The 141,113-nt window shown below is 45.2% G+C and overlaps 3 protein-coding genes across 15 annotated transcripts; all 3 read left to right on the plus strand.

Annotated features, from left to right (window-relative positions):
* The first annotated feature begins 1,779 nt into the window (after nucleotides 1-1,779).
* On the plus strand, nucleotides 1,780-16,078 carry TCTN3 (tectonic family member 3). 7 transcript variants are annotated; one of them, XM_069020342.1, is made up of 13 exons: nucleotides 1,780-1,908; nucleotides 2,644-2,765; nucleotides 5,466-5,596; nucleotides 6,518-6,626; nucleotides 6,701-6,819; nucleotides 7,913-7,948; nucleotides 8,294-8,368; nucleotides 8,472-8,597; nucleotides 9,896-9,991; nucleotides 10,186-10,283; nucleotides 10,865-11,030; nucleotides 11,737-11,874; nucleotides 15,164-16,078. In XM_069020342.1, the coding sequence occupies exons 1-13, from the start codon at nucleotides 1,817-1,819 to the stop codon at nucleotides 15,383-15,385; spliced, it is 1,530 nt and encodes a 509-aa protein (XP_068876443.1). In that variant the 5' UTR covers nucleotides 1,780-1,816; the 3' UTR covers nucleotides 15,386-16,078. The 7 variants fall into 7 exon arrangements, with proteins under 7 accessions (XP_068876443.1, XP_068876446.1, XP_068876445.1 ...); XM_069020345.1 differs by lacking the exon at nucleotides 1,780-1,908 and adding an exon at nucleotides 1,990-2,154; XM_069020344.1 differs by lacking the exons at nucleotides 1,780-1,908; nucleotides 2,644-2,765; nucleotides 5,466-5,596 and adding an exon at nucleotides 5,604-6,206.
* A 638-nt stretch (nucleotides 16,079-16,716) lies between these two features.
* Nucleotides 16,717-52,555, plus strand: ALDH18A1 (aldehyde dehydrogenase 18 family member A1). 7 transcript variants are annotated; one of them, XM_069020337.1, is made up of 19 exons: nucleotides 16,717-17,943; nucleotides 18,323-18,445; nucleotides 27,437-27,560; nucleotides 30,200-30,423; nucleotides 31,941-32,090; nucleotides 32,181-32,285; nucleotides 33,585-33,743; nucleotides 34,273-34,363; nucleotides 35,970-36,094; nucleotides 37,400-37,544; nucleotides 39,106-39,179; nucleotides 39,824-39,923; nucleotides 40,988-41,208; nucleotides 43,879-44,016; nucleotides 44,126-44,321; nucleotides 44,477-44,598; nucleotides 46,879-47,065; nucleotides 47,954-48,049; nucleotides 48,981-50,140. In XM_069020337.1, the coding sequence occupies exons 3-19, from the start codon at nucleotides 27,467-27,469 to the stop codon at nucleotides 49,160-49,162; spliced, it is 2,409 nt and encodes an 802-aa protein (XP_068876438.1). In that variant the 5' UTR covers nucleotides 16,717-17,943; nucleotides 18,323-18,445; nucleotides 27,437-27,466; the 3' UTR covers nucleotides 49,163-50,140. The 7 variants fall into 7 exon arrangements, with proteins under 7 accessions (XP_068876438.1, XP_068876441.1, XP_068876440.1 ...); XM_069020338.1 differs by lacking the exons at nucleotides 16,717-17,943; nucleotides 18,323-18,445 and adding exons at nucleotides 23,900-23,933; nucleotides 24,141-24,236; XM_069020340.1 differs by lacking the exon at nucleotides 18,323-18,445.
* Nucleotides 52,556-52,667: 112 nt separating this feature from the next.
* MSH4 (mutS homolog 4) lies at nucleotides 52,668-77,320 on the plus strand. The gene is made up of 20 exons (XM_069020350.1): nucleotides 52,668-52,923; nucleotides 54,954-55,118; nucleotides 55,927-56,090; nucleotides 58,642-58,752; nucleotides 59,507-59,622; nucleotides 60,250-60,423; nucleotides 62,634-62,806; nucleotides 63,583-63,650; nucleotides 65,872-65,946; nucleotides 66,348-66,412; nucleotides 66,973-67,142; nucleotides 67,978-68,114; nucleotides 68,524-68,627; nucleotides 69,461-69,585; nucleotides 70,689-70,889; nucleotides 72,079-72,197; nucleotides 72,715-72,843; nucleotides 74,302-74,476; nucleotides 76,086-76,174; nucleotides 76,531-77,320. The coding sequence occupies exons 1-20, from the start codon at nucleotides 52,668-52,670 to the stop codon at nucleotides 76,714-76,716; spliced, it is 2,802 nt and encodes a 933-aa protein (XP_068876451.1). The 3' UTR covers nucleotides 76,717-77,320.
* Nucleotides 77,321-141,113: the final 63,793 nt, after the last annotated feature.

Genomic DNA, 141,113 nt, shown 5'->3' on the forward strand with positions numbered 1-141,113 from the left:
CCAGTTGCCTTTTATTGGATTTATTTTCCTTGAATAGAGGAGATACTAGATAACATGCCTGATTCCTCCTACAGGCAAGGTGAATCTAGAAAGAATGAGAAATAGTACAGTCCAAATACTCTCTAATGAGAATAGTACAGATGTCAAAGGAACCATTGGTTTTCTCCATGTGCTTTTTTATTATAATTACTTCCTGATTCTTTTGCACTCTGGTTTGCAGGTTCAAACATCTTGTTTCATGTGTCACGTGTTTGTTCTTCTCAGAGGGCTTTGCTATGGTGTGTTTTTCTAACAGTAAGAGAATATAAAAATGGTTTTCAGTAACATTTTCTCACCTATTGCTCCTTTCTTTCTGTTCTGTGCTAAGGCAGCTTAAGGGCAACTTCATTATCTGTACTGTGGGTGCTGTCCCTTCTCATTACGTACCATGGAATTCATGTATGACCCTGAGGAGACTAGACATGTACATTCCATTTATTCCCAAGCTGCATACTAATGTAGAGCCATGAATGCACATAAAGAGCAATGAAGGAGAGAAACAAAATTTCTAGGTGGCAAAGAGATTTAGATAACCTGGAAGTATTATCTATAGACACTATCTGTAGACACAGTAGGCATCTTATTATCTTTGTTTAGAAATTGATCATGAACATGTAACTTGTATTATTAAATTATTTTCCATTATCAATTCTCTGAATAAAAGCTTAAATCAATCTATTTTTATTTAAGTTGAAATTATGTGTTCCTAGAAAGCACTTATAACCAAATCACTGAAGCAGTTAATCTGAGGAGTGGGTGTATTTTATATAGAATAAAAGACAGCAAATGACAAGTAAATATCCAATGATACAATGCCTCTGTTGTCTGAGCTGTCCTTACTCACCAAAAAAATAATGGCTCAATGTATCTCTTCTCCATCTCGGATTCTGGTGAAAATCTAGTACACAATGAACACAGGAATGGAAGTGGATCAGAACAAAAGCCTAGCCAGTGAGCTTTCCTTTGACAGAGATGAGCAGTAGAAGGCTAAGGAAGAGTTTAGAACAGGGAATTGCAATATTTCCAGAGTAAGGAACCCCTGAAGCTTCCAACAGCTCAAAACCAGCAAACTTGAGCAGGCCCTGCTACAGTACCTGCAGTTTTCATGATCTTTGACATGCTTTTTCTCATGAATTTGCCCTATTTGACTCCTTGAACACATACAGACTTTTTAATCTCCACTATATTGTGCCAGGCAGATTCAGATATTAAATAAATATTGCATGAAAAAGAACCTCACAAAAAGTACCTCCAAAAATATTTTTATTTAAAAGATACAACTATAAAAGCCAAACACTCCCAGGACTCAGCTATGTGGGATTTTAACTAAGCTCTGGCACTTGTTTGAGAAAAATTTTCATGATGTCAAAATTAAGAATCTTCTACCATCTGGTCCACCGTGTGGAAATGCCTGTGATACAAAGTCTAGCATGAGTGAAACACTGTGCTTTTACCTAGACAGCTCTGCAGACTAATTTATGCACTCGAACATAATGTAAAGCAGTGATTACTTAGTGACCCACTCAATTTATATCATTCAAACGATAGCAGAATAGGATAACTGATGTTGAATGTTAGACACAAGCGCAATCATAAGGCCATAATATGAATTCATTAATAGTAGATAATTTCTAGTAGCTGTTAACATAGAGTAGCTACAGTTACCCGCAATTAACTCTTAAAAACATGCTATTTCGGAAGAGCGTTGCCCCGCCCGGCCCCCGGCGGCCGCGTAGGCGCTGTGGCTCCGCCCGTCGCTCCGCGCTGCTGTGCGGCCATGGCGGCGTTGCCCGTGGTGTTGCTGCTGCTGCTGGCGTCGCGGCCCCCCCTCAGCCCCGTGGGCGCGTCCCGTCGCTCTGGCGGCAGCAGGTGGGTGGGGGATTGGCTTCTGCCGCTGCTGGCGCCGGGCCGGGCCGGGCCGGGCCGGGCCGGGCCGGGCCGGGCCGGGCCGAGGCGAGCCAGGAGACCGGGCCCGAGCCCGGGCTCCCGGCGGGAACTGTGGCTTAGCCGCCTCGGTTTCGCTGTGGTGTTGTCGCGCCCCCGGGCACGGGGACATCTTAGCGGTGGGCCGAGGACTGGGAAAGGCTTCCCGGGGCCGACAGCACAATGGCTGAGGTAAAGCGAAGCTTGGTTACTCCGTGATGAGGCAGCTGGCGGTGGGAGCTGGGAAGTCTGGGCTTAAGGAAAAGGAACTTCGGTGCGCAATGAGGAGACGGTCAAAGAAGTACAGACTGCAAGATGCAGTCAGTGAGGAAGATGCTCTCAGCTATTAGAGAGTAAAATCTGTCTTTGCAGATTGCACTTGGGATGAGGACCGAGAGGAACTGTAGTATATGGACACTGATTTTGTTTTTAATCACTCTTTCTTCCAGGGAATGTCAGAGTGATTTCTCCTTATACTAATAGAGTGTCCACAAAGTTACTACAATGACAAGAGAGGCTTTCTGTAATTGACTATCAATGCAGATTGTACAACAGTTCACCCAAACTGATGAGCAGTAATACTGTGTTGTGTTGTTGGCATTATGTAATGTAAAATACGAAATTACGTAAGTATAGTCCATCTTACAGTTTGCTGTGCGGGGGCGGGGCTTGTCTTTACAGGTCTGCGAGTCAAGTGTGTGTGGAAAAGTCACTCATTTTCAGAAGTAACACCCCTTATCCTACAGACATCGTTTCTGATCCTGGTGTACGTGATCCACTGTTCTGTGTACGGCTGGATGACGGTAAGCAATCTTTCTTTTCACACATTTTGTTCATAGTTTGCCTCTGCTTAGGGGATATTTTTTTGAACTGCACGTTACAATTGTTGCTAATTATTTTGGCTGTTACAGTTCCAGAGAGGCCATAGCGAATCAGGGTCTGATCACCAAAGACAAAACAAAGAAAAAGATTATTGCACTCTTACTAAGGGTAGGGTCTCTGGCTGAGCACAAATAAGTCTTTATCAATTGCTTATACATCTGAGGTACCTTACATAATTGGCTACACATAGAGCAGCAGATAAGGGTTGAAGTATCCCACTACGATAATTTTCAGAAAGTGTTTTCTTATTGTGTCTTGGATTCTTTATTATATATGCTTATTTTGAGCCTTTCTTCTCTGCTGGTGATGATTTTTTCACTGGTACTCATGTATCCTTGTAGGATGTGCCATTAACATTCTTTTCTCTTTCTGCTTTCCACATTGTACTTCATTTGAGTGATTCAGTGTCCAGTTCCTGGCATTCAGTGCAATTGCTGTGGTCTCACATTTGAACACTTAGCATTTTCTCTTTTGAGTTATGTGTCTACGAGTTGTGACCCACAGTTCCATCTGCTTCTGACCTAAGTCTCTGAGTATTTTAGGTTGGGAGGGGCTCAGGAGGTTAACAGGTACAGCAGCTAGTCAAAACAAGGTTAGCTTTTTATTACTTTGTCCTGCTTTCAGCTCTTTACAGATGTTGCCTGAGTGTTTTGCATACAGGGAAGAACAAAGAAATTATGAGAGCCTCATAATATGTAGTGTGATAGGTAGTAGTGCTAGAACTTTACCCATTCCAATTTTCAGTAGATCTCACAGTAAAGATGAATTTAGATGAGGGTTTAACCTCAGCTTAAAGTGCTGTCAGGCTCCTGGGTGTTTCAGCCTGTAACTTGGAATCTAAATTTTACCCTTTTCCCACACCACTCATAGTATCCTAAAAAGAGGATTAAAAAGATTCTGAATTTTAAATGTTATCCACAGAAAGAATCATCTGTGTCCAGATTGATGGCACCAGATTTTTTTAGCCGTTTAATATTTGGGTCTAATGTGTATCTATCACATGATAAGGCCCACTGAACAGGCCTAAACATTTGATTGCATGTATATGTTGCAGCACACCTGGGAACAGAATTCACTGTTCACATGGCCTTTTCCTTTTCTGTGCTTGTTGCTGGAAGAACACATGGGGAAGACTTTATTTGGGAATCTCCTGAAGGATCATAAAGTTTTCTGGTAGAACAGCTTTCTCCCTAGTGGCCTTTCCCATGGAAATATAGGAGCACATATCTTTTCATCAGCTAATTGTGGCAGCAGCTTTTCCAGGATGGTGTGATGAGCTACCACTGCCAGAAATATAATCGAGCCCTAATGAATTATCATGGCCAGTGAAGGTGATGCACAGGTCGACTTCACCTCATTGAAACCATTGCTAGCAGCTTAAATTGTCTGAAATTTCATTTTGCCTTTTTCTACAAGATTACATAGCCTTTAGTATCTAAACTTAAGCAGTTTGAATATCTTAAGTTTTGCTGCAGATTTCCTTCCAGTTTTCAGGTATATTTTGCATTATATAATGCTGTTAACCTGTGGTAGCAAGTATTCAGCTTTGATAATGGAAGAGTATGTGAAGAGCTGGATCCCAAATCGATTAAATGGCTGTGAGTAGCACAGCTGCAAATGTTTTCTTTTTCAGTCTCCCTCAAGTGATTATTAAGCAAGCACCTATTTTTGTGAACCTTGTAGGAGGTTGATATTCCTTTGACTTTAATCTCCTTGAAAGATTTGACTACTTAATTAATGGTGTATTTGGATATTAAAAAGCTTTTGTTTCTGCTAGCTGTGCTGTACCTCTGAGCATCTGCTTTGCCCTTGAACAGCAGAATTGCGTTGAGAGCTTAAGGTTCTTTTTATACGGTTCTTTTTTTTTCCCCCCAAACCTGCTGGATTATGTAAATTCGTTTTGGTACTATTGTAATTGAGAATACTGCCTCTTGTTCCTGTTGTCAGTAGGATACGTAATCCTTGCATCTTCTAAGATGCTTTATTTGGATCTATTGAAAAGTTACTCATATTAGGATGAGTATATGTAGCATGCCTTTAATAATTTACCATTTTATAACAGTGCTTTGGCAGTAATAATTTAATACATTATAGCATCATAACCATATCATTGAATACCACCAGGTCAGGAAGGTATAAGTGATACTGTAGGATACCAACAGAAAGTCTGTTTTTTTAGGATGCCTGTTGTCTATTCATACTTATCTTGAGTATTACCAACCTTAATTATTTTGAATCCATTTAATGTTGCTTTAAGTGAACTAACAAATGGGCTGTGCTTTGTAATTAAAATGTCATGTGTGTCTAATTTGAGCATCTCACGGAAATTACAGCACATATTATGATAGCTGTTAAGGAGTCTTCATGCTTTTTGGAAACTCACTTTGTGTATTAGTGTCTGTTTCCCATGACCTATACAAATTAGTACTCATGATATCATCCCGTTTGTAGATCATACTAGCCTATTAGAAGTGTTACTATGGATTAATTATTATAAGGCACCAGCTATCTTACAGTTACTGAAGTTATTCCTTTTAAAAATATTGGCACAGTATTTCCTGTTATCTTTTCGAGTAACTTAATATTGGTGGATTTCTTTTTTTTCTCTTTTCAAAATATAGCAAAGCTGAACTATTTTCAACAGCCACAGGATATCAAAGAATCTGATTTTGTGGAGTTCTTAGAGAAGTATGGCAGGCACTCTTTCTTAGCACCATCACAAGTCCAGCCGTCGTTCTCTGCTTTTTACCGTGTGAGTTGAAAGAAAATAGTAATCAATTTGCACGTATACTCTTATTAAAGCTGTCTGTAATGATGTCTAATGAGAACAGATTGAGATTCTTATTTTGTACCTAGAAGCCATATTATCATAGGATCATAGCATATCCTGAGTTGTATGGGACCCACAAGGATCATCGAGTCCAGCTGCTGGCCTTGCACAGGACGCCCCAGCGATCCCACCCTATGCGTGAGAGTGTTGTCCAAATGCTCCTTGGGCTCTGTCAGCCTTGGAACTGTAACCATTCCCGAGGAGCCTGTTCAGTGCCCCACGGCCCTCTGGGGGAAGAACCTTTTCCTGATATCCAGCCTAAGCCTCCCCTGAGACACTTCCAGCAATTTCCTTGGGTCCTGTCCTTTGTCACAGAGAGCAGAGATCAGTGTCTGCCCCTCGGGAGGAAGCTCCAGAGTGCAATGAGATCTCCCCTCAGTCTCCTCCAGACTGAACAAGCCAAGTGACTTCAGCCATTCCTTGCATGGCTTCCCCTGGAGACCTTTCACCGTCTTTGTAACCCTCTTCTGGATGCTCTCCAGTAGCTTTATGGCTTATGTTGTGGCACCCAAAAGTGCCCTCAGGGCTCAAGGTGAGGCCATACGAGCACGCAGAGCAGAGTAGAGCAATTGTCTCCCTCTAGCAGCTGGTGATGCTGAGTCAGATGCACCCCAGGATACAGATGGCCCTCCTGGTTACCAGAGCACACTGTTGAACTGTTTATCTCTCAGTACTTTCCATTCCTTAGTGTATAAAAAGTTTCTGGTCAGTTTCCTTGTATATAAGAGGTTGGACAACCTTTTAAGTAAAACTGAGTGTATACAAAGAAGTACAGATTTGTCTCTTGCCCTCAGCCTTAGTATTCCACAGTAACTTTGTGATTTCTCCAAATTGTCTTTTCAGGCTGGTGATCCAATCCTAATCTACTTTGATTCATCATCTGTATTGAGCATGCTCAGACAGCCAGTAAAAATGGGAGCCAGTGGACTTTGTGTTGATGGAAATCCTGCTGGTTAGTAAAGGGGGAAGAATCTCTTAGGATGGTTTGCTTCTGTTTTATCTGTTGTCATGTCTTAACTCACCCAGGCTTCTTGGACAGTAAAAGCACAAGCTGTACTCGGATTTTTGCCAACTTGAGCAAGAGCTGCATGACTGACCCTGCCCTAGATGCTGCTTCCTACTACCGCGACTTCACTGTGCTAAAGGTGTATTTCATATTTCTTGCTTTTGTTCAAAATCTTAGTGTTTGACTTTGCATTGCCTTCCACTGGGACTTCAGGTAACTGTAAAACTGAAGGTCATCTGGTGTGTCATCCCTGATCTCCCAGTTGTTGAGGCCTTCTTGCTGGGAAACCTGTTAAAAATGTCACGACTGGTGATAATCCTTCCATTCAAACTACGTTCCAATAAATTTCCATTATTAGCAAATTCTTAATGTATGTAACACATACTTCATTGATATTTCATAGTTCTAATGGTTTATCTAAAACTCTCTCACATTTTAAACAGGTTGTTTATCGAAGTATTCCTGTCTGTTCCATCAGCTTGATCAACCAAGCAGTACATGTTCTCTGTAAAGAATTAGGGTGGGTTTTTTTACATAAAGTGTTATCTCTAAAATCATACTGAAGGCCCCTTATTAATATTAGCTCTATTTACATCCATATCAATTTCTCTACTATTTATCCTGACAATAATTTCAAAGTAACCAAATTGTTGTTCTGGGTTCATCCTACTGGTCTTACTGAATGCTTATATGAAAATGTCTTCTCTCACCTTGTAGAAGTTTCCAAGAGGAAACAATGCTGTAAATATAAACACTTATTAAAGCTGATGACTCATTTTACCTTTATATTGGAAATCTAAATCTACATAACTGTAGTAGAGAGTATTCTGTTGATCAGATTTAATTCATGTTTTCAGGGCTTTCTTTGTCACTGTTGCCAAAAATCATTTTTCCTTAACTGGACGCTGAAGTACTTACTTGATTGCAGAAGATGGGGTTTCAGGAGTGGATCAGAGATGTGATACTTAAAAGTACCTGCATTCTGCAGGGCATTAGCAGGGCCAAGTTTAAGTTTGTCTTTTGGTATTTTAAAATGCCTTCTGTGGACTGTGTCTGTGATCTATAGATTACAAAATGATGACAAGTTTTCACATCTGGAATAAGCAAAGTAATTTTGTCACTACAATATTCAGGCTCTTTTGTAATGATTTTATGGCTTTAGTCACTTGCAAACACAGCAATTTACTTAGCTTTTTATTGGTATTGTAAAGCAGTTTGTTTATTTTTCCCAGGTCCCAATTAATGACACCATCATGCAGCCCATGAAGGTCAGTTTCTATTCCCAATGAAAAGAATTTCTGCTTCTGAAGGGAAAATGGGAATGTGCTGTGTCTGAGACAAGATTTTTCTTGACAAAAGTAAGACATTTTGGTAAAAAAAGGACATAAGTAAGGGTGTATTTTTAAATGAATGGGCATAGATAGGACTAAAGTCAGGCAGGTAGATTATTTTCTTGGAAAAAGATTTGGGATCTGGAGCAGTGTGATGTACCCCTAGATCACAGCTACAGCAGGGAGGCAAATCTGACTTGGATGGAAAAGCAGTGAAAAAGAGTAAAAAATGCACACTCCTTTTAAACAGTTACTAATTGTTAATATGCTTACTGTCTCCAGGTAAATGTCACTGCAGTCTTACCACCTGGAGCTCCCCACATGAAAGACAACACATGCACCAATGTTGTTTCTGAGGTATGTGAATCTTCTTTCCTTTTAGAGCAGTTTAACACAAGCTTAAAGTCATTGCCCTATTACCTTACTCTGTCTCTGCTTATTCTCTAAATTGGACTTTCAGGTGATCTATGAGATAGAATACAGTGGCACAAGTGGGATTCAGAGTGTTTCTGTCCGGTTCAAAGTGAGCAACATCTCTGGGAACTCCAGATCCTCTCTGCAGCAGCACTTCACCATGCACTTCTGGGTCAGTATCCCCATCCTCCCTGGAATTTTACCAAGTTTGTAGTCTGTAGTTTGTGACTCATTTTTGTGCAGATGAGACCTGAAAAGATTAGAGCAGTGTTACTGTGGTATAGTAGTAACAGAACGCTGACGTGCAGATGGTGGTGGAAGATAGGAGGGGAGGCATTTCTGGTCTCAAGTAAACCATGCTAGTAGAAAAATCCAGGCTCAGCACAAGCATGCAGTCTTTCATTGCACAAATTTCAAGGAGCTGATTATTTTTATATGACTTTGCTCTTGTTTTGGTTTGGTTTTAGGTGGTTTTTTGTTTGTTTGGGGGTTTTTGGTGGGTTTTTTTGAGGGTGGGTTTTTTGGTTTGTTTGTGGTTTTTTTGGTTGGCTTGGTTTTGGGCTTTTTGGCTTTTTTTTTGGTTGGTTTTTTGTTGGCTTTTGGTTTGGTTTTTTGTTTGTTTGGGGGTTTTTTGTGGTTTTTTTTTGTTTGTTTGGGGTTTTTTTGTGGTTTTTTTTGGGTTTTTTTTGGTTTGTTTTTGGTTTGTTTTGTTTTGGGTTTTTTTTTTATTTTTTGGGGTGTTTTTGATTGTGTGTGTTTGTTGGGGTAGAAGGGAAGAGGATAAGTCAGCAGCATGGCCTTGTGAAGGAAAGGGTTGAAGCTAGGGCTGTATCTGACATGTTTAGTGTTTGTGAACGAAGTTGCTAAATTTATTCCAGGTACTTGCTTAACTTTGCCTGCGCAGCAGGAAAGAAAGTTACTTTGGAAGGGGTAGAAATCTGGGAAATACTAATGTGTGTTAAGTTCACATAAATCATGTCCTATAGAGGCAATGTAAAATTGGATAAGTGGTGACCTCAGGGGTTGATAAATGTGCAGTGCAGCCTTGTTGAAGTTATGCCTAAAGGCTCTTGCCATACAACCATTTAGAAGTGGAATGGTCCACTAAGAATCAGGGTCAAGGCAGGGTTTGTTCTGCAGTTCTTCTGTAGAGTTGCCCAGACTGATCTGTTCACTTCCTCAGAGACAAATGTTGAGCAAAGCAATTCATTGTATTGAGAGCTTTCCTGGTATTATCCACATTTCAGGATACTGACATTTAGTTTTTTTACCTCCTGGACTGCAAATGAAATTGGCCGGGTAAGAAAGAAGCCTTGGAAACAAATAGTTTAAGTAGTGTATAATAATCAGTCATTCAAAAAACAGCTTACATTTATATTTTTGAGAATGTGAATTTGATCTTTGGAGATGAACGGATGTCACGGGTGGTAATCTGTTCATCTTCTGTTTCTTCCCTTTGCATCTTTGTAGACCAGGACTCTTTCTCATACATTGCCTAGAAGTGGAAACCCTGGTTATATCAATGGAGCACCACTGTTGATTGCAAACAGTGGTGCCATGCAACATGTATCCTTTTTCTGCTATGCGTTTTTGTTTATCACTGGGATTTTTTGATTTCTGGTACTCCACTGTCTGGACTGCTATAGTCCCCTGATAGGGATAAGGAGGAATATGGCGTGAGTGGATTGTTAAATACAAGATGAGTGTTGTATGTTGTCTGTTTATACTTTCGTTTGGGTTCTTGATGTGCAGTCTGTCAGATGAGCATATTATGGAGTGAAAGTGATGGAAGTTGTTCACGGTTCCTCAGACACATAGTACAGTTTGGAAGGAATATGAGAACAGCCTGCAAAATCAGGTAACAACACACTCTGCAGTCATCCTTCCTGACAGTTGGAAGCTGTGGACTCACTTAGCATGTTGTTCTGTAGTCTCTCGTGTAGTGCTGTGGAGCTTAGGTCCTTCCCTGAGGTCACCAGTGGGTCTCTACAGATCTTTTGTATACTCCTAAGAGAACTTGAATATTGGAAAGATGGTGGACTGCTAGAATAATACGAACATTGTGAAGGTCTTCTGGGACATTTTGAGGCTGTAGTCTGGCAGTATGTCTTGGGCAAGAGTGGAGTTGAGGAGTGAGTCTTAAAAAGTGGTTGTTTCGAGGATTTGGATCATTCTTCTGACACGGCAAGTGTAAGACCACTGATATGGTAAGATGGCTAAAGAGCTGTCAGTTTTCCTTATCATGCATTACCTTGCCATATTTTTCTCCTTTCTCATTGCAGAGAGGATTGAAATTGCATCTGTTTAATACCAATACTTGTTGACTCATTATAAGAGCAGAAGAAATACTTATTGCAAAGAAAGGATGTTGATAGTGGTTTGGGGGTTTTTTTTGTCCTGGAAGTCACTTTGGAAAAGGTGTTATTTTCTCATTTCCAGCCTATCCCCAGTACTGGAAGACAGTAACTGTAGTTACATGCAGCAGAAGTTATACAAGGCTTTTCAGGGGATGAACAGAACAGAAGACTTTGCTATAACTGGCAGTGCTCATTCAACCCAGGCAGAAGAGTGGATGACCATTCTGATTCAGAACTGCAGCTTGCAGGTAATATGAATGCAAAAGGACCATCTGTAAATATTTTTCCTTTCTTATCTTTGTACTGCCTTGGGGAGGTGGGGATATCTGGACTTCTTCTGTGTAATGATCCTATGACTCTCAGAGGTAAGCAGTCATTGTACACTAATAATAGGGTAGCAAAAAATACCCCCAAAAAAGCCCCTAACAAACCCTGACAGATTTCCTATCTTTTGAATCCTGTTCCTGCTATTTAAATGGGCAAAAAGAGTGTAATACCGAATCCAGTGTTAATTACATAGTTTTCTGACAGCCTTTTGGAACTGATAGCAGCTGCTTACTTCATATTAATTATTATTATAATCCTTTTTTGCTTTTCCAGAATAGGGAATATTTTTATGGGGATATTTATATCCTATTATATTACCTAATAAGGATAAAGTTTGTGAGCCAATTGTATTGTAATAATTGTTAATCTGTGGGGGGATGGCTAAGTGGAATGTGAAATCCAAGTGGTAAAGCTGAGACAAATTCCAGTTGGAAACGAGATGACAGTGAGATGGATGTAGCTCCAAAATGGGTGGTTGACCTAACCAGAAGTTACGGAGTTAGTGCTGAAGTGATTGATTCAGGTTCTGTGACCTATATTATCCAAAACATTAGACTTTGACAATAATGGTCCTTTATCACTTTTAAAATACGATATTGAGTTGATTGGGGTGTATTTTATTTTCAGGCTGTGAATTGTACTTCCTCTTGTATGGTTCCTGTGACCCTGGAGATACAGATATTGTGGACTAAAGTGGGCCTTCTGTCCAACCCACAAGCTCAAATACTGGGTGCACGGTACTTTTACCAGTGTCACCCCCTCAAGGTATGGAATAAAAACCTTCCCTCACGCACAGAGGTAATTAAATGGAGTTTACAGGTTATTTAAGAACCAAGGAATCAAATGATCTTGAAACTAATTAAGTTGAGATTTATTGAGTTTTAGCAGTTGTCTGGCTGCAATGGCAGCCTTCCATAGAGGAAGGTTGTTTTGTGGTCTTTTCAGTACTGTTCTCACTCAGTTGCATAACAGGAAAAGATACCTTCTTTCCAACCCTAAACCACTTTCTGCCACTTAAGGACTCCGTCTTTAAACTTTCAGTTACGGTTGGTATAAAGTTGTAGTTACAAACATTCAGTGACTCCATGTTTATTTAGTTGTCTCTTAAAGCCTTGATACAGAATTCTAGTTGAGTAATGTTTCACAGACTCCACGGAATGCTGATAATCTGTGCAAGAAGATATTTCTGTTCCTCTAGAACTTCTGAAATCACCAACAGGTAGCTGAGGAAGTGACTAACGCTGATGGCAACGTATTTGAAGAACTGGGGAGGAAGGCTGTAAGCCAGAAGGAGGGTATTCAAGGCCAGATTGGCAAAGTTCTGAACAACCTGGTCTAGTTGAAGGCATCCTTGCCCATGGCAGAGGGCTTGAACTAGGTGACCTTTAAAGGCCCCTTCCAGCCCAGACCATTCTGTGATTCTGTGATGTCAGAAGGAACGTGTCAGCTAACACGTCCACAGAGGACGACTCAATGACTAGTCTTTCTCAAGCATGTGTCAGTGGATCTCATTGTGATTTTTTTTTTTTTTTTTTGACATCACATAGTCTTTTGGGCAGTAGATACATTTCAAGGTTTATGCTTCTCTGTAAGGGCTTTAGGGAGAGCAGCTGACACCCACCTGGGCATTTTCATGGCTGTGAGGTATGACATGGAAAGTATCTGTCTGATCTCTTAAGACTCTTTGAACTTCAGACTCAGTCTAAATGAGATTTTACACGCTTGTTTGAATGGGTCTCTTGGTACCCCTTTCTCCTCCCTTCTTGCAAAATACATGAAGAGAAGAGGATAGGAAAATGTTAACTGTGTGAAACTTATATTGCCCTGAGGCAAACTGACACCCCTACCCCATGAAAATATTTTTTAAATCACCTGTTAACATGGCTTCATTAACAAAATTTCTGTCTGAGGAAGAAGACTTGCATTCCTAGTAAAAGTGCAGGGTGCGAATCCCTCAGTAAGAATTAGCTAATCAAGAAGAATGAGATTCAGATTTGATTTGCTTGAGCAACTGATGCTCATTACTTTAGAGCTTTAAGGTATATTGCAAAGCAAATTATAAGAAAGCAAGTTTCTGGCAGCAAAAAAACCCGATGCCATTAAAATCAGTACTGACTTCATCAGTGACAATCCACACATTAGGATTGTTAGTAAAGACATTTTAGCAAAGAACCAACTTGAAGTTATAAATTGCAGCTATTTGTAAGCATACAAGACTGCACGTTACTTTCAAATTACATCACTTTCCAGCTTTAGCCTACAGATTCTCTATCTGAGAACTATCCTCTAGTTCCTTTAATTATTCTTTAGGGAAACCTTTTTTTATTTAGACCACACTGCATCACTGGAAAGTTGCCTAAGTAACTGACCAGAAAACAGAGAACCCAGGGAAGACATCCCGATTTCCACATCCATCCACAATATCTAGTCATAGTTGTACTTGAACTTCCTGAAAATACAGGACATTTTTAAATGATGTAGAGCTCTGCAAGAGCATGCTGGAAGTTGCTGGTGGTTGCCTTCTCCCAGCTGTTCTGGAGGGGTTGTGTATGGGTTTTTTTTCCCTGCTCTAATCTCTCTGATTTTAAGGCAGTTTTTGAAGGTCCAGACACTAAATCAATAATCTTGAGGCTTCTTGTTGACTAAAGTGACTTGGCCTATCATGTGTTTACTCATTGGTAGGAGAACTTCTATCCATCAGAAGTGATGGGGAAATTCTACTTGTAACTGCTCAGCAGTGGTAAGTTGTGACCGAGGGCTGATCTGGCATGGAGGGCAAGAAGGGGTTAAACTCACTAGAAGCAGGAATGCCAGGATACCTTGCAATCGAATGAAGTTTCCAGGTGATGAGAGAAGAAGCAGCCTCAGCATTGTCTTGCAGTCATTCTGGAATGGGAACTGCTCAGAGGCCACCTTTGAGCAGCAGATCGGGGCTGGCTGAAGTGCCCCATGCTGATGCTCTCAGGATTGATGCTGCTGGTGCAAAGGTGCAAGAGGAACCTGCTCACTATGCTTTTTTGCAGACTCCATGTAGAACCATGTGCTGCAGTAGGACTGTACCCAGTGCTTTGTTCATTTTATTTTTCTTTTTATTTAAGCACAGGAGTATTTTTTTAATTCGCCTTGAGGAATACCACAAAAATTCCCCAATAGGAGTCTCAGAATTTTTGTCTTAAGAGTCATGAACTCTATCTTGTAACTTTTTTGAATGCTTCCTACAGAACTTCACTCTAAAGGCAATCTTTGAAATTCTTCTCAGGGAAGTGAATGAGATCGTAATTTCACAGGTTGGCTTAAACCAGTGCAAGCACAGAAGGTATGCTGCCAGTAAATTCTCTCTCAATGTTAGCATGCAGAGCTGGCAAGTGGGGCAGGGCGTGAGGTTGATCATTTGGCAGCAGCATGGTCTTACATCAGCCCAAGGTAGCCATGAAACTCCATGTAGCTCAAAGACGGAGTGTATTAGTTTTCTTGCAGCATTCTGTTAAAACAGAAAGAACTGAGGCTTTAAACGTTTACTCCCCTGTTTGATCTTCACTGATCTGTCTCCTTCCTGAAACAACATCCTAAAATGTGAGCAATAAATTTATTATGGTATTGGGTCTCTGCTTTAATTTATTGATGTTTTATTGATAGGATTGCATCTTGTGGCAGTTCTTTCTGGTAGCAAGCACTTGTCCAAAGAGCCAGGTGATCTTTTATAAAAAATAAAGCTAGCTTTGCATCTGTTCTTGTTATTAACAAGCTGGTATGTCTTTCCTCTGAGTAGAAGGCTTACTATAGCAGAGCTTGAGTCACTGCTGCCATTTTGGAGATCTGTAGCATACGATGCACAGTAGCTACTGATCTTTACTATACCCTCAATTTACCTGCTAAGTATCAATTTTGGGAAAGAGGGGTTACTCCTCTGAAAACTTAGGACACTTAACTCCTGCCATCCCAAAGACATCATGCTTGCCAGTCATCTACCGTGAGTCCCCACTAGAAAATTGTGGAGGGGTATGCCTTTTGTGTTAAGACCGCTACACTCTTTCTGCTTCCCTTCTTGTTGCAGTTTCTAAACTTGAGCACGGTACCTGTGACAACTGTCGTTACCTTCACTGACATGACGGATTGGCCGGAACCTCCACGAGGCCAGCCCCAAATGCACTGGAAACTCCCATTTGACATCTTTTTCCCATTCAAGGTAGCACTGAATGTAGAAAGAAGTTACAGAGGTGATCTGGCTGGGTATTTTTTGTTGATTCTAATAATGTCTAGTATTTTCTGCTTTTGAAAATAGATAGAGCGTGTGCTTAAAGTTTGGTGAGTGAATTGATATATTCAGGATACAATCCAGATGATGGGCTTTTGTCTTCAGGTTTTTATACTGTGTCTGTGATGTCTATGTACCTTCTGTTCTGGGATTAAGCCATGCAGACAGCTTCTCCTCTCGTGTCCCTCTTCTCTGTATGTACCCTCTGTGAATGTCACTGCAGTGACACACTTGAGAAATGTAGGGATCCAAAACATTGCATTAATGAGGGACAAGGAGGAAGATGTTAAAATGATTAGTCCATGTTCTCAGAAACCAAGAATGCTCTCTAAACGAAGGAGTATGGAGACAGAAGCAGAGTTCAATCAAAGCATTTTGGAGCTGCTTTCAGTTAGCTCCCTGTTGGGGAAGCACCTGATTTTTCTATATGGAACTAACCAAACATATAAAATACAGGAGCCCACCCGGTCAGCCTGAATTCTAATATTATGACATGTGTAGACATGTGTGCCAGTCACTCCACCTGTCCTTGTTAGATGATGACAGCCACACCTCTGTGACACTTTTTGAAATTTGCTTTTCTGTCTTTTCAAATACAGATATTCAATTGAAATTCTCATGGTTTAATCACTGTTTACATTAGCAAGAGCATTGCACAAAGCAAAGTAATTGTAAATGCCATATACTCTGAAATACAGTTGAATGTTAATGGTTTGTCAAAATGTCTTCCTTCCTGATCTTTTTTTCCCCCCCTCCTGGAAGAAATGGGCCCAAATATAGTTTTTTCTGGACAAGAAACATTCTCTTGTGGCTCCGGATAGGAACTGAACTGAAATTTATAACCACTAAAATTCTAGGGGCACATCAGAGAGTTGTGAATAGTTCTAAAGCTAAAAATTTGATTATTTTAGGAAAAGTTGTAGATGTATTATGAGACTGAAGCTTGCTGCAATACCTTACCTCTGGCTCAGTCTCTGGGACCAGGATATAAGTTTATTGTTTTTGAAGTTAAAGGTGTTGTTCTGATTATCTAGGCTGCCCCATACTGTCACACAGGAAATCTGCTCAATTGTTCCAGGAAGCTGTTGGATGAAAGTATATTTTTTTTTTAGCAAAAGATTTATTATTATTATTTATCTTAAATTCTTCAGATGATGGAAAAATCTGCCCCATCTGATGCCAAGTAATCCAATGGAATCAATAAGGGTCAAAAATATTTAATAAAATGTATCTGTTGCTTTTCTACCTATACTGCACATAGCAACTCTATTGCTCCTCCTCATTACAAACTTATAAAAGAGTGCAAAAATAAACTGAAAAACTTGTAGTTAGTCAGGTTATCAAAGGAGATAATACGAATAAAACAAAACTACAACCCATCTAAAAGCTTCTGGGTTAATGTTGCATATTTATCTTTGTGATTGTTTGCGTGGTTTATTAGCTGGGAACAAATTCCATGCAAGTGTCTACTGCTTCCATTGATTCCTATTCTGGGGCAGCCCAACCAAGCTGGTGTGAACATTGAGAACTGCGTGCATTCCAGTATTACACACAGCTGTACTGTTACACAGTACAGTAATGGCCTTTGATTTTTAGATAGATGTGGCTTCTCCGATGTGCCTGTAATACCTTTGAAAAGCTTTTATCAGAACACATTTGTAGTCCCATGTCCTCTCATGTCCGTAATTTGTGGAATCCAGGAAATTAATTTAGAAGTGACAGTAACTGAATTACAAAGGGTTAGCTGGAGAAACTTCCCAAATGTCACAGGTCAGTGCCAAATGTATTGGGATAGGGCTTGAATGAAAAGCATCTGGCATCCTTATTTTCTACATTATTGAGGTAATCCACTTAGGTATGACCACAGAGATACTGTTTACTCTATGGGCTGCAAATACATGAAGTGCTGGAAGAGTGCATCACCTTATGTTGTAATTATCTGCCATACCCCCAACATACCCTATTTTCTAGCTCATGTTCGGCTCCTTTCACATTTTGTTATAGCAAGAAATAAAGCTGGAAAGAGCCTTGTCCATAACCTTGTCCAGCCTAAATTAAGGCATGTTCAAATTCTAGCCGTGCAACAGCAATGCTTGTGGCTTTAGGCTCTGTAGTTTCCTGTACCAGTGCAATTTTGGGTCTACTTTGTCATATTGTGTTCCCTCCCCCCCCCCCCCACCCGATCTGAAATAGCCTGTGTTGCAATTCGGTATCAGGCAACGTTATGACAGTGTCACGCACAAGGCAGACTTGTATGTCAGATGTACAGGATGGAGTATTTGTACTCCTTGACAAAGGGCTGAGACAACAGTCTTATTTCTCTGCTGCCAGCATTCTAGCTAGAGCCGTCTTTCCAACATTTCCCTTTTTTGAGGCAGTAGGTCTATTTTTGCACTGTCCGAGTGAAGATGATCTTTACTAGATAATTTTTAAGGTCCGTTCCAAACCTAACCCTCGAATTTTAGATTTCAAAGCAACAGCAATTGTAGAAGCCACGGGCGGGGTGGGGCCGGAAGCGACGTGACGCGGCGGTGACTGAGGCAGCGGGGAGCCGGGCCGCGCCGTGCAGAGCCAGGCGGGTGAGTGGGGACGTGCCGAGCCGAGCCAGGCAGGGCAGAGCTCATCTGAGTTGGCTAGAGCAGCCTCGGCCGTGCCGGGAGTGGAGAAGTGGGCTGGGCTGCGGGCGCGGGGTTGCGGCTCGGCCCGGCCCGGCCCGGCCTGGCCGGGCGGAGTTGCCAGAGGGAGCGCCGGGGTTGCTTCGCCAAGGGGCGGTCCCGTGCTGGGTTGTGCCCGCCTTCCGCCGGTGCTGGCCGTTCCTCTCCCGCGTGGAGAACGGGGAGCGGCTGCGATGTCGCTCGTGACAGAAGGTTGAGGGCTCTGGAGGGAAAGGAAAAGTGAGTTCAGCCTTAGAACTGCCGGGGGGGCACCCGCTCACCGCCGGTCTCTCGGACCACGCAGACTTTCCAGAGCCGTACATATTCGGGGTCACTTTTTCTCGGCGGTCTCAGAACGTTACTGCTGCGGGGAGTTAACGGCAGTGTGAAATCGCAGTTTGATCCCTTGCGAGCACCAGACGAACTGGTAAGAGCTGCACGGGCCGGGGATATCCGGGGATATTGAGAGCAGAGCTGTTGCTCCTCTTGAGGTTTCTTTTTACTTGCTGGTCTCTCGTGTCTACTTACAAGATTTCTCCATGCTCAAAGAAAATATTTAAACCCTCCTGACACTTGCGTGACAGCTAACAGTCACTCCCTAGGTTTTGACCCGACTTTGTGATAAGCCCGTGTTCTTCACATACTGTTTCTTCACAGTAGACAGAACAGGATCAGATTAGAGGCTTTTTTAAGTAACCTCATAGCCTTCTGACAAGAGTAATCAAACTCTAGATAATGGAGACTTAAGAAACAAAGCTTACATGGTTTACCAAAATTATTTGACAACTGTCTCTATACTACAAAGTCAAGAAGAGGTTTGGTTTTTTAAATGAAAAATAACTCAAATATTTCTATATACTTATAAAAATTTTCCACATGCTTATACCTGTGCTGACTGTACCCTAAAATTGATGGATAATTGGAGTATTTACCTTCTTCCCAGATTTGCTCTTGAAGACACTGAGAAGAAATTTACAAAGGGTTAAAATAAAGTTTTCTTCTTTCCTGTTCTATAGTCAAGTATTTATGTTTAGTCATTTCAGAAACTGTATTACCTTTTCCGTATTTGTGTCATTGAATATTTTTGTTGTGTAAACTGCTTTGCTGATTTATTTTTTTGCTGTATTTCCTTGGTCTTCTAAGCTACTGTTTTGCTGGGGTTGTTATAAAAAATGTGTTCAATAGCAAAATAAGCATCTCTCAGGCTTAGCTTCAGTAATTCTTCAGCTGTTCATATTGCATATTGTGTTACTAGGAATATAAAAGCAATGGTATTTTTACGTTTTTCTACAGGATCCAGGGAAGAAAACATCTGAGAGTCACTGTGCATGATACTCTGAAAAGTCAGTTCAAGATGTAGTGAAAAAAAAGCAAATAGAATGGTAGAAATTATCACTTAAGGAATGGAATGCAGAATAGAAGACCATATTATACCAATACATTAATCCTTTATTTATCGAAATTTGAGTACTCTATGCAGTTCTGGAGTCTCCTTTGGCTAGCATGCACCACTGTGTTTGGGCTAATCAGGGAGGTGGAGGAAGAGCAATGGAGATCATTATATATATATGTATATGAAATATCCTTGATATAAGGAAAGTAAGAGTATCCTATGCTGATGTATTAGTGGCAGTACAGTCTAAGGAATTGCTGTGCTTCTCTCTTGCTGGTGCTAATATTCACTTCTATATATGAGTGAGTCAGTCTTTGACCAGAATATTACCATGAACAAGCTGTCTTGCTTGGGGACAAGAATTGCCGCTTTGAGCAGAAGGGGTGGTGCACCTCTGGTGCTAGAATTGTTCAGGGACAACTTGAGCATGACAGCAGATGGGGGAATGAGGTGGTAGGTGCACTGCAAGCCTGTAAAATCATCAGTGGTATGAAGGTGAATAACCCCAGTCTCCACAAAGCTGGAAGCTAGGGGAGTATTCAACTAGTTTTGATTGCTTTCTTGTCCTACCAATGTACTTTATCTGGGCATCTGACAGACTGCTGCTCTACCTACGAGTTTTATTTGGTTTTCCTGAGTGATGTTTGGCAATTGTACAACCTTCATTTGATGGGTGTAGGAAAACTGGAACAGAACTGGGATGCTAGTTGTATCATCTTTATCTTAACAGGTTGTGGAACTTGATGTTTTGCTGCTCAGTGCTCAAAACAGGTGGTAGAAGAAAGTAGCAAGATTTGATTGAGGCAAGAGTAAAAAGATGTTAGGAGGAAGGAAAAGCTTGAAAGATGCTAATTAATCCTATCTTGAGGTTTGTTAATGAGGACTCGTGCTTGATTAAATTAACCTGTCCTTATGTTCCTCACTTAGAAAGCTTTATTAAAGCAGCTACTCTGTGTGAATTTTTTTTCCTTTTTTTTTCTTTTTAATTATCTGGGGAATAAAGTATTTGCACAGAGATGTACTTGTGTTTCTTGCAATTACGTCTGGGATGCAGGTAAGTGGACTGTAGCATGTGTGCCTACACATATGGTTATTACCATCAGGATAGTTCCATGCTTTGTCTTGAAGATGGAACTCTCTTTAGGATTACTGAAGGTTCACTACCTTTAACTGTCTGAAACCACAGTTTTACATTCTCACTTCTTACTATGCCTGCAAAGTACACTGAGGTAAGTAACTGCTGACCATGTAGTAAATCTAGCATTCCCTGCCATTAACAAGAATCCTTCCCTAAAAACTACTGGTTTCACGTGGCAAAGGAAATACTGATTTATTTTGTATGCCTTTTCTCTTACTAATTTGACCTCTGTTTTTGGGTATCTGAAAAAGAAAAGCAGCTCCTCAGTATGTGAAATGGTTATGGGGAACCTGTTGCTTTTTCTTTGGAAGCACAGTTCAAAGAAATTGCACATGCTAAAAATTGGCCAGGTAAGCTTAAAATGAGAGCATTTCCATTTCTTGTTAGCTATTTGAAATGAATCACAGAATCACAGAATATTCTGTGTTGAAAGGGACCCACAAGGATCATCAAAGCCCACCTCCTGAAAGGCTTGACTTAATATAAAAAAGGCTTGTCTTAATAAGAAAAAAAAATCAGCTGCTGTGATATACCTTTAATCACTGCTGTGGTTTTTTTTTATGAGTGAGTGACCAACATTCTGGTGTTGTCATTGGTTTTTTTCTGCAATTGCTAATAATTGGGAGTGGGGAGGAGGGGGAGAGCAGGGCTTACGTGCACTATGATGATTAAACCAAATTCCACTTCTGGCAAAGTAAAGATCTCCAAATAGTCTTCTAACAAAGTGATGACCTTATTTTGGGGTATGTTTTTTTGTTTGTTTAGCGTTTTTTGGGGGGAGAAGGATGGGGAGCATCTTGTAGTTTTGGTATTTTTTCTTCTTTTTAGGGGGAGAGTTGTCTAATTTCCCTTGTTTGGAGAAAGTGATATGTTAATGTCAGATAATTGTGAGCTGGATTTTCTGTTAATTCTTGAGACACTGAAGTTTTTCCAAATGTCTTGAACTCCACTTCCCACCACTTTGAATATTCTTCTTCCTTTGTGAAGTTTTCTCCACGATTTTGAGACCTTCATTTAAGATTGTTTCCTGATCCTATAAGGTGATGTGTTAACAATTTAAAAAAACAAAACTAAACTAAAAAATAAACAGCCCCCTAAACAAATAAAGAAAAATAGTCCACAGAACAACTCCCTTGCAACAGTATGGGAATTGATACTGTTGGAATTTGTTTGAATTCTAATAGGAATATAATAGTGGTAATATTATGTAGGTAAGGACAGAAAACAGTATAACTAGTGCCTGAGTTAAACTGGGGGATTACTGTGGATTTTGTGGTGTCTTTAAAGATGAAAAACTGTAGAACTGTGGTTTCTACCAATTGCAATGATGAGTGCTTGCCGATGCCACTGAGTTGGGCAGAAGTGTTTATCTGCTGTTGTGCAGGAAGGCTCTGCAGAAGGATCTGGACAGGCTGGATTGATGGGCCAAGGCCAGTGGTATGAGGGTCAACAAGGTGAAGTGCTCGGTCCTGCCCATGAGTGACAACAACCCCATGGAGTGCTCCAGGCTGGGGGAGGAATGACAGGAAGGTGCCCGGCAGGAAAGGACCAGGGGGATGCTGGTCGAGAGTGGCTGAACTATGAGCCCAGGTGGTGAAGAACACCAATGGCACCTGGCTTGTATCAGCCATGGTGTGGCCCCATGCCCAGGGTGGTGACCATTCCACTTTACTGGGCACTGGTGAGGCTGCAGCTTGAATCCTGAAGTCAGTTTGGGACCTTTCACTGTAAGATGTACATTGAGGGACTAGAGTGTGTCCAGAGAAGGGAATGGAGCTGGGGAAGGGTCTGGAGCACAAGTCTCATGAGGAGCAGCTGAGGTAGCTGTGGGGGTTCAGCCTGAAGAAAAGGGGGCTCGAGGGGGGACCTTATTGCTCTCTACAACTCCCTGACAGGAGGATGCAGCCAGGTGGGAGTCTGGCTCTGTTCCCCAGGAACCAGTGATAGGATGAGAGGAAATGACCTCAAGAAGTGCCAAGGGAGGTTTAGTTTGGATATTAGGAAAAATGTCTTCACAGAAAGGGTGGTCAGGCATTGGAACAGGCACAGACTGCTCACAGCAGTGGTAGAGTCCCTGGAGGGATCTAAAACACCCGGCAGAGCCCGTGGCAGCTCGCAGTGCTCTTCCTGGCTGTGTAGATGTGACACTTAGGGGTGGATTAGGGCCACGATGGTTGCAGATTGGGCACGTGCAGGATTGGTGGAGTTGATGGTGTTAGGCTTATGGTTGGACTCAATGATCTTAAAGGCGTTTTCCAGCCTAAATGTGTGCAGTTCACACTTACTGTGTGCCATTCTGGCGCCATAACATAAGGAAGGTACTGAGCTATTGGAGAGCATCCAAAAGAGGGCTACAAAGATGGTGAAGGGTCTCCAGGGGAAGCCATACGAAGAGCTGCTGAGGGCACTTGGCTTGTTCAGTCTGGAGGAGACTGAGGGAAGACCTCGTCGCACTCTGCAGCTTCTTCCCGAGGGGCAGCGGAGGGGCAGGCAATGATCTCTGCTCTCTCTGACCAGTGACAGGACCTGAGGAAAATGCTGGAGCTGTGTCAAAGGAGGTTTAGGCTGGATATCAGGAAAAGGTTTTTCCCCTAGAGGTTGGTTGGCCACTGGAACAGGCTCCCCGGGGCAGTGGTCATGGCCCCAAGGCTGACAGAGCTTAAGGCACTTTTGGACAAGTGGCGTGATGGTTGGGGCTGTCCTACGCAGGGCCAGGAGCTGGATTTGATGATCCCTGTGGGTCTTCTACAGCCCAGGATATTCTATAGTTCTAAATTATCCTGATTCTGTTAATTTAGAAGTGAATTCAAATGGGATGTGGGAGGTAAGCAGAGAGCAAAGCCAGCACTCTTGTACTTGTGAAGATGTTTGGGCTGCAGTGGAGAAAAGAAAGGATGTAAACGGCCTGAGAAACTAAAGTCACTCTAAGAAGATTGGCTGACTGGATTTCATGTACTATCTGCACTAGACTGCAAACATGTGAGAGCGAGGAGAATCCAGGTTAAGGGCGGCCGCTGTGGGAGATGGCTCAGCAGCCTGTTCTGTGGGTAGGGCTGTCTGGACTAGTCTGGAGCTAGACAAAAAACAGTTGTTAATGCTGTAACTTGCAAAGGCCAGGATTTTGTGCTGCAACGTGGAGTGGAATTACATCATCTGCCGGGACAGCCGGGGGGGGGAGGGGGGGGAGAGGAGCGCGTGCGGGGGTGGTGAGGCGGCCGCCGGTGACGTGACGTGTTTGGTGCCGCCGCGGTCGCGGATTGGCTGCGGCCGAGGTCGCTCCGGGCGGGGATTGGCTGCGGCGGATCAACGGAGGCCGCGGCGGCGGGAGCACGGTGCGTCGGTTCCCCGGTTCCGCGCGCGTGCTGCTCTACGGGACCGCGGCAGGTGCGGAGGGCGCGGGGGTTCGCGGCGCTCGGGCGGGGGTACCACAGCCCCGGGGAGACCCGCGCGGCCCCTCGGCTACCCCTCCGCAGGGAGGCCGCCGAGGGCCCGGCCCTGCCGCCGGTGCTGCTGCTGTACAGCCCCTCTTGTGCTGCAGAAATGATTTATAGACTGGGTCTGACAAAATGGAGTAACACCAAGCTCCTGCAGGTACTGCCCTGTAAGGCGCTCGGGCACTCGGAAAGGTTCCGAAGCCAGGACAAGGTGCTGCTCCGCCGCGCCAGGCAGTACTGCCGTGACCGCACTGTGAGTGCTGGGATGCGTTCATGAGAGAAAGGAATCGCATGGTGCTTGGTGCTTTGAATTGCCTCTTCTCTGTGCGTATACCATCTGCAGAACCCGGGTGAACCTATATGCGACCTGCTCTAAAGACCATTTATTTGAAGTCTTCCTTTTATTTTAGTCAGTTCTTCTGAACTGGCTTCCCTCTGGGAAGGTTTCTAGGGTTGAAGTTTGCACAAAGAGCTGCAGATCGATTTTTTTTTCCCTTGCAAAAGTTTCAGTTGGTAAGGTAATGAAGCGGTTTAAATAGTAAAAGCTTCTGAATGTTACTGAGGACTTAAAATTTGTGTTGTGGTAAAGACTTGCTTCGTAGAAATTGTGTGCATTTCCTTTGAACTTGATTTATCTCTGCTTCTGTGCTTAAGTGTTTTGCAAAATAGTTCTGTCGATCAGAGTTTGATTTCCAGATTTTTTCACTTGTGGAATGTCCTAACAGTCTGAGGTATTTGCCTTTATATCTGTGAAAACAGTTTATTTAGTTTAATTTAATCAACTCACTGCAAATAATTGTGGACATGCTATGGCTTTGCAGCCAATAGACTGAAAAAAGTGTTATAGACTGTTGGTGTTCAAGGCACAAGTTTTAGGGTTTGAGATCGCTGATTGCTTTGGAAGCTAACTTAAGTCTCTTTACACTGATCTGGAACAGCGTCTAAATGTACAGTGCTACTTCACAGCTGTTTTTAAGGTAATAAATACATGAAAACTGGGTGATGGTATTGCTTTCTATGAGCAGTAATACAAGGATAACTTTCATTAAAGAGATAATAGGAAAAGGATATTTTTAAAGTTCGTATTTGGAGAGTAGGTTGGAAGAATTAGGTTTTTCTAGCAGTGACAAAAAAAGTTTTTAAGCTGATGCTAGGAGAAGTACCTGAATAATGCATTTTGCTTTTTATTTATTGCTTCCTCCAAGTAAGGCAGGAAAGTTGTACTTTTTTTTTTAATCTTATTTTTAATTATATACCTTTTTAAATTTGTTTGTCACTGAATATCAGAACCATTCCAGCTATGGAAGTGGTGGAGATGCGAGTGGAATGGAAAATGAGGATTGAAATTACCTTTAAATCCTAGAGTGAGAGGAGGGAAAGGAGTTTGATTAGCCTGAAAGAAAGCCTGTAGTTTACATCATACCGTAAACTGTGCTCTGTCTGTGCTTTCTTGGCAGCATCCATTTCCATTTCACATATTGATACCTGCTGCTGCTTTAAACTCTGTTTTCTTGTTAACTTGCCTTTTCTCACAAGCTAGTTTCAAAAATGTGCTATTTTTTCTAATCTTTTTCCTTCAAAAGATTCACACTGTCTGACTTCTCACTCTTCATCATTTGCCTTCTTTTAGCAAAGTTGTGTATGGCAAAGGGAAACAGGAGACAGTCTTCCAGACGCACAAGCTTGCTCTTAGTTGCAAGCAGCCTGTAGTGAGAACATGAAGTGATTCTCCAGCCGGTCAGTAGGAGCAGCCAAGGAGATGGCACAGCTTGATCTGGCCAGTGTGGGTCTGTATTCTGTTACAGTGAAGCACTAGGTGAAGGTTATTACTATAGCAGGAGTTTAAGGCCTGACAGGAGAGGTAACAGGAAGTGTCTGGAGGTGAAACTTCCGGTAGAGTGCCTGTTTCTGTCCCTTAAGCGGCGCAGCCGAAAGGGAATGGGCAGTTCCACTCAGGATATTTGTGGTGGCAGGGGTTCTGGATAAAGGACCTGGTGTTTGCCAGCTCATATCAGGAGCTGCTGGATTTTGAGCATCTCTCTGAGGCACAGCTAAGACCCTCTTGAGAAGACAGTGTCTGACTGTAGAGGTCAAGGGGAGCTTCAAGGTGGAGGGCTGAAACATGAGCAGTGGGAATTGTGCAACCCTGGAGGCAGGTGCATGAGGTGCCTGGTAAGGGTTCAGAGGGGTAATGTCCACTTAGTACCGTTCCCCAGCTTCTTTAAGCTTACCATGTTATGAGAAGAAAACTTTGACTGCTTGCTTAGTTGCATGATCTGCTCAGAGTCCTTTGTCTGCCTCATCCTGGCAGTGGCCAGTATTGCCATTTCAGATGAAATACAGAACTGGAGGGACATTGCAGATTAATATTATTAAAATGCCATGCAGTGTAAGCTTTACTAGACTAAACAGGAGAAACATTATGTGCTGGTGGCTGCCTTGTCTAATGTAGAGGTGTATATTTAAGGATTATAATGAGCGATAATAATACACTGATGCAGGGAAATGAGGCCCCTTCAAGTATTCAGGTACACGTATACCAGAACTGTCAGTGCTGTACATGTCCTGGTATTTGTCATAGCAGTCTTCCAGTGCAGTTACTGTAAGATCTCCTTGTCCTCTTTTCAGTGCTTTCTCTGTACCATAGTTTGTGCGGTTTTGTTTGCTTTATTTCAATGGTGCAGGGAAATGGATCGAAAGCAAGTAAAGGAAGCAAAGTTTTGTAAAAGGGGAAGGAGTTTTTGTGGTTTAAGTACTGTCTGGGAGAACTGGATTCTTTTTAATCTCGTTTGTTTCCTTGGAGAGACTATATGCATTACTTCTACTAGACCTGTCACAGGAAATGGCTAATTGTGTATCCCTTGTTTGCTGTGTACTTGCTCTAGTGAATTTTAGAGTTAGAAGAATCCTGAGTGTTTACAGGTTCAGTCAAGGGAAACTAATGCCATGTCCTTGGAAATTTGTGTTCTTACTTGTAATCATGGATAAGGTAGTGCTCAGGGAAAAGTGAATGAGCATATTTCCTATATTGAATAGGGCTGAGATTCATTGGAAGTATAGTAGATGCTCTGTTGTGGGGTGTACAGAGAAGTCTGGATGATACAACCTCTCTCTCTCAAGTTTTTTTTCTTCCAGGCTTCTCCGTGAACAAAATTATGACTTTTATCCATTATAGGTACATTCGCTAATAGTGTTTTCTCTTCTCAGGGAGCCATGTTTTATTCTTTAATAAAGATCTGGCAGCAGGTAGGGGAGAGGGGCCTTCAGTTCTTCTATATCATAGTCTCTGTGCAAATTCTGCAGAGTGGAGAGTGGGCACAAAGAAATTTTATTAAGATGGTATGGGACAAAGAGGAGTTGGACTGGGGGAGTGGGCGAGGAGAGAAATATAGATGGAAAGTAATTGATATTTAACCAGTTTTCCCCCTTCCCCCCCTTCGTTTTAACTTGCAGATATCCTTGATTTGCAGAAGGCATCTCAAAATGTTTTGTCGAGCTGCTCTGAGCCCTCTAGTCCGTTCCCCTGGATGGTGCTTTGTGTTACCGCCACATGCCATCGCAGCCATTTCCCGTTTATGTATGTATGAGAGAAAGCACACATTTCTAAAATGTTGGTCAGTATGTGTCTGGGCATGCCTATGCTCTTTGCTATGTTGAAAGGAAAATCATCTCATTAACATAATTCAAAACTTACAACCTCTGAAGTGAACTGCAGTTGAAGCTCTACTTTCTCAGTGTTACGTTCTCCCTTAACTCAGTAATATTCAGCTGGATGTCTGTGTTTTTCATTCTGACATGCATTTCGAGGAAAAAAAATCAGTTATGAAAGTACTTGTGATGTAAAAGTTCTTTATTTCAATCTCATACATTCCTGGAAAACAAGATCTGATTGTGTCTGCTCCCCCATCTGCATTTTCAGATGTCCTGAGTAAAGCATAGAGCAAAATTCAAATTTACTTGGATTAGATTCAAGTGGAAAGATGCATGCAGGAAACCTGAGTGTAAATACATAGGTGCTCTGTAAATAGTTCTTCCCCGAAAACCTAACTTAACCACTCAATGTCTGCTTGATTAGTGGCCTGAAATAGAAAAGGCAAGGATAGATAAACTCTATTAAGAGAGTAACTGTTTACCATTGCATGCAAGATTAATTTCCCACTAGTCTGTGTGTTATCAGTTCTCTTTTATTAATGATTATATGAATTAGATGTTAAAATCTTGAAAATTCTAAACTTGTTCTTTATGAGCTACAGCTCTGTTGACTTCTGTATTTGTAATATTTCTAAATATTCCTCATTTTCTGAAGTCAGTAATTTTCATAGTGCTAACTATGAGAAGTTTGTTCCCAAGTATTGACGGTATCCAGCAGTGGAGCAACTCTTGCCACTTACATCAGTTGTGATCTAAAGCTGGAGTGATCATATATCACAGGGATTTTTTTTCTGTTCTCCACTGTTTTCTGTTTTTTCTTCACGTTTTTTTTCTCTTCTGTTCAGCTCGTGTATTTTGAAATTCTGCTTCTTTAGTCCTGAGAAGCAAGCCTTGTGCAGGCTACATAGAAGGATCTGCGGTGCCAAATACTTAAGTGTGTTTCATATGTTTCCTTTTCTTTATTAAGGAAGTGAAACTGTTGACAGGTATGGGATATAAAAACTGGAATGCCTTTAAACCTACTTGTCCAAAACCTGGACTGGATGGCTATGTCAGTTCCTCTGTGATTGCATGTGCAGCAAGTTAATGGGCTTGCATTTCCAGAAATTTTTTGCATGTGTAACGTGGGAGCTGATTTCACATCTCAGTCCCATGTAAAATAACTAAAAAAGATACATTTATGCAGCCATAGAGGAAGATTAATGATTAGGACTTCAGTGGAGATGAATTGAATTCTCTGCTTGTTCTAGAACTGTTGTCTTTTCCCTTATTTTTCTGAAAAAATAAATGGTTTCTTTTCAGATACTGGTTATTTCTCAACAGCTACCTTCTTGGAACTTTCTAAACCCTGAAGCCAAGAGAACTGGAAATGAACTCCTTTCTGGTCATACTGTGTAGGTTAGGCAAATACTAAAGAGTAGTACTAAACAGTAATGGGTAAGGCTGGAAATAACAGTCAAATTGTACTCCTTTGTCTGGTCTTTCCTATGTATTGTAGACCTTATTTACATTCACAGGTATTCCCTTGTGAAAATTGGGGTAAATGAAACTCCTCTCTAAATTCCATTTTCTGTTTTTGTATGTGGGACATGTTAGTGCAGCCTTCATTTATGACTAGTCATTTAAGCTTCTTCTGTGTGTATAATGAACAAAAGATTTATTTAATTAAAACATTGTTAAATTACAAGTTTTTCTTCTATGTAGCACAATGTTCATTCCTGTCTATCTCCAGTAACACCAAGAATAGGCACTTTAACTTATAAATGAATCTATTTTGTATTATAGAGCACCAAAATTAGAGATACTGAACATATGAAATAAAATCAGGTAACTCTGACCGTGGCATAGAATTCAGTTTACTGGGTTGTAAAGAAGCCTCTGCATCTTCAGATGATACATTGGCTGGGATTGACTAGAATAGAATAGTTAGTTGTAAGACTCTTAGAGTGGTCACCTAGTCCCACAGCTTGATGCTTCGGGACTGCCCAAAGCTAAAGCACATTGTGGACGTTGTCCAAATGCCTCCTGAACATTGACAGGCTTGGAGCACAAGCACATCTTCAGGACGCCTGTTGCAGGGCTTGAACACCACCATGCGATGTTGAGCTCATATGTCCGTCTTCTCCCTTCAATTCTCCCTAGCTGAGCAGTGTGCAAAAATACCTGGCTTAGAGATGTTGTAAAAGCTGTTTCTTTTCTAACAGTCAAGCTTTCTGTGCTACTTTAGACAGGAAAACTCTCTTAACTGTATCTAATGAGGCAAGGCAAAGGAGATTGTTTCCAAAACTAGTCCTTGATATGTGAGCTATATAGGCTCTTTCACAGTGTCTTTCAGTTTGGTCTTCTAGATTCCCAGAGTCAGAGCTCTGTGATGCATGGGATATTGCCTTCTATATGTTAGGTATGGTTAGTGCTGCTCAGATATTCCTGTTTCTCAGTTTGTTTTGGTGAATTGAAAGCTAGCTTCTCGTTCCCAGTCACTGAGATGTGTGTATTGTGAAGGGTTAAAAGTCTGAATGAAACACTTACAACTGCTTTTTCTTTTCTTTTTTTCTTTATCCGCAGATGTCCCTTGCCATAACCAAAGATTAAGGAATGAATCCATTCGTTGTTGGAGCAACATTCCATTTATCACCGTGCCACTCAGCCGTGCACATGGAAAATCATTTGCACACCGCAGTGAGCTGAAGCATGCAAAGCGGATTGTAGTAAAGCTGGGTAGTGCTGTTGTTACTCGAGGGGATGAGTGTGGCTTGGCCCTTGGGAGGCTGGCTTCTATTGTAGAGCAGGTAATTCTGTGACTGACCATTTGTGTTAACTTCAGGTACTCAGTGATTGTTGGATGCTACAGAAGACTGTAGTAAACCATCATAAAGTACTGACAGTTCTTTAAAACAATGTGTTAGCCTTTCCCCTTTGAACCCCCATACTGTAGTACTATGAACCATGTAACTCAGTAAATTGTTTTTGAAGGTGTGGTGGGTCGATTGTGACCATCAGCTAGCTAAGCATCCACACAGATTTTTGTTTGCTCCCCTCACCTCTGCCCCACCAGCAGTGGGATTGGGAAGAAAATGAGAAGAGCAAAAGTAAGAAAACTCATGGGTTGAAATAAAGACAGTTTAAGAAGTGAAGGAGAGGGGAAAAGAAATCAGTGATGGCACTCAGTACCTCACACAGGCAGACTGACGCCGCCCCGCTAGTCCTTGAGTGGTGGCCACCTTGGAAGACAATCTCCTGTGTTTTGCTATTCTGTAACTCTAATTTTATTACTGTGCATGACATTATATGGTGTAAGAAGTCCCTTTGGCTAGTTTAAGGTCAGCTGTCTCAAACGTGTCCTCTTTGAACTTTGTGCCCAGCTGCTAGCCTACCTGCTGGGAAGTGGAACAAGGAAAGCCTTGATGGCTGTGCAAGTGCTGCTCAGCATGGGGGAAAGATAAGGCTTTGATGCTGTGCAGGCACCATTTAGCAATAGGCAAAACATTGGAATATTATCAAAACTGTTTTAGAGCTGAAATCCAAAACACAGTATCGTACAGACCCCTATAAAGAAAGCTAACTTCACCTTGACCAAACCCAGTATAGAGGGAGAGATTTGCACAGTGAGGTTTTTATGCAATAAGTAAGACATGGCTGGGGCATTAGTTGTCTCTAATGGGAAGGTGGCACTAAAGTATGTGAACTCTGCAAAACAAGTAAGTCAACCCTTTGTTCTTGATCAAGCATTTGCAGACTTGTTCCAGAGAAAAGCCTGAAACTTCATTACTTGTAGGAAAAACTGATGGGATCAATTCATGTAGTTCTTTAAAATGAAAGGGCTATCTTGGTGAGCACTGGGCGTGTCCTTTCTGGGAAATAAAGTTAACGTAATGTATTAAATTCATGTAAGACATTTAGCTTTGAGGCTTTGAAAGCAACCTGGCCAGATACATGTAAGGAGGAAGTAATTGAAAGCTTTACTATTGAGAGTTGGCCTCTTCACTTCCAGAATTCAAAGTTACTGTATAATGGTAGCTTTGGGAATAGATGGATTCAAGCATGTTTTTGTCACAAAAGCTGTTATTGTGAAAAGATGGTTTATCAGAAGTTATAGATTGCATGTAGTCCTTGGCACAGCTCCCAAGTGGCTAGGAAGGTGTGCAGAAGTATCTTGAAGGCTGATTGCCTTGCTTTGCACATCCATAGAGAAATCAAAACGCTTGTGTCAGCAGGAGTTGGTGGGCATAAGGTTATAGTAGCCAGAACTGTCTTGCTCAAACTTGATAATATGCCAGGCCCTATTTCTTATTTCCTGTATTTACAGGTCTCAATGCTGCAGAATCAGGGACGAGAGATGATGATTGTCACCAGTGGGGCTGTAGCTTTTGGAAAGCAGCGGTTGCGTCATGAGATCTTGCTTTCTCAGAGTGTGAGGCAAGCACTTCATTCAGGCCAGAGTCAGCTAAAAGATATGGTGAGAGGCTGGTGGCACTCCTGCTTTTCCTTGAGTGTTGTGTACTACCTGTTCAAGTCACTGCCTGACAGCTGCTCTTTGTCTTTGTAGGCTATTCCAGTCTTGGAGGCCCGAGCCTGTGCAGCAGCTGGGCAGAGTGGACTGATGGCTCTGTATGAGGCCATGTTTACACAGTACAGCATCTGTGCAGCTCAAGTAAGGTGTTCCTTCTTTCCTAGACTGACTTGCTACTTTTGGAGCTTATTATTGTCACGTAAATGGTAGCTTATACAAGAGTGCCTTGTTAAATATTTCTGACATGGAGTTATCTATCGTCAAGATAAAATGAATATACTTTTTCTTATTGGAGTTCAGGTGTGTCCTGCTCTTTTGTAGTGGGGAGGGTCTGTTAAGATCTCTTCGCAAAAGCTAAAGTTGGTGGTCCAAAGTGAGGGTTTAAAAACCACAAGTGACTAAACTGCGACACATTTTGTAAAGCTGACGGAAGTGCGTATCCACACTTTAGAACTTGCTGTCCGTCTGCACTTTCCAACTTGCAGGTGATGATATCCCTGGCCTGGGTCTTATACCAAAGGCTGCAACTGTATCAGTTGAACTACTCTTAAACAGGCTTTGCTTATCTTAGATACTCTGAAAATACAGAATTGCTTTAACTGTAAGGCCTTATTTGTTTAGACACTTTTCACAAATTTAGGAGCCTAGTATGAAGTCTTCTTACTGTAATATGGTAGAGCTGGTATGGCCAAATTGTTTATCATATAGCTAAAAATCACTATAGGTCATGCTGGATTGTAATCTCATTCAAATCTGTAGACAACTATCATTCCTTTGATATAAAAGATATAAATTTGCCCGTGCCAAAAAACTTAGCATAGACATTGATTCCAAGTGCTATTGTAACATTTGAGTGGTGTAGTTGTTTGCTTAGTTCTCAAATGTTCAATGACAGAGTAAGAACAACAACAAAAGTCTCTCCAGAGCAGACATTGAGGGTTCTTTTTGTCTTAAAACACCAAAAGAAAGGGATGCTATCTGCATGCAGGAGGCAAGATTGTTTCAGAAGAACAGGTGAGTTCTAGTGAGCAGAAGAAAAGTCTTGATATAAAGCATCCCTTCTGCTTGCTACAAGTAGGAACATTAAAGTGGGAGGAAAAACTGGAAAGGCAACATCTTGAGCAATTTATTGAATTGTCTAGGGTCTTAGTAGTTATCATCAGCATCTGTGTTCTGATTACAATCTTTTTTTCCAAGTTCATTCTTGGAGGGTGTGACCTATCACCTTGAGATAGCCTATTACAGGCTTCAGTGGAATAAACCTGATAATGTTGTGGAAAGAATATTTGTGGCTTGTATTCTATATCTTTTAAATGTGGCTTTTGTTTCTTTAGTGACCCAAAAAGCATGACTGCTGTGTTATGACATGTTAGTACATAAGTTTATATAATGTTCTCATAGGAAAGGTGGTAGGCCAAGTAATTTCTTTCTTCCTTTTAGATTTTAGTCACCAATCTGGATTTCCATGATGAACAGAAGCGTCGCAACTTAAATGGAACATTACATGAGCTTTTAAGGATGAATATTGTCCCTATAATTAACACTAATGATGCAGTTGTTCCACCTCCAGAGCCAAACAGTGATCTGCAGGGGGTAAATGTGGGTAAAGTATTGCAAGGGGGTGGGGGGTCCTGCTTGCAGAGGGTACAGTGCTGATGTGTACTTGACTAACGCCATAACCAGGGACCTCTGAAGTCTACAGTAGAGAAACTAAGATACAGAATTAGTATGTGGACAGGGTGTACTGGAAGACTATGTTGACTTGTCTGTATTTGGCATGATACGGTGTTGCAGGGTGTAACCAGGGCAAATATTGTCTGCTTTACTGAAAGCAAGCACGCCTCTGCAGGTTATCTAAGCCAGCAGGCCTTCTTAAAACAGTGTCAGTTAATCTGGGCATTAAGGTGGAGAATGCAGGTATTGCTCACCCAGCTGGTTATTTGGATACCACTTTACTAAAGTGTATGTATTTCCACACAAAGATCACCTTTGAAGTTTCCAGTGGGTGTGGAAAAAGTAGCTCAGAAGGATTTGTTAGTGCTGAGGTAGATTGTTTTTTTGTGTTGGCACCACATATTTCTTAGTTCCTCACACTATTCACTGCTTCTGTTACGCATGTGTATTGCAGGTTATTAGTGTGAAGGATAACGACAGTCTGGCAGCGCGACTGGCTGTGGAAATGAAAACTGACCTCTTGATTGTCCTTTCAGATGTAGAAGGTTTGTGAGTAATTTCTTTAATTTCTGGTTTTAGTGAAGCACATCAGATTGTCAAACCAACCTCTTTTCCTGTTTTACTGATCTCTTCAGTTCATCTCTTTTACAAGGACAATTGCAATGTACTACAATAACTTCTTAAGGCCTATACCCAATGTTGACGCTGTGGCATTAGCCAAAGACTGTCTGACACACTGTTGAATCTGGGTAGGTGAGAATGCATGTGAACCTGAGACCTATTCCAGAACCCAGAATACCACGTGTACTGTGGTACTTCTGCTAGCTTCTGAGAGTTGTATGATAGTCAGGAGTAGTATGCAGGATAAAAGCTATGTGTCTTGAATCAGGAGTATAAACCAAATACTGTTCTACAATAGTTTGTTTCTTCTGGCAGCAAGTTCTGTCAGTGAATTATCGGTGTGTTGCAAGTCCTGGTCATTGTTTTCCAGATATCTGGGTCTTGCTAGCTTTTTCTGTCTCCCTTACTTTTGGCTCACACTGCTCTAGTCTTCTGAGCTGTGCTGTTGTGACATAAGCTTGTCACCTATGGATGTTGAACTTCCTTATCTACAGAGAGGAGGGTAGTGGGTGCAGTTTCATATCAATGCAGTCCACATCACCCAAGTCACATAGTCTTTTCATCTTCTCCAGATGGGTTTCTTTCAGCAGATCCTGGACTTCCGCACATGCTTGAGGCCCTGAGGAGGAATGAGGTGTCTTTCCATAATCACAGTTTCTTTTAGCAGATACAGCCGGGTTTCATGCTTGATTCTAGTCAAAATGACTGTCTTAGAACAACTCATAAAAGCAATAGTTAAAACAGTTTGTAAAAAAACCCAAAAACCAGCACCCCTGTCCTCCAAGCTTATTCATTCAATGTGACAGCTTGTTTATGGAAAGATGTGTGTCCTCTACTTCCCAAGCTATCAAGGTTGGACACAGATAGACTGTGCCTGTGCTCTCTAATTTGTTGTGGCAGTATTTATTCACATAGAATTTCTGGGAAGCGTAGTGGTGGAGTTGAAGTTTAATATGTTAGGTAAACCAAAGTGTCATTCAACTCCAAGCGTAGTTACATTAAATGACTTGATTTTAAAAACTATTAATAAGAGTGTGGCTCGGTAATGTTGTGTTTCTTCTTAGTAGAATTCAATAGGTACCCTTTTCACATATTTCTGAATTGCCTGTTTTCTCACTGTGCAACCTGCCATTCAAGAATGTCATCTGAGTCTTTGGTGAGGAGGACTATTCTTTGCCTGTTTGGTTGGGGGTTTGTGTGTATGTAAGCCCTGACTTTGAACATCTAAAACCTGCAAACTGTCTCAAACCTCAAGCAAATGTCATTACCTCCAAGCTTGCTTGCTGCTATTCTGCATGTGGGTTTTTGCTTTTTTGTTTTTTAGGCTTTCAATAAACTTATACCTTTTGGGTCTGCCAGTTAAGTACTTTGTGCTTTCAGTTCCACAAAAAAAATGGAAGTTTTCAATCCTATAAAGTGGAACACAGCTTTTTAGCCTCATGTTGGTTGTTTTTGTTGGGTTTTTTTTCTTTTTTCATGGGTGAGTTTTGGACATGAGGGTATATAACTGATTTTTACTATTTATTTCAGGACTCTTTGACAGCCCTCCAGGGTCTGATGACGCAAAGCTTATTGACATATTCTACCCAGGAGACCAGCAGTCTGTAACATTTGGAACCAAATCCCGAGTGGGAATGGGTGGCATGGAAGCCAAGGTAGAAATATGGAACATTTGCTTCGTATTCGGGAAGGAAAGGGAGCTACCTGAGACGATTATACTTTGTGCTGCTGTTCAGGTGGATTATATTTAGTGCTGTGTACAGTCAGGTGGTCTCAGTATTCATTGCTGTGAGTACATAAACATGGGTACGTTATGAGACTTCAGCATATATGTCCCTCATGAGGCTGAGATACCCACTACTGTAGTATTAATTGCTGCAGGTTTCCCAGGGATATATCTGGAAAGTTGTCTGTAAAAACCAAAGTAGATCTTGACTAAGCAGGAAAAGGCCAAAGTAAAAATCTTTACCAGTTATGTCATTGATTATTCCCTTTCCTGAAGAATCAGGTAAGGCACACTCTTGGAGTATCAGAGCATGGACTGGAAGGTGGTAAAAGGAGGAGGCATATGTAACTATGGGATTTACAAAGCTTATTCAGAAATTACTTTCCCTTATCTGTCTTCTAGCATAAGTTTAAACAATTCCAGGTATTGAAGGTAAAGCTGCCAAGGTCAGAGAGTACTTTTATTGTAAAAGTAATAATCTGTTAAGAGTTATTTGGTATCTTTTGAGTCCCATAGAGGCAAATCTTGATGCAGGTGTTGTAACAAAAATTTGCTGCAGTTGAGAAGGTAGGTGACATTTTTGGAAAACTGTAGCATCAATAATAGGAAGCAGATGGTAGCTCAAAGAACAAATCTTGATTTTCAGCGTGAAATTTGAACAACAGTGAAACTAGTTGATGGTCTTTCGGTAGCTGAGTTTGATATGATAGGCCTATATGACATTTGTGTCATAGTGACTATGGACTGTAATACCAAATTGCAGGACCATAAAAGGAAAGCATATAAGTGAGTAAGCAGAGAAGCTTTCACAATTAAATAAATGACACATACTTAAATATAGCAGTGGATAATACTGCCCAAACCTTGACTGGGAAGAGAAATGAAGGAAACCACTGGCAGTACCTCTTCGGCAAGTAGCATCTGGGATTTGAGAGAAATCGTGTTCTGCTCAAAAATGTGGAAAGAGGCTAATCTTAGGACCAGTCAGTACACCAGGATTTCAAAGGACCCTTACTAATAAGCTAATCCTGATGTAAACTTAAGATACTGTAGAAGGACTAAGCAAATTTCAATATTCCAACACTGAAGTTCAGAAATTCCTGAAGTGTGTTGAATGCTCTTTGAAAGCGTAAGTGATCAATCTGGACATCAGAGTGGGCCAAGAAATCTTGTTGAGAGTGGTGATCCAAATAACGAGTGAATCTCTTGCAACTGGCTCTGTCCTTTGCTATAGGTGAAAGCAGCTCTGTGGGCCCTGCAAGGGGGTACTTCTGTAGTGATTGCAAATGGAACCCACCCAAAGATCTCAGGCCATGTCATCACAGATATTGTAGAAGGGAAAAAAGTTGGAACTTTTTTTTCAGAGGTAAAACCTGCAGGTGAGTACAGAGGTAATATGTACCTTGAGAGCTGTAGAGATTTCCTGAAAAACTAGAGTTAAAACTTGTCTGCAATAACTGAGAAACCACCCTCTGCTTGCAGAATGGATTTTGAAAGGTATTTTCTAACGTAGGGATAGAAACTGCTGAATTCCCTGCTCTTCTTCCCTCCAGCTGATAAACTGGTGCATTAGACTTGCATTTGAAGAATGCAATGAGTAGAGTAGAAATTTTGCCTTTTGTAATCTTGGGAGTTATCATCAAGTATCCATGATTTCAGTGTGAAAATATGGACATAGAATGTGCTGCTGAACTAAGGTTGTGTTTAGGTTTATTTTTTATCATAAATTTCTTTTATGACTCAGTCTTCTGGTATGGTAGGTAGGAATGTTTTCCTGCCACTGCATTGCTGGAACTGTGTAATGATTGCTGGATAAAATCAGACCAAAGATCCATGACTTAGCAGAATAGATACTGGAGTGATACTTTTGACTTGCACTTCAAGCCAAGTGTATTTCTTTGTGTATAATAATCCTTAATGGATTTCTTGTGTTAGCCCCACTATCGTAAGTTGGTATCAGCAGTAAAGCTCTTAATCTTGTGGCCCCGTTTCGAGTCACAAATATGGGAAATAGCAAAAGTCCATCCCTGTGGACTGTTGTGGTGTTTACTCCAATCATCTCTTTGTCTTCTATCTTCCAAAGCCCACACTTTGGAAATGCAAGTAGCTTTTAAAAATCAAGTATATCTGCTTACATACATCATTTTTCTCCAAAAACAGTAAAAAATGCCATATTTTGTAAAGTATGATGTCACTTCAAAAAGCTGTTTTAAGATGTCTTAAATTAGTCTAATTAATTTTATGTCCACAAGTTCCTTACTTACACTTCCCACTACACCCCTCTATAATTTCTACTCTGGCAATTTCCATGGGACCCTTCTTAAATGGAAGTTGGGTTCAAGTCACCTGGTTTACAGGCTATTTCAGGAGAGTTTAAAATGACAGTTTATCTGCGAGCTACTTGTGAATTCTTTGCCGAAATGCTACCTGAACACGGTGACTTGAAACAGAAACAGAACCTGTTTTATATAATTTCAGCACCGTGCTTCTAAAATGCATACAAGGAAAGACAGAGGGAAAGCAGTTTTTCTGCGAGCTGTTACTAGGGTTTTGGCTTCCATTACCATTTGTGTGTTCCCATGCATACATTCCTCAGCTGGATACTTAAACTTTTCAAAGTTTGCCTCTTTTCTTTTGGTAGCTTACTATGCCCTGGAGACTTTGCTATCCTGTTGTTCTTTTGCCCTTTGTCAAGTCTCTTTGATACATGCTGCACATTTGCTGTGACACAGGGACAGAATCTTTGTGATGATTTTTTATATAGGGACCATAACAGTATTTTTATGTCAGGTACAGACTTTTTTGTCTTAGAATACAAGATTTTTCTTGAATTTGTCTGTTAAAAACTGTACCAGCTTTCATGCTCTGAACAAAGAATTGGAAGACAAACGGGCTAATGCTCACTTTGTCTGCATAGCATATTTTTGGGTTTTTTTGCAGGCCCTACTGTAGAACAGCAGGCTGAAATGGCTCGAGCTGGTGGCAGGACCTTGGCGGCTCTACAGCCTGAGCAGGTGACAAACCATATGGCCAACTCGTTAAGACTGTGCACGTGTGGCAAGTTTTACAACACAGACTTACAACATAGATGGGCCCTTTGGGACAAGAATCTATTACTTCTGTGCCAGATGCATTGTTGGTATTGTAGCCTGCTTAAAGATGAGAAAAGCAAAAAGATCGTGTTCCTCTGTGAAGTAATAAGGGCTTTCATGTGGGGTTTATAAAAATTTTGATAGCATCAAATAACACACAGAAGTGAATTGTGATCAGAGCTGCTGAAGAATTGACTGGAGTAACCTGCTCCATTCACACCTGTGTGGAGTTCAACATACAAGGCGTATACAAAAGCAGAGCTGTAGACAATTACTGCTCTGCAGCTGGGTGGGTATGATGTGGTACAAGGTGCTCTTAAGGGAAGGACATGTGAGTTTGGTGAAGAAGACTGGGCAGGGAAAGCAAGATAATAAAAAGCAAGGTAAAGGCTGAAGCAGTGTTCAGTCTTTTTCAATGTGATGCAGGCTGGAAAAATCAGCTGGCCAGGTATCAGGAGAGTTAAGATAGTGAGAGGATGTGGTCAGCATAAATGGACTATAGGAGCTAGATGTCTAACAGCATGGACTTTGAGTAAGAAGTCAGTTCAGAAACTTTTCTCTTTCAGAGAGCAGAGATTATTTATCGTCTTGCTGACTTACTAACAGACCAGAGAGAAGACATTCTCTTGGCAAACAAAAAGGACTTGCAGGAGGCTGAAAATAAAGGTAATGTTTCAAATCCTTCCATAGTAATGCTATGATCTTGGACCTCTCCGGGCCTCAAGACAAATGAGCAGAACTATAATCTTCTGTCACCTGGGATTGGGCAGTGTGGGTGACACGGAATAGTGAACCCAGGAATTCGAGAGCTTGTCAGTGTAAACAGCTGCAGCTTCCTTCATTGCGTAAAACAGATGCCTTCATCAGAGAAGATACTGAGGCAGTGCAAAACACCAAGTGGTGTATTGTTAAAAAAAAAAAAAAGAAAGAATGGAACAAATATCTCTGTTACTGTCATGCATAAAGTGAGTATTTTCTGGACTGGTTAATGTAATATTTGGTTCCTGAAGGGCACTTAAATTGATGCTCTCCAAAGAGAACCATGTCTCCTTCTGATTGAGGAAGGTTCTCTTTAGGTGGCTCAGATGAAACCTATCCTTTGGTGTTAGAATGATGAATTCATTGAGAAGCTGGAATTGCGATGTGTATATGTTGGCATAGCAAATACATGAAAAGAACACATCATGAATTGTAATACTCTGTGGAAGGCACCACTGACCAGAGTATTTGAGGGGACATTGCTGGGTTAACTCATTGTTTGAACATGTTCAGACTGAAAAATTCAAGTTGTTCTTGCCCAGTCTGTACAGAAATGCTATGCATGTGTCTGTGTTTTGTGCTTTCGGTTTGTAAAACAGAAAGATGAAATTACTGCTCAGACCTTCCAGAAGTACTGCAAAGGTAGAAATTTGTAAGAAATTCAGTCATGCATTCAGTACATGAAATAGGACAAACTTTATCTTTCTGGGTGTTGGTGGTTTGTGCGGTTGCTTCATGCACAAAGTGCTTAAACCACATTAACTGAAAATGTGTTGGGTGAAATCATCATATTTGAGGGGTTTTATTGTGACTACTGGACTTAATGCTGTGTATGTTTAATCTCAGGTAGGTTACTTGCTAGGGTGTGGGAAATACCTTAATTTTCCTTAGGTTCAGCACTCATTTAAGTCACTTTTGCTTGAGTCTCGGAAGACCAATCTGTCTTCAGCACAGCTTTTTCTTTCTTTTAGGGAGATTAGCACTCCCTTTGTTGAAACGCCTAAGTCTGTCTACTTCAAAGCTGAACAGCTTGGCTATTGGTCTGCGTCAGATTGCAGCATCCTCGCAGGACAGTGTCGGCCGTGTGATTCGACGAACTCGAATAGCAAAAGACCTGGATTTGGAGCAGGTGACAGTGCCAATTGGTGTCCTTCTTGTGATCTTTGAGTCTCGTCCTGACTGTCTTCCACAGGTATGTAAGGAAGGTAGATTATACTGTTGGGTATTTCTGTTGGCGAGCAAGTAAGAGACTACAAGAAATATTGTTTCAAAGGACTCTGGCTTGGATTCATCTACAATTGATTTTGTTGGCATCCCTATTTTTTTATGCAGAGATCTTTTCAGAACTTGCTTCTGCAGTGTTCAGTTAATCATTTGTCTTATGCCAGGATTAAGGCAGGTGTGTTAAGGGCAAATGCCTTCCTTTGCAGCTCTGTGTGAAAGTATTGCTGTAAGTAAATGCTGTTACAAAATGCGTGACAATATGGGTGCTGAAGTAATGCTGCAGAGGCAACCTTGGTCTTACTTTCTAACTCCTAACTACTTTACTGACCAACTGAAGTAGATTTTAAAATGAAAACAAAAAAAACCCCTTGATTATCAACATTTCTTCCCACAATTAACATTAGGTATCTAGGAAGCTTGATTGAGGAGTTCTCTAACATATGAGCAGGTGTTTGAGTAGAAAAGGATGGGTACAGGCACTTTAAGAGGATGTGACGCTCAACTAGTGGACAGCTTTGTACTTTATGCCAGATTCTTGTTAGTAGTCCCCATTTCACAGTGAAAAGGAGTATGCTGTAGGAAGAAACAAAAAGGCACTAGTCTCCCTTGACTACCAGCTCAGTTTGTTACCGATAACCAGTACGTTACGTTGTTGAATTCTAGTCTGTCTTCCTGGACTTCAACCCAGGTCTCTTGCCTTGCGTAGCTGATGTCTTCCTCTTTCTCTTCACTCTGTCTTAAAACTAACAGCAGACTGACTCCCGTTGGCTTCCCTGCCCTGCCCTCCCTTCCCCTGCTTTGTTTTACAGGCTTGGGATAGCTTGTCTTGGTAGTTGCTGTGCTTCTTGCCTATTTCCTGTCCTCATACTCACATTGGGCTTCCTGATGCAACTTCAGAGGATCACCTTTGATAACTCTGTGTTTGAATTGCATGATTTCTGTTCCATCCTGTATCTGATTGCAGAGGAGCAGTTCCCTCCTCTTCGTTTACTACTGCATCTCATGCTTGTTTGGGTTAAGATTTAATAAGCTTCTAGTGAGCATATACAAACAGCCTGTATGCCTCTAATACAAGGCAAAATTGCAAGCATCCTTCAGAGACTGTTTTATATAAATTCCACCAAATTCAGTTGTTGCTCTGAACTATAGTCATGCTCTATTAGTCTTTGAGACTGAACCATTTTGAAACCCCTTACCTTGTGTCCTACTTTTAATCACACAAGTTTTTGATTTTTGTGTCTTAATTCTTGGTATTTTTTTCTTCTCCTTTTTTCAAACCAGGTCAAAACCTTTCTTTTAACCTAATGCCTCTTTATTTAAATAAGCTTATTTGTTTAGTTTTCATTTGTGATACTGATCTGGAGGGGCAGATACTTAGAAGATACTTTTAAAATACAATCAGGTGGCTTTTTAATGTCTAGTTATATAATTTAAAAAGACACACGATAGCTATGTAAGGCAGACTTCCCAGACTGCTATACTTCCATGTGTTTTTCTAAAGTGTTTCTTATTGTTCAATATTCTTTTCCAATGAGGTAGAATATCAAGCATTGTGATTATTATTACCCATTTGATACTAGAAGGGGAAAGATCTGGCTGGTTATTTTATGAATCAGGATCTGAAGTGTGCCACCAAGCTAACTTCTTGTTAGGTGTGAGCCTGGCTAATTTTGGCATCAGCATCTCAACAATGTACAATAGATACTCTAATGAGTGTAGGTTTGGTGATGATATATACAGGTAATGATGATATGTATAATCTTTCCCAGAAGATAGTAATACAACAAAATAACTTAAAATACTGAGTTTGTTTACTTCAAAGGTTCTGGAGAGGAGGTGATTTTGTTTTCCGAAGGAGTACATGCTTTTTAACTTTTTTTTAAATTGGTGGACAAATTGTGAGTCCATTGTGAATGAAGTTGGGATGAGGAGTACAAAAAAGGATACAAAAGTAAAATAAGTTTTGAAAAAGAGATTTATTGTGTCTGACATGCTCCTAGGTAGAAAAGAACAAAACCCACTTGTGTTGCTGGACTTAAATGGGTGAAATCTGACACTTTAAACAGAAGGGTAGCAATATCTGTCGGGTTCTTCTGGTGATAAACATGGAAGCAAAGATGATGCTGGGCCTATTGTCTCAAATTTTTTTTTCTCCACACTTAGAGCAAGTGTTGTCTGTCTGTGACTGCTAATTTAGACAGCATGATGAAAATGTTTTTCCTGTTCATAGGAAGAGCTTATTTGCCACTCTGTGCTGGAATGGCTAGGGACAAGAGTTCTTGCTCCTGAAATTATTCTCCCTGGGGTAATTGCCCACACAGTTACCCAGTTCATATGAAGCCATATGAAACTATGTCCATAGTTTCCTCTGACTTGTTCACTGTAGTCTTCCCATGGCAATAGTACCCTGAAAACTCAAGTTTGTTCCTGAAACACTAGCACATTTCATTTCTGGAGTTAAATGTGGTGCTACTTGTAATGGTCTTTTGGAGCCAAAAAAGGAAAACTGTAGACTAATATTGAGTAAATCAACTGAACAAAAAATCCTGGTTTTATTTTGTGGGTGTTATTCTGATAGAAGAACCAAATGACATTTAAGGGTTGGTTTTTTTTCCCCTGTAATAAACTCATTTGACAGGTGTCTGCTTTGGCTATAGCCAGTGGAAATGGCTTACTACTTAAAGGAGGGAAAGAGGCAGCAAATAGCAATCAAATCCTTCATCATCTGACACAGGAAGCACTCTCTATTCATGGAGTCAGAGATGCAGTGCAACTGGTAAGCGCTTAGGGTTAAATCAACTATGTCTTTGGTATGCCATGTATAAAAAGTGTAGGCAAAACTTGAGAGTTCAAGCTGTAAACTCTTTGTATTGCAACTACCACAGGTGAACACAAGAGAGGAAGTAGAAGATCTCTGCCGTTTGGATAAGCTGATAGATCTTATCATTCCACGTGGTTCATCACAGCTAGTCAGGAATATCCAGAAAGCTGCTAAGGGAATCCCAGTGATGGGACACAGTGAAGGGATCTGTCACGTGTACGTTGACACGGATGCCAGTGTTGAGAAGGTCACACGAATAAGTAAGCTGTGGGAGGGTGATTTGAATCTCATGGGTGTAATTGAACTTTGGAGTATGCAATGTAGTTATGGTAATTTATAATTCATATAATATCCAAAATATTTGTTGTAAATATGCATGTATTTATGTAACCAATTATTTACTCTTAAACCTCAGTCCGAGACTCAAAGTGTGAATATCCTGCTGCTTGTAATGCTCTGGAAACTCTCTTAATCCATCGAGACTTGCTGAGAACCCCGTTGTTTGATCAGATCATAGACATGTTGAGAGTAGAACAGGTTAGTCACTCATACTTGTGTTTTGTTTTGTGGTTTTTGTTTGATTTTTTTTCTAAAACTTTAGAAGCATTTGGTCTGGCTGGTGTAGCCCTGTTTACATGGCATAACACTTTAGTTACCCGTATGTGTCTTTGTACATGTCAATGAAATTTGCTTCTATGCACAGTGTCAAGTGTTTCTGTAGAAATGATCTGAAAGTAGCTTATTCAGGACAGCTACAGACTGTTACTGGGATACTTTTGCTATATACTTCCTTGTATATAGAAAAAATAATCTGCTGCTTTAAAAGAGCATATACACAACCCTTTCTCTACCCTTTCAAATTCAGCCAGATGCAAAGCCTCTTCTTCCTGAATCTATCTATTGATTTAGCTTATTACCCAAGTGAATTCCCTTCTGTTTTTATCCTTTCTGAACTTGCTTCATACATGTGTTTTTTAAAATTCTCCTCTTGCATGCCCTTTATTCCCACCCGTTTTCCCTCCTGGTATGTCAAAGGACATCAAAAGGCCAGTTGTACTAGTTAGTTGTCTAGACACAAATGTTTTTTCAGTAAAGGTAGCAGAGATGCATCAGGAAGACATATCCATGAAGTAGTATGAATTGCACATAAATCAAGGGTTTTCACAGAGCACTGTGTATTTGACAGAGTGTACAGGCAGTGATTAATGCAGGATAGAGAGGTCATACGTTTTGATGATGTTAAAAGGGTTATAGTAAAAGAAGCTGATAGGTAGGCAGGAGCAAGTTATCAATGTTTGGGGCTTTTTAATGTCTTGTTTGGTTGTTTCTTGGGAAGGGTAGACTGCAGGGTTGATGCATCTTGGATGGGAGGAATATGAGTAGTAGTGCATTTCCACCACCACCCACCCATCTCCTTATACAGTGGGGAGGATATTACCTCTGTCCAATCTGAAGTGACAACAAGAAACATGCAAATATTGGGCAGGATTATGCAATAAAGTAATTTATAGTTGCACAAGAAAATGCTGGTTTATAGATGTCTTCTTAAAAGCTCTCACATTTAGTAGACTTAAGCCTTATTTCCATTTATGCTTGTCTTGTCAAAATTTGTGTTTCATTTGCATGGAATTTCTGTGCTGTATCTGTTCTAAATTATCTCTCATTGTTTAGGTGTTTCAGCAGAGGTTGATAATGTGTTAAAATCTTCTTTATAACAAATGAAAAATATCCGTGTGAGTTTTCTTGGCTTTGGACCCAGTAACTTTGTGTCTGAGATGTTCTTCAGAGAGGGCTGGTATCAATTTATAAAGTAAAAGGATAAAACCCATTCAAGATGTTAAGACTTCTGCAGGTGCCAACTTGGAAGCATTCCTTTTGTTATTCTCTGCATTGCATTGCTGTCTTAAAACAGTCTGGCTGCAGATTTTAGCTGTTTTCCTAGCAGTGCTACACTGGCCTTTTCTGCCGGATGACTAAGTGATGCAATTGCTTTAAGTAATTTCAGATGATTCCTGAATTAGGAGCTTGTCATGGTGGGTAGCCAACCTAGCATGTCAGTTATCGTACCTTGTAGCTAATTCACCTATGTGCCAAGTTTACCAAAGTATAGGTGTATTTTTCTTACACTGCACGCATGTTGTGGATTCACTCCAGTCAGTGGCTAAGCACCATCCAGCTGCCTGCTTACTCTCCCCTGCTCCAAGTGGGACAGGAGGAGAAAATGAGAGCAAAAGCAAGGAACCTTGCCAGCTGAAAGATAGCTTGATAAGTGAAGGAAAGAGGAAGAAGAAAGGGGACAAAGAGAAGGAAACAACCCAATAAAAGAAGTAAACCCCAAAACAAAACTAAAAACCCACCGGCCCCCCAAAATACCCACAAGGCAAAGCTAATTATTTGCTGTCTGCCACAAACAAACCAATGCCCAGCCAGTCTCTAGAGCAATGCCTACCTTCTTCAAAAACCCCCTCCCCTCAGTTTGTATTGCTGCACATGACATTATATGGCATGGAATACCCCTTTGGTCAGTTCTGGTCAGCTGCTGGCTCTGTCCCCTCCCAACTTTCTGCACACTCCCAATCTTCTTGCTAGGGGCACAGAGATGGAGCAGGGGGGAAGAGAGAGCCTTGATGCTGGGCAAGCTCTGTTCAGCAACAGCCAAAACATTGGTGGGTTTTTAACACAGTTTTAGTCACAAGTCCAAAACATAGCACCACAGGGACTACTATCCATCCCATATTGAGTACAAGAAGCTACACTTTCACCTGAAAGGCTCTGGTATGGTCAGTAGCCACAAACAAAATGTTTCTGGTATTGCAGGTGAAGATTCATGCTGGCCCAAAGTTTGCATCTTACTTGACATTCAGCCCTTCAGAAGTGAAATCTCTGCGCACAGAATACGGGGACCTGGAGTGCTGCATTGAGGTGGTGGACAGCGTTCAAGAAGCCGTTGAACATATCCACAAGTATGGAAGTTCCCATACGGATGTTATTATCACAGAGAATGGTTAGTGACCAGGCTCCTTCTTTAAGCTGCTGTTTTGGTTTGACTGCTAATTCCTGGTGTTAGTGTAAGTAGCTATATTGTAGTAGTTCTTCTCTTGGGTCTGTGCCAGTTCAAAACTTTACTAGAGCTGTGCCAAGACAAAGGTTGACTCTCCAACCAAACCAAGCCCAGAACTTCTGAGAATCAGCTGCAGTAAGGTCATGTTGATCTGCGACTGGCCAGTGTGAGTCAAGTAGGCTTCTGTTTCTGTAGTTCTTTCTGAGCTTAAATGCGTGTCACTAAAAAGCGTGCATTTGATACCATAACCACTGCCACAGGACCTGGTGAAACTAGTGATTTGTACTGGAAATAGAGTTGCTTTTGAATGTCTGTCTTGTTGCTACAGACTACTGATCTCCAAGTTCACACACTTGCATGTGGCATTTCTGCATTGTACGTCTCAAATATTACCTGCAATAGCAATTGAGTTTAGGATTTTTCAGTAACTGGAGCAATTCCATGGTTGACACTACTGGAGAGCTGACAGAAGCTTAACTGTCACAGTTTGAATGACAAGTGCTGTTTGGGGCAGCTGTTCTTTCTCCCTGGTCATGCAACTAAATCCCTCTTTGAAGGTTCTAAACTAAATGGAGTTAGAATTGGACATCTTTTTGCTTTTTTCTAATCTTTGCAAGCTTCTTCTAAGATTTGCAGTATCTACTTGATAAGCATACTGGGAGGAAGGTATAAATAAGCTTGGCTTAGCCCAGGCTGTTTAAGTACTGTCTGGTAAGGTGGCATGTGAAAGATATGTTGTTATATCTGTTCGCTGTTTTATGCTGTGTTTATTGGAATACATGATCATTCTGTATGTAACAGATTTTACTTTTGCCTCTGCCTCTTTCGCAGAGAAAACAGCAGAGTTCTTCCTCCAGCATGTGGACAGCGCTTGTGTTTTCTGGAATGCCAGTACCCGATTCTCTGATGGCTATAGATTTGGACTTGGTAAGAGGGAGGCTATTGTGGGGTTGTGACTGCAGAATTTTCTGGTGTGTGAAAAGTGTGGCAGTATGAACCCTGAAAGATAGGATTAGTCTCGTATCTTACTGTCTAATAAAAGGTTTTCAGGAAAGGTATTGTATGAAAAGTTGAAGCCTAGAAATTTCGTCCACACAAAGATGTTTTGGATCCTTTGAAGCTCTATTCAATTGCAGTAAAGTACGCTGCATGCATATAGTGATAGAACAATGCAATACAGGATGTGAAAGTGCTGAACAGCTTTCCGTTTGTTTCTCTTTCTAATAATGCTGTAAAGAATGCAATGCTTCGGTCCTGCTGGGCAGATTGAGATGCTGTCCGGTGTGCTACTGTAGTAGTATTAAGGAATGAAGGGCAGGAACCAAACTGAGTATCAGCTGCCTAAATAAACAGGTGCACCTACTGTGAATTGCAGAAGAAAAGGGAAACATTCTTTCATGAGGTGGAAAATCAGAAGTCTCCACTACACACTATTACTGTGTCAGCTGGAACAGTGTTCCATGTGACTAAAAAATTCCAGTTAAGGTCTTTCAATATCTCCTTAATGTGATAAAAAAGGACGTAAGATCATAATCTTTACTAGTTTTGCTTTTTTTTTTTTCTTAAGGATTATGCCCTCAGATCAGTCTAAGATCAATGTAAGAGATACGTCTCTCTCTCTTGCGTCTTTTTCTTTCTGAAAGTAACTGTAACAGCCAGAAGTATAAACATTACAATTTAAAATGTAATTGTTAGCTCCTTGAGCTTCTCTATCAGGTAAATAGAACTGGTATTTGGAGAGGAGCAGAGAATGGCAGGTCCCTGCAAGGCAGGCGGCTTTTTTACTTAGAGGTGCAAAACCGTTTAGTATGAACATCATCAGAGGATTAATTGCCTTTATCTTGGGTGTTTCCTACAGGTGCTGAAGTGGGAATTAGTACTTCGCGTATCCATGCACGTGGACCAGTGGGAATTGAAGGACTCTTAACTACGAAGTGGTTGCTGAGGGGGGACAATCATGTTGTTTCTGACTTTTCAGAGCATGGGAGCCTGAAGTATCTTCATGAGAGCCTCCCTCTCCCTCAGAGAAATGCCAGCTAAAAACGTTGGGGAGAAAACCCAGGGGTATAATTATTTCCTGAAGATGTTCAGACTTCAGGATAATCTCTGGTGAAAGAGTTTAGTTTTTCATCTTCAGAAACATTGATCATTGTGCAATACAATGAATACAAAGTGATCCCATCAGTGAGAATTTCCCCTCCCCACTTTCAGTTTCCTTGAATAGTATCTGCAAACTGACTTCACTTCTCCCAGAGACAGATTTTTTTCAAATCATACAGGTAACATAAGGAAGGATTTCAGTATTGACTACATTCCTTTTTATCCCAGTGCTCCTTGTAGCAAATATGTTTGGTAGTGGAGCATAATTTTTTTTCCTAAGTTTTGTTTTATTCAAGTACCTGTTCTGGAGAACAGACTCAATAGTTTTGGTTTTGAGGGGTTTTTTCTTCAGACTTATGATCATGGCATCTCTTGAAAGCCAGAAAGCTTTATGCTTAATTTCTTTCTATTTGATCAGTCTTGAGATAGGGGGACAGATGTTCCAAATGTATAGTAAGCTTTTGACCAAGAAACCTTTTATATCTAATTCTTTGTATTGTTGACTATTGTAGATAAATAATATAATTGTCTGCTACATTAATTTTGTTACTTATTTGTACCAAAGGTTTCTTTTTCTTTGGTTTTATGTGAAACTTACTCCAATAACACTTTGACGATGGCTTATCCAGAATGAAGTTCTCCATCTGCACGAACGCTTCCCTTGGTGCACTGCAGCCCTGCTGCACGGCTGGCGGCCGGAGCTCCCCGCCGGCTGCAGGACATCCCGCTCTTGGTCCAGCACTGCTGGGGGGTCCCGGTGTGATACCGCCCTGCCCGGGCGCCGTTTCCTTTCCTGCCCACTGCTCTCCACCACTGTCCTGGGATGGATGGCGGATGTACCATGCTCAGGATCCTAGGTGCTGCTGTACCCCTTTCTCCAGTCACAGGGGCATAATGACAGGGCACAGGGTGCGTCTCCCCTCTGAGTAGATGCTGAGGGCCAGCGGACACGGGTGAGACGAGCGAGATGCCTTGGTAGGTGTGGATGGCTCCTGGTCACTGAAGGTGGCACGGCAGGGGAGCTTAGGTCAGCACCAGGGGGTTGCGACGCAGAAGCTTACTGGGGGGGCTTTGCCTGGCCGTGAGGGCCGTGGTGCCGTCGCGACGACAGGCAATGCATGCGCTCAGCCCTGGGTACGCAGATATCTGGCAGTGGGCGGGCCCAGAGCAGGGCAGTGGTACTGAGGCTCGCCTGCCTGGGCTTGCTGGCGAGTAGCAAGGAAGATGGCTTCAGACCCCTGTTCCTTGGAAGTGAAGGTGAGGGAAGGACGCTGAGAAGGGGGGCAAAGTTGGGAACTGCAAGGAAGGGTTTAAAGTCACTGTAGGGAGAGAGAGCTGTTCAGGAGCGATTCCCTTGGAGCAGGCCAAGGGAGCAGATTAGTTCTCGGCACAATGTGAGGATTGTGCCCAGGAAGGCAGTTTCAGCACGAGTCTGTGTTGTGTAAACTCTGTTAGTCAGTCTTCTGCATTGTACACTGTACCTTCCTTGGGTCTTGATGTCTCCGTAGCTCTTAGTGATCACTAGGCACCTCCCGAGAGTCTGAAGTGCATTGCCTCATCAGTGTACTGCCTGTTGAGCCTTTCTTGTCTTGCAATTATAGCTTAAGGTGTGGATCTGTCTGGTGTCTGTCATATTGTAGATGTTTCTGAGCGGTCACATCTCACAGTGGTGAGCCAGGTGGTGCCTTCAGCTCCACTTCTGTGAGTTCTCTTTTGACAGAGTTGTCTTTGGGGATTGCATCCCCATGTGCATAACAGTCTTTTGTCTTAAAGCTTGGCTTCTTGCTCATCCATTGTTCTGCTTTTCATGGCTCTCATCTCCGCTGATGGCTGCAGCAGTCACCACTTTCCAGGGCTGCTGTAGAGCACCTGCGCTGTCCTGGCACATGGCTGGTGGCATTTTCCCTATGGAAGTCGTTCTCGATCATGCGCTTATCACATCTCACAGTCACGTTGCTTGGGGTGTCGGATGTCTGTGTCATGGTTGGAGCTGCCCTGCCAAGGGGTGTAGCAATACTAAAGACAGGGTAGCACAGCCTCAGGGTGGTGTGGTAGTACATTCATCTGTCTAGATACTTCTGGCAAAGCCCATACAGGTAATCTCTGGGCTGTAGATGGCTGGCACAGTTATCTTGATTGTCTTTTGAGGGCGCCAGGCTCTGGCCTTCAGGGAGCAGTAGTTTGTGTGGTAGTGGAGTGGGTTGGGTCATGAATATGCCTTGGCTTTTACTGGTGGGGCTCAGTATCTGGGTTCTTTTAGCTGTGTTATTGTAAACTAGAACTGGACAAAGTTGTTTTTTGATAGACCTTTACTTGTCATGAATTTCAAAAACAAATGTGAATTTGAATGCTCAGGTACTTACGATGAATTTTTAAAGCCTACAGGCTTCTATCTGCTGAGTTGCCTGATGAATTCTTTGGTCAAAGCCTGGAATTTTGTTTTTCAAGGTTTGGAAAAAAGTTACAATAGGCTTTGTGTTGAGTGTGAGGGAATAAGAGCACTGATCAGGTTTTATTTAACTGTAAAGGTTAATCAGAAATTTTAAAGTACCTTTTTTTTTAATAATGCTTTCCTTTGCAAGTGCACTTCTTTTCATCTAGGAAAACACTGTTTAGTAGAATATTGCTATTTTTCCATGTTGTGTAGACAAAATGGAATCGTCTTCAGAGTTTCTAGTCTCTTACAGACTGAGACAGCCTGGGAATTAGTATGTGGTATTGCATAGCAGTGTAGAACATTTCACTCTAGACTGAAATCCTGTTAATATTACTGGAGTTCTCCAATGAAAGTTTGGTCGATGCAATTTCCTAAGTCCACTGTGTTTTCTAAAGATCTTCTAAGATTATAGATTAAATAAGGTTTGAGTATATGGAGTGTTTTATGATGCAGGTATATTTAATGCCAGAGACAAAATTGTGCCTAGTCAAAATGTGAATTGAAACATTTTAGTGGTGTATGTTACATGATGCTAATATACAAAGCAGTGTTAGTGTTCTAAAACATTCGTACAAGCACGTGTTTAAGACAACTACAGAGGTAAACAAGCTTTGTGGTTATTTCAGGGATCTTTTTGTCTCCCAACTCCTGAGCAGGAAGAAAACATTGGTGAAGCTCCTGCCAAAACCGTCTGAATGGTGAAGAATTAATACGGGGTGAATTACATTTAAATGCAGTACTCCTGCTTTAAAGAGCAGAGCAAGCACTTTCCTTGCGTTCCTGTGGTCCTTGCGTATTTATAATGAAACCCGCCGCAGGGGCAGCAGCTCTGTTTACTGCTGTTATCATTTATAGCTGCAGCTCGACAACTTCTACCAGCAGGGCCCATCTCGGAGTGTGAGGGATCGGCCCCGGGCGGGCGCGCCGACAGCCGGGCCCGGGGTGCCGCCATTGCCGGCGGTGGGCGCGGGGCCGCGCGGGCCGGGGGCGGCGCTGAGGGGTCGCATCATGGCGGGCGCCGGCGGGCGGGTGGCCGCCTCGTCCACCTCGTCGGAGTCTTACACGGGCCGCGGCTCTTCCACGCCGGGCGTGGGCGGGCGAGCGGAGCAGACGTTCCACTATACCCTGGGGCTTCTGCAGACGCCGCACAGCACGGAGAGCAGCGCGGGCTCCTCCAGCGGTGGGGCACGGCCGGGCGGCTCCAGCGGGGAAGGTCTCGTAGCCGGGAGCGGCGCGATGAAGCCAGCGGCTTCCGAAAGAGGAGGTACGCTCTCTGCCTTATCTCTTTCTTTATCCTCCTGGTCTCTTTGCTCGGGTCGGGTTCCGAAAAAGCTGTTAAAAGCGGTGCTTACTGAGATGGGGCAGCAGCAACTCGCAGTCATAGAGACCTTTTTTCATTTAGCCTGCCTGAACAATGGGAGTCGTTCCTTGCACTTCTTTAAATAAATCTCTCTTATTTTCTGTACCTAGTAGTAGCCGAGTTCTCTGGTGGGATCAATAAACGTGTTTGAATTGCTGCACGGTGTTTGCTTTACAGCAGAGAACTGAAACATATTCAAATGGTTATGAGTTTTGGGTTTGTGCTTGATTTGTTGGTTGTTTTGGGAGCTTAGTTGCTGTTGTTTTTTGGTTTTGTGTTTATTTTTTTCCCTAGCTTTTGAAACAGTTTTATGTGCCTGTCGTCCTCGATGTGTGGTAAGAATGTTGTGGTCCTACAATGCAATACTGCTATTTGCCATCCTTTACATAAACCTACTATCAAAGTACGTATCTTGGCAGGCAGCAAAAAAAGTTAAAATTCTGGTGTTTTTAGATGAAAAGAAACTGAAAAGAGTTGGAAAGTATTTTAACACTTGCTGCAATGAATTCTGAAGTACATATATCTCCATTATGCATAAATTTGAAATTAGGTAAAATGGGTTTGGGTAATATATGTACGAGTACCGAGGAATCCTAAAAAACCCCAAAACAGAATGCTAATTCGAATAGGGCATGACGTAAATGTTGGGTTTAAGAAGTACCTGTATATGGTTTGGTTCATCTGGTCTTTAAAATTACTGTTTTCCCCCTGTTATGCCAGATTTGGTACCTTCTAAGAGAAGTCTCTTCTGCCAAAATTCTGAGTGAACTTATGCCAAAATCTAAGTGAATGCTATTTTTAAAAAAATTGTCAATATGCATTGCAATGCTGATGTTTGCACTCTTTAAAAAGTCCACAACCAAACAGTCTGAACTAATACTTTTATCACTTGTCACAGTTTTAAGATTAAAAAAAAAAAAAACCAAACAAACACAAAGAAAATCCTGCTTCACCCTCCAAAAAACCCAAACCCCAGAATCCCCCCAGTACTGTAAATATTTTTTGTACCAGCCAACCTTGATAAAGAGTTATGCAGTTAATTGATCATCTAAAAACAGTACTGAAGTATTTTGTCTTGTGCATCAGTTTTTAATGTAATATAAGAAACAGAAACATTTGTGCTTGCATGTTTTGTAATACCTGGAGTTTTTAAAGTTTTTAGTGGTTCTGTTGTTTATATTTTCATTCATTTTCTTAATCTTAAAAAGCAGTTATCTAAACTAGATTAAGGACGTCTTCAGTCATCTCAAGAGAATTGAAAACAAGTAAATTACTTAAATAATTTATTGGAATTTAAAAGTGTTCTGAGACAAAGATATTTTGCAGGACTTAAAAAAGTAGGTAGATCTTAAATACATGCGAAAAAGAAACTGCTGTTAACAAATACATCCCAGATTACTGTATGATTTCTGAGAGTTGATCCCCATAAATTCAAAGGGTTATTGTTCCCAAGTGGTTATCTGTTTTCTTTTATTGTCCTGTTTTTTAAAAAGAATGCTCAGCTTTAAAAAAATGGTTTTCATAAACATATGTGCAGTTTGAGGTAATGATTTTTCAAATGATGGGCAACGGTGAGATAAAGTTGATTTTTAGCATTCTTTCATAAATCTAGAATTTTTTTGAATATTAAATGATATGTAGTAAAGTGACTTCTGTTGTATTATTTCAGTTCAACAGTGTAAATTTTTTTATTGGCACTGCAGGTAATCTCATTGTAGAAAATAATCATAATAATGCAAGCTTGTTTTCAAAGCAGTCTGATTTTTATTTAATTTTATACTCTGGAGAGCTTTCATAGAATGACGTTTTGTTTGGATATCTCTATTTCTACTAATAATAAATGAAGTTTTGTAAGCTGTTTTTTGTATATTGGTTTCTGCATAAAAATTTGTTGTGGCTGGTTTTGTAATTTACTTATTTCTCTCTCCCCTCAGAATCATATTTTGGGGACAAAAGTTCTTGTGTAGAAAATGCTAACACCTTGAATCTCACGAGTTCTTCTTCTGTGCAAGGCCTGAATAGCACACGTGTAGGAAAAACACCTCTCTCTTCCGGTAGATCTGTTTGCAGGAGCCATACCCCTCTTATGGGATATTCGGGTGAGATTAACAGCTCTTAGAGGAAGTAGTCCAACTTACATTTCTGATGTTATTTTGTTAAACATAGTTTAATTTTTAATGTCATATGTTAAGATACTAAAATAAACTCAAAATACAATGTGTTTTGTACTACAGAGGATGCTGCCAAGGAACAATACACCAACAAGAAAATACTACTTTACATACTGAGAAGATGTTTTGGTATTGCATCCTCCTGCCACTTACTTTGCATTCATGTATGAATTATCAGTGTAGTTAGAATTCAGACTTTTTTCAAATTGTCCAAAATTGAATTATATTTGTGGACGTGTGGACATGTAGTGTGGTCATTAAAGAGCCCAAATTTGTGCACATCTCTAATCAGGGTTTATTTTTAGGCTTGCAATGCATTGGACATCACATGTAACATAATCCTCAAGTTTCTTGATGCAAGTTTTATGTATTTTATGCGTGTTCAGAGGTGTAGAATGCTAGTTTTTCAGAACACTTACACAGTAGCTGATGGGAGTACATTTTGCAGTGCTTCGTATGAGCAAAATGGTGTTACAGGGTGCCTTATGATGCCTTGTGCCATGTTATATGTGCTCTATATGTGCTCTAGTAACGCAAAAGTAATGGCATTTAAAGTTAGTTCTTTCACAGTCTGACTAATCATTATCAGTTCAGTCTTTAGTGTTCTTAACGACTGAACTGATAATGATTCTTTCATGCATCATGTTTATCCTTGCTCTGTCATTTGTGATGCTCCTCGATCAATCTTTCATTCATCTGTATTGAATGTAACTGAATATATACATCTGTTTTGCAGTTACATCCTCATCTGCAGTTTCTGCTCATACTGTTGCATCGGTTATTGTAGCTGTAGTAGAAGGAAGAGGCCTTGCCAGAGGTGAAGTAGGAATGGCCAGTATAGACTTAAAAAATCCTGAGATGATACTATCACAATTTGCAGACAACACAACTTATGCCAAGGTATTTTTTGTGCTAGTTGTTGTGACTTACTGTCGTGGAAAAAAACTTTACGACTAATGGGAAGTTAAATTTCTAGTTTGTGGAAGAGATTTTTCAAAACTGGAAGTAACAAGTTCTAGAAAATGTGCAGTGTTGAAAAGACTGCTATTTTCCTTACTGTGCCTCAGATATTAAAGAGGAAGGAATGTTTCTCAAAAGAAAAATAGGCTCTCTGCAAAATACACCGTATGTGGGACTGAGATGCCTTGTTTGGAAGAGCATTGGGCAATATATGGTAGTAGAACTTGCAAATGTTCTTCATCAGACGAAAAACTCTGAGAACAGAACTGCATAAATGTGTGTGTGTGTGGTAATTATAGGTCTAGCTTTGGTTACTTAAATATTCCTTCTCAGTTAGAAATGAAATTCGCTCAACTTATGGCCAGCACTGCATGTTCTGCATTAATTTGGTGAGTAATCTCTGGTTTATGCAGCAGCACCATTAGTGAAACATCTTTCATGGTTTTGTTGTAGTTATGCATGCTAGAAAATAATGTGGCTTGTAGCATCTTTACAATATTCAAAGAAACAAAAGCTTTATTAGGACGGTAACTAGCTCTGACTCAGGATGTAAACAACCATCAAATCTGTTTACTAAAACAGATGTTGTATAATGTTTGGGGTTTCTCTGTTTTGTTTTATTTTTAAGCATTAGTGCTTTTAAAGCCTGTTCTGGTCTTAACACATAGCTACATATTGAACATCCTTTATAACTGCCTCTCAGGCTATGGCCAGATTGTTCATTGTTTTCCTGCCTTACCGTTATAAAAGCTGGCGTTTTTATTTGTACACATATGTTCCTAATTTTCTATTTAGATTACGGAGTTCTCCATTCTGTGCTCATACCTGATACTGCACTCACCATTCAGTCAAAAGAAGAGAGATGCTACTGTACAACTACTTTTCCCCTAATGCGGGAAACGCCCTAACAGCCTAATTTCTAGCCTTAATCTCTCACACCTTTAACAGTGTGTGAAAAAATTCATGTCACTGGGGGTTTATGTCCACAGAGGAGACAGAGGTGTCCTGTACCTTTTATTCATGAACAAAGGGAGAGGCCATGGTGCATTTCCCTATGGGGTCTCTCAAATTGTTGGAGGACTGCAGCCTCCTTTTTATCCTAATCTTCTTGGCTGCATCACCTTTGCCCATTCCGTATTGGCTGAGGTACTTGGGAGATACAGACTTCCCAATCTGCCTACTACATGTCCCTGTTAATATGCTCCCCCCTGTATAACATATGATACATGACCGTTAAAATGAGCTGTGAGTTCACCCTGGGTGGGGGAGTTAAAATATTCATAACCTATTGAGTCTTTGTTCTTCTCAAAGTTCAGGAGTAGAGCATGACCTTGGCTAAGCAGCAGTCCGTATCAATTAGTACCAGTTTTTGAAATTGATGGTTTGTCCCATTACTTCCTTATCTACAAGTCTCTGGCCCTATCTGCAAGCAGATTCACACAATCTGTTTGTAAAGACACCATCATGTTACTCCTTTCAACAATATTGTCTATCTGCCGATCAGCTGTTTTCTTACACTCTCTGAATCCATGCTTTGCCTAGTGATTGGTATCCAGCCTGCTATATTTTGTCCTTCTTGTGCATACTTTTGTTTTTGAATGTTCTGCAGATAAATTCAGGAAAGTTTATTGTATTCTTTAAGTTCTTCAGGATTTGCTGAACTGTGATGCCACTGGAAAAAAACTTTCTAATGATTAGTAGATATGAAGGGCAGTGACAGCCCTCCCACCCCAAATGCCCTTAGATGATTTATTTTGTTTATTTTTTATGCTTGTTTACCTTTTCATTGTGACATCATCTGTCCCTTCTTGCACATCCTAACTTCTAAGCAGTTAAAATATAGTCTGTTTCTTCATGTTCCTCCCTTGAGAATTTGTGAATGCTGGTATAAATGAACATAAATGCATAATGTTGTTTGTCCTTTCTTATACAGTCAACAAGTAGAAGAGCATATAGTCTACTTTAAATGTCTACAGAGGGTGTGTATAACATAAAGTTGGTAAAATATACACTTTTTTAGCCATGTTAATACCGAGATAAATGTTACTAGAGGAGGTTAAAGCAAAATCAAAAACTAGTCTCAATCAAAAGATTAGTAGTATTCTGACATTGCATTTCTTCATCATCCAGAGTACCTTTAACCTTTCAGCTGCAAGCCCAGAAAGCTGCCATCTGTTGAAATAAGTCCTTCTACCCCATCATAGCCATTGACTATAGTTTTGGATATTTCTCTCTTGCTTCAACAGCGAGTATGATTTTGTGTTCAAATAACAGAGGATAAGCTCTAAATTTTGTTTGTTTGTTTGTTTTTAATTTAGTTTTGTGTATATTTAGATACATATGAATTTGACTCATTAGCGTAGAAAATTTGGAACTTGAACTGATTTTAAAATACAAGGGTTCTGTATTTCATGATTGCTGTTCATTATTGTCTAAAATATTTTAGATTATATCATTTTTTAAATTGAATTATCTTGAACTTTTTGTTCAGGTTATTACTAAACTCAAGATTTTAACACCGCTAGAAATAATAATGTCGAACACTGCTTGTGATGCAGGGAACACAACAAAATTGTTCAGTCTGATAACGGAGCATTTCAAGGTAAGATCTAAAATTTCTTTCAATGTTTTAGAGTTCTTGTTGATCACTTTTATGTGATGGTTGATTTGAGAGTTTTACGCTACTTTTAAAATCCTCAATGCGGACAGATTTTGTTTTCTGTGATTCTCAGGTCTAATTTTACAATGGTAACGAATAAACTAAATGCAGCTCCCATGCTGCTACTTCTAATACTGACAGTTACAGAGATAAATATATTGCTGATTAAAGCTGAAAGTCTTGAATTTGTGGCATTGAGTAATTTGAGTAATACCGAACCTAGGAAAGATACAGAAATTTTTAAATAATGAAGTATTCTCTTTGCTTCTCCCTTGTTCTCTCAACCTGATAAATCAATGGCGCTGATGTATCATAGAATAGGAAAAAGAGCACTGTCAGGGTAAAAGAGGATGAGATGAACTTGTATAAGTAATTTATGAGTATTAAAGCCTCAGAACCTTTAAAATACTATTAATTACTACCTGAACTGCTTCGTGCCTACAGAGCTGATGGCTTCTTCATGAGTGCTCTTCTACTTCCTGACCTCTCTCCTCTTTTTCTCACATAAATTACTTGTGCATCACACACCTTCAGTTACATTGACCTGCTTGTGCTAGTAAGGTAGAATGAATACTTCTATGAAGACAGATTGCGGAATCAGTTGATAGATTTCTTGGAAACAGGTATTACTAGAAAAATACAGAAGTCTCTCTGATGCAACTTTTAAAACTATTTGCTTTCATCCCCGTCTTCATAGAATGTGACTTTTACAACTGTCCAGAGAAAATACTTCAATGAAACAAAGGGTTTGGAGTACATAGAACAATTGTGTGCATCTGAATTTAGCACCATTTTCATGGAGGTCCAATCGAAGTACGTTTAAATAAGGAAAAGCATACTGTGTCCAGATAAGTTTTTAACAAAATCGTTTTATGTACTCACTACATATGTCTGTGTCGTGTTGCAAAAGTTAGAAAATCATCACAGAGCTGTCTTTTTATTTTGCCCTCCAGTGTTTCTGATATATCTAGAAATGTAAATAGAAAGCCTGTTACATAGTCGGGTGCTCTTTTGAGTTTTCACAGCTTTCCACTTTATCTTTTTCATTCTTTCCTTAAAGATACCTTTTAAGAGCTATGATTGCCTTTCTTTCTGGCCTCAGCAAGCATTTTCCATGTATCAACAATTTTAAGTGTTGATACTTGGTGACCAGGATCTTCAAGTCACATGTATGTGTTGAAATATGTATGTTCACAGTACCAGCTATATAGTGTAGGCTATCAAGTGTACAGACTCAAACATTTATGAATATTTGATTTGCGTGAATATATGTTCACTAGACATGGGTTTGTGCATATTTAAAATATACTGCTTTTTCAGTGCTATCAATTGCAGTAGTTGCCAAGCTGCAGTAGTGTGAATGTTATTTCTGTAGTGCACTGCTTTTGTGGCGTTTTAATAGCAGTATTCAACATTCATTAAAGATTGTTTCTTTCCAAGGTATTACTGTCTTGCAGCTGCTGCTGCTTTGCTAAAATATGTTGAATTTATTCAAAACGCCGTTTATGCTCCTAAATCGCTCAAGGTGCGTTTCCAGGGGAGCGAGAAAACAGCTATGATAGATTCGTCATCAGCACAAAATCTTGAACTGGTAATTAATAACAGAGATTCTCGGTAAGAGTAGTTTTTCCAAGTTACATTTTTATAAAGATGGATTTCACTAAGTTTCCTTGACATTTGTGTCAAAGAGCAGACCATTATATTTATTTCTATATGAGAGAACTTGCATACCATTCAGAGCTTCTAAAAAAATATTTTGACAGAGAAATACGTTACAGTTCAGCACAAAATTTCTAGCACAGGAAATCCTAAAGTGAATTGTAGAAAGAGATGATGCATAATCATCTTTACATTGCTGTGTATGCTTTAATCAGACTTTAAAATTTTATTTATGCAGAATTTCACAGACTAGTAAATGAAAGAGGCAGTATTTCTGCAAGAAGTTTCTTATGTTGGATTGAAATACATGCATTTTACTCATTTTACGCAAGATACGTGCTTCAGCCTTGAAAGGTTGTTTTGGTTTTTTAGATCTAATAGTGGCAAAGAGAGTAATTTCTATAGTGATGGTAATATGCAATATGGTACTTGATTGCATGGTAGTTTTCCATATGGAGATCAATTCTTGGAGCGCTTCCTTCATTGGGAGTTAGTTGCCTTCTAGGCAGAAGAAACTTCAAGGCTTACCTTCTCCAGACTCTTACACTTCTGGATAGCAAGAGAAATACTTGGAACTTGCATTTTGCTGCCTGTCAGGTTCCGAGATCCACCTCTGTTTAGATATCCACTTAACCACCCCGATATAAAAAGGGGAGCCTGGAGATTCCTCATTCTTCCAAGTACTGTTCGTAAGAGCTTTCCTCTTGGATAGGTGCAGTAGAACCACAGAATGCCTTGCCTTGAAAGGTACTTTTGGAGCAATATTTTTCTGAAAAAATATTTTTCTGTTCATAATTTCACAGATGGTTTTGAGAGGAAGGTGGTTATAAGAGGAACTGAGCAACAGTAAACTGCTTCAAGTTTCTCTGGGGGTTTTTTTTAGCATTATTGATGAAGAATTATTGCTGATCCATTGGCAAGTTTGAATCAGCCAAACATAGCTGTTTTTATAGGTCTTACCTCCAAAGCTGGGGTAGATACCTTTGTATTAGGTATCAACAGGTAAAAGTTAATAGTACAGGCACGCACTAGAAATACCGAAGTCAAATTTGTGTGCCAGTCTTAATTCTGGAGGAACTTGGTCTCTCTTCATTTAACTGTGCAGAGAAGTAAGTCCTCAGTTGCTTAAGGACAGGCACTGTGGATAGCCTCCCAAATGTAGAGTTCCACTTAAGTGTTGTCATGAGTTGCATGGTAGGGTATATGCACCCTCAATACAACTGGGTTTGGATTTCCTCCCCTTTTTTAAAATTCTTTTGACTATTGCTTTGCTTTTTTACGCCATGGTATTTCAGGGTGTTTCTGCTCGCTGTACCTGACTACCTACCTACCTACCTACCTACCTACCTACCTACCTACCTACCTATCTTCATGGTGTTTGTTTTGTGTAATTGTATCAGGCTTCTTCCTATTTGAGTTCTGGTTTAAATCAATATGTTAATGTGGCCCCAGTATTTCACGGGTCTTCTTCCAGCCAATAGCAAAGAAGATTTCAGGTTTCTAAAACTGTTTAGCTGTGTAGTAGGTGTAAATATTATAGATGGCTTATTCTACACAGGTGCAATCACTCTTAAGTGTGAAACCCTGGGATATGTTACATGTAAAAGCCAAAAAGATGAAAATAGTATTGACAAATTATAAGCATGTTATTTAGTGCCTGTATTGACTGAAATAAGTTCTTTAAAAAATAAAACCAAAGATTATTTCTCTTTTGGACTTCTAAGTATTTTAAATAATTTTCAGAAATGTATTTCAAGTAAATAGTTCTGCTTAGTATTTGTTCTCTGATTATAATTTGAAAATTTGCCTCCTTGTGTAGGGTTGATTTGTTCATTTTTTTAGTTTATTTTAGTTTTGTTCACTTCAGCTTAATTGAGAGGGAAAATGTAGATGTTACCGCTGTAGTAGTGATGGAATAGTACTACAAAAAATGAATAAAATGCTAAGTACAAATGTATTTCTATACTTACATAATTGAGGGGTAATATTATATTAAATTACATTGAATCTGGCTTCCTAAGCTGCTGTAGTTCATATAGTATACATGGCAAACAGGGAGACACTAAGCATGCCAGAGCGTGCCTCAGATTTGTAGGATACTCTTACGTGACACTTGCCATCTTTTTTTGGTGCCTGTATTCTTCACGTCTATTTTATTTTCAAAGGAATAGTCACACACTTCTTGGTGTTCTAAATTACACTAAAACTCCCGGTGGAAGTCGAAGACTTAGATCCAATATCCTGGAACCTCTAGTTGATGCTGAAACAATTAACACAAGACTGGACTGTGTTCAGGAATTGCTCCAGGATGAGGAGCTCTTTTTTGGTCTTCAAGCAGGTAGTAGTTTATTTTGTAACACCTAATATTAAATTTCTTTTTAAACATTTTTTTCTAATATAGGAAAGTATGTAGTGTGACTCAGTATGTTTTGAAAAGTATTTTTTAATGGTTTGTTAGGTGGCGCAGTGGGCACTTAATTTTTTGAAGTTATCTGTATTATCATAGTGATACGCTACTCAAGTATTTTGTTTAGAAAAGTGAATTTCTCTGATAAAGTGTATAGAAGTATGTGAGCCAATAGCCTTTTCAAAGAATTGGAGTTTGTCTCTTTACCTGTATGGCTAGGTATGTATTATGTTTGATGTATACAAGCATATATTATGTATACATGAAAAAGCAAACACCTTGCTTAAGTAATACTTCCGTATAAATATTTTTTTCCAGTTGCTTCAGGAAAAAAACATGTGGTCCAGAGAAAGGTAAAATACAATACTAGAATTAGTCCACATGAAGCTGGATCATATAATCTTAATCTGTATCATAAGAGAAATATGATTCAATCTAAGAAAAAAAAGTATTTCTGAATTTACAGATGTCTACCTATACAATAATCCCTGCATGCTTAGGTATAGTAAGTATAGTTACGACAAAATAATTCAGAGAGTAGCTATTTTTAACCTAGTTTTTACCATATATGTCAATAATTTGTGACAATAGAATGTAAGGAAAAGATTAGCATTTGTATAGCTAAGTAACTTTGTGCTTTAAAAGAAAATACATCTTCCTACAATTTCAGTTTAATTTCTGATGTGTCCTGTACTTTTGTTTTACAGTTATCTCAAAATTCCTGGACACAGAACAACTACTTTCAGTTTTGGTACAAATTCCAAAGCAAGATACAGTATGTTTCAAAATACACGTTACAAAATCAATTATCTGTCTATAACATTCAATATATAAATGTGATATCTATAATTCATCTTAATTTATGCAAATATACTTCCAAAAATGTTTACTCTTTCATCACTCCCCACCTTTATTCCTCATAAGTATACATTTTATTCAACAGTCAATTCAGATGAGAGAGAGGAGAACAATTTTCTTCACATGAGCATAAATGAAAAATGTGTCTAGTGACTTACAGCCCTAGTGACTGTTACATCTCAAAGCAAGATTACTTTTTTCATCCGACCTTCCCTCATATATCAGTCTGTATGTTAACACATGTAATACAAATACCAAAACTGAATAAATACATGTAGTTCACCAGTGGATCTTGGTTGACACCAGACCCAATAGTTAACTACAGTGAGTTTGAGGTAACTGAACCTCCACTCTGTTTCCAGTAAGAATATTGAAACCACGGTGTTCTAAGTTAACATTGGCCTACTGTACTTGAGCTGGATATTTCTGCCACTGCTTCTGAGGCTGGTGATTCCTTATGTTTAGGCTTGTGTACCAGCATCTTAGATACTGACAACTCTTTCACCTCTTGGTGTCTTTTCACATGCTGATTTACCTGCTTAGATAAAGGATTTGTCTAATGCTAGTTAAAGAAATCAGGCACAGACTCAAACAGGACAGTACTAAATGCAGGTAAATGTCTTTAATGACATAATCAAAATCCAGAATGTGTATTGCTCCCAGCTTTCCTTGTAGAAATGTGTAACATGAATTCATGAGTTCATCTTTATGACTAAAACTGTCACACAGAACACTTCTATGTATGCACAGGACCATGTACACCAAACCTTTTTACTGCAGTGTTTTCACTGTTGGCTGGCTCCAATATAGCAGGGCATTCATGCAACAGACATGCTTGTTCAAGTGCTAGCTCAGTTGCTTTTATCAAATGCTGGACTAGGCAGTTCAGTATGTTTCATTCCTGCTCTCCATAAAAATTTTCATTGTAAACCTTCCACCAGTCAGCAGATGAGATGCACATCTGAAAAGCCTACAGTTTCAGTTACTAAATGTGTGAGTGGTGTGTTCAGCATGAGCATTCTCTCGTCCTAAGGAGGCTGTCAACTGACAATCTTGCTGAGATGTGGTACTTGAAAAATCATGTCAATTGTGAAATCCTTTACTGCCTTTGGTCTTAAATGTATCGTGTGCAAAGATTCACTTTTAACACCAGTTCAGTTAAAATTTCTGTAAGAACTAATTAGTCAAAGATCCATTCCACTACCACCTTTTCATGTATGACCACATCTGTTCTTTTGATCTCTGATTCCTTCATGGGACTTAGACCCCATATTTATTTGGAGATTATAATTTCTCCATTCATGCATTTAGCACTCTTCAGTTCTGTTTTTTACAGAAAAAAACTTTATATGACTGTAAGATAAGAGATGCCCTCAGTCACAAGAGTAAGGAGATACTATATATGAGTGAGAAAAGATTTCACATGGGGCCATGCTCCTATGTTCGTGTGCTTATCTATGCTTACCTATGTTACTTACTTAAAATCCTGTTGCACAGTGCACGTGTACTGCATATGCTATGCCCTAATGTCAGCAGCAAAATTCTTCATCGTAAGCGTTAATGGGGCGTACAAAACAAGGTTGAGGGTTTCTGTGAATGAAAGATTTTGAAGAGCAGTCATTATTGTGAGAAAAAATTTGAAATATTTACTGGATTTTTTGTATTATCATGTGAGCAGATGTTTAAGGATGTACATGCATTAACCAAAGAGAAATCAACCAAACTGGGTTATGTTGTGTTTAACAGCATCAATGGAAAAGGTTGTGTGCTTCATTATAACACATAACGTATTTGCTTTGAAATAGTCTACAAATTGTGTAGCGCTTGTATAGAGTTAAGTGTACATAGAAGATGAAGTTTTCACAGCTTGGGCTGGCAGGGTGTTCTTAGAGTCAGTCATTATCAGTTCAAACATAGGAAGATCTTAACTACTGATGGACAAACTATCACAGCAATGTAAAATTTAGGTAAACATTTTTTGTGCAGACACAAAGTTGTCAAAGTGAGCTTATGAAGTGTTTCAGGCATTTTCATTAAATGTATAAGCCTGTTAGTGTGAAGAATACGAGTTCTAGTTCTTAAGTACTTTTTAAAACAGTCATACAAATACCTCCAATATTCGGGAAATTTTTCAACAGGTTAAAACCGCTGAATCAAAAATAACTAATTTAATCTACCTGAAGCATACCTTAGAACTTGTGGAGCCTCTGAAAGTAAGCTGTCTTTTTTCTTTCTTTTTTTTTTTTTTTTTAAATAAAATGCAGACCATTTTGTCTTTATTTTTATGAAGCGCAGTTTATTAAATTTCATAGAATATCTCAAGTTGGAAGGGATCAATAAAGTAAAAAAGGAATATCAGTTACAGAACACATAATCCCTTGATTCTAAACACCAATTAAAAATACACATTTGAGTATAATACTGTGAAGAGCAGGATTCCTACTATTACTTGAATAATTTATTATATAACAAACATTTAACTGAAACTCCTGCTCAGATTCCACAGACTATTTACACAACTGCTGATTAGCCTCACTGAATCTGAAAACTTTCAGTCCTTCAAAAAGGCTTCAAAAAGAAGTAACTGTCATGTCCGTATTTTAATCTTCAACAGGCTGCTTTAAGAAGCTGTAGCACACAGCTGCTAAAGGCTTATTACAATTCTCTTGAAGATACAAGGTATTTATCTTAACACTTAGCTACTGTGTTAGAAACTCTCATCTCAAAAGTGCCTGTAAGATTAAAGATGTTGCATCTTTGCTCATTTATAGTTATGGATATAGCTTATTTTTTTTAGCTAAAAGCTGATTTTAATTGTCAGAAAATCTAATTTTCAACTAAAGAATACAGGAAAAAAGCAAGAGAGCTAGCCGTGATAGCAGAGTTGCTGCTGAACTGAACTCCCTTAGAAATAATTCTGAAAAGACAAGAGTAGTGGTTTCCTAGAGTCTCCATAATAATGCAAAAATCAAGTGTTGTGTATTTGAAAAAAATGTATATTTGAAAAATAATTTCTATCTCCCAAAGATGTGAATAGTATTTTTAGTCAGACTTTGGTATAGTCACGCATCATTCTGAGGTGAAAATAGAAATGAAATATAGTGTTTTGTTTTAACAGTAGGTAGTTTGAAAGTAGCTTCACTTATTTGTAATACTGTTACTTGTAATTTGGGGATGATGTTGCAAGTAAAAATTGTAAAGTATTATGTATCTAAGTAGTGATACAAATGATATTGCAGATTTGGAATTATACTTGAAAAGATTACAACTGTAATTAATGATGATACAAGATACACAAAAGGATGTCTGAGTATGAGGACCCAGAAGTGCTATGCTGTTAAACCTAACATCAATGAATTCCTTGACATAGCTCGTAGAACATACACAGAAATTGTTGATGACATAGCAGGTATTTCTAAACTAAAATTTTTATTTATTTGGAGTTTAAAGTACATTGCATTTGATGTCTAGAAGCCATGTAATTATATATGTTATAACCTTCTCATATGTAAAAAGTATTTAGTATTGGGATGAATTGATTGTCGTTGATAAGCAACTGAGATTCTCCATTTCAGGATAAAAAATCAGTTTTATTTTAATGAAATTGAATAATTATAAGGCGATTCCTATATTCAAAGCTCCATTAGTCCTTGTCCTCCTAAAGTGCAAAAAAAGTTGAAGTAAAGGAACAGAATTACTCCACCTAAAACATTTTGCATAAAACGTGTAAATCTTTGGTTTACCTTCTTCATTTAAAATATCTGAGCTCTCTGTTCTTCATATTTTAAGCAGTCTTGATCTATCTGTGGACTACCTTTTAACTAAGGTATTAAGAGTTGGAAAATACAAACAAAAGGAGTTTTAGCATGATGTGGGTTACTGTGTTTTAGTAACCTTCCTGTTTGTCATTATGTCAAAATAGAAGAAAAAAAATTCTTCTGAAACTGATTTCCTTTTTTTTAGTGTAAACTGTTGATTTCTAGCTAAAGGGCCATCTTAGTTTAGTCTATAATTGGAAACCTAAAAGAGTGTCAGAAACTTTAGCACCTGTCGTATGTTACAAAGTTCCTGTCTTATTCTAATTCTACATTCATACCTAGTGAAAAATACAGGTGATACTAGTTTTTTATTCCTGAAACCTTCCATTAACAGTTCCCATCTTTGTACCGGCGCAAGTGTGTGGATCTGTGCGTATGTACATGCATGTATGTAATTTGGGTTAAATCTTTGTATGTGGTACGTAGGTATGATAACGCAACTTGCAGAAAAGTACAGCCTGCCAATGAAAACAAGTTTCAGCTCTGCTCGTGGATTTTTTATCCAGATGAATGCTGATTGTTCAACATTACCTAATGGCCAGCTTCCTTCAGAATTTACAAAGGTATCTGTACAAGATATGTTTTAGCATAATATATTTATATACTTTACTTAAGATATGTAATACATTAATAAAGTACACATTATACAGTAAACAACAAAAAAAAATAATTTCAGTGAAGATATTTAGAAGTAAATGAAGGTTTAATTGGGATGTTTTTATAACTACCCTATATTCAGTTATATAATAAAAAAATGTGCAAGTACATGCAATTATGTTTTGTGCAAGAATAAAGTTGTATATCTTGCTAATTGTTGTCTTAAATGGAATTTTCATTAGAACTTACATAGTAAAAATTAAACTGGGCACTGTTTTTTCTGTTTCCCCATATGGTTCCCAAACTGGTTTTTAGAAACTGTTTTTCTTTCTGATAGTAAGGCAAGCTCTGATTGTTGGTTTCAATTTCCCATAGATAACAAAAACGAAAAACACATATAGCTTCACTTCAGCAGATTTAATAAAAATGAATGAAAGATGTCAGGAGTCCCTGAGAGAAATATATCACATGACCTACTTGTAAGACCTGTTAAAACTAGTTGATATTTGCTAAGTACATTTATTTTCTCCAATTAACAGCTAATTACATGTTTTTTTAAAGCTATCTTTCTGTTAAGTTATGGCTACTTTCAGAAATAGTCTAAAGCAACATTGTTCAAGTGTACCTCCTGAGACAAAAAAAACCCCATAATGTGCGTATTGTATTAAACGTGATTGCAAATATATTGGCATTTATTAATAGAAGTGTTCATTATGTAAAATTTTTATGGGTGAATTACCTACACAAAATGGCACAATGAATGCATTAGTTTTGCATCAGTAATGCAGAATTGTAACTTTTAGTCAGTTCCTTTTATTTAGAGTAGAACTGTCTATTTCTGTATCTTGTCCTTGCTGCATGTCACATCGCTTTCCTCTCCGATTCACAATTTAATAAGTGTAATGTTACCTGTCAGCTGAATGGAAATTCTTTCTAGTAACCATGTAGGGGTTTTATTGACATGAAGGTCTAAGGGAATCAGAGTCACATTTCACATGTTAATAAAACATACTTGATTCCGTAGCTATATTTTTAGTTCATTCTCTGTGCGAAGCTTTCATATGAGCTGTTGGTATTAGTGGTATGTGTCTTGTGTCTGATCAGCAGAATGTTAGCTGAGATGATGGTACAAGATCATAATTTACTACAAAGAATTTATACATTTGCTCACATCTGGTAGACATGATCGCATTTTATGAGTGACTTTTTATACCAATGTATGCAGTATGAACATTATAGTTCCTTTAATTCTGTCGATTGTATAAAGCGACAGGATGCGCCGTGCAACAGCTAAATCAGTGTCTTATTTCAGAATAGTGTGTAAACTACTGAATGAGATCTATGAACACATTCATTGCTTATACAAGCTGTCCGACATTGTGTCTATGCTGGATATGCTGCTTTCATTTGCCCACGCCTGCACTCTTTCCGATTATGGTAAGTTTCTTCTTTGATTCTGTTATGGGCCAGATAAAGACCCTTCTGATGGAGAACGACCAGGCTGTTTTGTCTGGTTCCATTTCTTTTTCTGCATCTCAGTACTCTTTAGGTGAGTGTCTCTCGTCTGCCGTTGCCAATTTTACGCTGATGTTCTTTCTGCTTCCATTCATTGAAATTCTGCCAGTTAGCTGCCGTAAGCCTTCCCAGTCACCCTTCTCAAAATAGACAGTTTGGGCATATTCTGTTGAAAAGCAGTAAGTGTATGGGCATTCTGAGTTTATGCTTTTTTCTGTTCTAGCCACAGGAAGATAATATGAGCAGATCAAAGTTAAGTATATACTGTAAAACAAAATGCATGTCTAACTGTTTCTCTTCAGTTTCTTCAGTTTCTGGAACACTTTTAGACATTTTAGACATACTTCCCAACATTTTTGGAAGCAGAGTCTACTAAGGAGTCCAGGATTAAATGCTCATCTGCATATTGTTTGTCCTCTTCCCTAGCCGAGTTCTGCAATATATAAATTAGCACACTGTCTTCCATTAATGCTGGTAGATAAAGTGGAGCCATGTGTAATTGATTCAGAAAAGAACCGTATTCTGACGGAAATCCGTAGAGATAGTTCAAACATCGAATGGATCTTTGTAGGTGTGGTATATTCCCAAATAATCAATATGGTAACATGTAACAAAAATAGAAGGAGTGCTACTTCCTTGTTTACCATGTAGATACAGGGTACATATGTAGAAGTAACAGGAGTCCACGACCCTTGTACTTTATATGCTTTTAGCAGCATAAAAGAAAAATTATTAAAAATACTTCCATTCTCTGTATTTTTATTACTGGAGTCCAGCCCTACTTACTAGGGAACAAAAACACAGAATGTTAATTTAGAAGTAAAGTTTTAGTTACGGGTTTCTTTTTGTAGTCGTAAATAATGAAGGCTTGCATGGCAATCAGAATCTATACCTGAAAGTGGCTGGTAATTCTTGCCAAGAGCTCTGCTCTGCAAGAATTAACTTTATTTCAAAACATACTAGTTTAATAATGTAGAGGTTTCCATGCTTACTCCTTGGTGTTTTACATCTTTTTTCTCATTTAGTTCGTCCAGAATTTACCGATACTTTAGCAATCAAGCAGGGATGGCATCCCATTCTTGAAAAGATAGCTATGGAAAAACCTGTGTCTAACAACACGTACCTGACAGAGGGCAGCAATTTTGTCATTATTACAGGACCAAATATGAGCGGAAAATCAACATACCTAAAACAGATTGCTCTCTGTCAAATTATGGCACAAATTGGTAAGTAAGAGTGTACAATATTAATCATCTTCAGCTTTTTTTTTTTTTTTTTGGTGTGGTTAAAAATACCTATAAAGTTGAATGATTTAGCTTCCAGAATAACGTTATATCTAAATAAAATACCAACAGGTAGTTCATAGTCCATTTGCTTCTACCAGCTCTTGCATTGCTGACAGAGGCAACTGTAGGGTTTTTCATCTGCTATTGGAAACTTACGGGGCCCTATCTGTGTATCTTGGAAACCTCCCCAGTCTATCTTTAGAGAAGCACAGTTGCATGCTCTAGTTCTTTGGAGCACCATAACCCAATCTAGCACCCTATGCTAGATTGACAGTGAGTGTCCTTCAAGTATGCTGGTCAGACATGTGCGTTAGTCATCCAAAAGAAACAGATGACCTTGAACGTACCTAAATTATGTAGAGAAACATGTTTCGGAACAAGTACAATTAATGGATAATAATCAACCACTGCAAATAAAAGTAGTAACAATTACTGCAAGGTTCTGTTACTAAAATTATAAAAGTAAACCAACTGTTTGTCAAGTCTAACTGAGACTCATTCCTATATTCAGGAATTCCTCATGACTTTTTTCTTAGAAGTAAGTCTGGTAGCACAAATCAAAGATCTATAGAATGAAGCTACTTAGCAGTGGAGAATAAAATTTATCCATCATGTATTTGTGGTTTCAGTCCCCAGTAACTGCAAGTTCTTGAGGAATTGCTCTCAAAAATGTGAGTTTAATATGAATAAAGCAGACCGAAAAGTTTTTGGCAAAAGGTTCTTGTTCTTTTCTGTTTGGTAAAACTAATGTGCTTTGAAGTCTGATGACGGCAACATAATCTTGATTTTGGGAAACAGAGATTTCTTGGGGCTGGTAAATCAGCAGCCACGGAAATGTAAAACAATCCTAGAGTTTATTCTTTTTTCTGCATCCCTTTAGACAGACAAACAGCTTCAGGCGTATGATTTCTTAAAAGTTTTACTGATAAGCTTCTTTAATTATCCTATCTAGATAATAACTTTTTTCTTATAAATTAATGGTAGAACATAATCTTGCAAAACTCTGTCAAGGAAGATGCATTCTCTGCTGTGCACAGAAACCAAGCATGAAAGCAATTTTTTGTCCCCAGAGACGTATTCAGGCAAATGTCATAGAATAAGAAAAACTTGTATTTTATTTGCTTTGTAGGTTCTTATGTCCCAGCAGAGTATTGTTCTTTTCGAATCGCAGAGCAGATTTTTACCAGAATAGGTATGGATGATGATATTGAAACAAATGCATCCACGTTCATGAAGGAAATGAAAGAGGTATGAAATACAGCTATCCAGGTCCAAGGCCCATTTTTACTGTTAAGCCAGTAGAAATTGTACTACTATATTTCCACTGAAAGAGTGTGCTTTTAGTAAGAAATTCAGTCTTCGTCTGTTTTATGATAAACCACAGAAAACCAGGCATCTCTTAAATAGAAAGATATTCCAATGTGAGTAAAAATCAGTGCTCTGTTAGATAGTACTTTCAGCATTTTTGGGTTTGCTTAGACTTTAAACTATTATTTGTAGGGGCCTAAGCTCTCTCAGTTTCTTCTCACAAACTGTTACCATTTTGAGGGTGATATGTTCAGTGGAAAAGAGAAAGAGTGCTGTAGTGTGAGTCTTCACTTGATTGGAATTGACAGCTGTTTGAAAGCTTTGGAAAGGTAAAATCGTTGTATCTCAAGAGATTTTTTTTAGATTTCTGCATTACGTTCCATCTGGGTAACATTAAAAATGCCTATTTTTAAAAAACCCATTTATAGGAATGATAACACGTTGAATATTTTTCTAGATAACGTACATCATCCAAAATGCTAATGATAAATCACTCATCATTATTGATGAACTTGGCAGAGGTACCAGTGCTGAAGAAGGTATCGGCATTTGTTATGCTGCCTGTGAATATTTGCTGAATTTAAAGGTAATTCTGTTTTGAAAGAAATTTAAGCCTTAGAATTGTTTTGTCACCCTGAAAGTAAATACAGTATTTTCTCATAATTTAACATCAGTTTTTCAAAGATTTCTTGGTTAAATACGATATTTTTCATAACTGGTGAATGGTGAGACTTACGGTGATAGAGGAAACATGCTGACATAAGCTGCAGTTCTGTTCACTGGTTGTTGTGATTTAACCCCTGTTGGCTGCTAAACCCCTCCCAGCTGCTCGCTTGCTCCCCGTAGTGAGATGGGGGAGAGATCAGAAAGGTAAAAGTACAAGAATGTGTAGGCTGAGATAAAGACACTTTAGTAAGTAAAGGAAAGCCACATGCAGAAGCAAAATAAGGAATTCATTCACTACTTCCTATCGGCAGGCAGATGTTCAGCCATTTCCTGCAATGCCATATTTCAGCTCAGTGACTGTTACCATAATGCCGAATGTCCCTCCTTTCTCCTCCGTCCTCACAGTTTTTTATTGTGGTGTTGTAGTATGGTGTGAGATATTCCTGGGGTCAGTTTGGGTCAGCCATCCTGGCTGTGTCCCCTCCCAGCTCCATGAACACCCCCACCCTGCTCACTGGTGGGGCAGGGTGAGGAGCAGAACAGCCGTTGGTGCTGTGCAAACGCTGCTCTGCAGTGGCTAAAACATGGGTGAGTTATCAGTGCAACACAAGCTACTATGAAAAAAACTAATTCTAGTCCATCTAAAACCAGTACACTGGTCACCGTATCTTTCCAACTTTGCTTGCAAGCTTGTAACTGTCTGGAAAGAGAATAACCTGCTCCATTTTGTTTTACTTATTTAGTTTACTTTTCGTTTTGCTTTATGCTTGAATGGTAAAGGTGAACCTCTTTACCTGGTGGTTACCTTTCAAAATACAGTGGTAGTTCCACACAACTTGTGAATTGCTCACAGAGGTTAGAAACTTGTTTAGATAAGTGGAAGATAATTTCAGATGGATTGCAAGCTTTATGTGATCAACCTCAGGTGGCTGTTACAAGCCTTTTGAGTGTGCAGGTGTTTGTTTCTCCTCAGAGTTTATTCAGAGTACTTTGTGGGTTTTTTGGTTTGAAAGGCTCAGATTCTTTCTGTTGCTTGTACTTTTGATAAAGAATTCTTTGAGAGAATTAAGCAACCATTCGACAGTCATTCCAATCAACACTGGTCAGATTTTGTAAGCATTATGGGTTTCCTTTTGTTTCTGATACTGTGTTTTCCTTCTGTTGAGAAATGAGCGGGAGAATCCCCAGATGGAAAAGATGTACTTGCCAATGGTAGAACGCATCCCTTAAGGATTTTAATTTGCTTTAGTAATTTAAAGCCAGCTTTTCAGTGTTTTGCAGGAAAACCTGGACATCTGTGAGATAATTTTTCTTATTTATTGCAGTTTATTTCTGGATAATTTCCTAAATAAATTTTCATTCTTGTTTCCTTATTTAGGCATTTACACTGTTTGCTACACACTTCCTGGAACTATGCCATATAGATGCTTTATATCCCAATGTGGAAAACTACCATTTTGAAGTGCAACATGTGAGAAGCAGTGCTGGAAATAAGGAGAAAATTGCTTACACTTACACACTTTCTAAAGGATACACAGAGGAAAAGAACTACGGTAATGGATTCCACTGTGACTTACAGTTGGTAAAAGTTAACATAAGATACTATTTCAGTTGTTATGCATCAAATGGTATTTTTCTGATGACAGGTTTCTCTTGAGTTTGTCTCTCTCTCTCTCAAAGAGAGATACAGAGATCTGCAGATCTGTAATTTGTTCTAAACACCTGAGTGTTTTAAGAAACCATGTAGTGAGATAGTAGTTTCGGGTAGTATGAAGAACTTACGTGATATTTTGTAGTGAAAGAGTTGAGTCACTCTGAGCATACACTACTTGAGTTCATTTAACCCACACTTAGGGAAGTGAATGGAAGAGACTTAAAGATGTATCTGCCATAAGCAATGATATGACTAGTTAATAGCAGGTTGGCCCTCTTTGATTAGCAAAAAGGAATCTAATTTCTTTTAAAAAGGAGAGGAATTTTACAGTATATTAGGCTAAGGCAATTTTGAGAGGGTACACAAAAGCATCGGTGTTCTCTGAAAAGTGGATTTACTTTCCCTTTTAATTTCTAAGTTATAGTGTAGGTTGTGCAGATTGATTATGGGTCAATAAAGAGTGAGTGAGTGACAAAGATTTAAAGAAAACTGTATGTTTCCAAATCCTAGATTTTGATGTTGATTCCTTGATTTAGGTAACAGTTAATCAAGAGGAAGATAGCTACACATGACTTTTGCAAGCTATTGGTAACCGAAGACTAGAAATTATTCCAGTTAAGCTTCAAATAATGGGACTTAAAACTTTCCTTGATCGGAATTTCTGAATAAGTTTGTTTAACTTTGGCAACACAAGCTCAATTTTAGATGCTACACCATCATTAACTCAGAAGAATTGTATGTTTAGAGAGTAACAGAGAACAGGAGACCTTTAGAAACTCAGAGTTTGTGTCTTGGCTTTACCTTACTTCAGCAAAGTCGCATTCTAAGAAAGAGTGCAAGGGCTCTTCGTGACCCTTTTTAATTTTTAAACCTGCTGTATTAAACCACCCAATGAACCACAGATTTTCCAGGGGCACAGACAAAGGAAAAATTTTAAAAATCATGTTAGGGCAGAAAAAAATATTTATATCTCTTTCTTACCCAGAGTATCTGGAAATTTGGCTGTTGGCAACAAAAAAGTTGAAAAATGAAATCCATGTCCACTGGATATAATTGAGAGTACAGTTAGCACAACCTCCATATTTACTGCCAAATTTAAAAAACTGAACCGAGAAAGCTGTTAACACCATGGTGCCATTTTTTTCCTTTAAACCCCGTATGTCTCATTCTGCCCATTTACAGTATTACCAGCAGTAACTTGAGGTGTATTTTAGAGATAGCATTAAAACAAAGTAGAAATTTTATTTTGTAACTCTCAGAACCATATTGTTTATTAACCAAAAAAAACCCAAAAACCAAAACAACAACAAAACCCAAAAAACAAACATACCACACACAAAAACCACCAAAAAACACACACAAAGCGAAAATATACCAAAATTATTTTAATAAAAAGTAAATCTTTTTCCCTTAGAAAAATAGGCTAGGTTAATTCTGGAAGACATAATGTGGAAGGTAGGGATAAAAATTACATTTTAAAAATCCTGATTTGTGTTTTATATGTTTAGGACTAAAAGCTGCAGAAGTGTCCTCCCTACCATCATCCATAATTTTGGATGCAAAGGAAATCACAAATCACATTGCAAAACAAATTTTGGTATGTAGTAGAAAATTATAATGCTGTATTTCTTAGTTTTTATAAAACTCGGATGTATTTTCAGTTTCTGAAAGGATGCGGGATAAGCACTGCCTGTGTTTTAATGAAAACAGATTTCATTAAACTTTGTATTTCTGGAAAGGAAACTTTGTATTTCACAAAAAGGTTATACTGAAGGTCACTGTTAGCTGACAACGCAAAATGGCCCTTAGGCTAAAGGAGTATTGGATGTAATGTTTGTTGTAAACCAAGAATTGTGAGATCAAAAATAGGCTGGAGAATAGCTAATTACTAGTATTTTTGTAATAGAACATCATTTATTTCAAATTTTAATGTGTGTATATTTTTAAGAACAGCACAGTCAGAAAAGCACTCCTGAGATGATGCAACAGAGAGCTGCATACCAGTTAGCAATGAGATTGGTTCAGACTGCCAGAAACTCTCGACTGGACCCAGACAGTTTGCGTGTATATTTGAAAGGCCTGAAGAAAAAGTATGAAGCCAGTTGTCCCATGCCCGCAAAAAATGATGAGCAACAATAATGTATAACATAGGCTGTTATGTTGTTATGACTACAAGATGATTCTGGTCTTTCCCATAGTATTAATACTGTCTTTTCACATGGTTTTATAATTTTAATTGTTAGTCTAAATTATACTCACTGATTGAAGACCATATCCTTTATGGGTTTTTCCCCTCCAACATATGTGGAATAGAAGCATTTACTTTCTATGAGAAACACAATTCTTTTTCACAATAAATTGTATAATTCTCATCATTTTAGAGACAAAAAAAAAAATAATGTTTAGTATTTTTGAAGTGATATATCTGTTACAATAGTTCTTATATCTGATACAAAAAGCACTTAGAAACAGATGGTTCAGTTATCTTGCATAGATGATCTTTACTTGCACTGTTGAACCTGCATCCAGAAATACTCTTGTTCGCTACTCAAGAAGGGTCGTAACTCAGTCATTATGTGTAACCCAACATAACACAGGCAGTCCGGCTCTGCTGCCTCTCCAGAACTGGGCAACCAGAGCTTTTTTGTAATACAGTAACAGTATATTACTGGGGTATTGATACTGTTGATCAGTTTTTGTTTAGAGAGTTAGTAACAAGAAATCAATAAAACGTTGAACGTCATTCTTCCTGGAGTTTGTTGTTGTTTTGTTTTTTTTATGCACAACTTCATTGAGTGACTGTAACCGTGTATTCCAGCTTGAAGGAGTTTATCTTTGTTTTTTCCAGCGAAGGCGGGAGGTGCCGGGCTTCGGCGCTCTGGGCTTTATTCTCCGGTCCCCCGAGCCCCGCGGCTGCGGGGAAAGAAGGAGAGGGGAGGACGGGGAAAGAGGAGAGACTGGGGGGCGGAATGAGGAGGGTTAGGGAGAGAGGTCCGGGTGCGGAGGGAAGCGGGAGAGGAATGGAAAGGCCGGGTGGAGGGGAGAGTGGGAGTAGAAGGGGGTAGCGGGGCAGGGACAGGAGAGGAAGGAGTGTGGAGGGATCGCGTAGGGGGGGAAGGGGGGTGTGGCGGGGAGGAGAGGGAAGAGGGGGAAAGGAGCAGAAAGAGGGGAGTACGGGGAGAAGGAAGGGGAGGGGGGACGACAGGAGAGGAGACCGAAGCCCCCGCGCCTCACCTGGGGAGCCCGGAGCGAGAACTCCTGCCCACACCGTGCTCGGAGTGAGCAAATTGCCGGCAGTCGATTTCCGGAGGATTAAATTACCTCGACCCCGCCCCGCGCAGCCGCCCTGGGGCCCCGCGCCCCTGAGCGGCGCGCGCCTGGGCTGAACCGGGCCTGCTCCCGGCACTTGGGCCGGGCCTTCTGGTCCGGATCCTGCCCGTGTCCGCTGGGGGTTCCGGGGCCGGAGGACCGAGGCATGATTGGGGCTGGGATAGGGGTCAGGTTAGGGTTAGGGTGAGAGGGGATGCTATCAGTAATACAGAAAATACTACTGTGTGCATAGAATGCATCTCTGAACAGACTGTGCTGCCTCTTAGCTGGACACTCCCACCCAAATAGTTGACTTTAAAAAGAAAAGACAGGCAGCATGTCTTTTGCATCTCCTGTTTGCTGCAGACTGTTACCTCCCGTTGAGACTCTTTTACTTTGTGACCTGCAGCTTCTTTTGTACATTGCAACTCTGTTGTGGCTTTAATTTGTTCTCTACTCATGTAATAAAGGTGGAGTATGCAGGACTGTACACACCCTCTCCTGAACTAGTTGGACACTATGCGGAATGCTAAGAAGGTTACAGACCAGACGTTGTTTTAAAAACAAAGGTAACCCTTTGGGATGATTCCAGAGTACAAATCTCACACTCAGTTGTTGCTTTATTGCCACTAAGGGTGGTTGCTTTGAAGTTGATGAACAATGGTAGATTGTCTTTTACTTTATTTAAGGAGTCATGTGTATTTCATTCACATGTGAAGCTTGGGAAAATTGTTTAGAATAAAGCTGGTGTTCCAACAGTGGAGGAATAAACACTCTGGAGTAAAGGAGTGACAGGAGTCATTTAAGGAATCGGCTTTCCTCAGCACCAGTGGACCCAGTCATGGGCACCACTGTATTATATGGAGCACATGCAACCACTACATATCTCTGAGCAGCTGAGAACACAACCTCCAGTGTTACGCAGGCCAGTGAGCTGTTTTCATTTTGTGTGTAAATATTTTGGCAATTGAATACAGGAATTCTCATATCTATGTGTGTGCAGGGCCATGAAATGCTGCAGCACGTTCTTCAGGCCAAGACACGCTTTGATGCTGGCACCAAACTATAAAAAATAGTGTTCTCCTTCACATTACTGGTATCTTTATCCTCTGCTAAAACAAATAGTCCATGGGATAGGTGCTGCCAAACCCCTCTGCAAACCTACACTGTTTCCTCTACTAAAATTCATTCAGCTGTCAATCCATCCTCCCTCATAAGGTGTCAGTGCAATCTACCTTAAATTTACAAAAAAGCCCAGGGAGGAAGATCTTATCTCCCAGATGGAGAATGGGACAGGAGGAATAATAAAAGTGAAAGTGATTCACCAGGACTGGTGATGAAAAAATCCGTGATGGAATCAAGATTAGGATCTTAATTTGCTCCCTTTTTTCCACCTTGCCCCAGATCTGGGGCAGCTCTTGCTGGGCTGGATCCAGGATCACTGAAAGCAAAGTGCCAAAGGCTTCCAGGAACTTCAAATGCAGCAAAAATCCCCCCAGCTCTGCCTGAAACAGGAATATTGGGTTTAAAATGGGCCTCTTGTTACAGGGTTGGAATTAGGGAGCCGCCTAGCAGGGACTGAAAACACATCTGAGGATCAGCAGAGGAAAAAGCTGCTTTTTCCTGCTGTCTGCAGGTCAGAGCTCTTTAAATTGGGGCTGTTAAATGTCCCTGGCCACAGGAGACTGGGGAAGGAGAGATGAAGGGAAAAAATCCTCTTTATTCCCTGATTGATCCCTGAGCTTGGGCTGCTCCAAAATGCAGCCCCAGAAAAAGAAGCAGCAGAGAGAGGGAATTTGTGCCTGCAGGGAAGGGCTTTGCAAAGGGCTGGGTGGCAGCAGCTTTAATGCATTAATTAATTCTTTAATTGGTGTTTTAATGTGTTGATGCCCAGCCCCATAAGATGTTTTTAGGGTGAGGGATATGATGAGGGCATAAAAAGGAGGATGGTGGATCCATGATCTCCATCCCAGAAGAGAAACCTGAGTTATTCCTTGATAATCCCAGGACTAACCAAGCCAAGGATTTTCCAATATTCCCACTATATGGATGGGAAGTGTCTGTTTTCCCTGCAGCAGCTGTTGGGAGAGTGTGGAACAGCCTGTGGACCTGCAGGGGAGAAACCTCCCTCTGGAAAATCCAGGTGTGATGTTGGAGTGGCCCATGCCTGGCCAGGCAGCACCAGGTACAGGTAAGAAGGGGAAAAAAAATCCCCAAATCCTGGAATTTTTAAGGTTGGAAAAGCACTTAAAGGTCATCGAGTCCAACCCTCAACCAGCGCCACTACGTCCCCAAGTGCCACACCCACAGGTTTTTTTGAAGACTTCCAGGGATTGGGACTCCAGCACTCTGGTGTGCTCCAATGCTTTCCAACCCTCTCCAGGGTCCAGCTGCAGTATTCTGGCACCTGCTGCCGTGAAAGAGCTTTATGGATGATCCCAGCTGGTTCTGGGTTTACTGTAGTTATGGGACTGGTTTTCCAGACTAGAGGAACCCCTTAAAGGACTGCAGAGGGAGGTGGAGATGGGATTTGGGGTTTGCATCCCCACCTCCTGAGCACACATGGGGTTAGATGCCCCTTGGCAGAGCTATAAGGTGTAATGTGGGCAGCAGCTCCTCCTCTCTTTGGGGACCTAAATTGAAACGCTCAGGAGCCAAATCACCTCTGAGCTGCTCTGTTGTGAGCAGGAGAGGAAGGGACACCTCCAAAGGCCACATAGCTCACTCATAGTCTGAAAAATCCTACTGCTGAATCTGGAACCCCCCCAAGGATGCCTGGGACCCCCGGGCCCCTCTGTGATCCTCGACAATGCACCCCCCCCATCATCAGACCATGCAGTGTCCCCCAGTGTTTTGCCAGTGGGAGCACTGGAAGAGATACTGGGAACACTGGGAGGGAACTGGGAGGAAACTTCCCACCACTCTCCAACGTGCAGCAGCCCCAAGTGCGACCAGTGAGGAGGAGGAAGTGCTCCCAGTGCCTCGCCCCCCTCCCCCCCCCAAAAAAAAAGGGGGGGGGGCGGGGTTACGAGAAGAAAAAGGATTTAAATTGAGGGGAAAACACTCAATTTCTTTATTTGTGCTTGAACTTAGGAGGATCCCACTTCATCTACGATTTGGAGGGTCTCAATTGAAGGAACACACAACGTTTTCATGATTTTGTGTCTCAGGTGGCGGGGAATCATTGTTTTCCATTATTTTTGTATCTAAATGGAAGAAGAAAGCCTTTATGGTGCTGTTTGATGGATTTGAATTGAGGGAAACCGCCCCATGTTCATAATCTTAAGGTTAAAATTGAGGGCAAAACACCACCGTCCCTGGTTTTAAAGGGCTTCCCTTGAGAAGAACCTCTTTATGTGCCATTATAAGAGTTCCATCGAGGGGGACCCTCATTCAAGGGACCTTCATAGAGGAAAAATGTGTCCAAAAGCCCCCAAAATGGTGTTTCTTGAGGGAAATTGAAGAGGAAGCTGCATTTCCCCTCATTTTAGGAGGCTAATTTGAGCAAAACTCCCCCTTGATTCACTTTTTATTTGGGTTTAAATTTAGAGGAGACCCTTCTCATGCATCAATTACGGGTCTAAATTGAGAGGGAACCTCAGTTTTCCCCTTGATTCAAGGCTTTGAAATGGTGACTAAAGGGAGTTTTCCCTTAATTCATTAAGAAATTGAAAAAGAACAGTAAAGATGAGCTGGCGCTGCCGGTTCGGACTCAATTTATCTGTCGGGATTGCAAACGCCGACAGACACCGAGCGCCGACGGACGCCCAGCGGTGACTGTGTCACGCCCCGACGGATCCAACAGGGCCTGGAAGCTCCATGGAGCAGCTCAGCGCCTGCTCCTCTCTTGCCCCCCAAAGCCCGGGATGGACCGGCGGGTCTGGACACATCCCCATTGAGGGGGGTAGAGCCGCTGCTCGGGGGCCCCGGGGGATCCTTTATCCCCCTCGTGCAGCTGCGAGCTGCCGAGGAAAAAGTCCTCGTTCCTAGGCTTGAACCCCTGCAGGTTTACCTCTCATTCTTGTGCTCGGATTTGTTTGACAATAAATTCAATTTATTCCCCCCAGTCGTGTCTTATTCCAGTGACCCGTGAGCGATCTCTCTGTGCCCTTCTCCCGATCCTCAAGTCTTTCCTGATGTGTTCTGTTCCCTGCCCAGGGTGAGGAGGAGAGGGACGGAGTGGTTTTCCTGGCACCAGGCACCTGGCCAGGCCCAGCCCACCCCAATAATCCCTGCGATAATTCACGCCACCATTACCCAGGCGCACGGCGGGTCCGGCTCCGCGGGCAGGCGGCTCCAGTAGTTCAAAGTGGGCAAATTGGGACGGAGTGAAAGGAAGCAGGTGATGCCGGTGGGTGAAATGTCTCTGCTGCGAGCTGCCTGGGAAAGGAGGAGGGAGAACCTAGTGCAAAGTAAAAGGGAGACAAAGAGGGACAAGGCTGGAGCTGTGGAAGGAAGGGGAGATGGCCAAGGGGCAGCTGAGCATTTTGCTTTCCAGCTGTGTGGGGGGAAAGAAAGCGCTGTCAAATCCATCCAGGAAAACAGAGGACAAATAGCAGGTGGTGCAAATCGCCGGCAATTTGGATGCAATTTGTCTGTCTGAAGTGCAGACGCCGACAGACACGGAGCACCGCTGGACGCCTGCCGGCGCTGCGCTGTGTCCTGCTCTGGCTGCAGCCCGCCTGGCGAGACCCCCAGGAGCAGCGGCACGGGAGCGGCGGGTCGGGCAGTAGCCAATCGGAAGCGTCGAAGCGTGCGGCAGCCAATAGGAGCCCTGGCTACTCCGGCAGCCAATGGGAAGCGCCGTTACCTGAGGGACCAGGCACAGCTCGAAGCCCCTCACAGCGGCTTCGTTTTTTGGGACATTTGTGGAAAATTCGGAGTTCATTTTTTTTACTTTAGCGTACGTTTTCAAGAACAGGAGGGATTCCGACGCAGGGCATATCCCGACTCGGGCGCTTCTGGGCGGTTTTGAGGCTGGGGGAGCCCAGCGCGGCAGTGGCGGGAAAAGGGGGTGCGGAGTATAAAAGGGGGCGCCGGCGTCGCGGCCCCTCAGTCGGGGGGCGGCGGCGGCGGCGGCAGGAGCTCCGCGGGCTGGCCAGGATGCGGGGACGCCGCCCTGTGGGGCCGAAGCCGCCGGCCCTGAGGCGCGCGGAAAGCGGCGTGGCAGCCGCGCATCGGCTCCGTCATCGGCAGCGCCGCTTCGTGCCGGTAAGGAGCGGGAGAACGCGGCGGCGGGCGGCGGGTGGCGAGTGCCGTCGGCGGGACGGGGCTTGGGCCGCCTGCGGTGTGCGATCTCCCGAGAGCAGCGGGGAGGGCCCCGGGGAGCAGCGGCGGGCGGGGCGCTGTGGGAGCCGGCGCATGTCTCCGAATGAGCCGCCCGGCGCAACGCGCGAGGTGCCAATGAAATAAAATAGAACAGGGTAAAGTGCCACGGAGCAGCCGCACCTAGAGGGCTCCCCGCCTCTGCCCTGTGTCACTAAAAGAGCTGCGCCGAGGGGTCCACGGCGGGGCGGTGCTGGTAAAAAGAGCTGCACGGGAAAGGCTGAGAAGTGTGAGCGGAATAAAATATTGACAAAGGGAAGTGTGTGGGGAATAAAATATTGACAATGGTCTAAGAAATATTCAAAAGGTACTGCAGCAGGTGTGGCCGCTGCCCCGTGTCACTAAAAGAGCTGCACCGAGGGACCCACGGCGGGGCAGCGCTGCTGCGTAACAAGAGCCGCACGGGAAAGGCTGGGAAGTGTGAGCGGAAAAAAATATTGACAAAGGGAAGTGTGAGGGGAATAAAATATGGACAATGGTCTAAGAAATATTCAAAAGGTACTGCAGCAGGTGTGGCCGCTGCCCCGTGTCACTAAAAGAGCTGCACCGTGGGACCTTCGGGGCAGCGCTCCTGGGTAAAAAGATCCGCACGGGAAAGCCTGAGAAGTGTGAGCGAAATAAAATATTGACAATGGTTTAAAAAATATTGAAAAGGTACTGCAGCAGGAGTGGCCGCTGCCCCGTGTCACTAAAAGAGCTGCACCGAGGGACCCACGGCGGGGCGGCCCTGCTGGGTATAAAAGCGGAGGATGGGAAAGGCTGGGAAGCGTGAGCGGAATAAAATATTGACAAGGGTCTAAGAAATATTGAAAAGGTACTGCAGCAGGAGTGGCCGCTGCCCGTGTCACTAAAAGAGCTGCACCGTGGGACATTCGGGAGAGCGCTGCTGGTTAAAAAAAGCCGCACGGGAAAGGCTGGGAAGTGTGAGCGGAATAAAATCTTGACAAAGGGAAGTGTGTGGGGAATAAAATATTGACAATGGTCAAAGACATATTCAAAAGGTACTGCAGCAGGTGTGGCCGCTGCCCCGTGTTACTAAAAGAGCTGCACCGTGGGATCGTCGGGGCAGCGCTGCTGGTTAACAAGAGCCGTACGGGAAAGGCTGGGAAGTGTGAGCGGAATAAAATGTTGACAATGGTCTAAGAAATATTGAAAAGGTACTGCAGCAGGAGTGGCCGCTGCCCCGTGTCACTAAAAGAGCTGCACCGTGGGACATTCGGGGCAGCGCTGCTGGGGAAAAAGAGCCGCACGGGAAAGGCTGGGAAGTGTGAGCGGAATAAAATATTGACAAAAGGAAGTGTGAGGGGAATAAAATGTTTACTGTGGTCAAAGAAATATTCAAAAGGTACTGCAGCAGGAGTGGCCGCTGCCCCGTGTCACTAAAAGAGCTGCACCGTGGGACATTCGGGGCAGCGCTGCTGGTTAAAAAAAGCCGCACGGGAAATGCTGAGAAGTGTGAGGGGAATAAATATTGACAATGGTCTAAGAAACATTCAAAAGGTACTGCAGCAGGAATGGCCACTGCCCCGTGTCACTAAAAGAGCTGCACCGTGGGACCGGCGGGGCAGCGCTGCTGGGTAAAACGCTCAGCACGGGAAATGCTGAGAGGTGTATAGGGAATAAAATGCTGGGCATGGTAAAAGAGGTACAATAAAGGTACTGCAGGAGGGGTGGCCGCTTCCCCGTGCCGCTAAAAGAGCTTCTCTGAGGCACCGTCGCGGCTGCGCCTTTCCCGCCTCGGGCGCTTCTGGGCGGTTTTGAGGCTGGGGGAGCCCAGCGCGGCAGTGGCGGGAAAAGGGGGTGCGGAGTATAAAAGGGGGCGCCGGCGTCGCGGCCCCTCAGTCGGGGGGCGGCGGCGGCGGCGGCAGGAGCTCCGCGGGCTGGCCCGGATGCGGGGACGCCGCCCTGTGGGGCCGAAGCCGCCGGCCCTGAGGCGCGCGGAAAGCGGCGTGGCAGCCGCGCATCGGCTCCGTCATCGGCAGCGCCGCTTCGTGCCGGTAGGCAGCGGGAGAACGCGGCGGCGGGCGGCGGGTGGCGAGTGCCGTCGGCGGGACGGGGCTTGGGCCGCCTGCGGTGTGCGATCTCCCGAGAGCAGCGGGGAGGGCCCCGGGGAGTAGCGGCGGGCGGGGCGCTGTGGGAGCCGGCGCATGTCTCCGAATGAGCCGCCCGGCGCAACGCGCGAGGTACCAATGAAATAAAATAGAACACGGTAAAGTGCCACAGAGGAGCCGCACCTAGAGGGCTCTCCGCCTCTGCCCCGTGTCACTAAGAGAGCTGCGCCGAGGGGTCCACGGCGGGGCGGTGCTGGTAAAAAGAGCCGCATGGGAAAGGCTGAGAAGTGTGAGCGGAATAAATATTGGCAAGGGGACTTGTGAGCGGAATACAATGTTGACAATGGTCTAAGAAATATTGAAAAGGTACTGCAGCAGGAGTGGCCGCTGCCCCGTGTCACTAAAAGAGCTGCACCGTGGGACATTCGGGGCAGCGCTGCTGGTTAAAAAAAGCCGCATGGGAAAGGCTGGGAAGTGTGAGCGGAATAAAATGTTGACAATGGTCTAAGAAATATTCAAAAGGTACTGCAGCAGGAGTGGCCGCTGCCCCGTGTCACTAAAAGAGCTGCACCGAGGGACCCACGGCGGGGCAGCGCTGCTGCGTAACAAGAGCCGCACGGGAAAGGCTGGGAAGTGTGAGCGGAATAAAATATTGACAACGGTCTAAGGAATATTGAAAAGGTGTTGCAACAGGAGTGGCCGCTGCCCCGTGTCACTAAAAGAGCTGCACCGTGGGACGTTCGGGGCAGCGCTGCTGGGTATAAAAGAGCGGCAAGGGAAAGGCTGGGAAGTGTCAGCAGAATAAAATATTGACAACGGGAAGTGTGAGGGAAATAAAATGTTGACAATGGTCTAAGAAATATTGAAAAGGTAGTGCAGCAGGAGTGGCCGTTGCCCCGTGTCACTAAAAGAGCTGCACCGTGGGACGTTCGGGGCAGCGCTGCTGGGTATAAAAGAGCGGCAAGGGAAAGGCTGGGAAGTGTGAGCAGAATAAAATATTGACAAAGGGAAGTGTGAGCGAAATAAAATGTTGACAATGGTCTAAGAAATATTCAAAAGGTACTGCAGCAGGAGTGGCCGCTGCCCCGTGTCACTAAAAGAGCTGCACCGTGGGACGTTCGGGGCAGCGCTGCTGGGGAAAAAGAGCCGCACGGGAAAGGCTGGGAAGTGTGAGCGGAATAAAATATTGACAAAGGGAAGTGTGTGGGGAATAAAATATTGACAATGGTCAAAGACATATTCAAAAGGTACTGCAGCAGGTGTGGCCGCTGCCCCGTGTTACTAAAAGAGCTGCACCGTGGGACATTCGGGGCAGCGCTGCTGGTTAACAAGAGCCGTATGGCAAGGCTGGGAAGTGTGAGCGGAATAAAATGTTGACAAAGGGAAGTGTGAGGGGAATAAAATATTGACAAGGGTCTAAGAAATATTGAAAAGGTACTGCAGCAGGAGTGGCCGCTGCCCCGTGTCACTAAAAGAGCTGCACCGTGGGACGTTCGGGGCAGCGCTGCTGGGTATAAAAGAGCGGCAAGGGAAAGGCTGGGAAGTGTCAGCAGAATAAAATATTGACAAAGGGAAGTGTGAGGGGAATAAAATGTTTACTGTGGTGAAAGAAATATTCAAAAGGTACTGCAGCAGGTGTGGCCGCTGCCCCGTGTTACTAAAAGAGCTGCACCGTGCGATCGTCGGGGCAGCGCTGCTGGTTAACAAGAGCCGTACGGCAAGGCTGGGAAGTGTGAGCGGAATAAAATGTTTATAATGGTCTAAGGAATATTCAAAAGGTACTGCAACAGGAGTGGCCGCTGCCCCGTGTCACTAAAAGAGCTGCACCGTGGGACATTCGGGGCAGCGCTGCTGGTTAAAAAAAGCCGCATGGGAAAGGCTGGGAAGTGTGAGCGGAATAAAATGTTGACAAAGGGAAGTGTGAGGGGAATAAAATATTGACAAGGGTCTAAGAAATATTGAAAAGGTACTGCAACAGGAGTGGCCGCTGCCCCGTGTCACTAAAAGAGCTGCACCGCGGGACATTCGGGGCAGCGCTGCTGGTTAAAAAAAGCCGCATGGGAAAGGCTGGGAAGTGTGAGCGGAATAAAATGTTGACAATGGTCTAAGAAATATTCAAAAGGTACTGCAGCAGGAGTGGCCGCTGCCCCGTGTCACTAAAAGAGCTGCACCGTGGGACGTTCGGGGCAGCGCTGCTGGGTATAAAAGAGCGGCAAGGGAAAGGCTGGGAAGTGTGAGCAGAATAAAATATTGACAACGGGAAGTGTGAGCGAAATAAAATGTTGACAATGGTCTAAGAAATATTGAAAAGGTACTGCAGCAGGAGTGGCCGCTGCCCCGTGTCACTAAAAGAGCTGCACCGCGGGACCTTCGGGGCAGCGCTGCTGGGGAAAAAGAGCCGCACGGGAAAGGCTGGGAAGTGTGAGCGGAATAAAATATTGACAAAAGGAAGTGTGAGGGGAATAAAATGTTTACTGTCGTCAAAGACATATTCAAAAGGTACTGCAGCAGGTGTGGCCGCTGCCCCGTGTCACTAAAAGAGCTGCACCGCAGGACCTTCGGGGCAGCGCTGCTGGTTAACAAGAGCCGCACGGGAAAGGCTGGGAAGTGTGAGCGGAATAAAATGTTGACAATGGTCTAAGAAATATTCAAAAGGTACTGCAGCAGGTGTGGCCGCTGCCCCGTGTCACTAAAAGAGCTTCACCGAGGGACCCACGGCGGGGCAGCGCTGCTGCGTAACAAGAGCCGCACGGGAAAGGCTGGGAAGAGTGACCGGAATAAAATATTGACAAAGGGAAGTGTGAGGGGAATAAAATATTGACAAGGGTCAAAGACATATTCAAAAGGTACTGCAACAGGAGTGGCCGCTGCCCCGTTTCACTAAAAGAGCTGCACCGCGGGACATTCGGGGCAGCGCTGCTGGTTAAAAAAAGCCGCATGGGAAAGGCTGGGAAGTGTGAGCGGAATAAAATGTTGACAATGGTCTAAGAAATATTCAAAAGGTACTGCAGCAGGAGTGGCCGCTGCCCCGTGTCACTAAAAGAGCTGCACCGTGGGACGTTCGGGGCAGCGCTGCTGGGTATAAAAGAGCGGCAAGGGAAAGGCTGGGAAGTGTCAGCAGAATAAAATATTGACAACGGGAAGTGTGAGGGGAATAAAATGTTTACTGTGGTGAAAGAAATATTCAAAAGGTACTGCAACAGGAGTGGCCGCTGCCCCGTTTCACTAAAAGAGCTGCACCGTGGGACATTCGGGGCAGCGCTGCTGGGTATAAAAGAGCGGCAAGGGAAAGGCTGGGAAGTGTCAGCAGAATAAAATATTGACAACGGGAAGTGTGAGGGGAATAAAATGTTTACTGTGGTGAAAGAAATATTCAAAAGGTACTGCAACAGGAGTGGCCGCTGCCCCGTTTCACTAAAAGAGCTGCACCGTGGGACATTCGGGGCAGCGCTGCTGGGTATAAAAGAGCGGCAAGGGAAAGGCTGGGAAGTGTCAGCAGAATAAAATATTGACAAAGGGAAGTGTGAGCGCAATAAAATGTTGACAATGGTCTAAGAAATATTCAAAAGGTACTGCAGCAGGAGTGGCCGCTGCCCCGTGTCACTAAAAGAGCTGCACCGAGGGACCCACGGCGGGGCAGCGCTGCTGCGTAACAAGAGCCGCACGGGAAAGGCTGGGAAGTGTGAGCGGAATAAAATATTGACAAAGGGAAGTGTGTGGGGAATAAAATATTGACAATGGTCAAAGACATATTCAAAAGGTACTGCAGCAGGTGTGGCCGCTGCCCCGTGTTACTAAAAGAGCTGCACCGTGGGATCGTCGGGGCAGCGCTGCTGGGGAAAAAGAGCCGCACGGGAAAGGCTGGGAAGTGTGAGCGGAATAAAATATTGACAAAAGGAAGTGTGAGGGGAATAAAATGTTTACTGTGGTCAAAGAAATATTCAAAAGGTACTGCAGCAGGAGTGGCCGCTGCCCCGTGTCACTAAAAGAGCTGCACCGTGGGACCTTCGGGGCAGCGCTGCTGGTTAAAAAAAGCCGCACGGGAAATGCTGAGAAGTGTGAGGGGAATAAATATTGACAATGGTCTAAGAAACATTCAAAAGGTACTGCAGCAGGAATGGCCACTGCCCCGTGTCACTAAAAGAGCTGCACCGTGGGACCGGCGGGGCAGCGCTGCTGGGTAAAACGCTCAGCACGGGAAATGCTGAGAGGTGTATAGGGAATAAAATGCTGGGCATGGTAAAAGAGGTACAATAAAGGTACTGCAGGAGGGGTGGCCGCTTCCCCGTGCCGCTAAAAGAGCTTCTCTGAGGCACCGTCGCGGCTGCGCCTTTCCCGCCTCGGGCGCTTCTGGGCGGTTTTGAGGCTGGGGGAGCCCAGCGCGGCAGTGGCGGGAAAAGGGGGTGCGGAGTATAAAAGGGGGCGCCGGCGTCGCGGCCCCTCAGTCGGGGGGCGGCGGCGGCGGCGGCAGGAGCTCCGCGGGCTGGCCCGGATGCGGGGACGCCGCCCTGTGGGGCCGAAGCCGCCGGCCCTGAGGCGCGCGGAAAGCGGCGTGGCAGCCGCGCATCGGCTCCGTCATCGGCAGCGCCGCTTCGTGCCGGTAAGGAGCGGGAGAACGCGGCGGCGGGCGGCGGGTGGCGAGTGCCGTCGGCGGGACGGGGCTTGGGCCGCCTGCGGTGTGCGATCTCCCGAGAGCAGCGGGGAGGGCCCCGGGGAGTAGCGGCGGGCGGGGCGCTGTGGGAGCCGGCGCATGTCTCCGAATGAGCCGCCCGGCGCAACGCGCGAGGTACCAATGAAATAAAATAGAACACGGTAAAGTGCCACAGAGGAGCCGCACCTAGAGGGCTCTCCGCCTCTGCCCCGTGTCACTAAGAGAGCTGCGCCGAGGGGTCCACGGCGGGGCGGTGCTGGTAAAAAGAGCCGCATGGGAAAGGCTGAGAAGTGTGAGCGGAATAAATATTGGCAAGGGGACTTGTGAGCGGAATACAATGTTGACAATGGTCTAAGAAATATTGAAAAGGTACTGCAGCAGGAGTGGCCGCTGCCCCGTGTCACTAAAAGAGCTGCACCGTGGGACATTCGGGGCAGCGCTGCTGGTTAAAAAAAGCCGCATGGGAAAGGCTGGGAAGTGTGAGCGGAATAAAATGTTGACAAGGGCCTAAGAAATATTCAAAAGGTACTGCAGCAGGAGTGGCCGCTGCCCCGTGTCACTAAAAGAGCTGCACCGTGGGACATTCGGGGCAGCGCTGCTGGGTATAAAAGAGCGGCAAGGGAAAGGCTGGGAAGTGTCAGCAGAATAAAATATTGACAACGGGAAGTGTGAGGGAAATAAAATGTTGACAATGGTCTAAGAAATATTGAAAAGGTACTGCAGCAGGAGTGGCCGCTGCCCCGTGTCACTAAAAGAGCTGCACCGAGGGACCCACGGCGGGGCAGCGCTGCTGCGTAACAAGAGCCGCACGGGAAAGGCTGGGAAGTGTGAGCGGAATAAAATATTGACAACGGTCTAAGGAATATTGAAAAGGTGTTGCAACAGGAGTGGCCGCTGCCCCGTGTCACTAAAAGAGCTGCACCGTGGGACGTTCGGGGCAGCGCTGCTGGGTATAAAAGAGCGGCAAGGGAAAGGCTGGGAAGTGTCAGCAGAATAAAATATTGACAACGGGAAGTGTGAGGGAAATAAAATGTTGACAATGGTCTAAGAAATATTGAAAAGGTACTGCAGCAGGAGTGGCCGCTGCCCCGTGTCACTAAAAGAGCTGCACCGTGGGACGTTCGGGGCAGCGCTGCTGGGTATAAAAGAGCGGCAAGGGAAAGGCTGGGAAGTGTCAGCAGAATAAAATATTGACAAAGGGAAGTGTGAGCGAAATAAAATGTTGACAATGGTCTAAGAAATATTGAAAAGGTACTGCAGCAGGAGTGGCCGCTGCCCCGTGTCACTAAAAGAGCTGCACCGTGGGACGTTCGGGGCAGCGCTGCTGGGGAAAAAGAGCCGCACGGGAAAGGCTGGGAAGTGTGAGCGGAATAAAATATTGACAAAGGGAAGTGTGTGGGGAATAAAATATTGACAATGGTCAAAGACATATTCAAAAGGTACTGCAGCAGGTGTGGCCGCTGCCCCGTGTTACTAAAAGAGCTGCACCGTGGGATCGTCGGGGCAGCGCTGCTGGTTAACAAGAGCCGTACGGGAAAGGCTGGGAAGTGTGAGCGGAATAAAATGTTGACAATGGTCTAAGAAATATTGAAAAGGTACTGCAGCAGGAGTGGCCGCTGCCCCGTGTCACTAAAAGAGCTGCACCGTGGGACATTCGGGGCAGCGCTGCTGGGGAAAAAGAGCCGCACGGGAAAGGCTGGGAAGTGTGAGCGGAATAAAATATTGACAAAAGGAAGTGTGAGGGGAATAAAATGTTTACTGTGGTCAAAGAAATATTCAAAAGGTACTGCAGCAGGAGTGGCCGCTGCCCCGTGTCACTAAAAGAGCTGCACCGTGGGACATTCGGGGCAGCGCTGCTGGTTAAAAAAAGCCGCACGGGAAATGCTGAGAAGTGTGAGGGGAATAAATATTGACAATGGTCTAAGAAACATTCAAAAGGTACTGCAGCAGGAATGGCCACTGCCCCGTGTCACTAAAAGAGCTGCACCGTGGGACCGGCGGGGCAGCGCTGCTGGGTAAAACGCTCAGCACGGGAAATGCTGAGAGGTGTATAGGGAATAAAATGCTGGGCATGGTAAAAGAGGTACAATAAAGGTACTGCAGGAGGGGTGGCCGCTTCCCCGTGCCGCTAAAAGAGCTTCTCTGAGGCACCGTCGCGGCTGCGCCTTTCCCGCCTCGGGCGCTTCTGGGCGGTTTTGAGGCTGGGGGAGCCCAGCGCGGCAGTGGCGGGAAAAGGGGGTGCGGAGTATAAAAGGGGGCGCCGGCGTCGCGGCCCCTCAGTCGGGGGGCGGCGGCGGCGGCGGCAGGAGCTCCGCGGGCTGGCCCGGATGCGGGGACGCCGCCCTGTGGGGCCGAAGCCGCCGGCCCTGAGGCGCGCGGAAAGCGGCGTGGCAGCCGCGCATCGGCTCCGTCATCGGCAGCGCCGCTTCGTGCCGGTAAGGAGCGGGAGAACGCGGCGGCGGGCGGCGGGTGGCGAGTGCCGTCGGCGGGACGGGGCTTGGGCCGCCTGCGGTGTGCGATCTCCCGAGAGCAGCGGGGAGGGCCCCGGGGAGTAGCGGCGGGCGGGGCGCTGTGGGAGCCGGCGCATGTCTCCGAATGAGCCGCCCGGCGCAACGCGCGAGGTACCAATGAAATAAAATAGAACACGGTAAAGTGCCACAGAGGAGCCGCACCTAGAGGGCTCTCCGCCTCTGCCCCGTGTCACTAAGAGAGCTGCGCCGAGGGGTCCACGGCGGGGCGGTGCTGGTAAAAAGAGCCGCATGGGAAAGGCTGAGAAGTGTGAGCGGAATAAATATTGGCAAGGGGACTTGTGAGCGGAATACAATGTTGACAATGGTCTAAGAAATATTGAAAAGGTACTGCAGCAGGAGTGGCCGCTGCCCCGTGTCACTAAAAGAGCTGCACCGTGGGACATTCGGGGCAGCGCTGCTGGTTAAAAAAAGCCGCATGGGAAAGGCTGGGAAGTGTGAGCGGAATAAAATGTTGACAAGGGCCTAAGAAATATTCAAAAGGTACTGCAGCAGGAGTGGCCGCTGCCCCGTGTCACTAAAAGAGCTGCACCGAGGGACCCACGGCGGGGCAGCGCTGCTGCGTAACAAGAGCCGCACGGGAAAGGCTGGGAAGTCTGAGCGGAATAAAATATTGACAACGGTCTAAGGAATATTGAAAAGGTGTTGCAACAGGAGTGGCCGCTGCCCCGTGTCACTAAAAGAGCTGCACCGTGGGACGTTCGGGGCAGCGCTGCTGGGTATAAAAGAGCGGCAAGGGAAAGGCTGGGAAGTGTCAGCAGAATAAAATATTGACAACGGGAAGTGTGAGGGAAATAAAATGTTGACAATGGTCTAAGAAATATTGAAAAGGTACTGCAGCAGGAGTGGCCGCTGCCCCGTGTCACTAAAAGAGCTGCACCGTGGGACGTTCGGGGCAGCGCTGCTGGGTATAAAAGAGCGGCAAGGGAAAGGCTGGGAAGTGTGAGCAGAATAAAATATTGACAAAGGGAAGTGTGAGCGAAATAAAATGTTGACAGTGGTCTAAGGAATATTGAAAAGGTACTGCAGCAGGAGTGGCCGCTGCCCCGTGTCACTAAAAGAGCTGCACCGTGGGACGTTCGGGGCAGCGCTGCTGGGGAAAAAGAGCCGCACGGGAAAGGCTGGGAAGTGTGAGCGGAATAAAATATTGACAAAGGGAAGTGTGTGGGGAATAAAATATTGACAATGGTCAAAGACATATTCAAAAGGTACTGCAGCAGGAGTGGCCGCTGCCCCGTGTCACTAAAAGAGCTGCACCGCGGGACATTCGGGGCAGCGCTGCTGGGGAAAAAGAGCCGCACGGGAAAGGCTGGGAAGTGTGAGCGGAATAAAATATTGACAAAAGGAAGTGTGAGGGGAATAAAATGTTTACTGTGGTCAAAGAAATATTCAAAAGGTACTGCAGCAGGTGTGGCCGCTGCCCCGTTTCACTAAAAGAGCTGCACCGAGGGACATTCGGGGCAGCGCTGCTGGTTAAAAAAAGCCGCATGGGAAAGGCTGGGAAGTGTGAGCGGAATAAAATGTTGACAAAGGGAAGTGTGAGGGGAATAAAATATTGACAAGGGTCTAAGAAATATTGAAAAGGTACTGCAGCAGGAGTGGCCGCTGCCCCGTGTCACTAAAAGAGCTGCACCGTGGGACGTTCGGGGCAGCGCTGCTGGGTATAAAAGAGCGGCAAGGGAAAGGCTGGGAAGTGTCAGCAGAATAAAATATTGACAAAGGGAAGTGTGAGGGGAATAAAATGTTTACTGTGGTGAAAGAAATATTCAAAAGGTACTGCAGCAGGTGTGGCCGCTGCCCCGTGTCACTAAAAGAGCTGCACCGTGGGATCGTCGGGGCAGCGCTGCTGGTTAACAAGAGCCGTACGGCAAGGCTGGGAAGTGTGAGCGGAATAAAATGTTGACAATGGTCTAAGGAATATTCAAAAGGTACTGCAACAGGAGTGGCCGCTGCCCCGTGTCACTAAAAGAGCTGCACCGTGGGACATTCGGGGCAGCGCTGCTGGTTAAAAAAAGCCGCATGGGAAAGGCTGGGAAGTGTGAGCGGAATAAAATGTTGACAAAGGGAAGTGTGAGGGGAATAAAATATTGACAAGGGTCTAAGAAATATTGAAAAGGTACTGCAGCAGGAGTGGCCGCTGCCCCGTGTCACTAAAAGAGCTGCACCGCGGGACATTCGGGGCAGCGCTGCTGGTTAAAAAAAGCCGCATGGGAAAGGCTGGGAAGTGTGAGCGGAATAAAATGTTGACAATGGTCTAAGAAATATTCAAAAGGTACTGCAGCAGGAGTGGCCGCTGCCCCGTGTCACTAAAAGAGCTGCACCGTGGGACGTTCGGGGCAGCGCTGCTGGGTATAAAAGAGCGGCAAGGGAAAGGCTGGGAAGTGTGAGCAGAATAAAATATTGACAACGGGAAGTGTGAGCGAAATAAAATGTTGACAATGGTCTAAGAAATATTCAAAAGGTACTGCAGCAGGAGTGGCCGCTGCCCCGTGTCACTAAAAGAGCTGCACCGTGGGACATTCGGGGCAGCGCTGCTGGTTAAAAAAAGCCGCATGGGAAAGGCTGGGAAGTGTGAGCGGAATAAAATGTTGACAATGGCCTAAGAAATATTCAAAAGGTACTGCAGCAGGAGTGGCCGCTGCCCCGTGTCACTAAAAGAGCTGCACCGTGGGACGTTCGGGGCAGCGCTGCTGGGTATAAAAGAGCGGCAAGGGAAAGGCTGGGAAGTGTGAGCAGAATAAAATATTGACAACGGGAAGTGTGAGCGAAATAAAATGTTGACAATGGTCTAAGAAATATTCAAAAGGTACTGCAGCAGGAGTGGCCGCTGCCCCGTGTCACTAAAAGAGCTGCACCGCGGGACCTTCGGGGCAGCGCTGCTGGGGAAAAAGAGCCGCACGGGAAAGGCTGGGAAGTGTGAGCGGAATAAAATATTGACAAAAGGAAGTGTGAGGGGAATAAAATGTTTACTGTCGTCAAAGACATATTCAAAAGGTACTGCAGCAGGAGTGGCCGCTGCCCCGTGTCACTAAAAGAGCTGCACCGCAGGACCTTCGGGGCAGCGCTGCTGGTTAACAAGAGCCGCACGGGAAAGGCTGGGAAGTGTGAGCGGAATAAAATGTTGACAATGGTCAAAGAAATATTGAAAAGGTACTGCAGCAGGTGTGGCCGCTGCCCCGTGTCACTAAAAGAGCTTCACCGAGGGACCCACGGCGGGGCAGCGCTGCTGCGTAACAAGAGCCGCACGGGAAAGGCTGGGAAGTGTGAGCAGAATAAAATATTGACAAAGGGAAGTGTGAGGGGAATAAAATATTGACAAGGGTCAAAGACATATTCAAAAGGTACTGCAACAGGAGTGGCCGCTGCCCCGTGTCACTAAAAGAGCTGCACCGTGGGACATTCGGGGCAGCGCTGCTGGTTAAAAAAAGCCGCATGGGAAAGGCTGGGAAGTGTGAGCGGAATAAAATGTTGACAATGGTCTAAGAAATATTCAAAAGGTACTGCAGCAGGAGTGGCCGCTGCCCCGTGTCACTAAAAGAGCTGCACCGTGGGACGTTCGGGGCAGCGCTGCTGGGTATAAAAGAGCGGCAAGGGAAAGGCTGGGAAGTGTCAGCAGAATAAAATATTGACAAAGGGAAGTGTGAGGGGAATAAAATGTTTACTGTGGTGAAAGAAATATTCAAAAGGTACTGCAACAGGAGTGGCCGCTGCCCCGTGTTACTAAAAGAGCTGCACCGTGGGACATTCGGGGCAGCGCTGCTGGGTATAAAAGAGCGGCAAGGGAAAGGCTGGGAAGTGTGAGCAGAATAAAATATTGACAAAGGGAAGTGTGAGCGCAATAAAATGTTGACAATGGTCTAAGAAATATTCAAAAGGTACTGCAGCAGGAGTGGCCGCTGCCCCGTGTCACTAAAAGAGCTGCACCGAGGGACCCACGGCGGGGCAGCGCTGCTGCGTAACAAGAGCCGCACGGGAAAGGCTGGGAAGTGTGAGCGGAATAAAATATTGACAAAGGGAAGTGTGAGGGGAATAAAATATTGACAATGGTCAAAGACATATTCAAAAGGTACTGCAGCAGGAGTGGCCGCTGCCCCGTTTCACTAAAAGAGCTGCACCGCGGGACCTTCGGGGCAGCGCTGCTGGGGAAAAAGAGCCGCACGGGAAAGGCTGGGAAGTGTGAGCGGAATAAAATATTGACAAAGGGAAGTGTGTGGGGAATAAAATATTGACAATGGTCAAAGACATATTCAAAAGGTACTGCAGCAGGTGTGGCCGCTGCCCCGTGTCACTAAAAGAGCTGCACCGTGGGATCGTCGGGGCAGCGCTGCTGGGGAAAAAGAGCCGCACGGGAAAGGCTGGGAAGTGTGAGCAGAATAAAATATTGACAAAGGGAAGTGTGAGGGGAATAAAATATTGACAAGGGTCAAAGACATATTCAAAAGGTACTGCAGCAGGAGTGGCCGCTGCCCCGTGTCACTAAAAGAGCTGCACCGTGGGACCTTCGGGGCAGCGCTGCTGGTTAAAAAAAGCCGCACGGGAAATGCTGAGAAGTGTGAGGGGAATAAATATTGACAATGGTCTAAGAAACATTCAAAAGGTACTGCAGCAGGAATGGCCACTGCCCCGTGTCACTAAAAGAGCTGCACCGTGGGACCGGCGGGGCAGCGCTGCTGGGTAAAACGCTCAGCACGGGAAATGCTGAGAGGTGTATAGGGAATAAAATGCTGGGCATGGTAAAAGAGGTACAATAAAGGTACTGCAGGAGGGGTGGCCGCTTCCCCGTGCCGCTAAAAGAGCTTCTCTGAGGCACCGTCGCGGCTGCGCCTTTCCCGCCTCGGGCGCTTCTGGGCGGTTTTGAGGCTGGGGGAGCCCAGCGCGGCAGTGGCGGGAAAAGGGGGTGCGGAGTATAAAAGGGGGCGCCAGCGTCGCGGCCCCTCAGTCGGGGGGCGGCGGCGGCGGCGGCGGCAGGAGCTCCGCGGGCTGGCCCGGATGCGGGGACGCCGCCCTGTGGGGCCGAAGCCGCCGGCCCTGAGGCGCGCGGAAAGCGGCGTGGCAGCCGCGCATCGGCTCCGTCATCGGCAGCGCCGCTTCGTGCCGGTAAGGAGCGGGAGAACGCGGCGGCGGGCGGCGGGTGGCGAGTGCCGTCGGCGGGACGGGGCTTGGGCCGCCTGCGGTGTGCGATCTCCCGAGAGCAGCGGGGAGGGCCCCGGGGAGTAGCGGCGGGCGGGGCGCTGTGGGAGCCGGCGCATGTCTCCGAATGAGCCGCCCGGCGCAACGCGCGAGGTACCAATGAAATAAAATAGAACACGGTAAAGTGCCACAGAGGAGCCGCACCTAGAGGGCTCTCCGCCTCTGCCCCGTGTCACTAAGAGAGCTGCGCCGAGGGGTCCACGGCGGGGCGGTGCTGGTAAAAAGAGCCGCATGGGAAAGGCTGAGAAGTGTGAGCGGAATAAATATTGGCAAGGGGACTTGTGAGCGGAATACAATGTTGACAATGGTCTAAGAAATATTGAAAAGGTACTGCAGCAGGAGTGGCCGCTGCCCCGTGTCACTAAAAGAGCTGCACCGTGGGACATTCGGGGCAGCGCTGCTGGTTAAAAAAAGCCGCATGGGAAAGGCTGGGAAGTGTGAGCGGAATAAAATGTTGACAATGGCCTAAGAAATATTCAAAAGGTACTGCAGCAGGAGTGGCCGCTGCCCCGTGTCACTAAAAGAGCTGCACCGTGGGACGTTCGGGGCAGCGCTGCTGGGTATAAAAGAGCCGCACGGGAAAGGCTGGGAAGTGTGAGCGGAATAAAATATTGACAACGGGAAGTGTGAGGGAAATAAAATGTTGACAATGGTCTAAGAAATATTGAAAAGGTACTGCAGCAGGAGTGGCCGCTGCCCCGTGTCACTAAAAGAGCTGCACCGAGGGACCCACGGCGGGGCAGCGCTGCTGCGTAACAAGAGCCGCACGGGAAAGGCTGGGAAGAGTGACCGGAATAAAATATTGACAAAGGGAAGTGTGAGGGGAATAAAATACTGACAAGGGTCAAAGACATATTCAAAAGGTACTGCAACAGGAGTGGCCGCTGCCCCGTTTCACTAAAAGAGCTGCACCGCGGGACATTCGGGGCAGCGCTGCTGGTTAAAAAAAGCCGCATGGGAAAGGCTGGGAAGTGTGAGCGGAATAAAATGTTGACAATGGTCTAAGAAATATTCAAAAGGTACTGCAGCAGGAGTGGCCGCTGCCCCGTGTCACTAAAAGAGCTGCACTGTGGGACGTTCGGGGCAGCGCTGCTGGGTATAAAAGAGCGGCAAGGGAAAGGCTGGGAAGTGTCAGCAGAATAAAATATTGACAAAGGGAAGTGTGAGGGGAATAAAATGTTTACTGTGGTGAAAGAAATATTCAAAAGGTACTGCAACAGGAGTGGCCGCTGCCCCGTGTCACTAAAAGAGCTGCACCGTGGGACGTTCGGGGCAGCGCTGCTGGGTATAAAAGAGCGGCAAGGGAAAGGCTGGGAAGTGTGAGCAGAATAAAATATTGACAAAGGGAAGTGTGTGGGGAATAAAATATTGACAATGGTCAAAGACATATTCAAAAGGTACTGCAGCAGGTGTGGCCGCTGCCCCGTGTCACTAAAAGAGCTGCACCGTGGCATCGTCGGGGCAGCGCTGCTGGTTAACAAGAGCCGCACGGGAAAGGCTGGGAAGTGTGATCGGAATAAAATATTGACAAAAGGAAGTGTGAGGGGAATAAAATGTTTACTGTGGTCAAAGAAATATTCAAAAGGTACTGCAGCAGGAGTGGCCGCTGCCCCGTGTCACTAAAAGAGCTGCACCGTGGGACATTCGGGGCAGCGCTGCTGGTTAAAAAAAGCCGCATGGGAAAGGCTGGGAAGTGTGAGCGGAATAAAATGTTGACAATGGTCTAAGAAATATTCAAAAGGTACTGCAGCAGGAGTGGCCGCTGCCCCGTGTCACTAAAAGAGCTGCACCGTGGGACGTTCGGGGCAGCGCTGCTGGGTATAAAAGAGCGGCAAGGGAAAGGCTGGGAAGTGTCAGCAGAATAAAATATTGACAACGGGAAGTGTGAGCGAAATAAAATGTTGACAATGGTCTAAGAAATATTCAAAAGGTACTGCAGCAGGAGTGGCCGCTGCCCCGTGTCACTAAAAGAGCTGCACCGAGGGACCCACGGCGGGGCAGCGCTGCTGGGGAAAAAGAGCCGCACGGGAAAGGCTGGGAAGTGTGAGCGGAATAAAATATTGACAAAGGAAAGTGTGAGGGGAATAAAATATTGACAATGGTCAAAGACATATTCAAAAGGTACTGCAGCAGGTATGGCCGTTGCCCCGTGTCACTAAAAGAGCTGCACCGTGGGACGTTCGGGGCAGCGCTGCTGGGGAAAAAGAGCCGCACGGGAAAGGCTGAGAAGTGTGAGCGGAATAAAATATTGACAAAGGGAAGTGTGTGGGGAATAAAATATTGACAATGGTCAAAGACATATTCAAAAGGTACTGCAGCAGGTGTGGCCGCTGCCCCGTGTTACTAAAAGAGCTGCATCGTGGGATCGTCGGGGCAGCGCTGCTGGTTAACAAGAGCCGTACGGCAAGGCTGGGAAGTGTGAGCGGAATAAAATGTTGACAATGGTCTAAGAAATATTCAAAAGGTACTGCAGCAGGAGTGGCCGCTGCCCCGTGTCACTAAAAGAGCTGCACCGTGGGACGTTCGGGGCAGCGCTGCTGGGTAAAAAGAGCCGCACGGGAAAGGCTGGGAAGTGTGAGCGGAATAAAATATTGACAAAGGGAAGTGTGTGGGGAATAAAATATTGACAATGGTCAAAGACATATTCAAAAGGTACTGCAGCAGGTGTGGCCGCTGCCCCGTGTCACTAAAAGAGCTTCACCGAGGGACCCACGGCGGGGCAGCGCTGCTGCGTAACAAGAGCCGCACGGGAAAGGCTGGGAAGAGTGACCGGAATAAAATATTGACAAAGGGAAGTGTGAGGGGAATAAAATATTGACAAGGGTCAAAGACATATTCAAAAGGTACTGCAACAGGAGTGGCCGCTGCCCCGTTTCACTAAAAGAGCTGCACCGCGGGACATTCGGGGCAGCGCTGCTGGTTAAAAAAAGCCGCATGGGAAAGGCTGGGAAGTGTGAGCGGAATAAAATGTTGACAATGGTCTAAGAAATATTCAAAAGGTACTGCAACAGGAGTGGCCGCTGCCCCGTTTCACTAAAAGAGCTGCACCGCGGGACATTCGGGGCAGCGCTGCTGGTTAAAAAAAGCCGCATGGGAAAGGCTGGGAAGTGTGAGCGGAATAAAATGTTGACAATGGTCTAAGAAATATTCAAAAGGTACTGCAGCAGGAGTGGCCGCTGCCCCGTGTCACTAAAAGAGCTGCACTGTGGGACGTTCGGGGCAGCGCTGCTGGGTATAAAAGAGCGGCAAGGGAAAGGCTGGGAAGTGTCAGCAGAATAAAATATTGACAAAGGGAAGTGTGAGGGGAATAAAATGTTTACTGTGGTGAAAGAAATATTCAAAAGGTACTGCAGCAGGAGTGGCCGCTGCCCCGTGTCACTAAAAGAGCTGCACCGTGGGACGTTCGGGGCAGCGCTGCTGGGTATAAAAGAGCGGCAAGGGAAAGGCTGGGAAGTGTGAGCAGAATAAAATATTGACAAAGGGAAGTGTGTGGGGAATAAAATATTGACAATGGTCAAAGACATATTCAAAAGGTACTGCAGCAGGTGTGGCCGCTGCCCCGTGTCACTAAAAGAGCTGCACCGTGGCATCGTCGGGGCAGCGCTGCTGGTTAACAAGAGCCGCACGGGAAAGGCTGGGAAGTGTGAGCGGAATAAAATATTGACAAAAGGAAGTGTGAGGGGAATAAAATGTTTACTGTGGTCAAAGAAATATTCAAAAGGTACTGCAGCAGGAGTGGCCGCTGCCCCGTGTCACTAAAAGAGCTGCACCGTGGGACATTCGGGGCAGCGCTGCTGGTTAAAAAAAGCCGCATGGGAAAGGCTGGGAAGTGTGAGCGGAATAAAATGTTGACAATGGTCTAAGAAATATTCAAAAGGTACTGCAGCAGGAGTGGCCGCTGCCCCGTGTCACTAAAAGAGCTGCACCGTGGGACGTTCGGGGCAGCGCTGCTGGGTATAAAAGAGCGGCAAGGGAAAGGCTGGGAAGTGTCAGCAGAATAAAATATTGACAACGGGAAGTGTGAGCGAAATAAAATGTTGACAATGGTCTAAGAAATATTGAAAAGGTACTGCAGCAGGAGTGGCCGCTGCCCCGTGTCACTAAAAGAGCTGCACCGAGGGACCCACGGCGGGGCAGCGCTGCTGGGGAAAAAGAGCCGCACGGGAAAGGCTGGGAAGTGTGAGCGGAATAAAATATTGACAAAGGAAAGTGTGAGGGGAATAAAATATTGACAATGGTCAAAGACATATTCAAAAGGTACTGCAGCAGGAGTGGCCGCTGCCCCGTGTCACTAAAAGAGCTGCACCGTGGGACCTTCGGGGCAGCGCTGCTGGTTAAAAAGAGCAGCACCGGAAAGGCTGAGAGGTGTATAGGGAATAAAATGCAGAGCATGGTAAAAGAGGTACAATAAAGGTACCGCAGCAGGTGTGGCCGCTCTCCCGTGTTAGGAAAAGAGCTGCACCGCGAGAAAGTCGGGGCAGCGCTGCTGGTTAAAAAGAGCCGCACGGGAAAGCCTGGGAAGTGTGAGCGGAATAAAATGTTGACAATGGTCTAAGAAATATTCAAAAGGTACTGCAGCAGGTATGGCCGCTGCCCCGTGTCACTAAAAGAGCTGCACCGTGGGACCTTCGGGTAGCGCTGCTGGGGAAAAAGAGCCGCACGGGAAAGGCTGGGAAGTGTGAGCAGAATAAAATATTGACAAAGGGAAGTGTGAGGGGAATAAAATGTTTACTGTGGTCTAAGAAATATTGAAAAGGTACTGCAGCAGGAGTGGCCGCTGCCCCGTGTTACTAAAAGAGCTGCACCGTGGGACGTTCGGGGCAGCGCTGCTGGTTAACAAGAGCCGCACGGAAAAGGCTGGGAAGTGTGAGCGGAATAAAATATTGACAAAGGGAAGTGTGTGGGGAATAAAATATTGACAATGGTCAAAGACATATTCAAAAGGTACTGCAGCAGGTGTGGCCGCTGCCCCGTGTTACTAAAAGAGCTGCACCGTGGGATCGTCGGGGCAGCGCTGCTGGGGAAAAAGAGCCGCACGGGAAAGGCTGGGAAGTGAGAGCAGAATAAACTATTGACAAAGGGAAGTGTGAGCGAAATAAAATATTGACAATGGTCTAAGAAATATTCAAAAGGTACTGCAGCAGGTGTGGCCGCTGCCCCGTGTCACTAAAAGAGCTGCACCGAGGGAGCCACGGCGGGGCAGCGCTGCTGGTTAAAAGGAGCAGCACGGGAAATGCTGAGAGTTGTAAAGGGAATAAAATGCTGAGCATGGTAATAGAGGTACAATAAAGGTACTGCAGCAGGAGTGGCCGCTGCCCCGTGTCACTAAAAGAGCTGCACCGCGGGACCTTCGGGGCAGCGCTGCTGCTTAACAAAAGCCGCACGGGAAAGGCTGGGAAGTGTGAGCGGAATAAAATATTGACAAAAGGAAGTGTGAGGGGAATAAAATGTTTACTGTGGTCAAAGAAATATTCAAAAGGTACTGCAGCAGGAGTGGCCGCTGCCCCGTGTCACTAAAAGAGCTGCATCGCGGGACCTTCGAGGCAGCTTGCTGGGTATAAAAGCGCAGCACGGGAAAGGCTGGGAAGTGTGAGCGGAATAAATATTGACAATGGTCTAAGAAATATTCAAAAGGTACTGCAGCAGGAGTGGCCGCCGCCCCGTGTTACTAAAAGAGCTGCACCGTGGGATCGTCGGGGCGGCCCTGCTGGTTAAAAGGAGCAGCACGGGAAAGGCTGAGAGGTGAATATGGAATAAAATTCTGAGCATGATGAAAGAGGTACAATAAAGGAACTGCAGCAGGTGTGGCCGCTCTCCCGTGTTACTAAAATAGCTGCAACTCGAGACAGTTGGGGCAGCGCTGCTGGTTAAAAAGAGCCGCACGGGAAAGGCTGGGAAGTGTGAGGGGAATAAAATATTGACAATGGTCAAAGACATATTGAAAAGGTACTGCAACAGGTATGGCCGCTGCCCCGTGTCACTAAAAGAGCTGCACCGCGGGACATTCGGGGCAGCGCTGCTGGTTAAAAAAAGCCGCATGGGAAAGGCTGGGAAGTGTGAGCGGAATAAAATGTTGACAATGGCCTAAGAAATATTCAAAAGGTACTGCAGCAGGAGTGGCCGCTGCCCCGTGTCACTAAAAGAGCTGCACCGTGGGACGTTCGGGGCAGCGCTGCTGGGTATAAAAGAGCCGCACGGGAAAGGCTGGGAAGTGTGAGCGGAATAAAATATTGACAACGGGAAGTGTGAGGGAAATAAAATGTTGACAATGGTCTAAGAAATATTGAAAAGGTACTGCAGCAGGAGTGGCCGCTGCCCCGTGTCACTAAAAGAGCTGCACCGAGGGACCCACGGCGGGGCAGCGCTGCTGCGTAACAAGAGCCGCACGGGAAAGGCTGGGAAGAGTGACCGGAATAAAATATTGACAAAGGGAAGTGTGAGGGGAATAAAATACTGACAAGGGTCAAAGACATATTCAAAAGGTACTGCAACAGGAGTGGCCGCTGCCCCGTTTCACTAAAAGAGCTGCACCGCGGGACATTCGGGGCAGCGCTGCTGGTTAAAAAAAGCCGCATGGGAAAGGCTGGGAAGTGTGAGCGGAATAAAATGTTGACAATGGTCTAAGAAATATTCAAAAGGTACTGCAGCAGGAGTGGCCGCTGCCCCGTGTCACTAAAAGAGCTGCACTGTGGGACGTTCGGGGCAGCGCTGCTGGGTATAAAAGAGCGGCAAGGGAAAGGCTGGGAAGTGTCAGCAGAATAAAATATTGACAAAGGGAAGTGTGAGGGGAATAAAATGTTTACTGTGGTGAAAGAAATATTCAAAAGGTACTGCAACAGGAGTGGCCGCTGCCCCGTGTCACTAAAAGAGCTGCACCGTGGGACGTTCGGGGCAGCGCTGCTGGGTATAAAAGAGCGGCAAGGGAAAGGCTGGGAAGTGTGAGCAGAATAAAATATTGACAAAGGGAAGTGTGTGGGGAATAAAATATTGACAATGGTCAAAGACATATTCAAAAGGTACTGCAGCAGGTGTGGCCGCTGCCCCGTGTCACTAAAAGAGCTGCACCGTGGCATCGTCGGGGCAGCGCTGCTGGTTAACAAGAGCCGCACGGGAAAGGCTGGGAAGTGTGATCGGAATAAAATATTGACAAAAGGAAGTGTGAGGGGAATAAAATGTTTACTGTGGTCAAAGAAATATTCAAAAGGTACTGCAGCAGGAGTGGCCGCTGCCCCGTGTCACTAAAAGAGCTGCACCGTGGGACATTCGGGGCAGCGCTGCTGGTTAAAAAAAGCCGCATGGGAAAGGCTGGGAAGTGTGAGCGGAATAAAATGTTGACAATGGTCTAAGAAATATTCAAAAGGTACTGCAGCAGGAGTGGCCGCTGCCCCGTGTCACTAAAAGAGCTGCACCGTGGGACGTTCGGGGCAGCGCTGCTGGGTATAAAAGAGCGGCAAGGGAAAGGCTGGGAAGTGTCAGCAGAATAAAATATTGACAACGGGAAGTGTGAGCGAAATAAAATGTTGACAATGGTCTAAGAAATATTCAAAAGGTACTGCAGCAGGAGTGGCCGCTGCCCCGTGTCACTAAAAGAGCTGCACCGAGGGACCCACGGCGGGGCAGCGCTGCTGGGGAAAAAGAGCCGCACGGGAAAGGCTGGGAAGTGTGAGCGGAATAAAATATTGACAAAGGAAAGTGTGAGGGGAATAAAATATTGACAATGGTCAAAGACATATTCAAAAGGTACTGCAGCAGGTATGGCCGTTGCCCCGTGTCACTAAAAGAGCTGCACCGTGGGACCTTCGGGGCAGCGCTGCTGGGGAAAAAGAGCCGCACGGGAAAGGCTGAGAAGTGTGAGCGGAATAAAATATTGACAAAGGGAAGTGTGTGGGGAATAAAATATTGACAATGGTCAAAGACATATTCAAAAGGTACTGCAGCAGGTGTGGCCGCTGCCCCGTGTTACTAAAAGAGCTGCATCGTGGGATCGTCGGGGCAGCGCTGCTGGTTAACAAGAGCCGTACGGCAAGGCTGGGAAGTGTGAGCGGAATAAAATGTTGACAATGGTCTAAGAAATATTCAAAAGGTACTGCAGCAGGAGTGGCCGCTGCCCCGTGTCACTAAAAGAGCTGCACCGTGGGACGTTCGGGGCAGCGCTGCTGGGTAAAAAGAGCCGCACGGGAAAGGCTGGGAAGTGTGAGCGGAATAAAATATTGACAAAGGGAAGTGTGTGGGGAATAAAATATTGACAATGGTCAAAGACATATTCAAAAGGTACTGCAGCAGGTGTGGCCGCTGCCCCGTGTCACTAAAAGAGCTTCACCGAGGGACCCACGGCGGGGCAGCGCTGCTGCGTAACAAGAGCCGCACGGGAAAGGCTGGGAAGAGTGACCGGAATAAAATATTGACAAAGGGAAGTGTGAGGGGAATAAAATATTGACAAGGGTCAAAGACATATTCAAAAGGTACTGCAACAGGAGTGGCCGCTGCCCCGTTTCACTAAAAGAGCTGCACCGCGGGACATTCGGGGCAGCGCTGCTGGTTAAAAAAAGCCGCATGGGAAAGGCTGGGAAGTGTGAGCGGAATAAAATGTTGACAATGGTCTAAGAAATATTCAAAAGGTACTGCAACAGGAGTGGCCGCTGCCCCGTTTCACTAAAAGAGCTGCACCGCGGGACATTCGGGGCAGCGCTGCTGGTTAAAAAAAGCCGCATGGGAAAGGCTGGGAAGTGTGAGCGGAATAAAATGTTGACAATGGTCTAAGAAATATTCAAAAGGTACTGCAGCAGGAGTGGCCGCTGCCCCGTGTCACTAAAAGAGCTGCACTGTGGGACGTTCGGGGCAGCGCTGCTGGGTATAAAAGAGCGGCAAGGGAAAGGCTGGGAAGTGTCAGCAGAATAAAATATTGACAAAGGGAAGTGTGAGGGGAATAAAATGTTTACTGTGGTGAAAGAAATATTCAAAAGGTACTGCAGCAGGAGTGGCCGCTGCCCCGTGTCACTAAAAGAGCTGCACCGTGGGACGTTCGGGGCAGCGCTGCTGGGTATAAAAGAGCGGCAAGGGAAAGGCTGGGAAGTGTGAGCAGAATAAAATATTGACAAAGGGAAGTGTGTGGGGAATAAAATATTGACAATGGTCAAAGACATATTCAAAAGGTACTGCAGCAGGTGTGGCCGCTGCCCCGTGTCACTAAAAGAGCTGCACCGTGGCATCGTCGGGGCAGCGCTGCTGGTTAACAAGAGCCGCACGGGAAAGGCTGGGAAGTGTGAGCGGAATAAAATATTGACAAAAGGAAGTGTGAGGGGAATAAAATGTTTACTGTGGTCAAAGAAATATTCAAAAGGTACTGCAGCAGGAGTGGCCGCTGCCCCGTGTCACTAAAAGAGCTGCACCGTGGGACATTCGGGGCAGCGCTGCTGGTTAAAAAAAGCCGCATGGGAAAGGCTGGGAAGTGTGAGCGGAATAAAATGTTGACAATGGTCTAAGAAATATTCAAAAGGTACTGCAGCAGGAGTGGCCGCTGCCCCGTGTCACTAAAAGAGCTGCACCGTGGGACGTTCGGGGCAGCGCTGCTGGGTATAAAAGAGCGGCAAGGGAAAGGCTGGGAAGTGTCAGCAGAATAAAATATTGACAACGGGAAGTGTGAGCGAAATAAAATGTTGACAATGGTCTAAGAAATATTGAAAAGGTACTGCAGCAGGAGTGGCCGCTGCCCCGTGTCACTAAAAGAGCTGCACCGAGGGACCCACGGCGGGGCAGCGCTGCTGGGGAAAAAGAGCCGCACGGGAAAGGCTGGGAAGTGTGAGCGGAATAAAATATTGACAAAGGAAAGTGTGAGGGGAATAAAATATTGACAATGGTCAAAGACATATTCAAAAGGTACTGCAGCAGGAGTGGCCGCTGCCCCGTGTCACTAAAAGAGCTGCACCGTGGGACCTTCGGGGCAGCGCTGCTGGTTAAAAAGAGCAGCACCGGAAAGGCTGAGAGGTGTATAGGGAATAAAATGCAGAGCATGGTAAAAGAGGTACAATAAAGGTACCGCAGCAGGTGTGGCCGCTCTCCCGTGTTAGGAAAAGAGCTGCACCGCGAGAAAGTCGGGGCAGCGCTGCTGGTTAAAAAGAGCCGCACGGGAAAGCCTGGGAAGTGTGAGCGGAATAAAATGTTGACAATGGTCTAAGAAATATTCAAAAGGTACTGCAGCAGGTATGGCCGCTGCCCCGTGTCACTAAAAGAGCTGCACCGTGGGACGTTCGGGTAGCGCTGCTGGGGAAAAAGAGCCGCACGGGAAAGGCTGGGAAGTGTGAGCAGAATAAAATATTGACAAAGGGAAGTGTGAGGGGAATAAAATGTTTACTGTGGTCTAAGAAATATTGAAAAGGTACTGCAGCAGGAGTGGCCGCTGCCCCGTGTTACTAAAAGAGCTGCACCGTGGGACGTTCGGGGCAGCGCTGCTGGTTAACAAGAGCCGCACGGAAAAGGCTGGGAAGTGTGAGCGGAATAAAATATTGACAAAGGGAAGTGTGTGGGGAATAAAATATTGACAATGGTCAAAGACATATTCAAAAGGTACTGCAGCAGGTGTGGCCGCTGCCCCGTGTTACTAAAAGAGCTGCACCGTGGGATCGTCGGGGCAGCGCTGCTGGGGAAAAAGAGCCGCACGGGAAAGGCTGGGAAGTGAGAGCAGAATAAACTATTGACAAAGGGAAGTGTGAGCGAAATAAAATATTGACAATGGTCTAAGAAATATTCAAAAGGTACTGCAGCAGGTGTGGCCGCTGCCCCGTGTCACTAAAAGAGCTGCACCGAGGGAGCCACGGCGGGGCAGCGCTGCTGGTTAAAAGGAGCAGCACGGGAAATGCTGAGAGTTGTAAAGGGAATAAAATGCTGAGCATGGTAATAGAGGTACAATAAAGGTACTGCAGCAGGAGTGGCCGCTGCCCCGTGTCACTAAAAGAGCTGCACCGCGGGACCTTCGGGGCAGCGCTGCTGCTTAACAAAAGCCGCACGGGAAAGGCTGGGAAGTGTGAGCGGAATAAAATATTGACAAAAGGAAGTGTGAGGGGAATAAAATGTTTACTGTGGTCAAAGAAATATTCAAAAGGTACTGCAGCAGGAGTGGCCGCTGCCCCGTGTCACTAAAAGAGCTGCATCGCGGGACCTTCGAGGCAGCTTGCTGGGTATAAAAGCGCAGCACGGGAAAGGCTGGGAAGTGTGAGCGGAATAAATATTGACAATGGTCTAAGAAATATTCAAAAGGTACTGCAGCAGGAGTGGCCGCCGCCCCGTGTTACTAAAAGAGCTGCACCGTGGGATCGTCGGGGCGGCCCTGCTGGTTAAAAGGAGCAGCACGGGAAAGGCTGAGAGGTGAATATGGAATAAAATTCTGAGCATGATGAAAGAGGTACAATAAAGGAACTGCAGCAGGTGTGGCCGCTCTCCCGTGTTACTAAAATAGCTGCAACTCGAGACAGTTGGGGCAGCGCTGCTGGTTAAAAAGAGCCGCACGGGAAAGGCTGGGAAGTGTGAGGGGAATAAAATATTGACAATGGTCAAAGACATATTGAAAAGGTACTGCAACAGGTATGGCCGCTGCCCCGTGTCACTAAAAGAGCTGCACCGCGGGACATTCGGGGCAGCGCTGCTGGTTAAAAAAAGCCGCATGGGAAAGGCTGGGAAGTGTGAGCGGAATAAAATGTTGACAATGGCCTAAGAAATATTCAAAAGGTACTGCAGCAGGAGTGGCCGCTGCCCCGTGTCACTAAAAGAGCTGCACCGTGGGACGTTCGGGGCAGCGCTGCTGGGTATAAAAGAGCGGCAAGGGAAAGGCTGGGAAGTGTGAGCGGAATAAAATATTGACAACGGGAAGTGTGAGGGAAATAAAATGTTGACAATGGTCTAAGAAATATTGAAAAGGTACTGCAGCAGGAGTGGCCGCTGCCCCGTGTCACTAAAAGAGCTGCACCGAGGGACCCACGGCGGGGCAGCGCTGCTGCGTAACAAGAGCCGCACGGGAAAGGCTGGGAAGAGTGACCGGAATAAAATATTGACAAAGGGAAGTGTGAGGGGAATAAAATACTGACAAGGGTCAAAGACATATTCAAAAGGTACTGCAACAGGAGTGGCCGCTGCCCCGTTTCACTAAAAGAGCTGCACCGCGGGACATTCGGGGCAGCGCTGCTGGTTAAAAAAAGCCGCATGGGAAAGGCTGGGAAGTGTGAGCGGAATAAAATGTTGACAATGGTCTAAGAAATATTCAAAAGGTACTGCAGCAGGAGTGGCCGCTGCCCCGTGTCACTAAAAGAGCTGCACTGTGGGACGTTCGGGGCAGCGCTGCTGGGTATAAAAGAGCGGCAAGGGAAAGGCTGGGAAGTGTCAGCAGAATAAAATATTGACAAAGGGAAGTGTGAGGGGAATAAAATGTTTACTGTGGTGAAAGAAATATTCAAAAGGTACTGCAACAGGAGTGGCCGCTGCCCCGTGTCACTAAAAGAGCTGCACCGTGGGACGTTCGGGGCAGCGCTGCTGGGTATAAAAGAGCGGCAAGGGAAAGGCTGGGAAGTGTGAGCAGAATAAAATATTGACAAAGGGAAGTGTGTGGGGAATAAAATATTGACAATGGTCAAAGACATATTCAAAAGGTACTGCAGCAGGTGTGGCCGCTGCCCCGTGTCACTAAAAGAGCTGCACCGTGGCATCGTCGGGGCAGCGCTGCTGGTTAACAAGAGCCGCACGGGAAAGGCTGGGAAGTGTGATCGGAATAAAATATTGACAAAAGGAAGTGTGAGGGGAATAAAATGTTTACTGTGGTCAAAGAAATATTCAAAAGGTACTGCAGCAGGAGTGGCCGCTGCCCCGTGTCACTAAAAGAGCTGCACCGTGGGACATTCGGGGCAGCGCTGCTGGTTAAAAAAAGCCGCATGGGAAAGGCTGGGAAGTGTGAGCGGAATAAAATGTTGACAATGGTCTAAGAAATATTCAAAAGGTACTGCAGCAGGAGTGGCCGCTGCCCCGTGTCACTAAAAGAGCTGCACCGTGGGACGTTCGGGGCAGCGCTGCTGGGTATAAAAGAGCGGCAAGGGAAAGGCTGGGAAGTGTCAGCAGAATAAAATATTGACAACGGGAAGTGTGAGCGAAATAAAATGTTGACAATGGTCTAAGAAATATTCAAAAGGTACTGCAGCAGGAGTGGCCGCTGCCCCGTGTCACTAAAAGAGCTGCACCGAGGGACCCACGGCGGGGCAGCGCTGCTGGGGAAAAAGAGCCGCACGGGAAAGGCTGGGAAGTGTGAGCGGAATAAAATATTGACAAAGGAAAGTGTGAGGGGAATAAAATATTGACAATGGTCAAAGACATATTCAAAAGGTACTGCAGCAGGTATGGCCGTTGCCCCGTGTCACTAAAAGAGCTGCACCGTGGGACCTTCGGGGCAGCGCTGCTGGGGAAAAAGAGCCGCACGGGAAAGGCTGAGAAGTGTGAGCGGAATAAAATATTGACAAAGGGAAGTGTGTGGGGAATAAAATATTGACAATGGTCAAAGACATATTCAAAAGGTACTGCAGCAGGTGTGGCCGCTGCCCCGTGTTACTAAAAGAGCTGCATCGTGGGATCGTCGGGGCAGCGCTGCTGGTTAACAAGAGCCGTACGGCAAGGCTGGGAAGTGTGAGCGGAATAAAATGTTGACAATGGTCTAAGAAATATTCAAAAGGTACTGCAGCAGGAGTGGCCGCTGCCCCGTGTCACTAAAAGAGCTGCACCGTGGGACGTTCGGGGCAGCGCTGCTGGGTAAAAAGAGCCGCACGGGAAAGGCTGGGAAGTGTGAGCGGAATAAAATATTGACAAAGGGAAGTGTGTGGGGAATAAAATATTGACAATGGTCAAAGACATATTCAAAAGGTACTGCAGCAGGTGTGGCCGCTGCCCCGTGTCACTAAAAGAGCTTCACCGAGGGACCCACGGCGGGGCAGCGCTGCTGCGTAACAAGAGCCGCACGGGAAAGGCTGGGAAGAGTGACCGGAATAAAATATTGACAAAGGGAAGTGTGAGGGGAATAAAATATTGACAAGGGTCAAAGACATATTCAAAAGGTACTGCAACAGGAGTGGCCGCTGCCCCGTTTCACTAAAAGAGCTGCACCGCGGGACATTCGGGGCAGCGCTGCTGGTTAAAAAAAGCCGCATGGGAAAGGCTGGGAAGTGTGAGCGGAATAAAATGTTGACAATGGTCTAAGAAATATTCAAAAGGTACTGCAACAGGAGTGGCCGCTGCCCCGTTTCACTAAAAGAGCTGCACCGCGGGACATTCGGGGCAGCGCTGCTGGTTAAAAAAAGCCGCATGGGAAAGGCTGGGAAGTGTGAGCGGAATAAAATGTTGACAATGGTCTAAGAAATATTCAAAAGGTACTGCAGCAGGAGTGGCCGCTGCCCCGTGTCACTAAAAGAGCTGCACTGTGGGACGTTCGGGGCAGCGCTGCTGGGTATAAAAGAGCGGCAAGGGAAAGGCTGGGAAGTGTCAGCAGAATAAAATATTGACAAAGGGAAGTGTGAGGGGAATAAAATGTTTACTGTGGTGAAAGAAATATTCAAAAGGTACTGCAGCAGGAGTGGCCGCTGCCCCGTGTCACTAAAAGAGCTGCACCGTGGGACGTTCGGGGCAGCGCTGCTGGGTATAAAAGAGCGGCAAGGGAAAGGCTGGGAAGTGTGAGCAGAATAAAATATTGACAAAGGGAAGTGTGTGGGGAATAAAATATTGACAATGGTCAAAGACATATTCAAAAGGTACTGCAGCAGGTGTGGCCGCTGCCCCGTGTCACTAAAAGAGCTGCACCGTGGCATCGTCGGGGCAGCGCTGCTGGTTAACAAGAGCCGCACGGGAAAGGCTGGGAAGTGTGAGCGGAATAAAATATTGACAAAAGGAAGTGTGAGGGGAATAAAATGTTTACTGTGGTCAAAGAAATATTCAAAAGGTACTGCAGCAGGAGTGGCCGCTGCCCCGTGTCACTAAAAGAGCTGCACCGTGGGACATTCGGGGCAGCGCTGCTGGTTAAAAAAAGCCGCATGGGAAAGGCTGGGAAGTGTGAGCGGAATAAAATGTTGACAATGGTCTAAGAAATATTCAAAAGGTACTGCAGCAGGAGTGGCCGCTGCCCCGTGTCACTAAAAGAGCTGCACCGTGGGACGTTCGGGGCAGCGCTGCTGGGTATAAAAGAGCGGCAAGGGAAAGGCTGGGAAGTGTCAGCAGAATAAAATATTGACAACGGGAAGTGTGAGCGAAATAAAATGTTGACAATGGTCTAAGAAATATTGAAAAGGTACTGCAGCAGGAGTGGCCGCTGCCCCGTGTCACTAAAAGAGCTGCACCGAGGGACCCACGGCGGGGCAGCGCTGCTGGGGAAAAAGAGCCGCACGGGAAAGGCTGGGAAGTGTGAGCGGAATAAAATATTGACAAAGGAAAGTGTGAGGGGAATAAAATATTGACAATGGTCAAAGACATATTCAAAAGGTACTGCAGCAGGAGTGGCCGCTGCCCCGTGTCACTAAAAGAGCTGCACCGTGGGACCTTCGGGGCAGCGCTGCTGGTTAAAAAGAGCAGCACCGGAAAGGCTGAGAGGTGTATAGGGAATAAAATGCAGAGCATGGTAAAAGAGGTACAATAAAGGTACCGCAGCAGGTGTGGCCGCTCTCCCGTGTTAGGAAAAGAGCTGCACCGCGAGAAAGTCGGGGCAGCGCTGCTGGTTAAAAAGAGCCGCACGGGAAAGCCTGGGAAGTGTGAGCGGAATAAAATGTTGACAATGGTCTAAGAAATATTCAAAAGGTACTGCAGCAGGTATGGCCGCTGCCCCGTGTCACTAAAAGAGCTGCACCGTGGGACCTTCGGGTAGCGCTGCTGGGGAAAAAGAGCCGCACGGGAAAGGCTGGGAAGTGTGAGCAGAATAAAATATTGACAAAGGGAAGTGTGAGGGGAATAAAATGTTTACTGTGGTCTAAGAAATATTGAAAAGGTACTGCAGCAGGAGTGGCCGCTGCCCCGTGTTACTAAAAGAGCGGCACCGTGGGACGTTCGGGGCAGCGCTGCTGGTTAACAAGAGCCGCACGGAAAAGGCTGGGAAGTGTGAGCGGAATAAAATATTGACAAAGGGAAGTGTGTGGGGAATAAAATATTGACAATGGTCAAAGACATATTCAAAAGGTACTGCAGCAGGTGTGGCCGCTGCCCCGTGTTACTAAAAGAGCTGCACCGTGGGATCGTCGGGGCAGCGCTGCTGGGGAAAAAGAGCCGCACGGGAAAGGCTGGGAAGTGAGAGCAGAATAAACTATTGACAAAGGGAAGTGTGAGCGAAATAAAATATTGACAATGGTCTAAGAAATATTCAAAAGGTACTGCAGCAGGTGTGGCCGCTGCCCCGTGTCACTAAAAGAGCTGCACCGAGGGAGCCACGGCGGGGCAGCGCTGCTGGTTAAAAGGAGCAGCACGGGAAATGCTGAGAGTTGTAAAGGGAATAAAATGCTGAGCATGGTAATAGAGGTACAATAAAGGTACTGCAGCAGGAGTGGCCGCTGCCCCGTGTCACTAAAAGAGCTGCACCGCGGGACCTTCGGGGCAGCGCTGCTGCTTAACAAAAGCCGCACGGGAAAGGCTGGGAAGTGTGAGCGGAATAAAATATTGACAAAAGGAAGTGTGAGGGGAATAAAATGTTTACTGTGGTCAAAGAAATATTCAAAAGGTACTGCAGCAGGAGTGGCCGCTGCCCCGTGTCACTAAAAGAGCTGCATCGCGGGACCTTCGAGGCAGCTTGCTGGGTATAAAAGCGCAGCACGGGAAAGGCTGGGAAGTGTGAGCGGAATAAATATTGACAATGGTCTAAGAAATATTCAAAAGGTACTGCAGCAGGAGTGGCCGCCGCCCCGTGTTACTAAAAGAGCTGCACCGTGGGATCGTCGGGGCGGCCCTGCTGGTTAAAAGGAGCAGCACGGGAAAGGCTGAGAGGTGAATATGGAATAAAATTCTGAGCATGATGAAAGAGGTACAATAAAGGAACTGCAGCAGGTGTGGCCGCTCTCCCGTGTTACTAAAATAGCTGCAACTCGAGACAGTTGGGGCAGCGCTGCTGGTTAAAAAGAGCCGCACGGGAAAGGCTGGGAAGTGTGAGGGGAATAAAATATTGACAATGGTCAAAGACATATTGAAAAGGTACTGCAACAGGTATGGCCGCTGCCCCGTGTCACTAAAAGAGCTGCACCGCGGGACATTCGGGGCAGCACTGCTGGGGAAAAAGAGCCGCACGGGAAAGGCTGGGAAGTGTGAGGGGAATAAATATTGACAATGGTCTAAGAAATATTCAAAAGGTACTGCAGCAGGTATGGCCGTTGCCCCGTGTCACTAAAAGAGCTGCACCGCGGGACATTCGGGGCAGCGCTGCTGTGTAAAAAGCTCAGCACGGGAAAGGCTGGGAAATGTGAGCGGAATAAAATATTGACAAAGGGAAGTGTGAGCGAAATAAAATGTTGACAATGGTCTAAGAAATATTCAAAAGTTACAGCAGCAGGAGTGGCCGCTGCCCCGTGTCACTAAAAGAGTTGCACCGTGGGACCGGCGGGGCAGCGCTACTGGTTATAAAGAGCAGCGCGGGAAAGGCTGAGTGGTGTAAAGGGAATGAATTGCTGAGCATGGTAAAAGAGGTACAATAAAGGTACTTCAGCAGGTGTGGCCGCTGCCCCGTGTCACTAAAAGAGCTGCACCGAGGGACCTTCGGGGCAGCGCTGCTGGGTAAAAAGAGCCGCACGGGAAACGCTAAGAAGTGTGAGCGGAATAAAATGTTGACAATGGTCTAAGAAATATTCAAAAGGTACTGCAGCAGGTGTGGCCGCTGCCCCTTGTCACTAAAAGAGCTGCATCGAGGGACCTTCGGGGCACCGCTGCTGGGTAAAAAGAGCCGCACGGGAAAGGCTGGGAAGTGTGAGCGGAATAAAATATTGACAAAGGGAAGTGTGAGCGAAATAAAATGTTGACAATGGTCTAAGAAATATTCAAAAGGTACTGCAGCAGGAGTGGCAGCAGCCCAGTGTCACTGAAAGAGCTGCACCGAGGGACCCACGGCGGGGCAGCGCTGCTGGTTATGAAGAGCTCAGCACGGGAAAGGCTGAGAGGTGTATAGGGAATGAAATGCTGAGCATGGTAATAGAGGTACAATAAAGGTACTGCAGCAGGAGTGGCCGCTGCCCCGTGTCACTAAAAGAGCTGCATCGAGGGACCGGCGGGGCAGCGCTGCTGGGTAAAAAGAGCCGCACGGGAAAGGCTGGGAAGTGTGAGCGGAATAAAATGTTGACAATGGTCTAAGAAATTAAGAAAAGGTACTGCAGCAGGAATGGCCACTGCCCCGTGTCACTAAAAGAGCTGCACCGTGGGACGTTCGGGGCAGCGCTGCTGGGTAAAACGCTCAGCACGGGAAAGGCTGAGAGGTGTATAGGGAATAAAATGCTGAGCATGGTAAAAGAGGTACAATAAAGGTACTGCAGGAGGGGTGGCCTCTGCCCCGTTCCACTAAAAGAGCTTCTCTGAGGCACCGTCGCGGCTGCGCCTTTCCCGCCTCGGGCGCTTCTGGGCGGTTTTGAGGCTGGGGGAGCCCAGCGCGGCAGTGGCGGGAAAAGGGGGGTGCGGAGTATAAAAGGGGGCGCCGGCGTCGCGGCCCCTCAGTCGGGGGGCGGCGGCGGCGGCGGCAGGAGCTCCGCGGGCTGGCCCGGATGCGGGGACGCCGCCCTGTGGGGCCGAAGCCGCCGGCCCTGAGGCGCGCGGAAAGCGGCGTGGCAGCCGCGCATCGGCTCCGTCATCGGCAGCGCCGCTTCGTGCCTGTAGGCAGCGGGAGAACGCGGCGGCGGGCGGCGGGTGGCGAGTGCCGTCGGCGGGACGGGGCTTGGGCCGCCTGCGGTGTGCGATCTCCCGAGAGCAGCGGGGAGGGCCCCGGGGAGCGGCGGCGGGCGGGGCGCTGTGGGAGCCGGCGCATGTCTCCGAATGAGCCGCCCAGCGCCACGCGCGAGGTACCAATGAAATAAAATAGAACACGGTAAAGTGCCACAGAGGAGCCGCACCTAGAGGGCTCTCCGCCCCTGCCCCGTGTCACTAAGAGAGCTGTACCGAGGGACTCACGGCGGGGCGCAGCTGGTAAAAAGAGTCACGGGAAGGGCTGGGAAGTGTGAGCGGAAGAAAATGTTGACAATGGTTCAAGAAATATTGAAAAGGTACTGCAGCAGGTATGGCCGCTGTCCCGTGTCACTAAAAGTGCTGCACCGAGGGACCCACGGCGGGGCTGCGCTGCTGGTTTTAAAGAGCAGCACGGGAAAGGCTGAGAGGTGTAAAGGGAATGAAATGCTGAGCATGGTAAAAGAGGTACAATAACGGTACTGCAGCAGGTGTGGCCGCTGCCCCGTGTCACTAAAAGAGCTGCACCGCGGGACCTTCGTGGCAGCGCTGCTGGGTAAAAACGCCCCCCGTAGCGCCCCCGCCGCGCGCGTCACGCTGCTCCGCCCCATCCTTTCGCGCACGCGCGCAATGTAGCCCCGCCCCTCACTTCGCTCCCAGCCGCGCCCGTCGCTCCACCCCACCGTGGCTGCCCGCCGCTCCCCCCACCCGCCATGGTGGGTCCCCATATGGTATCCCTCGCCCAGTGCCGCCTCACGGACCCCTGCCGCCGCCCGCGGCCCCCCTCCCGCCCGGGGGAAATGCTTCAGGATTCAAAATGGTCAGAAAATAACAGTCACTAGAGCAGCCTTCGCCATTCCCCCTGCTCCCCCGAAGGGCAGGAGCTGTGCAGAGTCAGAGCACTCCTCCTTCCGAGGAGGTGAGAGGTGGAGAGGCCGGAGCTGGAGGCAGGGTTTCCCCGACGGGAAGCAGGGAGAATGTCAGCTCCCAGCAGCTCTCGGTGAGTGCTGGATGGACTCCGTGCTGGGCAGGTGGGAGATGTGGGTCATATTCATGTTCCCAGGAACTGCTGAAATGATAAGTCGCACCAACCCCGCATGTCTGTGTGTAGAACCAGCTCTAATGCTGGCTGGCAGCCACGTGTGAGCTGGGAAATGAATATCAGGAGGCTGGGACCAAGTCCCAGAAATTGGTTAAAATGGGATGGACTTTTGCCAAGCATCTGAAAATTGCTTTTGTTTTGCTTTAGGAATTCAAAACTGAAGCGATTCTCAAGGTGTTTCTTGCAGCTGCTGTTGGCTGAATAGATTGGCACCTGATTTACCTGTAAAGTCCTGGCTTGTTCACTGCCTCTCACAGCTTGTACAGTAGCTGGAATCCCAGTGGTGCAGGGATGCACTGGAATTCCTGAGTTAATGTTAAGTCTTGCCAGATGATTTTTACGAGGTTAAATTCCAGTGAATCTGCACCAAAAAACTGGAAGCCCTGAAGCACAAGAAGCTGTGCTGCAAGACCTGATGGCCTCAGTGTGCTCCTGGCTGTACCTGTTCAGGTGTTCCCCTGCTGTGCTGTCTGTCAGAGCCGTGGGGATGGGCAGATCCAAAGAGCCGGAGTTAAACCCCACGGAGGCATTTTGGAGCAGGCGGGTGGGACCAAGGCAGAGCTGCTCAAGGACTGCAGGTAGAAACTGAAGCCCTCACAGGGAGAGCTGTGTAATCATCACAATCCTCTGCTTTTCCTATGACAAAACCTGTTCTTGGTCATTCCTGCAGTTTGCAGGGAGTAAAAATGCCCTTGGGGATTCCCTACTGGGACCAGCGATCCATATTTTGAGGGGAGTCCTTGAAACAGACCTGTGAGAAATGAGGATGCTGCAGCCAGAACAATGAGAATGGAGAGTCTGTCACTGTTATCCCCAGAGAACGGCAAATCACGACATAGGTCCAGGTTAAAAGATATGGCCAAAGCAGAGTTAAGACCTCATTTAATGAATTTCTCCTCTTTTATAGTGTAGTTTGCAATAAAGAAATTACATGATTGGCTTATTCACTCACCACCTCTCAAGGTGATAGGCCAAGCGGTAAGACACCCATCTCCAAATATTATTCTCACAAGACTGAAAACAATTCTAGTGTTCTGACAACAATAGCAGGTGTAGAAATAGTTTACATTCTTACAAACTGTTACCCGTCCAGTTCTCATGAGAACGAAAGCTCTCACAGAGAAGCTGTGAGAAGCTGGATTTCTCTGTTTCTCAGCTAAAGGATGAGAAAGGAAAAACTTCACAAACTACAGAGCTGGAAAATTTCTCTGCTCCTGCCTTTTAGCATCCACAGAGAGTCCATAGTGAATGTTGTCTGGTGAGTCTCTCGATATCTGATCTAAGGCTGTGCTGTCACCAAGTGACCTCATTCTGATTTAACGGTCCCAGTGTGCTGAAAGTACACATTGAAGTACAAAATGCCCATGGGAAGGTTCATGCTCCCAAGGGATTGGTCTAGGGATGTGCAGCTTCTGAACTGCACAAATAATTCAGATTGCCACAGCTGCCTGCTGGGCCATGGTTCTGGGCCAGGAGTATCAGGAAGGCGGCATCTTTGCTGCCAGCTCAACAGTTATTTTCCTTGGAGCTATCAAGACAAAAACAAAATGGTGATCATGCCCCACTTGCAAACCACAGAGCATGATCAGTGCCGTAACTGTATTTTTTTTCCTGCTCTCTGCAACTCTCTCAAGGATGCCCTGAAGTGCTCTGGCTCATGGCAATATAATCTGTGTGTAACAGCTTCCCGTGCCTGTCTGTGCAGCGGGGTCAGTCACAGGCTGTCCCATAGAATCCCTGAGGCTGGAAAACCCTTTGAGACCATCAGGTCCAACTGCTGCCCCAGCACTGCCAGGGCCACCCCTTACCCCTGTCCCCAACTGCCACATCAAGAACCACCCACTGACAAAAATTGGGGTGAGGGCTGCAGGCACAGACAGCACCATTGCTCACTGGCAGGGGGTCTGAGGGTTCCCAGAGGGCATCCAAAACGCCTGGCCTTCCCAGGCAGGATGGCTGGTGTGGAGAACACAAGGTGCAGGTGGGAGCATCCCAAAGCCAGACTAGGGATCATTTCCCTGAAGTTCAAGGAACCCATGCTCAGAGCACCTTTAACTCCACTGTGCTTGGGACCTTCTTGTAGGTGTAGGTTTTTATGCACTTGGAAACAGATCTTGGGATCTGCCAGTGAATTCAGTGAATTGTCCCAGCCAGAGGCCTTTTGGCTGACCTAAAAAGTAGATTTTGAACCCTCAAGCCACAGGGTTTGTAGTGTTTTTCAACAGCAGAGCAAGACTCAATGGGTTATCCTGTTCAGCTGACCCCATGAGGGCCGGGTCAGCTGGGACAGCCCTTGCTGTCATGCGTTTTCCTCCCTCAGAGAAAGAAACCACTTGGCTTTACTCTGCAGGGTTCACTGAGGCTGTGAATTGTAATCAGAGCATCTTCAGGCTCCCAGTGCTTGGGGCTGTGGTCTTTGGTGTGCAGAACACACCCCGATCTGTCTAATTCGGGTTTGGATGCACATTTCCAGTTACTCGGACTGGGAAGAGGCCAAGAGGGTGGTGGGAAGGGCTTTCTCCCGGGCCTGAACACCCTCAAGGCAGGGACGATTTTTAAATGTTTGTTGTCTTTTGTTTCCCAGCCCAGGGCTAAGTTGGTGTTCCCTGAATTGGATGCACAGTTAGGGCATCCAAAGGATCGTGGCAAGCGCAGCACTGAAAACATCAGGATGAAACAGTTCTCAAGAAACTCAACTTTCTAAAACATTTGTCAAGATAAAACAATACAGGAGTGACCTTGAAAGAAAAGCCCCTGTCAAGAAAAGCAGCAGGAGAACAGTTGTGAACAGAAACACTAAGGAATTGCTGCTGGCTTTCAGTCCCGGCGTCCTGTTTTTTTTCAGGCAGGTTTTGTACTGAATTGAAAGGCAGTGTTCTTGCCTCTGTGAGGCACCTGCATCCTACCTGCAGAAGGAGAAAGTGTGGAGCGGTAAGTGGGAGGAAGGACCATTTTTAGATCTACCCTTGGATTCCAGTTCCTCGTGGAGGGTCTGTGCTGCCTGAAGTACAAACAAAGTAAATCCTGGAGTACCTGTTCGTTTGCCTGCTGAGCTTGGAAGAGACACACTGGACGTGAAATTCCAGGGAAGCTGCACTTGCAGTAGTGTCTGGAGCAAGAAGCAGTGGAAGCTGTTTGCTGTCTGCTTGTTCCCCACCTTCACCTCAGTTTTCTGGGGCCCCAGGTAATCATACATCACCTTTGCTTTTTCCAAAGTCTTTGCTGAAGTGTTTCTAAATGCGGCAGTGAGATTTTCCATAGCTGGAATTTATTTCTGTTTTGGGAAGTCTGTCTCATTGTACAGTCTGTGATTTAACAGTTCCCATGAGAGGATAATCACTGTCAAAGGCGGCAAATGAAACCAAGAGCCTGGACTAGGATGCCACAGGCCCCTGCCAAGCACAGGTTACAAAATAGCAACCCCCCAGGTTACAAAAATACTAAACTAAAAGCCCATGTTACAAAGTACAAAAAAAAACCAGCCCACAAAAATACAAAAAAAAAAAAAAAAATCGGATTGCGAAATACCAGAATAACCTAGTTCCAAAATAATAGAAAACCAAGTTAAAAAATATCAGAAAACTAGGTTTCAAAATCCCAGAAAACCAAGTTTTGAAATACCAAAGTAATTCGGTTCCAAAACCGAATAGAATAGAATAGTAGAATAGAATAGTAGAATACCAAGTCCCAAATTACAAAAGTAATCCAGTTCTGCAATACCAGAAAACCAAGTTTCAGAATAGCAAAGTAACCTACTTCCAAAATACCAGAATACCAAGTTCCAAAATACCAGAATAATTTCCTTTCAAAATACCAGAATATTAAGTTCCAAAATATCAAAATGTCCCCATTTCAAAATATCAAACTCCAAAATACCAATTTTCAGATGCCCTATATGGGCAGGATTCCCAAACACAAAAGAATGCATTATTGTCAAAATGGGATCTGTGCTAGCAAAATGGATATTTTCTGTTCTGAAAAGCTTTCGCCCAATGACCATCAATACTTGTATTTATTTTGATCATTTAGCCAGATGTAATAAGAATTTTACTTTAAAAGCCAACACTTATAGCAGTTTTCTGCTTAGTTCTTGTCTGTGAGAACCGGCATTTGGGCAGGAGAGCTGCGGTCAGGAGCAAAGGATGGAGTAATCTGCTCCCTGGATGGACAGGGAAAGACTGAGTAGCAGGCAAAGGGAGTATTTATAAACTATATCAATATTTCACAGAAATTCAGGGTAGACTAGCGATGGGGGGCTCGGGTTCTGTCGGGGCCTGTCAGGATCAGCCATAAAAAACCCAGCCAAACCCTCGTCCCCTCAAGGGATGTGTCAAACACTTCCACAGAAACACAATTTAGTAATGATTGCAGAGGAAAAATTACCTGTAATCGCTTATGATCTGGGGGAAATTTCCTCGTTAATTACAAAGCTAGGACATTGGGAATTTTGGAGGCAGAATCCCAATTTTGGCCACAGGCACCTGGCTGAGAAGGCCGGTTCTTTTCCACAGAAAGGAAAGGCCGGCACCCCAGTGTTTCAGGGACAGACAACAGCCCATGTATGGGAGGGAACAACTGGCAGGATCTTTCTCCACCTCACCCCCCCGCTCCAAGGCACAGCAGGTCCAGGCATGACCAGCTGCTTTCAGAGGGGTGCCCGGGCACACCTGCACAGGGAGCTACTAGTTCACAGGGGCTGATGAAGGCATCCCGAGTGTCCCTCCAGGAATGACAGTTGGAGCATCCTAGCAGGAGCTAGGGAGCAGCCAGATGCACCTGGGCACCTGAGAATGCCAGGCAGCATGTGGGGTGCCACGGGGAAACTTTCAACTTTCCCCTTTTATCTTGTCAGTCCCTCCCCAGAGCCCCCAGAAAATAGAGATATTATTAGGAGAAAAGGGGCTAAAATTGAGGGAAAAACTTCCTTTTCCATAATTGTCTCTATCAAAATTGAGGGGGAATCCCCTTCCCCTGCAATTTTAATAGTATCATTTGAAGGCAACCCCACCCCTTCTATGCTGTTAGGGCTATCAACTGACAGCAAATCCCCATTTCCCATTATTTTCTAGTTTAAATGGAAAGGGAAAACCTTGACTGTGCTATTTTATGGGTTTGAATTAAGGGTAACTCCTGCATTTTCATCATCCGAATGTGTAAATGGAGGGGGAAGCCCAGTTGTCCCCCCTTTTTAAGGGTTTGAGCTGAGGGAAAAATTACTCTTTCTGTATCATTTGAGAGATTTAAAGTGAGGAAACCCCCTCTTTTCCAAATATTTTAGAGGATTAAATTAAAGGGGAGAAGCCATTTATTTGCCATTGTATTAGCTTAAGTGGAGGTAAACACCCCATCTCCTCATTTTAGGGGTTCAGTTAAAGGAAGTGCTCCCTTTTCCAGCATTTTAAGGGTTTAAATCTGCATTTTAGGGCACTTCTACCCATGCCCCGGTACCAAATATTTCATATGGGAGTAAGCCCAGCACATACATAACCCTAACAGCACCCAGGAGTCTATTAGTTTTGTTATTTTTATTTATAATGTATCTAGCCCTAATTAGAGGTCCCAATGCGAGCTTCACCATTCATATAATTACTATTCTTCTCCACCCTACTTAGCCACATGTGAAGTACTACTTACTAATCACTAAGGAACAACTGTGCAAGTTAATAGCTAGTTATCCCACTTAGCTATCTACACTGCCAAAATACAAAGTTTTACTTCTTACCTGGTCTCTGCCCTTTTACTTGATGTAGCTGTAGTAAAAAAGAAGGTATCATCAATTCCCTGAAGAGCTTTTTTTCCTCTCTCCAGCCCTTTACTCATTTCGAATTTACATCAGAGGAGCCAAGCAGCTATAGCTCCTTTGACAGCTTTTATACATTGTAGTAATTACCTCCTCCCTTTTCTGGGGCATGATGGGAATGAGAGGCGGACCCGGCCAGGGGTATATTAACCCCAGCCTTTGCCAAAGGGATTCATTTCCTCCCTGGGATTGCCTGGGATGGGAGATCTCCTCTCATTTCAATGAAGGGGGCCTTTCAGCTTATATCAGGTTTTTTTTCCCCCCCAGTAAATGCTTTTGGCCTCTAAAGCACTAGAGGTTTTGAAGACATTGGGAAGAAGATAGTGTTGAACACAGTGAGTATTTAGGCTCATAATATTGGCTTGAGTGTTCAGAGGCAGTAAGGTGCTTTTCTAATTTCAGTTTTTCTTCTTGGTTTTTTTCTTTAGGAGCATTGTAACTTCCAGGTTGTATTGAGTATGAAGCTTCAAATTTTTTTAGCACATTCATTGTGTCATAAAAGGACCTTGCCCATATCAAAGATGATATCCAAAATTGTGGCTTCTGATAGGTAAATTATGGATTGCAGCTGGGAGAGTGTGAGCAGGGTAGCTGGCTTAGGAAGTGCCAGAAGGGGTTTTGAAGGCCATAGGGTGGGAAAAGGTGTCTATTTGGGCCTGCCTAAGGCTTTTTTCCTAAGCACAGTAGATGCATTTATACATCTTAAAGCACACAAATGCATCCACCGCACTCATAGAAATACCATATAACTTTGCCCCTTGCTGTCTCATGTGTCTATAGAAATAATGGCCACAGCTTTTGATTCTGGGTGAAGCTAGAGACCCGAGGACCTGGATGGGCTTAGGAGGTGGTGAGTAGCTAAACTGTGGGCATTTGGCCTATATGCCACTAGATTTGTGCATTGATCTTGATTTTTTTTTTTTTTTTATTGTAGCTGACTATGAGGCTAACCCAGCTATTATGGGGCCTTCCAAGATGACTGAGGAGGACTCATTTCACATCCAATGTGGATTCATATTGCCGGTCATCCAAAAGATAAGTCAGGGGCTATGACCTGGTGATGGGATGGCAGCAGGGTAGTGAGTTAGAAATTCCTGGGAAAAACTTAATAATTAGTGCAGGGGTAAGGGATGCTCTCTAAGGGGCCTCTTAGGATAGCTAAAGGGAGAGGCTCCACATTTGATTGCAACTGTAGGCTATGCAGTGCAGAGCAGTTCCAGTCTGTGTTGTGTTGTCTGTTGTGTTGTGTTGTTTAGCATGTCTTCAGGATCCCTTGGATCAGATATGTCTGCCTTTTATCCTCAAGGACCTTATGGCAAGTGTCAGCCATCATCTCTAGGTTCTCAAACATTTGTACTTCTCGGCATGTCACCGATATCATTTGTTCTCTTACTGACGGGCTCAGCCATGTCTCAGAATAGCATCTCAGAAGTGTTGAGTCAGATGTCTTTTGAGGCCTCATTCCTGGCTGTATTGCCATACATCCTTCCCAGCCGTGAGTTGTAATGTCCTGGGGCTTATAACATTGTAAGGATACAGGGAGCATTCTGAACATAGCATTGTTTTGCAGCCATCTTGATCATTGTGACTGACAGTTCTTATAATAGGTCAGTCTATTACAGTCTTTTCTTCTGCTCCTTAGAGCCGCTTCTGTCTACTGTCATTATGCCATCGGTCATCTCTTTTGGCGTCATCTCGGTCCTCACCGTCCTTCTTCTCTCCGAGAGCTGTTTTTATCATCCTTGCGTCCCACTGTTTGTAGCATAATGTGTTGTCTGAGTTTGTGTTTAGCCTGGAACTGCTCTGCCCTGTGGAATAAACTGGGGGGTAGGTGGAATAGAAAGAAGACTTTACGGGTAACCTTTACCTTTGCATAACCACCTGAGCCACACCTCAGATGGAGCAACCATGGCCGGTCCGTGCGGGGTTCGGCGGGAGTGGTATGGCGGTGTCTTGCAGTTTTCTAGTCCTAAGTTATCATGCAGCCCTTTAACTTTTGTCATCACTTTCTTTCAGATGCAGATGGATTAAATCGGTGGCAGAGTGCCCCATACCGGGTGAGAGGGCTTGCACAGGAAGGTCAGTCACCATTTGTCTTTGCAGGGCAAGTGTAAATGGTGACTGTGTTCCAGCATTGTTCTTTGTCTTTATTTTTAGGAGGGAAAGCTAGATCTCAGCAGTCAAGGTCAAGTGAGCAAGGTAAGCAGTGACCGGTGGAAAGAAAAAGTTGTTATTCCTTGGGTGCCGAGTTCTGGTACAGCTCTAAGCATCCACTGTCATTTGTGTGTTTTAGGGGGTCCACTTGTATTATGCTGAGCCCCCTCACCGACTGGCCGATGTACCCGGCTCGCTGCTCTCATGAGCCCTCCCAAAGCATTATGGGACTCTGCGATGAAGCCTTTACCTTTTCCATTCAAAGATACCGTCCGGGCAGACTTTGGCAACGGCTGAGAAGTTGGGACGAGTCGGGGAGGGAGGGGGGAGGACCGAGGGTCTGCTCAAGTCTCAGCAATGCTGCATCGCCTTGTCTCCTCTTAACCCAGGTATACCCTACAATGATGGTGCCAGCCTTGGAGCACGGCCAAAGTGTGTGGCCCCAGGACCCCGAGCTTCTTAGGAGATGGTGAGTAGCGGAATTGTTGGGTTTTGGCTAACCTGCCACTAAGTTCAAGCCTTGATATTTGGTTTTCTTTATTGTAGCTGACTGAGACAACAGGCTGGCAATGGCAGGAGCTTCCTGGATGGCAAGGCGGCCCTCTTTTGCACCCGAAGAGGATTCACATCCCTGGATGTCTGAGAGATAAGTCAACGGGATGAAAGCGGGGTGTTGGGTAGGGGGTTGCTGGGAGGGATTTTTGAGTCAGCTTTGGAGATAGGGCTACCCACAAAGGGGCCCCTTAGGCCACATAATGGGAAAGTCTCACTTTTGATCACAGTGCCGAGGTGTGCAGGGCAGAGCAGTCCCAGTGCATGTTGTGACACTTCTCTATTGTGTGTTCTGTGTCTTTTGGGCATCTTGTGTTTCATGTCTTTTGCCTTAGCCCTTTGATGTGCTTGTGGTTATTCTTCTCATCGAGAGTTTTCTTTTCTTGTTGTGTCCCCTCCTTTGTCATCTGCTGCATGCAAATCCTGCATGGGATTTGGCCCGGAGCTGCTCTGCCCTACTGCACAGTCTGGCCTATAGGTGTAATAGGGCAAGGCTTGGGGACTTGGAATTTGTTCTGTAGGGTGTAGTTTGGCCTCTAGATGATATTCCTAGATTGACACAAGATGCCTGGAGCTGTTAAGTTATCATGCAGCACTTTGACTTTTGTCATCATTTTCTTTCAGATGCAGACGGATTAAATCAGTGGCAGAGCTCCCCACACTGTGAGGGGGTTCACACAGGAAGGTCAGTCACCATTTGTCTTTGCAAGGCAAGTGTGAATGGTGACTGTGTTCCAGCATTGTTCTTTGTCTTTATTTTTAGGAGGTAAAGCTGGATAGCAGCAGTCAAGGTCAAGTGAGTGAGGTAAGCAGTGACTAGTAGACAGAATGACTTGCTATTGCTTGGGTATCAATTTCTGGTGCATCCATTGTTATTTGTGTGCTTTAGGGGGTCCACTTGTATTATGCTGAACCTCCTTGCCAACTGGCCGACAGACCCAGTTTGCTGCCCTCATGAACCCTCCGGAAGCATTACAGGACTCTGCAATGAAGTCTTTACATTTTCCATTCGAAGCTACCATCCTGCTACCTTTGGCAACGGCCGAGGAGTTGCAGCAAGTTGGGGATGGAGGGAGGCGGATTGAGGGTCCACTCAAGTTTCAGCTGTGCCACATCACCTTGTCTCCTCTTAACCCCAGTATACCCTGCAACGATGGCGTCAGCCTCGGAGTGTGGCTGAAGTGTGCGGCCAGAGAACCCCGGCCTACATAGGAGATGGCGAGTGGCAGAGTTGTCGGGTTCTGGCTGAGGTGCCACTAACTTTGTGCACTGTTGTTTGGTTTTGTTTATTGTAGCTGACTAAGAGAGAACAGCCCGGTGATGGCAGGAGCTTCCTGGATGGTGAGGCCACCTTCTTTTATGCCTGAGGTAGATTTGCATCCCTGGATGTCCAAGAGATAAGTTGAGGGGGTGAAAGCAGAGTGTCAGGTCAGGGCTTCCCAGGAGGGAACATTGAGCCAGCTTCAGAGATGGGGATGTCTAAGAAGGGGCCCCTTAGGCCCCATAAAGGGAAAGTATAACTTTTGATTAAAATGCTTATGTGTGCAGAGCAGTCCTGGTGCGTGTCATGTCACTTGTCTGTTGTGCGTTCTGTCTCATTTAGGCATCTTGTCTCATGTATTTAGTCTTAGCCCTTCAATGTGCTTGCAGCCATTCTGCCTGCCGAGAGTTTTCTCTCCTTGTTGCATCCCCTTGTTTGTCATCTCCTGTGTCACGGGTACCTGCATGGGTTTGGCCCAGAGCTGCTATGCCCTGCTGCATAGCCTGGCCTATAGTTGTAATAGGACAGGGCCCCGGTACTTGAGATTTGTTATGTAGGGTGTAGTTTGACCTCAAGATGTTATTCCTAGACTGACACAGGATGGCTGGAGCTGTGAAGTTATCATGCAGCCCTTTGACTTTTTACATCACTTTCTTTCAGATGCAGATGGGTTAAATCCATGGCAGAGCGCCCCCCACTAGTTGAGGGGGCTCCCACAGGAAGGTCAGTCACTGTTTGTGTTTGCAGGGCAAGTGTGAATGGTGGCAATGTTCCAGCATTGTTCTTTGTTTTTAGGAGGTAAAGCTGGATAGCAGCAGTCAAGGTCAAGTGAGCATGGTAAGCAGTGACTGGTGGAAAGAAAAAGTTGTTAATCCTTGGGTGCCAAGTTCTGGTACACCTCTAAGCATCCACAATCATTTGTGTGTTTTAGGTAGTCCACTTGTATTATGCTAAAGCACCTCCATGACCGGCCGACAGACACGGTCTGCCACCCTTGTGAGCTCTTCAGAAGCATTACGGGACTCTGCGACGGAGCCTTTACCTTTTCCATTCAAAGGTGCTGTCCAGGCACCCTTTGGCAACGGCCGGGTAGTTGTGGTGAGTCAGGGAGGGAGGAAGAGTGAGGGTCTGCTCACGTTTCAGTAATGCTGCATCACCTTGTCTCCTCTTAACCCAGGAATATGTGGCGACGATGGCGTCGGCCTCGGAGCATGGCCAAAGCGTGCGGCCCGAGAACCCTGGCCTTCTTAGGGGATGGTGGGCGGCGGAATTGTTGGGTTCTGGCCGAGGTGCCACTAAGTTTGTGCACTGATGTTTGGTTTGGTTTTGTTTATTGTAGCTGACTGAGAGATCAGCCCAGTGATGGCAGGAGCTTCCTGGATGGTGAGGTGGCCTTTTTTTGTGCCCGAGGAGGATTTGCATCCCTGCACGTCTGAGAGATAAGTCGAGGGGGTGAAAGCAGAGTGTCGGGTCGGGGCTTGCCGGGAGGGAATATTGAGTCTGCTTCAGAGATGGGGATGTCTAAGAAGGGGCCCCTTAGGCCCCATGAAAGGAAAGCCTCACTTTTGATCACAAGGCCGAGGTGAGCCAGGCAGAGCAGACCCAGTGCATGTCATGTCACTTGTCTATTGTGCGCCCTGTCTCTTTTGGGCATCTCATGTCTTCTGTCTTAGCTCTTCATTGTGCTTGTGGTTATTCTTCTCACTGAGAGTTTTCTCTCCTCATCCGTTCACCTCGTTTGTCATCTCCTGTGTCACAGGTGCCTGCATGGGTTTGGTCTGGAGCTGCTCTGCCCTGCTGCACAGTCTGGCCTATAGTTGTAATAGGACAGGGCCCCGGGACTTGATATTTATGTAGGGTGTAATTTGGCCTCTAGATGATATTCCTAGATTGACACAGGATGCCTGGAGCTGTTAAGTTATCATGCAGCACGTTAACTTTTGTCATCACTTTCTTTCAGATGCAGATGGGTTAAATCTGTGGCAGAGCGCCCCCCACCGGTTGAGGGGGATTCCTGCAGGAAGGTGAGTCACTGTTTGTGTTTGCAGGGCAAGTGTAAATGGTGGCTATGTTCTAGCATTGTTCTTTGTCTTTGTTCTTAGGAGGTAAAGCTAGATCTCGGCAGTCAAGGTCAAGTGAATGAGGTAAGAAGTCACTGGTGGAAAGAACCACTTGGTATTCCTTGGGTGCCAAGTTCTGGTACAGCTCTAAGCATCCATTGTCATTTGTGTGTTTCAGGTGGTCTGCTTGTGTTCTCTGAAACTCCATGACCGGCAGACCCGGCTCGCCACCCTTGTGAGCCCTCTGAAAGTATTATGGGACTTTTTGACCATGCCTTCAGCTTTTCCATTCGAAGGGTCTTTCTGAGCAGCCTTTAGCAATGGCTGGGGAGCTGCAGCATGTTGGGGAGGGAGGAGGAATGAGGGTCTGCTCAAGTCTCAGCAATGCCACATCACCTTATCTCCTCCTAATCCAGGTATACCCTGTAATGACAGTGTCAGCCTTGGAGTACGGCCAGAGTGTGCAGCCCGAGGACCCTGGCCCTATTAGGAGACGGTGAGTAGCAGAATTGTCGGGTTTTGGCTGAGGTGCCACTAAGCTAATGTACTGATGTTGGGTTTGGGTTTTTTTTGTAGCTGATTGAGAGTGAACAGCCCAGTGACTGCAGGAGCTTCCAGGATGGCAAGGTGGCCTTCTTTTCTGCCCAAGGCAGATTCACATCCCCAGGCGTCTGAGAGATAAGTCGAGGCTTGTGACCCACAGAGGGGGTGACATCAGGTTGTTGAGTTGGGACTCGCCGGGAGGGATTTTTGAGTCAGATTTGGAGGTGGGGATACCCAAGAAGGGGCCCCTTAGGCCAACATAAAGGGAAAATCTTGCTTTTGATCACAATGCCAAGGTATACAGGGCAGAGCAGTCCTGGTGCATGTCACTTGTGTAGTGTGTGTTCTGTCTTTTGGCCATCGTGTCACAGGTGTTTTGCCTTAGCCCTTTGAGATGCTTATTGCAAATGCTGGGCGTTACTCTTAGCATCTCTGTTCTTGGTGTTCCTCAGTGTGGTGCTGATACCATTGATCCTTTGACTCTTGAGCTTGGAGCTGCATCAGAATCGCATCTCTTTAGCAGTGTTGAGTCAGGTGTCTTTTCAGGTCTTGTTCTGAGCTGCATCGACAGCTATGCACCACAACAATCCACTAAAGGGGATGAGGACTTGCGAAAATACGAAGATAGCTAGAGGATTCCACCCGTACAACTCAGGAATACATTTTTGCGGTTCTTGGATAAAGCCTTTGTGTTAGCATCCTCTTCTGCCAGGGTTCTTGGAGCCCTGTTGGCTCACTGTCGGTCTCACCTAAGTCATCTCATTCCTCATTCTCTTGGTCCTTGTGATCATCTAGCCCAGAGTTTTCCCTCCTTGTTGTGTCCCTCATTTGTCATCTCCTGTGTCACGGGTGCCTGAGTGGGTTTGGCCCAGAGCTGCTCTGCCCTGCTGCACACTCTGCTGTATGGGTGTAATAGAACAAGGCCTGTGGGCTTGTAATTTGTGATGTAGGGTGTAGTTTGCCCTCTAGATGGTATTCTGAGATTGTCACAAGATGGCTGGAGCTGTTCTCATGCAGCACTTTGAATATTGTCCTCAGTTTCTTTCCGATGCAGATGGATTAAGTCCGTGGCTGAGTGCCCCTGTACCAGTTAAGGGGGCTCCCGCAGGTAGGTCAGTCACTCTTTGTCTTTGCAATGCAAGTGTAAATGGTGGCTGTGTTACAGCATTGTTCTTTGTGTTTGTTCTTAGGAGGTAAAGCTAGATTTCAGCAGTCAAGGTCAAGTGAACGAGGTAAGAAGTCACTGGTGGTAAGAACCACTTGTTATGCCTTGGGTGCCAAGTTCTGGTACAGCTCTAAGCATCCATTGTCATTTGTGTGTTTCAGGCAGTCACCTTGTATTACATCAAAACCTCTCGCTGACCGGCTGACAGACCCGGCTTCCCACCCTTGTGATCCCTCAAGAAGTATTACGGGACTCTGCGATGAAGCCTTTACCTTTTCCATGTGAAGGTACTGTCTGGGTAGCCTTTGGCAACGGCCAAGTAGTTGCAGTGAGTTGTGGAGGGAGGGAGGGAGGAGCGAGGGCCCCCTCAAGTTTTGGCAGTGTCGCATCACCTTGTCTCCTCTTAACCCCAGTATACCCTGCGACAATGGCGATGGCGTTGGCCTCGGAGCTTGGCCAAAGCGTGCGGCCCGAGGACCCCGGCCTTTTTAGGAGACGGTGAGTGGCAGAATTGACAGGTTTTGGCTGAGGTGCCTCTAAGTTCATGCACTGATGTCTGTTTTGTTTTGTTTATTGTAGTTCATCAAGAGATAAGCAGCCTGATGAAGGCGTGAGCTTCCTGCATGGTGAGGTGGCCTTCTTTTGCACCTGAGACAGATTGACATCCTCAGTCATCCAAGAGATAAGTCGTGGCCTGTGACCCACAGAGGGAGTGAAAGCTGGGCGTTGAGTTGGGACTCACCGGGAGATATTTTTGAGTCAGATTTGGAGGTGGGGATACCCAAGAAGGGGCCCCTTAGGCCCCATAAAGCTTAAGTCTTGCTTTTGATCACAGTGTCGAGGTGCGCAGGGCAGAGCAGGCCTGGTACATGTCACCTGTCTATTGTGCATTCTCTGTCTTTTGTGCATCTTGTGTCACAGGTCTTTTGCCTTAGCCCTTTGAGATGCTTATCGCAAACGCTGGGCATTATTCTTAGCGTCTCTGTTCTTGGTGTTCCTCAGTGTGGTGCCGATACCATTGATCCTTTGACTCGTGAGCTTGGAGTCGCATCAGAATCGCGTCTCTCTTCAGTGACGTTGAGTCGGGTGTCTTTTCAGGTCTTGTTCGGAGCTGCATTGTCAGCTGTGCCCTGCAACGATCCATTATAGGGCATGAGGACTTTTAAGAATGTGAAGATAGCTAGAGGATTCCACCCGTCCAATTCTCGGGCATCCATCTTTGCGGTTCTTGGAATAAGCCCTTCTGTTATCATCCTCCTCTGCCAGGGTTCTTGCAGCCTCGTTGGCTCACCGTCGGTCTCGCCGTGGTCATCTCATTCCTCATTTGCTCGGCCCTTGTGATCATCTAGCCTAGAGTTTTCTCTCCTTGTTGTGTCCCCTTGTTTTGTCATCTTCTGTGTCACGGGTGCCTGAGTGGGTTTGACCCAGAGCTGCTCTTCCCTGATGCATACTGTGGAGTATGGGTGTAATAGGACAAGGCCTGTGGTGTAGGTTGTAGTTTGGCCTCAAGATAGTATTCCTAGACTCATACAGGATGGCTGGAGCTGTGAAGTTCTAATGCAGCTCTTTGACTTTTGTCATCACTTTCTTGCAGATGCAGACGGATTAAATCTGCGGCAGAGCGCCCCATACCGTGTGAGGGGGTTCCCACCTGAAGGTCGGTCACTGTTTGTCTTTGCAGGGCAAACATAAATGGTGGCTGTGTTACAGGATTGTTCTTTGTCTTTGTTCTTAGGAGGTAAAGCCAGATCTTAGCGGTCAAGTGAATGAGGTAAGAAGTCACTGGTGGAAAGAAGCACTTGTTATGCCTTGGGTGCCAAGTTCTGGTACAGCTCTAAGCATCCATTGTCATTTGTGTGTTTCAGGTAGTCCCCTTGTATTACACCGAACTCCTTGCCGACTGGCTGACAGACTTGTCTTGCCGCCCTCCTGAGTCCTCCGCAAGTATCATGGGACCCTGCGATGAAGCCTTTACCTTTTCCATGTGAAGGTACGGTCCCGGTAGCCTTTGGCGCCGGCCGAGGAGTTGCGGCAAGTCGGGGTGGGAGGGGGGGGGAGCGAGGGTCCGCTCAAGTTTCAGCAGTCCCGCATCACCTCCTCTCCTCTTAACACAGGTATACCCTGCGGTGACGGTATCGGCCTCGGGGCGTGGCCAAAGCGTGGGGCCCAAGGACCCCGGCCTTCTTAAGAGACGGTGAGTAGCGGAACTGTTGGGGGCTTGGCCAATGTGCCACGAAGTTCCTGTACTGATGTTTGGTTTTCTTTATTGTAGCCGTCTAAAAGACAAAAGCCCGGCAATGGTAGGAGATTCCAGGATGGTGAGGCGGTCTTCTTTTGCGTCCCCAGTGGATTCACATCTCAGGGCGTCCGAGAGATAAGTCAAGGGGATGAAAGCGGAGTATCGAGTCGGGCCTCGCCGGGAGGGATTTTTGCGTCAGCTTTGGAGATGGGGATACCCAAGAAGGGGCGCCTTAGCCCGCATAAAGTGAAAGTCTCACATTTGATGACAATGCTGAGGTGCGCAGGGCAGAGCAATCGCAGTGCATGTTGTGTCACTTGTCTATAGTGCATGCCATGTCTTTTGGGTGTCCTGTGTCACAGGTCTTTTGCCTTAGCCCTTTGATGTGCTTGCAGTCATGCTTTCCACCCTGAGTTCTCTCTCCTTGTTGTATCCTCTCGTTTGTCATCTCCTCTGTCATGGGTGCCTGCATGGGTTTGGCCCAGAGCTGCTCTGCCCTGCTGCATACCCTGGCATATCGGTGTAATAGAACAAGGCTTGGGGACTTGAAATTTGTAATGTAGGGTGCAGTTTGTCCTCTAGATGATATTTCTAGATTGTCAGAAGATGGCTGGAGCTGTGAAGTTCTCATGCAGCCCTTTGACTTTTGTCATCACTTTCTTGCAGATGCAGACAGATTAAATCCGTGCCAGAGTGCCCTATACCGGGTGACGGGGTTCCCCCAGGAAGGTCAGTCACTGTTTGTGTTTCCTCAGCAAGTGTAACTGGTGGCTTTGTTACAGCATTGTTCTTTGTCTTTGTTCTTAGGAGGTAAAGCCAGATCTCGGCAGTCAAGGTCAAGTGAATGAGGTAAGAAGTCACTGGTGGAAAGAACCACTTGGTATTCCTTGGGTGCCAAGTTCTGGTACAGCTCTAAGCATCCACTGTCATTTGTGTGTTTCAGGCGGTCCCCTTGTATTACACTGAAACCCCTCACCGACTGGCTGATGGACCTGGCTCGCTGCCCTCGTGAGTCCTCTGCAAGTATCATGGGATTCTGCGATGAAGCCTTTACCTTTTCCATGCGAAGGTACCGTCTGGGTAGCCTTCAGCAACGGCCGAGGAGTTGCAGCATGTCGGGGAGGGAGGAGGAACAAGGGTCCACTCAAGTTTCAGCAATGCTGCATAACCTCGTCTCCGCTCAACCCAGGTACGCCCTGCGATGATGGCGTCGGCCTTGGAGCGCGGCCAGAGCGTGCGGCCTGAGGACCCGGGCTCTCTTAGTAGATGGTGAGTAGTGGAATTGTTGGGTTTTGGCTGACATGCCACTAAGCTCATATACTGATGTTTGGTTGTCTTTATTGTAGCTGACTGAGAGACAACAGCCTGGCAATGGCAGAAGCTTCTGGGCCCGCGAGAGGCCGCCTTCTTTTGCGCCCCAGGAAGATTCACGTCCCCAGATGTCTGAGAGATAAGTTGAGGGATATGACCCACGGAGGGAATGAAAGCGGGGTGTCGGGTCGGGGCTTACTGGGAGGGAGTTTTGAGTCAGCTTTGGAGATGGGGATGTCCAAGAAGGAGCCCCTTAGCCCGCATAATGGGAAAGCCTCACATTTGATCGCAATGCTGAGGTGCGCAGGGCAGAGCAATCGCAGTGCATCTTGCGTCACTTGTCTATTGTGCATGCCGTGTCTTTTGGGCATCTTGTGTCACAGGTCCTTTGCCTTAGCCCTTTGATGTGCTTGCAGTCACGCTTTTCACCGAGAGTTCTCTCTCCTCATTGCATCCCCTCTTTTGTCGTCCCCTGTGTCACGGGTGCCTGCATGGGTTTGGCCCAGAGCTGCTCTGCCCTGCTGCATACTCTGGCATATCGGTGTAATAGAACAAGGCCCAAGGCCTTTAAATCCATAATGTAGGGTGTAGTCTGGCATCTAGATGATATTCCTAGGTTGTCAGAAGATGGCTGGAGCTGTGAAGTTCTCATGCAGCCCTTTGACTTTTGTCATCACTTTCTTGCAGATGCAGACAGATCAAATCCGTGGCAGAGCGCCCCATACCAGGTGAGGGGGTTTCCTGCAGGAAGGTCAGTCACCGTTTGTTTGCGGGGCAAGTGTAATTGGTGGCTGTGTTACAGCATCGTTCTGTCTTTGTTTTTAGGAGGTAATGCCAGATCTCAGCAGTCAAAGTCGAGTTAGCGAGGTAAGTGGTGACCGGTGTACTGAACGGGTTGTTACTGTTTCGATGCCAAGTTCTGGCACTCTAAGCTTTAAGCATCCATTGTCATTTGTGTGCTTCAGGCAGTCCCCATGTATTATGGTGAAACTCCTTGCCAACTGGCTGATGGACCTGGCTCGCCGCTGTCGTTAGCCCGCCGGAAGTATTACAGGACTCTGCGACGAAGCCTTTACCTTTTCCATTTGAACGTGCCGTCCAGGTTGCCTTCGGCAACGGCCAGGTAGTTGCAGTGAGTTGCGGAGGGAGGGAGGAGCGAGGGCCCACTCAAGTTTCGGCAATGCCGCATCACCTCGTCTCCTCTTAACCCAGGTATACTCTGTGACGATGACGATGGCGTTGGCCTCAGAGCGTGGCCAAAGCGTGCGGCCTGAGGAGGCCAGCCTTTTTAGGAGACGGTGAGTGGCAGAATCGACAGGTTTTGGCTGAGGTGCCACTAAGTTCATGCACTGATGTTTGTCTGGTTTTCTTTATTGTAGCTGACTAAGAAGAGAACCAGCCCGGTGAAGGCACGAGCTTCCCGCATGGTGATGCAGCCTTCTTTTGCACCCGAGGCAGATTGACATCCCCAGACATCCAAGAGATAAGTTGAGACCTGTGACCCACAGTAGGGGTGAAAGCGGGGTGTTGAGTTGGGACTCACCAGGAGGTATTTTTGAGTCAGATTTGGAGGTGGGGATACCCAAGAAGGGGCCCCTTAGGCCCCATAAAGCTTAAGTCTTGCTTTTGATCACAGTGCCGAGGTGCGCAGGGCAGAGCAGGCCTGGTACATGTCACCTGTCTATTGTGCGTTCTCTGTCTTTTGTGCATCTCGTGTCACAGGTCTTTTGCCTTAGCCCTTTGAGATGCTTATCGCAAACGCTGGGCATTATTCTTAGCGTCTCTGTTCTTGGTGTTCCTCAGTGTGGTGCCGATACCATTGATCCTTTGACTCGTGAGCTTGGAGGTGCATCAGGATCGCGTCTCTCTTCAGCGAGGTTGAGTCGGGTGTCTTTTCAGGTCTTGTTCTGAGCTGCATTGTCAGCTGTGCACTGCAATGATCCATTATAGAGGATGAAGGCTTGTAAGAATGTGAAGATAGCTAGAGGATTCCACCCGTCCAATTCTCGGGCGTCCATCTTTGCGGTTCTTGGAATAAGCCCTTCTGTTATCATCTTCCTCTGCCAGGGTTCTTGCAGCCTCGTTGGCTCACCGTCGGTCTCGCCGTGGTCATCTCATTCCTCATTTGCTCGGTCCTTGTGATCATCTAGCCTAGAGTTTTCTCTCCTTGTTGTGTCCCCTTGTTTTGTCATCTTCTGTGTCACGGGTGCCTGAGTGGGTTTGGCCCAGAGCTGCTCTTCCCTGATGCATACTGTGGAGTATGGGTGTAATAGGACAAGGCCTGGGGATGTGGAATTTGTGGTGTAGGTTGTAGTTTGGCCTCAAGATGGTATTCCTAGACTCATACAGGATGGCTGGAGCTGTGAAGTTCTAATGCAGCTCTTTGACTTTTGTCATCACTTTCTTGCAGATGCAGACGGATTAAATCTGCGGCAGAGCGCCCCATACCGTGTGAGGGGGTTCCCACCTGAAGGTCGGTCACTGTTTGTCTTTGCAGGGCAAACATAAATGGTGGCTGTGTTACAGGATTGTTCTTTGTCTTTGTTCTTAGGAGGTAAAGCCAGATCTTAGCGGTCAAGTGAATGAGGTAAGAAGTCACTGGTGGAAAGAAGCACTTGTTATGCCTTGGGTGCCAAGTTCTGGTACAGCTCTAAGCATCCATTGTCATTTGTGTGTTTCAGGCAGTCCCCTTGTATTACACCGAACTCCTCGCCGACTGGCTGACAGACTTGTCTTGCCACCCTCCTGAGTCCTCTGCAAGCATCATGGGACTCTGCGATGAAGCCTTTACCTTTTCCATGCGAAGGTACCGTCCCGGTAGCCTTTGGCGACGGCCGAGGAGTTGCGGCAAGTCGGGGTGAGGGGGGGGAGCGAGGGTCCGCTCAAGTTTCAGCAGTCCCGCATCACCTCCTCTCCTCTTAACTCAGGTATACCCTGCGATGACGGTATCGGCCTCGGGGCGTGGCCAAAGCGTGGGGCCCAAGGACCCTGGCCTTCTTAGGAGACGGTGAGTAGTGGAACTGTTGGGGGCTTGGCCAATGTGCCACAAAGTTCCTGTACTGATGTTTGGTTTTCTTTATTGTAGCCATCTAAAAGACAAAAGCCTGGCAATGGTAGGAGCTTCCAGGATGGTGAGGCGGTCTTCTTTTGCGTCCCAGGTGGATTCACATCTCAGGACGTCTGAGAGATAAGTCAAGGGGATGAAAGCGGAGTATCGAGTCGGGCCTCGCCGGGAGGGATTTTTGCGTCAGCTTTGGAGATGGGGATACCCAAGAAGGGGCGCCTTAGCCCGCATAAAGTGAAAGTCTCACATTTGATGACAATGCTGAGGTGCGCAGGGCAGAGCAATCCGAGTGCCTGTTGTGTCACTTGTCTATAGTGCATGCCATGTCTTTTGGGTGTCCTGTGTCACAGGTCTTTTGCCTTAGCCCTTTGATGTGCTTGCAGTCATGCTTTCCACCCTGAGTTCTCTCTCCTTGTTGTATTCTCTCGTTTGTCGTCTCCTCTGTCATGGGTGCCTGCATGGGTTTGGCCCAGAGCTGCTCTGCCCTGCTGCATACTCTGGCATATCGGTGTAATAGAACAAGGCTTGGGGACTTGAAATTTGTAATGTAGGGTGCAGTTTGTCCTCTAGATGATATTTCTAGATTGTCAGAAGATGGCTGGAGCTGTGAAGTTCTCATGCAGCCCTTTGACTTTTGTCATCACGTTCTTGCAGATGCAGACAGATTAAATCCGTGCCAGAGCGCCCTATACCGGGTGACGGGGTTCCCCCAGGAAGGTCAGTCACTGTTTGTGTTTCCTCAGCAAGTGTAACTGGTGGCTTTGTTACAGCATTGTTCTTTGTCTTTGTTCTTAGGAGGTAAAGCCAGATCTCGGCAGTCAAGGTCAAGTGAATGAGGTAAGAAGTCACTGGTGGAAAGAACCACTTGGTATTCCTTGGGTGCCAAGTTCTGGTACAGCTCTAAGCATCCACTGTCATTTGTGTGTTTCAGGCGGTCCCCTTGCATTACACTGAAACCCCTCACCGACTGGCTGATGGACCTGGCTCGCTGCCCTCGTGAGTCCTCTGCAAGTATCATGGGATTCTGCGATGAAGCCTTTACCTTTTCCATGCGAAGGTACCGTCTGGGTAGCCTTCAGCAACGGCCGAGGAGTTGCAGCATGTCGGGGAGGGAGGAGGAACAAGGGTCCACTCAAGTTTCAGCAATGCTGCATAACCTCGTCTCCGCTCAACCCAGGTACGCCCTGCGATGATGGCGTCGGCCTTGGAGTGCGGCCAGAGCGTGCGGCCTGAGGACCCGGGCTCTCTTAGTAGACGGTGAGTAGTGGAATTGTTGGGTTTTGGCTGACATGCCACTAAGCTCATATACTGATGTTTGGTTGTCTTTATTGTAGCTGACTGAGAGACAACAGCCTGGCAATGGCAGGAGCTTCTGGGCCGGCGAGAGGCCGCCTTCTTTTGCGCCCCAGGAAGATTCACGTCCCCAGATGTCCGAGAGATAAGTTGAGGGATATGACCCACGGAGGGAATGAAAGCGGGGTGTCGGGTCGGGGCTTGCTGGGAGGGAGTTTTGAGTCAGCTTTGGAGATGGGGATGTCCAAGAAGGGGCCCCTTAGCCCGCATAATGGGAAAGCCTCACATTTGATCGCAATGCTGAGGTGCGCAGGGCAGAGCGATCGCAGTGCATCTTGCGTCACTTGTCTATTGTGCATGCCGTGTCTTTTGGGCATCTTGTGTCACAGGTCCTTTGCCTTAGCCCTTTGATGTGCTTGCAGTCACGCTTTTCACCGAGAGTTCTCTCTCCTCATTGCATCCCCTCTTTTGTCGTCCCCTGTGTCACGGGTGCCTGCATGGGTTTGGCCCAGAGCTGCTCTGCCCTGCTGCATACTCTGGCATATCGGTGTAATAGAACAAGGCCCAAGGCCTTTAAATCCATAATGTAGGGTGTAGTCTGGCATCTAGATGATATTCCTAGGTTGTCAGAAGATGGCTGGAGCTGTGAAGTTCTCATGCAGCCCTTTGACTTTTGTCATCACTTTCTTGCAGATGCAGACAGATCAAATCCGTGGCAGAGCGCCCCATACCAGGTGAGGGGGTTTCCTGCAGGAAGGTCAGTCACCGTTTGTTTGCGGGGCAAGTGTAATTGGTGGCTGTGTTACAGCATCGTTCTGTCTTTGTTTTTAGGAGGTAATGCCAGATCTCAGCAGTCAAAGTCGAGTTAGCGAGGTAAGTGGTGACCGGTGTACTGAACGGGTTGTTACTGTTTCGATGCTAAGTTCTGGCACTCTAAGCTTTAAGCATCCATTGTCATTTGTGTGCTTCAGGCAGTCCCCATGTATTATGGTGAAACTCCTTGCCAACTGGCTGATGGACCTGGCTCGCTGCTGTCGTTAGCCCGCCGGAAGTATTACAGGACTCTGCGACGAAGCCTTTACCTTTTCCATTTGAACGTGCCGTCCAGGTTGCCTTCGGCAACGGCCAGGTAGTTGCAGTGAGTTGCGGAGGGAGGGAGGAGCGAGGGCCCACTCAAGTTTCGGCAATGCCGCATCACCTCGTCTCCTCTTAACCCAGGTATACTCTGTGACGATGACGATGGCGTTGGCCTCAGAGCGTGGCCAAAGCGTGCGGCCTGAGGAAGCCAGCCTTTTTAGGAGACGGTGAGTGGCAGAATCGACAGGTTTTGGCTGAGGTGCCACTAAGTTCATGCACTGATGTTTGTCTGGTTTTCTTTATTGTAGCTGACTAAGAAGAGAACCAGCCCGGTGAAGGCACGAGCTTCCCGCATGGTGATGCAGCCTTCTTTTGCACCCGAGGCAGATCGACATCCCCAGACATCCAAGAGATAAGTTGAGACCTGTGACCCACAGTAGGGGTGAAAGCGGGGTGTTGAGTTGGGACTCACCAGGAGGTATTTTTGAGTCAGATTTGGAGGTGGGGATACCCAAGAAGGGGCCCCTTAGGCCCCATAAAGCTTAAGTCTTGCTTTTGATCACAGTGCCGAGGTGCGCAGGGCAGAGCAGGCCTGGTACATGTCACCTGTCTATTGTGCGTTCTCTGTCTTTTGTGCATCTCGTGTCACAGGTCTTTTGCCTTAGCCCTTTGAGATGCTTATCGCAAACGCTGGGCATTATTCTTAGCGTCTCTGTTCTTGGTGTTCCTCAGTGTGGTGCCGATACCATTGATCCTTTGACTCGTGAGCTTGGAGGTGCATCAGGATCGCGTCTCTCTTCAGCGAGGTTGAGTCGGGTGTCTTTTCAGGTCTTGTTCTGAGCTGCATTGTCAGCTGTGCACTGCAATGATCCATTATAGAGGATGAAGGCTTGTAAGAATGTGAAGATAGCTGGAGGATTCCACCCGTCCAATTCTCGGGCATCCATCTTTG

This window comes from Aphelocoma coerulescens, chromosome 6, assembly GCF_041296385.1.
Source record: "Aphelocoma coerulescens isolate FSJ_1873_10779 chromosome 6, UR_Acoe_1.0, whole genome shotgun sequence".
Taxonomy (NCBI): Eukaryota; Metazoa; Chordata; class Aves; order Passeriformes; family Corvidae; genus Aphelocoma; species Aphelocoma coerulescens.

Bases quoted from the DNA above. Each gene is read 5' to 3' on its own strand.
- TCTN3 (XM_069020342.1), top strand. From the start codon at position 1,817: ATGGCGGCGTTGCCCGTGGTGTTGCTGCTGCTGCTGGCGTCGCGGCCC. The intron at 9,992-10,185 runs GTATCCTTTTTC...GCAGTCTGTCAG, and splicing joins ACAGTGGTGCCATGCAACAT to ATGAGCATATTATGGAGTGA. The intron at 10,284-10,864 runs GTAACAACACAC...TCTCATTTCCAG, and splicing joins AGAACAGCCTGCAAAATCAG to CCTATCCCCAGTACTGGAAG.
- ALDH18A1 (XM_069020337.1), top strand. From the start codon at position 27,467: ATGTTTTGTCGAGCTGCTCTGAGCCCTCTAGTCCGTTCCCCTGGATGG. The intron at 36,095-37,399 runs GTAGAAATATGG...CCTTTGCTATAG, and splicing joins TGGGTGGCATGGAAGCCAAG to GTGAAAGCAGCTCTGTGGGC. The intron at 47,066-47,953 runs GTTAGTGACCAG...CCTCTTTCGCAG, and splicing joins TGTTATTATCACAGAGAATG to AGAAAACAGCAGAGTTCTTC.
- MSH4 (XM_069020350.1), top strand. From the start codon at position 52,668: ATGGCGGGCGCCGGCGGGCGGGTGGCCGCCTCGTCCACCTCGTCGGAG. The intron at 66,413-66,972 runs GTATTTATCTTA...ATGATATTGCAG, and splicing joins AATTCTCTTGAAGATACAAG to ATTTGGAATTATACTTGAAA. The intron at 68,115-68,523 runs GTATCTGTACAA...AATTTCCCATAG, and splicing joins TTCCTTCAGAATTTACAAAG to ATAACAAAAACGAAAAACAC.